The sequence below is a fragment of the Pan paniscus genome, chromosome 8 (assembly GCF_029289425.2).
Source record: "Pan paniscus chromosome 8, NHGRI_mPanPan1-v2.0_pri, whole genome shotgun sequence".
NCBI classification, from domain to species: Eukaryota; Metazoa; Chordata; class Mammalia; order Primates; family Hominidae; genus Pan; species Pan paniscus.
Genome location: NC_073257.2, coordinates 112,769,687 through 112,881,051, shown reverse-complemented (window position 1 = coordinate 112,881,051; position 111,365 = coordinate 112,769,687). Strand labels below are relative to the sequence as shown.

Sequence of the window (111,365 nt, the reverse complement as noted above, 5' to 3'; positions counted from 1 at the left end):
TGTAGATCCAACTGGACCTGGCTTAGCCAGGCCTTTCCTGAGATCTCAGGGAAATTTTTTTTTTTTTTCTTCCCAATCCACCGAACCTGTGAGTCAGGGAGATTCTTAACATCCAGTTGGGTGTAGACAGACCAGTCCTATCCCAGGGAATCCGCACAGGCCCTAGGGACCCCCCACTGCTTTCTAGAATCCAGGGATCTGAACAGACTGGGTGGAATCATGATATGGGGTATTTAAGGCAGGTATGGAATAGAACGTGTTTGTGCAGGGGGTAGGGCTGGGGGGAGTATTAGCTTCCCCTCCCCCTCATCATTCTGGTTTGTGCTGTGTGGGGGTGTCTGCTAGAAGGGTGGGGCAAGACAAACAGCCAAGTCTGTATCTATCCCTCTATCCCCAGTTCACAGAGACCTCACAAAGGTCCCCTACTGGAAACCCCTAAAAGATCTCCTGAGAACCCACCAGGCATTCTAGGGAGACAGGAATGTGGAACCCACATCCTTACAGGTATGACTGATATGGTATTGTGCCTCTGGAAGGCATGGCTGCCGTTCAGCGTTACAGACTCTGGATGAGGCCTAGACCAGCCAACGGCTGGGAATGATTACTGTGGGATTAGGGAGGCCTGGCTCCAGCCAGTCTGGGAGAGACCCCCAAGAAGGGAGGCCCTGGAGGAGCTCTCCCCACCCCCCTAGGTTCTTCCTCACAGAGAGCAGCTTTCCAGCAGCCTTGCTCCGGATGTTTCAGGAGACATTTGTGACCAGAGTTCTCACACTCCAGAGACCACAGACCCCTCCACTGGCCCCAGAAGCCCCTTCATAGGTTGAAAGGAAGAGCCTGACAAGGCAGCCCTGCTTCCAAACGGAGCAGGAAACCTTCCCCCAACCCTTACAAAAGGATTCTCCCCAGCCCCCTCAGAACATATTGCATTCTCACGACTCTTTCAGGCAAATCCAAAGGGAAACTGGGACTTTGGGATATCAGAGGATGAGAGATGAGAAGGTGTCATCATTTAGGAATACTTCTGACAGTCCCTCTGGATCACCTATTTTACAGTCTCCTCCACGGCTTGTTAAAAATGAGGATTACTGTACCCGTCCTCAAATCCAGAATGAGAAATGTACGTGGTGGAGGATGGGGGGAGAATGGGGCCTAGTTTCTGCATTTTTCACAAGTCCCCAGGAGTTCCGGCACGCATTAGCATATGAGAAACACGGAGAGGGTACAGGAGGGAGATGGATGGGGGTGGACAGAATATGTTGAGTCTAAGTCCACTTGAGAGGTGAGTGGCTCACATCACAGAGGAATGGCCAGTCAGGCAGGGCACTGGGCTCATGTGGCCCAGTGATGAGTACCTGTGCCAGGAATCACTCGAGATCCTCAGGGAAGTTAGGTATGAGGACAGATCATCTTGTCTTCCCTAGGCCAAGAAGACATGTAAATGGAAGGTGGGGTGTGAAGGCCCTTTAATGTCCCTGCTTCCTTGGAAGCCCACCGCTCAAAGGCTGCAAGCAGTGGGAGGGGACCCGTCCATTCCCAATCCCAAAAGGGAAATTCAGCTACGGACTGGGGAGACACCTGGTGGATGAATAAGAAAAAGCACAGAAACAAAGGCAATGGAAAAATTTTTTAGTAAAACTGGAAAAGGCTCTATAAAATGTCCTGACTCCAGCAGTCTTGAGGCAGCACACAATGGCATCAGTGTCTAGGTGGCAGGCACTCCGGGCTGACAGCTTCCTTCCATGGCTCTATGACCAAGCAACCCAGCCCGAGGCAGCTCCCACCAGTGAGGCCCTGATATTGCAGGGCTAAGCACCTAGGATCCAATTCTAGTACATGCCACCTCATGCTAGGCTCTACAAAGTGGGGAGCAGAGGGGCTTGGTACCCACTGTATCACCCTTTGACTTTGAAAGCCTAGGCTGGAGTTTCGCATGAAGTCCCCAATTCCCCTCCAGGTTCATGCGGCCTGACCTCACTGCCTTGAATCTGACCTGCTCATTCCTACCTCAGGGCTTGGATTTCCTTTTCTCTCTGCCTGGGTCCCCTTTGCCGGATGTTCACGTGGCTCTCTCCTTCTAGTTGTTTAGGCCCCAGCTCACATGCCCTCGGCTCAGAGACACCTTTTCAGACCACTTATCTACACTAGCCTGCCAGCACTCTATCGCATTTCTATTTTCTTTACAGCATTTTTCACTAAAACTAGGTTTTCTGCTAATTTGTTCATTGCTTGCTTGTCTCTTCCGCCAGAATGCATGCAGGCAGGGACTTTATCTCTCTTTTCAATGCTGTATATACAGGACCTCAAACAAAGCCTGAGCAACACAGTAGTTTCTCAGTAGTCTGCTACATTGAATTTTCTCACTATGGAAACCTGCTCTAGGTTAGGCCCCTCAGACTGAGAAGGGCACACAGCTCAGGACCACAGGATAGAGGAGCCCTCGCAGAGTTTTATGCTCCAGCCTGTCCTATCAGGCTCATTTCAGTGACCAGCTCTGCACGGCCTTCACTTTGAACGCTTGGAGGTGTCTGGCTGGTCAGGAGTGGGGGCCTGGCCTGAGCAAATCTCAGAGTTCTGTGTCGTAGCCCCCTTTTTGCCAGAAGAGGGCTTTTTGGCCACTGGTCCAGTGTCATCCTTGATCTTCTTGAGCCGGGCCTTGTTCTTTGGTGGAATGGAGAAGGTGAGGGAGTTCTTGTTGAACTCAAGCGGGAAGACACCTACATCTCCATCAAAGCGGTTCTTGGACACCTGCAGATACCGTTTCCCTGGCCCGGTTACCAGCTTCCTGTCCTGCAGGATCAGAACATTGTCTGCTTCCTGGCTTGCCTGGGGAACAGGGGGCAGAAGGAGAAAAGCAGGAGTAAGAGGACATGAGCAAAGCAGAAAGGAAGGCTGACAGGGCAGGGAGGAGTGATAAGAATGGGGAGAGGGGCTGGGTACAATGGCTCACGCCTGTAATCCCAGAACTTTGGGAGGCCGAGTCGAGTGGATCACGATGTCAGGAAATCAAGACCATCCTGGCTAACACGGTGAAACCCCATCTCTACTAAAAATACAAAAAATTAGCTGGGCATGGTGGCATGCACCTATAGTCCCAGCTTCTTGGGAGGCTGAGGCAGGAGAATCGCTTGAATCCGGGAGGCGGAGGTTGCAGTGAGCCAAGATTGTGCCACTGCACTCCAGCCTGGGCAACAGAGCGAGACTCCGTCTCAAAAAAGAAAAAAAAAAGAGAAAGAATGGGAGAGGGAAAAGTACTTCCCCCCATGACCAAAGCTCTTTGAACTACTGACCACGATGCTGGGGCCACTCAAATCTTTCAGTTCCCTGACAAGCTTGCTACTGTTTCAGACGCTGCCTGTGCTGTTCCCTCTCCTTCTCCACAGCGGGCCACCCCACTCAACCTCAGCTTCTTCTCTTTTAGGTCTCAGTCTAAATGTCACATCTCATGAAGGAGACCATTCTTTTTTTTTTTTTTTTTTTTTTTTTTTAAAGACAGGGTCTCAGCTGGGCACGGTGGCTCACACCTGTAATCCCAGCACTTTGGGAGGCTGAGGCGGACGGATCATGAGGTCAGGAGATTGAGACCATCCTGGCTAACACGGTGAAACTCCATATCTACTAAAAAAATACAAAAAATTAGGCGGGTGTGGTGGCACATGCCTGTAGTCCCAGCTACTTGGGAGGCTGAGGCAGGAGAATCACTTGAACCTGGGAGGTGGAGCTTGCAGTGAGCCGAGATCGCACCACTGCACTCCAGCCTGGGTGACAAAGTGAGACTCCGTCTCAAAAAAAAAAAAAAAAAAAAAGATAGGGTCTCACTCTGCTGCCCAGGTTGGAGTGGAGTGCAGTGGTGTGAGCACGGCTCACTGCAGTCTCAACCTCCCAGGCTCAAGCAATCCTCCCACCTCAGCCTCCTGAGTAGCTGGGACCAAAGGTGCATGCTACCATGCCCAGCTAATTTTTAAATATATATATATTATATATATATATATTTTGAGACGGAGTCTCACTCTGTCACCCAGGATGGAGTGCAGTGGCGCGATCTCCGTTCACTGCAAGCTCCGCCTCCCAGGTTCACACCATTCTGCCTCAGCCTCCCAAGTAGCTGGGACTACAGGTGCCTGCCACCACGCCCGGCTAATTTTTTTTTTTTTTTGTATTTTTAGTAGAGACAGGGTTTCACCATGTTAGCAAGATAGTCTCGATCTCCTGACCTCGTGATCCACCTGCCTTGGCCTCCCAAAGTGCTGGGATTATAAGCGTGAGCCACCACGCCTGGCCAATTTTCAAATATTTTTGTAGAGACAGGGTCCCACTACATTGCTCAGATTGCCAAACTCCTGGGCCCCAGCAATCCTCCTGCCTCAGCCTCCCAAAGTGTTGAGATTACAGGTGTGATCCACTGTACCCTGCCATTTTTCCACTTCTGCATTACTCTCTTTCCCAGCTCCATGTTTGTTCCATCATGGCACATGATTTGTGCTCCTTGCTCTGAATTCCCTAGGCCCAGCCCAGGCCTCGTATGTAATAGGCATTCAGTGTATCACTAGAAGCTCCAGGATTGGGCTGGTCCTGATGCCCAGAAGGCCCTCGCATTTATCTGATTGTCTAATACCCATTGTCTACCAAACCTCAATCCAACCTTTGTTGTCACCTCCTCTGGAAGTCTCCCAGATGTCTCAGGCTGACTCAGACATCTTTTCTCTTTGCTCTCCAAATACTTGTGCTGCCTATCATACTCTTATCATACTGAATTGCAATCACTGTCTTAATGTTTCCCCAGGAGAGGATGTGAGCTCCTGGGGGACAAGGAGAGCATAAGAACCAACTATCAGCCTTTGTATTTCCAGCACATATATTCCTCATGTCATGGCCCCAGAGGCATTGCCTCCTGCCTGTTCGGATGGACAGTCAAGATGATTAAGGCTGAATGAGGGCTGTCCCTGGTCACACCTACCCACTCTATTTTCCAAAGCTTGAGCTCCTCTAAAGGCCACTCACTTTGGCTGAGCCAAAAATGGACGCTGTCTGCAGTTCCTTGTCATCATCCTCTTTCCGGGGGTGAATGACCAGTGTCACATGGCAGTTATTGTCTGTTGCAAACTTCCGAAAGACCCCGATGATGTAGTCTTGAGCTGCAATCCTGCACCATCCCAACAACACAAAGAGCTTATCAGACACAGAAGGACAAGAACATACACATACTCTTGATCCATTCACATCTCCCCACAAACTACCACAACCCGCTCTACCTCCCTCTACCCAAGGACTCACACTCAGATCCCTGTCCATACATCCTGCTGCCATACCCCACACCTCCATATGATACACATGGGGGTGGTACGTGCCTGCACACATCTCAGAAAATAGGAGAGCACAGCATGTGTGCCTAGAGGCCAGCTGCCTGAGAAGTGTGTGTTGTATGTCCAAGCGGGCTCAAGCTAGACAAGAGAGGATGTCACCGTCACCTGTCTGTGGACAGCTGCTCGTGACCCATCATGAACTGCAGGTTGTCGATGATCACATGACAAATGTCATAGACGTAGACTGCATGTTGCATTGTATCTATTACAGTCCTGGGAAGAGGAAAGGCAAGGAATTTGACAAGTTGTCTCTAGACCACCCCAGGCAGAAGAACTAGCATCCTGAAAACTCTCTTGGCTGCCTCCTCTGCCCTTCTATTATTATTATTATTATTTGAGACAAGGTCTTGCTCTGTAGCCCACGCTGGAGTGCAGTGGTGTGATCACAGCTCACTGCAGCCCCAACCTACTAGGCTCAAGCGATCCTCTTACTTTAGCTTCTTGAGTAGCTGGGACCACAGGCATATGCCATCACCATGCCCAGCCTAATTTTTTAAATTTTTTTTATAGAGAGGGGGGTCTGCCTATATTGCCCAGGTTGGTCTCAAATTCCTGGGCTCAAGTGATCCTCCCACCTCAGCCTCCCGAAGTGCTGGGATTACAGGCGTGAGCCACTGTGTCCAGCCCTGCCCTCTCATTCTTTGAAAAACTCCAAACCTAAGGAGATGGGGGAGTTCCTACTGGAGCTGGAAAAGGAACCAAAGGTTCCTGAGTGCTGGGATATGTCTGGGAAAGCAAGGTGGCTGGAATCTGGGAGTCTCACCTGATGCTTTGCTGTCCATGGAAAGTCATGAAATAGAGGGGCAGGTCCTCAAAGCGGTCAGCCCAGTGATCATATTTGTCCAGTTGATCTTCCAGCCGCCCCTCGGCAAACTGTGTCAGCATGACCCGGGCTAGTCTCACATTGCTGATCTCGAAGCTACCCCACAGTGTGTTCACCCCCTGGGAACACAAATCCAGGGCATACTCACTGATGAATGTCGTCTTTCCACTGCCTGTTGGCCCTGCAGTGGGGTGGAACAGACCTGGGTGAGGAGGAAGTCCTACCCTTGAAACCAAGACATAGGTCAGGGCTTTAAAATTGGGGGGAAAGGGCCAACCTTCTTTTCAACATTGTCATGGCCCAAACCCACTTGCTTTTGTCACCTGATCTTCTGCCCCTTTACTCTAAGTAGTGATTTCTCAGAGGGTTACCTGTGAAGACCGTCAGCTCGCCCTTTCGATGTCCCTTCAAGATACGATTGAGGTCTGGAAAGCGGCTCCAGCGGAGGCCAGCTGCTTGCTCCACATTTGACAGTTCTCCTAGCACCTCCTCCCGAAGCTGCCGGAAAGATACGATGGACTTGTGCCAGGCAGGCAGGGCGGTACGAAGAATACGAGAAAGATTGAAGCCTCCGTTCAGGGCCTCCAGGGGACGGGGTTGCTGGTCTCCTGGTCGCACCAAGAAGCATCGTTTGGGGTTCAGTTTTCGTGCAAACAACTTGGCGGCTTCCCAGGACCGAAGGTCATCCCCCAACCAGAATACAATCCGCCGGAACTGTTCCAGGTAAGGGAGTAAGGCAGGGGGTAAGCAGGTCGTTCCTCGGGGTAGAGTAAGGGTAGGCAGCCCCGTGGACTGGTTCAAGGCCAGGCTGTCAAGCTCACGACTCGTCAGTACCACCTCAGCATCTCGACGACTAATCAGTGGTAATCCAAACAGATTGTGGTAGGCGCTGGGTCGGGGAATAGTGGTTTCCTCGTAGCTCACTCCATCCCCCTGGCATTTAGCCTCTAGGAGCTTCAGGCCTCGTAATCCTGAGCCCCCAGGGGAGAACCAAGGGAAGACAAGACTGCGAGCAGGTCGCAGATATCGCACACTGAAACGCTTGAGTGTGTCATCTGTAACCCTGGTAAGGCCAAACATTGTATCAGCCAGCTGAACCTCCTCCTGATCAGGCAGCTCCCAGAGAGGTATTGCTCGGTTCCAGATCCTCCGGACCTCCTCGCTGTCCTCAAATTCTGGTGCCTTGCTAAGCAGAAACCCCTCCCTGGCCCCATCCCCTCGCCCCTCCACGCTGGCCTGGAAGTCTTCCCAGCTCCCTTCTGCTAGGCTGGTCATGCAGAGAAAGCGGCCTGTGGTCTTGTCAATGAAGAGGCTGAAGGAAGTGGTAACACCAGTCTGGCCTTTGAGCTGTGAAGACTCTGCAAAGGGGCTCAGTGCCCGCAGACAACTGTGACCATCCTGGAAGGGGATCCCATGCCCCCGCAAATACTGGCGGATTTCAGTTACAGTTACAGGCAACACTGGCATATCCAAGGCTTGGAGAGTCTCCTTCCTGTAACGTCTGCGAGGAGGGCATGGGGCCAAGTTTCGGGGCAGGCCCCTCCGACCCATCCACTCCCCACGCAGGGGTAACAAGATACGGAGGGGGTACCCACTTCGGAGGAGGACCCACATTCCTAGCCAAATGTGGGAAGTCACTACTTGAAATGCCTTAGGTGCCTGGTTAGCGTGCCTTCACTAGACCAAACTCTAGGGATATCCCACGCAGCACTCTGCAGAGCTCACTCTAGGTGCATTCTTTCTCTCCATGAATTTCTCCTCTTCAGCCCCTCTACGTTGCTGCTTCACACATATGCCCATCTACACGTCCCTTTCGCGTCCACGTCCTTCTACAATGGCTCCCCCACCTCTATGGTCCGTTAGTTACTCTCCGCCACCTCACCTCTATGACCCTCTATACAGTTCCTCACTGATACAGTTTCTTTGCATCATCTTCTCACCTCTACTGCTCCTCCACAGCATCTCCTCGTCGTCCTCATTTCTATAGTCATCTGCATCCTTTTTGTAGTCCCTTTGCCCTAGGCCCCGACTAGAGACCCTCTTCCGCTTCTTCTTCCCCTCACTGGGACCTCAACACGGCCAGAGCACCCAGCACGACTCCCGCCAATCCCCCGGCCCAAAGGAATGCCCGTCTCTATCCTCCCCCGTGTCTTCACTCCGCTCTACTACTCCGAGCTCCGCCGCGCCGGCCCCCAGCCCCAGGTTACCACTTTTATCTCTCCCAACTCGCCCGCAACGTGAGTCTCCCGCACATGCTACTCGCCTTGACCTCGGAAGCAAAACTCCGGGAGCGGTCGTCCCGGAACCGGAAGCCTCGAGGTTTAGTCCCGCCCCCCTCTCCTCGCTGCTTAGGCTCCGCGGCCTCCAAGCTGTAGCTATGACGGCGCGCGGGACTCCGAGCCGCTTCTTGGCCAGCGTTCTCCACAACGGACTGGGTCGCTACGTGCAGCAGCTGCAGCGTCTGAGCTTCAGCGTCAGCCGCGACGGCGCCTCGTCTCGCGGCGCCAGGTGAGCCAAGGGAAGTGCGCAGGCGCGGGTCGGGGTCGGTGTGGAGGTGGCAACGACTCCCCGGGTAGGTCGCCCCCAGTCAGGGGTCATACTGCTCACTGTCCCGGGTCGCTTAGGGAGTTCGTGGAGCGGGAGGTGATCGACTTCGCCCGACGGAATCCAGGGGTCGTAATATATGTAAACTCGCGTCCGTGCTGCGTTCCCAGAGTAGTGGCCGAATACCGTGAGTGGGGCCGGGCTCGGGCTGGAGGGCGGGATCAGGGGCTCGACCCGCTATCCTCCTTCTCGCTTGGTCGCACCGGCCAGCTTCCACCCACTCTCACCCCTCTTCTGCCAGTTAACGGGGCTGTGCGCGAGGAGAGCATCCACTGCAAGTCGGTCGAGGAGATCTCGACGCTGGTGCAGAAGCTGGCCGACCAGTCGGGCTTGGACGTGATCCGCATCCGCAAGCCCTTCCACACCGACAACCCTAGCATCCAGGGCCAGTGGCACCCCTTCACCAACAAGCCGACCACGTTCCGCGGGCTACGCCCCCGAGAGGTTCAGGATCCTGCCCCAGCCCAGGTGCAAGCACAGTGAAGAGTAGCCCCACCAACTGCAGCCCCAGGCTTTGGACTGTTTCGCCAGTAAAGGTGGTTCTTCCCCTTTGGGATTCCAAGCCCAGGCAAATGGAACCCATCAATGGGCAAGTTGACAGAGCTTCTGCTTGGGATAATGAAGAGCTGCCTGTTTCTTTCCAGTGCCTGCTTCTGTGGGCAGTGACCTTGTGAACCACTCATTTTTATGCAAGTGGCATCCCTAAAACCTGAGATGAGGAAGACTTCAAGGGTTTTACAGGGCCCTTGTTTTTTAAATCCAAATTGATAATAATGATCTCAAAACACAGTGAGAGGTCTGAAGGCTGGCTTCTGAAGAATCCCTGATGTCTTATTGGAACAACCACTGAGCTATGGAGAGCTCTGCTGTGATGGGCTAGGCACTTTATATCTGTGTGAATACAGATTTATAAAACAGGTTAATAAACTTATCCAAGGTCACATTTCAGGTCTGTCTTCAAAATGTGTGCATATGTTAAGCACAAGCCTCAGTTTTCATTATTTTAAAACTAGACGCAGAACATATAACAACTGTCAGGTGGTTAGTATCAAAGGCCAAGTGATTAATATAGGCCTGACCCCTGAAAGGGAGAGGGGAGTGATTCTCAGACCAAGTCCTGGCTGACAAGCTTTCTCTGGTCTTAGCTATACATCTCCTTCCCCCCACGTCCCTCTTTGTGCAGAAATAAAATCCATGTCCCTTGAGCCAGCTGGTGGGGGGTGCTGAGAACCTTGGGGAAGGGCAGGAAGGCTGATATTAATGAGTATTTTCTAATCTTAGTTTAAAAAGGGGGGGTGGTGGGGAAATGAGAGCCAGGAAATGAAAATCTAGAAACCCCTGTAAGAATTCTTGAACTGTTGTCATTTTCTTGTCATGCCCTAACACCATGATCAATGAATAGTGTGAACCTTACTAAAGAGGCCTGTGTGCCTGCCAGGAGTCAGGATGGAAGCGGAGGATCCCAATTTCCTCTGCAAATAGTTGTATTGGGGAGCAGAGCCAATCCTGGAGGCAGATATCACCTTCTGTATAGGCTCAGGAGCCTGTCCCCTGGTGATCAGGGGTGGGCCCATCTAGATGAAGCAGACTAGTCATAGCTGTGGGGAAAGAGGGTGTTTATTAACCAACGGCAGGGGGAGGAGCTGAGCCCAGGCTCCCCACTCTGTCACATGCCTGTTCCACCCACCTGGTTGTAAGTGGGGGCATTCCTAAAGAAGTGTAGCCATTCTCACAATAAATACATTCATTGTGGGGTGGAGGTGGGAGAGGTTGGGTGAAGGGCAGTAAAAACCCGTGGGATTCCACGTTCTCAGCTACAAAAATAACAGTCATCCTCACCCGAGGGGAATGGGGGAGCTCAGTCAGAATTGATTGTCCCATATAGGCCTAGAGACTTCAGAGGCCCCTGGACCCTGAAAGTGCCCCGGTGAGGTAGGACAGGGGTAGGAGCTAAGCGTCCAAACTCCCAGCCTCTGCCCTTTGCATAGTTCCAAGAACGGGCTTCATGTGCCAGTTGAGACATCAGATTTCTCCTCCCTTTCCCTGCTGTAGTCTAGAGGAAGCAAATGCTTGATTCCTCCAAAAGAGAGGCTGGCTCATTGAGTGCAGTGTTGGTCATCCATCCTAGGGAAGGGCCTGTGAGGACAGTTAAATGGGAGGGGGATCTCCCTCTGAAATGTCCACGGACTAAACCCAACAGACAGGTCCAAGACAGCAAGGGGAAGCTCAGAGGTGCATGTGAGTGGAAATGTAAGCGCATGTGTGATACAGGTGTGTGTTACCACATGTGCATGGGGATGGGACATGCCTGGAGCTCTGTCTCTCATACTCTTGAGAATGACCAAGGAGAGTGGGGAGGCTGATTCACAAGGGCCACACAGGAAGGGAGAGGAGGGGAGTGATGCAGTCTTACCTCCCCAGGCTGGCCCGTTCCCAAGCTCTTGACAAAGAGGTCACCACATGGGGCTGGGGAAGAGGACCAGATAGGATGTGGCAATTGGGAGGGTACCCCAAGTCCAGAAGCAGGGATGAAACAGGAATGCACCAGGAGAAGGTGAGGGTGGGGGCACTGCAGCCCAGCCGATAAACATTCTTCCACGTGTGCATGTGAATGTACGCAGGGCTTAGGTGGCTGGCAGAGGTCTTGTCTGGTTTCAGGACCATCCAGCACACAGGGCCATGCAGAGGGTGGTGACATTGAGCCCATATGGACCTGCAGAGCCCTACCTGGGAGAAAGAGAAAGGGTTTGGGCAGATGAATGGAACAGGAGGATGGAGTCCTCACCTATAAGTGTTTAGGTTAGGGGATAGGAACTGGCTCTGGGTCTGCAGGGCACCTGATCCTGAGGGAGCACCTACCTCTGAGGAGCACCGATGGGCCTGGGCTGCTCACATGTGGGTCTGTGGAGACTGAGGAGGGGGCTTTGGCTGGGCCTGACTGGCCAGCCCTACAGGGACATCAAAAAGTTGGGAGAAGGGTATGGAGTGGGGGTAATGAAGGGAGGGTGGCTGTGTTAGGGAGGCAGTGGCCCAGCCTGGGACAGATAGGCTGGCTTGGAAGAGCATTTGTTCTGGGAGGCTGGGCTCAGACAGAGCTCTCATCTAGCTGCTCCACGAGCTGCGTGTGCTTCCTTTTTTCCAGGATGCGGCTGAGTTCCTCGGCGAAGGAGCAGGGCCCTGCTGGTACTCCATTGTTGCTCTGCCTCAGAAGCACATAGCTATTGCCATTCATCCTCCGCAGCCGGCTGGGCAGTGCCACCAAGCCATTGGTCAGCTCAGCCGGTGGCGGTGGGGGCGGTGGGGGTGGTGGGGCTGGGGCTCCCTCCCCAGGGATGATCTGGAGACAGCTGCCCTCCAGGCCCCCAGCCCCCTCATCATCACCCTCATCTTCCTCTCCAGGACACTGGCCTGAGACTGTCTGCAGTTGCACCACAGATCCTCCTGCCCGGCTGGCCAGACCCAGTGAGTATTTCCGTCGGCGCCCTCGTCTGCCTTCCCGCAGACAGGCCACATAGAGGAGGGAGGAGGCCAGGATGAGGCAGAGGCCACCAAGCGCGGCAATGGCTAGCACATAGAGCAGTCTCACATCAGGTGCCAACTGTGCCCCAGGTGTGGCAGGGGCTTTTGGAGCTGGGGCAGGAGTGGCTGGCCGGACCGTGAGGCTATAGGAGGCCAGCAGGGTGCGGAGGCCATTTTCCTCGGCATAGCAGCCATAGTTGCCACTGTGCTCAGGCTGTGCATCTGTAACCAGCAGCCCGTCCACGCCCACACGGTAGCCACCCTGCCCATCACTCAGGCCCATGCTCCCATTGAGTAGCCACAAGGCCCGGGCCAGGTTGGATGGCTGGTCACAGGGCAGGAGGACATCATCACCCCGGAGCACAGAGCGGGTCTTCAGTGGTGGTGGTGGCCCTGTGGGGTTTGGGGGAGAGGTCAGTACCAGCCCGTCCCAGGAAGGGATTAGAGATGGCAAGCCAGACTGTTCACTGCCAAGTCCCTGGCACCAAGCACAGAACCCAGAATCACAGTGACAGCTGACCCAGGCTCTGTGCTCATGCTTCCACAGAAGGTTCACGTTGGCCCTTCCCAGGAAGCAGGCAGTGCCTTGGGCCCTTTTCCATTCTCTCTCCATGCTCTCATCCTCTCCTGTGGTTTCAATTTCTGCCATCTGCCAGTAACTCCTAATCTCTACCTCAGACTTCTCTCCTGAGTGCCAGACTCGGATATCTACCATGTGCTGGGCATCTCCACATGAGGTCTCTTGGACACCTCAAAACCAAAGCTTTTCTCCCCAACGACACCAAGTCCTTTCCTTGAATCGCCACCACTGTGAATGGCACCACCAGCCACACAGTTGCTTAAGTCAGAAACCTGGGAGTCTCCCTTCTCTTTCTTGCTCGCCTTTTTGTTTTGTTTTGTTTTTTTGAGACGGAGTCTCATTCTGTCGCCTAGGCTGGAGTGCAGTGACGTGATCTCAGCTCACTGCAACCTCCACCTCCCTGGTTCACGCGATTCTCTTGCCTCTGGCTCCTGAGTAGCTGGGATTACAGGCATATGCCACCATGCCCAGCTAGTTTTTGTATTTTTAGTAGAGACAGGGTTTCACCATGTTGGCCAGGCTTGTCTCGAACTCCTGACCTCAAGTGATCCACTCGCCTTGGCCTCCCAAAGTGCTGGATTATAGGCATGAGCCACCGTGCCCGGCCCTTCTTCACGTTTGTATCTAACTGTCACTAAGATTCTGTTTCTGGCATCTATCTTAGACCTGTTGATTTCTCTCCTTCCATGACTCCTGGCCCACTCTGGCCCCATGTAATCCATTCTTCATGAGAGGTATTTTAAAAACACAAATCTGATCATGCCACTCTCCAGCCTAAAACTCTTCAGAGGTTTCCTATTGCTTTTCGGATAAAGACCAAAATCTTCAACATGGCCTTTGCCCACTTGTCCAGCCTATTCTCCTGTCACTCAAATGTGCCAGCCTCCCTCTGCCTGCTGCTCCCTCTGCTTGCATGTCACCGCATTACCCCATGTCCTCTGCTTGCCTGGCTAACTTGTGGGAGATAGTATAGTATAGTGACCAGAAGCACAAAGTCAAATCAGACTGCTTGGGGTCAGGTTTGAATTCTTTTTTCTTTCTTTCTTTTTTTTTTTTTTTTGAGATGAGATGAGGTCTCACTCTGTTATCCAGGCTGGAGTGCAATGGTGTGATCTTGGCTCACTGCAACCTCTGCCTCCCAGGCTCAAGTGATCCTCCCACCTCAGCTTTCCAAGTAGCTGGGATTACAGACATGTGCCACCACACCTGGCTAATTTTTGTATTTTTTGTAGAGATGGGGTTTTGCCATGTTGCCCAGGCTGGTCTCCAATTCCTGAGCTCAAGCAATCCACCTACCTCAGCCTCCCGAAGTGCTGGGATTACAGGCGTGAGCCACTGTACTCAGCCAGGTTTGAATTCTGGTCCAGTTTCTTAATAGCTGAATAAGTTTGAGCAATTTACTTACACTCCCTGGGCCTCAGAGAGGTCCCTCATGGGGATAATAATAATGGCACCTTTCTCATAAGAATGCTGTGACAGTAGATGACATCATGCATAGAAGTATTTAGATCAGTGTCTGGCACACAGTAAATACTTAATACATCTTAGCTGTGATGATTAACTTTTGTTCTTTCTTCAGATATCAGTTCAGTCATCCGATCTTCCTTGGGGAAATACCCATTACCGTCCTGAACCCTTGTCATCCACTACTTGGCTATAAGCTCCAGAAGTGACAAGACACTTCACATCTTAAATATGTTTCCTAGTTTATAATTCATTTGGGCAGTAAATGTTTGTTGAGCACTTACTCTGTGTCAGGCTCTGTGTTTGAGTCATCCTTACCAAATGTACATAGCCACAGCCACTCAGATACAAACATATACGTACACATGGCAGTAAATGGCAAAGAGGACAGTCTGCGTAGCTAGACCCACACTCATATGAGTCACTTACCTGTATCCCTGCTGCTCTCACAGCCTCGATTTCCTCTCTCTATGTCCTGTATCAGTGCTGTCCTGGGACAGAAGATCAGGTTTTATGAACAAGGGGAACTGGGTTTCAGTTTCCCAGTGAAAGGGTAGATAGGTCTGTTACTAATAACTAGCCCCTGCACTCCCCCAGTAGCTATCAGGCCTTCTTCCTCCACTCAGACCACATGTGACTGTCACCCCCCACCACTTCCCACCTGCTTCCCTGGGACCTGTTGGCTATGGTGGTGGCTGCCGCGCAGGCATGGGTGCCAGGGTCCCAGCCACAGTAGGGGTCTCGGGCCAAGATGCAGTCATAGCAGGATCGGTAGCGGGAGCAGCTGGAGAGTGGTAGCTGGATGACTCCGCTAGGAGCCCCCACATAGAGGCTGTGCTGGGAGCCAGATAGGACAGTTGGTCGGCAGCGCCCCCACTCATACAGATACACAGCCTCTGCCCAACCTCCCCACTCCCTCTTCCTATTTCAGCAAGGCTATATTAAGGGTCACAGAGAAGGGCTACCTGCAATAGAGAGATGACTAGATTTTCCACAGACTGGGGCTCCCTGAACACTTGTGTCTCTTCAATAATGTGCATCCCAGAGCCCAGGACTACGGCCTTGTGGATCCAGCCATCAGCTGGCATGGAAAGAGCAGAGAGTTAGACCCCAACTATGGGATCTGCTCTCAGCACCCTGCAAGAGGCCTAAATACGAACAGCTCAGGAGTCCTGAGGTCCAGAACAAGGACTCAGCCAGGAGCAGTGGACCCTCAGGACATTGGGAACTCCAGACTAGTCATGGCAGGAATTAATGGATTCAGAAGCATTAGTGATCAGGGCCAACAGGGATCAGGGATTGGGATCAGAAGCACCTGTGCCCAGAAAGAGCAGGTCATAGGTGGGTCCAGCAGGCGTGGTGACAGGTGTCCCTGTAAGGCGTGTGTAGCGTATGTTGCGCTTGAGCAGCAGGGGCCGTCCACGTGTGGGCACAACGGGCCGAGCCATCAGTGGGTGCAACTTTACAAAGTCCAGGACCAGGGATGGCAAGTCTTGGGATGAATTGTAGCCTTGGCTGCGCAATGAATCTGTGATACACTGGGGTGGGGGACGAAGGTGGTGAACCTCGGGACTCCACCACCTGCCTGCCCTCTCCACAAAGCCAGACCCTCTGACCCTTCCCTGGGCTCTGTCTACTCAGCACTGGCCCCAGGCCTGGGCACTCACCGAGCCAGGCCGGGGCTCAGGCACCCCACCCTCATAGCGACCCCAGCGCCGGGAACCATCCTGGTATTCCATATAGGGTCCTGCAAAGACAGCCTGGATCTCTGCCAGGTCATAGCGGCAGATGGCTGAGGCCTCCAGGGTCTTCCTAGAATGGGACATAGGGCAAGGGGGGTGAGTTACATGGAGTCAAGCCTGCCCCCCAACTCGTGCTCAGCCTGAAGCTCACTGTTACCCTGGCCAACCCCAGCTATAGTCCCACAGGGCCTCTCCTGTGAGTCAGTGGACCACTGCATTCATTCTCTGGCTCTAGCCTAGCTTGATGTGCTTAAAATTCTCACTTTGCCAGCACTTTGAGAGGCCGAGGCGAGCAGATCACGAGGTCAAGAGATCGAGACCATCCTGGGCAACACAGTGAAACCCCATCTCTATTAAAAATACAAAAATTAGCCAGGCGTGGTGGCGCACGCCTATAGTCCCAGCTACTCGGGAGGCCGAGGCAGGATAATCACTTGAACCCGGGAGGCGGAGATTGCAGTGAGCCGAGATCGCGCCACTGCACTCCAGCCTGGCAACAGAGCAAGACTCCCTCTTAAAAAAAAAAAAAAAAAAATTCTCACTTTGCAGCCAGACCTCCCCACAGTGGATCCTATCTCATCCTCATTGACCTCTGCTCCAGCCCCTATGCTGTCCGCAGTTTCTTGCCTCCCGATTGTCCCTGCACTGACCACTGTGTGCTCAGCGTGAAGGCTGCATAGAAGTGTGTACGGCTCGAGGTTTCAGCATCCAGGCTGCAGACCCCACGCAGTGTCTCATACAGTGGAATGTGGCAGATGAGACGGGCTTTCAGGAAGGAAGTCCACTTCTTCTGCAGGATCTTCTTCCCTCCCAGGTCTCCCTGGGGAGGTAGAGGCACGGGATAAGGGGCCAGGGTCAGAGGTCTAGCCTCTATACCCATGCCCCAACGTCAGCCCAATCCACCTTGCAGACACGAGCCACACGGGCCACACGGTGACTGCTGCGGCTCTGAGTGAAGCTGCCAGAGCCCTCCTCAGTGGCACGCTCCGTGAAGAAGTAGTACACCTTGTCATCATCACCCACTGCACTGGCCTTGCTCTCCCGCACGAGGACGGAGAACACAAACTCCGCATCTGTGGGTCAGGCAGTTTGAGAGGCTTTTGAGACAGGCTGGGGATTCCTTTCCCCCACTCTGAGGCTGACCCCTCACTTGACAACACACAGGAATGGAATGGACAGGCTCACCTGGGGATTTGGGGGTGGGGTGGTCAGCTGGCCAAGGGAGTAAAAATGAAGAAATAGTCCCCTACCCCCCATCATCCTGTGCCTCATCCTCCTAACCATTGAGCCAATGCATTGGTGTCTCCTCAGTTCTCAGGGAGTGTGGGTGGCGGCTCCGGCGGATGTCAGGAATGCTCCGGAATTCATACCTAGTGGCTGTGTAGAGGCCTCCATCTGGCGTGGGGACATTCCAGGCATGAGAGACATGTCATATACAACAGGGCACATGACATATACATGGTGGCAGGTCCTAGAGATGAGATCCACATCCTAAAAATACCATGTCTGTGATAGGGAAGAAGGCCTGCTCACCAATGATGAGGCCTGTGAAGCCACGGGCTGGGTCATAAGGACACTTCTCCTTCCCCTCCTCGAAGCTGGTTGGCAAGGTGAAGGCCTCAGCATCCTAGGGAACAAGGAACCAGCAGTAAGTGGTTCAGAGGACAGGCAGGGACAGTGGCTCAAAGTCAGATCAGTCTGGGGTCAGGGATCAGGGATAGGGGCAGGTTGTATGGCAGATGCACCTGACAGCAATAACTTAAGCATCCCCTGGGAATGACCTTATGGCCTCAAAACAATGTATGTTTGGAGTTCCAAATCTGCAAGTGGCCAACCTAGAGATTCACTCCTTATCTATGAAGAACATCTGAGCCCCTAGCCCATCCTGTGGAACACATGCTGTCCAGGGGATCAAGGCCCTTTGTTTTGGGTTAAATGAAGTTTGCCAGGTGGAGGTGATTAGGGGGAGGATGCTAAGTGAAGATGCTATAAAAACTGCATGGTTTTTACAAAGGGGAATGGTTCTCCAGTGCAGCCCGCCGCCACTGGACTGCCCTGTATGGAAGTCCCCTTAATAAACCATCCGTCTCCTTCACTGGCTCTGAGTCTCTTCTTTGGCATCTCGAACATGATCCCATCCCTAATGAAGTCAACAGAGATCTGGCACAACACAGGTATACTCACAATGGCTGCACAGAGGGGCTGGAAGGCGTGAGTCCCACATGCATAGAGGTGGGTAGAATTGAGCCGCTGCAGGAACCGCACATGGTTAAAGCACTCCGTCTGTGGGATGAGGTGGAGAGGGCTGTGAGCCCCCTGCCTGACTAGAAGCCTCCTCCATTAGTCTAGCTTTGTAGTTTGGTTCTTGCCCCCACCCACAGGACAAACGGTTCTTTCCAAGATACCTGTGATCCTTCTCACTGCTCCAGAATATTTCCTGGAACTCACTGTCCTTGGCCTCCCAGTAACATGACCCTATTTCTCTCCTCTGTCCCTCAGATTACCTGACACCATTCTGCCAATATCTCCTGTGTCTCTTGCAGTTCCCTCCACCTCTGGTTCAAGAGCTCCCAGGGATTCCACCATCCTGAGGTGCTTCTCCTCTCCCATCCAGCTCCTTCTCAGCACCTCTTTCTATTCTTGGAACTCCTGCCCTCCTCGCTGGGGTGATACAACCAAATCTATCGCTAGATGCCAGCTCGCTCTCCACCCGATATCCCAGGGATGCTTCAAACTCACCTTGTCAGAAGCCAAGTTCATCCCCTCCTCCATAGCCTACATCTTTCCTAAACCTGTTTATCCAGTCTTTCCCACCTCACTTCATCCAACCTACGACTCAACCTAGAAGCCAGGAATCATCCTTGCTGCTTCCTACTTCCTCACCCCCACATTCAGTCCCTCTCCACAATTAATTCATTGTCCTAAAAGTCTCTTGACTTGGTCCACTTTGACTCCACCACCAGCACCCAGTCCAAATGACCACCATGACCTCTTCCTTAGACATCTGCAGTTGCTACCTGATAGCTCCTCCCAACCTTCTCTTTTATAAAAACAACTTTATAAAGCTATTTATTCAGTCAATGAATACATGTACATAGTATAAAACTTAGAAAGTACAAAGGGGTATGTTATAAACAGGGAGTCTCCCATTTATCCCTGTCTCCCAGGTTGCCTGCAAAGAAGACTGCTGTTACTATTGTCTGAAGTTTCCTTCCAGAGATATTTTACCAAACAACACACTTTTGCTACTCTCCAACCACTTTCCAAGGGATATTCTAAAAATGTAAACCTAGCCAGGTGTGGTGGCTCACACCTATAATCCCAGCACTTTGGGAGGCTGAGGTGGGAGGATCACTGGAGCCCAGGAGTCCAAGACCAGCCTGGACAACATAGCAAGACCTCATCTCTATGTGGTGGCATGCACCTGTAGTCCTAGCTACTTGGGAGGCTTAGGCAAGAGAATTGTTTGAGCCCAGGAGGTCGAGGCTGCAGTGAACCACTGCACTCCAGCCTGGGAAACAGAGTGAGACCATGTCTGAAAAAAAGTCAAGTGGATCACACCACTGTATCGGCTCATCAGTGACCTGAATATAGAGTCCCACATGCTCCTAGCCCTGTGTGATGGGACTCTGCCCATTCCTCTGGTCTCACTCACCCTACTCCAGCCACACTGGTCTTCTCTGCCTGTCAAATGCCCTCAGCTGCCAGCCTCTTGACTCCTTTGCCATGTTAATGATTCCTCCTCTTGCCTGTTACCCAGGGTTTAAATCCATACAGGCCTCTTTGTGTCTCCTCCTGCTCCCTCACCTGGTACAAGCCACTAGCATCTGTCCCCCATCTCCATAAGCCTGCTCAGGCCCCTTCCTCTGACCCAAATGATGCCCCCAGCCTCCTCACTGCTTTTCCTGCCTCCAGACTCACCCTGTTTTCATCCATCCAGTGCCTGGGGCCAGATAAATATTCCTAAAGTGATGTTTCCCCAAGATGTTTATTTATTTTTTTAATTTTATTTTTTTTGAGACGGAGTCTTGCTCTGCCGCTAGGTTGGAGTGCAGTGCATGATCTCAGCTCACTGCAACCTCCGCCTCCTGGGTTCAAGAGATTCTCCTGCCTCAGCCTCCCGAGTAGCTGGGACTACTACTCGCAACACCATGGTGATGTGACTGGGACTACTACTCGCATGGTGCATCACCATGCCAGGCTAATTTTTGTATTTTTAGTAGACACAGGGTTTCACCATGTTGGCCAGGCTGGTCTCGATCTCTTGACCTCATGATCCACCCGCCTCGGCCTCCCAAGGTGCTGGGATTACAGGCCTGAGCCACCGTGCCCAGCGGATGTTTACATTTTTTAAAGGGGGGTAGGGAGGAATTCTCTGGTCAAATAACTTTGGAAACCACAGGTGAAACCTATCTTTACTGGGCTTACTTCCTAGAGCCTGAAGGATGTTGCTGTGCATTGTGGGACTGGGCATGTAGTGTTTCCCAAACTCATTTGACATTTAAACCCCTCCTTTGAAAATTAATGTTCCTCAGAACATGCTTTGGGAACTGTTCTATAAAGCCTTGCTATCCAAAGTGTGGTCTGGGGACCAGCAGCATCAACCTCACTTGGGAGCTTGTTAGAATTGCAGACTCTTGGGCCCTTCCCCAGACCTACTAAGTTTAGCACCTGCATTTATAATATACCTGGGTGATACATTAAAGTTAGAGCCTCTGAAGTATCAAATTGTGAGGGTGTTCACTGTCACAGAATAAAACCCAAACTCCCAGCTGGGCATCTGTGGCCTTCCATGACCTGGTTCCATCTGCCTCCCCAGCCCCATTTTCTACCTGTGCTGCACCAAGAGGCAGCCTTTGATGGAAGCTCTTGGAGATGCCTTTTTAAACGCAGCTATCCCAACACCACCCCTGGCCCACCTTGGCCCAGTGGATCTTGGGAATTTTTTTTTAATTATTTTTTATTAGAGATAGAGTCTCATTATATTGTCCAGGCTGGCCTCGAACTCCTGGGCTCAAGTGATCCTCCTGCCTTGGCCTCCCAAAGTGTTGAGATTACAAGTGTGACCCACCATGCCCAGCCCAGGGCCGTTTATTTTGTAAAAGCTCTCCAGATGGAGCCATTACCTAGCCAGACATGGGACCCCTGGAGACACCCTATTCTTTAGCTGGAAAGGGCTGACGCTTCATTAATGCCTGTCCATGGAATACTGGGTATTTGACCTATTCCTTGACCAAAGACTCATTTTTCTCATCTGCAAAATGCAGGATAATACTATTTCATAGGGTTATTTTAGAATTAACTGAGATAATAGCTAAATCATCACTTGCTGTAGATAGTTGCTGACTTAACAATGGTTCAATTTATTATGATGGTTTTATTGGTAAGTAACCCATCGTAAGTAAGCATCTGTAGAGGTTACTTACTGTTTTTTGTTGGTTTGCTTTTTTGAGACAGGGTTTTGCTCTGTCATCCAGGCTGGAATGTGTGGCTTAATTATAGCTCACGCAGCCTCAACCTCCCAGGCCCAAGTGATACTCCCACTCAGCTTCCCAAGTAGCTGGAACTACAGGTGCACGCCAGCATACTTGGCTAATTTTTGTATTTTTTTTGTAGACAGATCTCGCTGTGTTGCCAAGGCTGGTCTTGAACTCCTGGACTCAAGCTGTCCTCCTACCCTCCGCCTCCCAAAGTGTTGGGATTACAGATGTGAGCCACCGCGTTCAGCCTACTTATTGCTATTTTGATTATTTGGGATCCCAGAGGAGATGAAGGTGCCACTGCGGGACAAACTAGTAGGCCACCAGATGGTTGAATTAGAAGTACTGTGCCCAGATGCCGGGGGCAATGGCTTACATCTGTAATCCCAGCACTTTGGGAGGCCAAGGTAGGAGGACTGCTTGAGGCCAGGAGTTCAAGACCAGCCTGGGCAACATAGCAAGACCCTGTTTCTACAAAAAATAAAACACTTAGCTGGGAGTGGCATGTGCCCGTGGTCCTAGCTACTCAGGAGGCTGAAGTGGAAGGATCCCCTGAGCCCAGGAGTTTAAGGCCACAGGGAGCTATGATCATGTCACTGTACTCCAACCTGGATGACAGAGTGAGATCTGACCTCAAAAAAAGAAAAAAAAAAAAATGCTGTGCCCATGGCTTGCCACTCTGGCAATACTTACAATGTTTACTGTGGTTGCTGAGATTGACTGGCAGGTCTGTACCTACCCATCTGTGTCCCCAACAATCCTGGCATCCCTGATTGAGGAAGAAGGGGAGGAAAGGAGCTGGGGACAGGGCAGACCACATACCTGGTTGTTTTTCCCTTTTTGATGACATTTGCTTTGCATCTCTGGGGAGGCTTCCCAGTGGATCTAGTGGAGGCAAAGGGAATAGGCTGATGCACTGACCCCAATACCTATTATTCATAGGACCAGGCAATAGGACCCCACAGAGTTGGGGAAATTGGGGTGGGGATCAATTTCGGGAGGAACACTGAATGCAAGGAACACCTGGGCTGGGAAGGGCAGTGCTGTCTGACTAGGGGGCTATGGAAGGCTGGCAGGGTTTTAAGGAAGTTGAGGTCCCAGGGAGCTGGATAAGCATAGAGACCCTCTGGGTGGTCCAGGTTCCAGGGCCTGACCTCTTTGTGAGCCCCATCTCCTATGTCGTTGGCACTGAGAGAGAACAGGGCACCTCGGGCTCCCACCAGCAGCCTTGCTGAGGCCTCCTCCAGCAGCAGTGTTGAGTAGTTCTGGGCTTGGCCCTTGAAGTGCCGGGTCCCAGAGAGCTCTGGGGAGAGCAGGAACAGTGAGCCCTAGTTCTGGGGTGCCTCCCCACCCCCAGCCCTGGCTTCTGCTGCCTTTTGAGGTTGAGGGTCTAACCTTCATAGGGTATGGTCATCCGAGGGGTGGCATCTAGTTCTCTAGACGGTCTCCGCAGTGAGGGTCCTGGGACTGCAGTTGCTGTGAGGATGCTGAGGAGGAGGGGCCAGAGCCTCCCCCACATCTTCCTGGGGAGGCCCAGACTAACAAGACCCCCAAAGGGAGCCAGAGTCACAGGTTGTGGGGGCGGGGAATGGGAAGCACAGTCACAGGGGTCAAAGTCCAAGGAAGTCACTTGGAAGGTCAGGGGTCATAAGGTCATAGGAGTCAAGGAATCATGGGGCCATGGGGGGTCCTGGAATCGGGGGGACATGGAGTCACAGGGTTGTGTGGCCATGGAATCCCCAGCTAAGAGGTCAGAAGGAGGGAGGGATCACATGCCTTTCTGCATCAAATGCAAACTCCATGGTGAGAGGGAGTTGTGAAGTTCTAGAGGGGTTGTAGGTTACTGATGGGGTCACCCTGCCCCCGACAGTAGAGCTAGTCCTGGTTTTCTGAGGTCCGTTTTCTGAAGAAAAAACAGGGGGAAAAAAAAGCCCTTTGATCTGTATGTGGGTGGAAGATGGATGGCGTTACCCAGACTTCAGGGGGCACTGAAAGAAGGAGGCCCAGCATCCACAGAACGCCCACGCCAGGATAGACTCACAATCATTCTGTCTATCCCTTTGCTCTGATGCAGGAGGCTGGGGTGGAACTTACCTTCCTTACAAGACCCTAGATGCCCACAACCCGAAACCCAAGGTCATGACCCTCTTCTGGCCAAGTCAGAAGCTCCACTAGGCCCTCAAGTCAAAGGAGCTGGGGTTCTTGGAGAGAATGCCTGCTTCTCCCAACAATGAGATGCAACTCGGTCAGCAGCTGCCCCTGCTGCCTGCGGGGGTGCCTTATGCAGGAGGGCCTAACCAGAGAGGTTTAATGGGCCTTTGTTTATTTTGTCCTGCTTTCCCTTTGTTTTTTCTTTTCCCTGGCCTGAGAGCTCCCTCTGGAATTTCTCTTTATAACTTCTTGGTATTCCTCTCCAAGGGGGTGCACATCTCTGCCCACGCCAGTCTGTATTGCACCCTCTGGCTAGGCATCCACACGTGTCCCTATCTGCAAGTAGGCATTCACAGGCATTGGGGTGGGTACCTAGGATCCCCCTGGTTGCACAGGTATAATGTCTGTGCAGAAGGCTGTAGTGTGCAAGGCCAGTTGAGACATAAGCAACGTGAAGAAGGTAAATGATGGGATCCCTGAGTCCTTGGCCCCTCCCGACACATCTTGGACCCTCCCTCAAGCCAACCAGTTGGGGATGGGATGGGGGTGGGTGGCAGGCCTCTCCCAACCCCTGTAACAGGCCTCCTAATCACCAAGGGGTTCCTTGAAGAGTTCCTGGGCTGGGCGAGGTGTGGAGAGACCTAATACATTCCATCTCATCAGCCACCCACAGGCAGGGCCAGAGGGTGCCACTGGTGCCTCCTCTCCCAGGTCAAATATTAACTATCTGGCCTTGGAAAGAGGGGAGGAATCAGGAACTGGCCAGAGGGATAACAGGAGCAATTATTCAAGAGGTAAAGGTCAGCACTGCAGGGGCAGAGCCCTGAGGGGTAGAGTCAAATATGAAAGGGAGAGAAGAGGATTCCCTGACCCTGAAAGGGCATAGGCTCCCTGTTTGGGATCTGGGACAGCAGGAAGCTTCAGGCAAGCTGGCCATGCCCCACCCCTCCCTGTGGAGGCACACCTGTTTACCTTTGGGACCTCCTATTTGCTCAGTGCAAAAGGCATGTGTGTGGGGAGCACTATGGCTAGGAGGAACATGCCCCAGGTTAGAGGAGCCACTCAGTGTGGTGCATGTCACACTTATAGTTTAAGAGTCACATGGGTGACTATTAGGAAGGTGATATACATGCACATGGGTGCACACACACACACACGTTCACAAGGAGGACTGTGAACACGTGGATTCACAGGGGTCATTCACACATATACTCACAGGGAGTTTTGTGCACACATATGCTCATACAGAGGGCCACAGCCACAGGTAATCATACATATTCACATGTGACGTTGAATTTACATGCCCATCCATTCAGCAGGTCACACAGCCTCAGACATTGAGGAGAGATAAACCCACACATGTGGGTTTGTGTCAAGGACTGTGCACCTATTCAACAGGAGGGTCCTATACATACACATGTATGTGTAGGGACATGCACACAAACCCATTGATATAGTGGGCCAGGCAATCATGTTCACAGAAGGGTCAAGTACATGTGTGCTCACACGCAGTTCTTGAACACACAACTACATCCATGCAGAGACAAGCACACATGCATACAGGGGTCCAGTTTTTGCCATAGGCTTGGAGGCTGCTAGTGTCCACTGGGGTGAGATGCAGAGCAGAACCCTGCCTCTGTTCCTGAAAGTCCCAATTCTAAGGCCCAATTTCAAGTGTGTGTTTGTGTGTGGGGGTGGTGAGGGGGTTGTGTGTGTGTGTGTGTGTGTGGTGATGGGGGAGGCTTCTGACCTTGGATGGGCAGATGGGATGGGTGCATGAGTCAAGGCCGCTCTACAAGGGAGGGAATGGGAAAGTAACTCAGGCAGGAGGAGGCCCCTAGCTTTAGCAAAGATGGAATGGAACGCATAATTTAGTACTCCTCCACCCCGATGTATATTGCGGTTCTAGAGGTGGGAGACGGGCTGGAGCTCTCAGCCCCCACTTAACCTGTTGGGAGGGGGCGGGGCTAAGTGGGCGGGGCGGAGCATATCACCCCTCCCTTCAGTGGCGAAGTACGGGTTTAAGGTCTCCAGTCCACGCCCCACACTCCACCCCAAGTTCCACAGTTCGGGTTCTTCCCCAGGGCCAGCCCCCTGAACTCTGATCACCTTTCCTCTATTAGATCTTGGGGTGGAGGGAATTGGGGAGGAGAGACCCTTCAAACAGGATCAATGGAGGATCAGCAGGCTCTCGACCTTCTTCATCCCAGATGTCCACCTGCCTAGTGTAGGCGGTATTTCCCTCTGCCTAGTAGGATGGCGGTCTCTCCTGGCTTGAGAGAGCCCCTCCCCTGGGACCCCCTCCCTCCAACATCCTGGACAGTCCGCGGTCCTCTCCCTTCGTCAGGTCTAACCTCAGTCTCTACTGCTGCAGCTCGAGGACAAGCTCTCCTTCGATCCCGCCGGACGCCGGGAGACGTGACCCAGATCCTGGGGAACACTGTTCGCCACGCGGCCCCCTCCCCGCGCTGGTCCCCGACTCCGTGGTGGCCGGTTTGCACCCCGCGCAGCCCGAGGCCTGGCCCGCGCCCCTCTAGAGCCTTCATGCAGGACCGGGGGACTTGGTGGTGAGAAAGGCCTGGCCCAGCTTGGAGGGTAGAATGGACGTGGGGGAGGCCTTGCCCGACCCCCGGCCCGCAGCCCCAGGCTCACGCCAGGGCGCCGCCCGCACTCCTCGCCTTGCTCACCTTTGCGCTCGGATCCGAGGCCATAGAGACAGCGACGCGCGGCTCCGCGGCCCCACAGCACCAGCTGCGAGAGGAAGGGGCCGCGGCTGGAGGCGGGGCGGGGGGGGGGGGTGGAGGCGGGGCGGGGGGGGTGGAGGCGGAGCCGGGGGTGGGGCGGGGTCCTGAAAGGCGGGGCCGACTGGGTGGGGTGAGGGGAAGGTCGCCGCTCTCTTCTTTGCGCCCCCTACTCTAGCACAATAGAGGCGGTTTGAGGGCGAGGCTCACACACAGCCTTCGGCCATCGGGCGACCCCCCACCTCTAGGCGCTGCGGCCCTGAAATCGCCCCCTGATGGTGGCCTCGCCACCCCGTGCACCCTCCACATGCTTATAGCCCGTCCTCTCCTCCGCTGTAACCCTAGGACCCCCCTGACTTGCCTACTGCTGGGGACGTGCAAACCTGTCCTGGCGTTGCGGGGTTGGGGGACCCTCTCGGAGGGCCTTCTGGCCTGTCCTCTAACCTGGACCTCACTCCCTGTGCTCCTGCCACCCGCTTCTGCTCTCGGCCTAGGGTGTGGAGGGAAGGCTACCCTAGGTGGCGACTGGACGTTGGGGAAGCTCTGAACACAAGGTAGGGGCTTGATTCCCAGCTTCAGGGGCTGTTCAGCTTGAGCTATGCGTGGGGGAGATGGGGTCAGGCCTGAAGGGGATAAAGTAACAGCCTGACCTGAAAGGCACACAGAAAATGCTTTTTCTGGATAAATAAGCCACAAGCATTTGCACCTGTTCACTCACCAAATCTTAACCCTAACCTAGGCTCACCTCGGGGACTGGGTCATTCAAACACTTGCCTTCCCCTCCAGCTCATCTTGGGCACCATTCTTATCCAGAACTTAGAGTGCACCCTTCTAGGCAATCAAGTACCCTATCCTTCCCAGATTCAATCACCTTACCCAGCAGCAATCTAGGAAACCCCTCACAATCAACTCCCCAACTCCTTTAACTCAACTAGGATGGTCCTTCTGTGCAAACTTGGTTCCTGCCTCCTTTAACAGGTCACAGCCTATTAAAGTGAACTTAGCCCCTATAGTCCAAACAAAACCTGCATTCAGGCCCTGACCCAGCCTGGTCCTTCCCCCTCCATCCATGACAGTATTCATGTGGGCTCAAGAGATGGACCAAAATGATAAAGGCCACAGGAACATATGTGATTGACTCTTGCATGTGCCTAGGAGTCAGAACAGGATTCAAGTGGCACATTTAACTAAAGGAAACTTGGGAAAGGCTTCATCCTTCTTTCTGGATTCCCCAAAGCTCACAGTTTGGCACTGAATCATATACAATCTCGTAGTTTGGATGGCTGTGTGTGACTGCAGACTGCTAGACAGCAGGGCCCACATCACAGTTCCACCTCCCCCAACACTCTGCAAATAGGATGTGTGTGGCGGGGAGAGGGAAGGTAGCTGGGGAGAAACACAATAAAAAATGTACACACACTTTTACAAAGAATATCCTGCTTCATTTTTTATTTGTACCCTCATCCCATCCTGAGGAATTTATAGCCCCATTTTATGGATGGGGAAACAGGCTCTAAGACATTAAGTAACTTGCCTTGAAATTCATTCTTGTGTTTATGGAGAGGACAATCAAGACTGGAAAAGTCTGAGAAGGAGGAAGCAGGGTAAGCCAGAAGGGGAAATACCATTGGCAAAGGTAGAAATGTTCAAGCTTATGCACAGGCTTGTGTTGGGGAACTAAGGAAGGGGCATGAAAGAGGGCAGTGAGTTTGATTTGATGAAATGGCTGGGGTGGGGGGGGTGGGGGGGCGGGGAGGGGTTCCTAGTGGGAAATAAAAGGGAAAAGTCAGCTCGTAGTTTGAAAAAGACCACAGAAGAAAATCCTGAAAGAGATGATGGACTGAGTAAGGATGTCTGAGGTGGGAAGACCAGCCAAGGCAGGGCTAAGAAAGATAAATCTGCAGTCCTTATCAAAAAGTGGGTTGGTGGTAACAGTGGAGGCAGGGTAGGAAGACTGCTGGTCCTTCAGTAGCAGATAGGAGAGCAATTAAACTGTAGGGGCCCAGGGGGCTAAGAGGCACAGCTTCCCAAATGTTCACAGAACCTGCAGTGCTGACTTCAGATAGCTCTGGAGGTGGCGAGTAGGCCAGTGTGGTAGGCTCAGTATCACTCAACTTCACTTTATGAACCAAGCTTTGCTCCTCTGAGGTGCTGATGGCAAACTCAGACATTGTTAAATGAGCAAAATGTGTGATTTCAATGATCACTGGGCAGTTACTTCAGTACTTTTGATAGCAGACCACAATCCATTTCCTTCTGCTAGCCTCCCAGTGAAATCTCTAAACCTAATGAGAGTATCAGATGTAAAAGCAATTAATGGAGCTGTCCATAGGAAGCCCTTTTGATTGACAGTATGTCTCTCTGCAAATCCAGCTGGTAAAATAAGAACGGGGGAATACTGACAGACAGTGGAAAAGAAAACTGGAAATCAACTAAAGAAATTAACCCTAACCCAGCCATAAATCTGCATCCTGGGACACAGGCAGGTCATTCTTTGAACAGGCTGTCACTCATCCATAAGGTCACTACCCTGGCTGCTTCGCAGGGTGGCTGTGAGAGGATTCCATTTGGAAACCTTCTGGAGAACTTCACACACACAGAAAAGTATGAGTTTTGTTTTTGCTAGTCTATTTTCCCCAACTTTGCTGTAAGAAAGTGGCTGAGGGTAGTGCTGGCCGTCTTCAGCAGTGATTGTCAGCCACTTACACACCAGAGTTTAGCTCCACTTTGCACAGAACAGTTACTTACTGTAGCAGGGATCCTAGGTGAAGGGGGTGGGTATGAATTCCTGAAACTTGAGCAGGTTCCCTGAAGCAAGAGAACTCTGGCCTAGTCAAGTTGTCCTGCTTACTGTTCAATGTGGCAGCATTTCTGTTCCTGCTTTGCCATCTCCATCTCTGGTTTGCCCAGCACTTTCCCTTTAGGTGGTGTGGTCTTTATTTTGGCTATATATACAGCTGAGGTGCTTCTTCTGTAGGGGCTGTCACCGGTGCAACAATGCAGAAGTCTCACTATTCCACTGTGCCTCAGAAGCCTGTTTAGTTTTCCTCCCAGCCAGTCATCTTGGAGTCAGACCCAAAGCTGGGCCTTCTGGTTTGCCCTCTCTTGACTCCAGCCTAGGGAATGGTTAGTAAGGGAAAGGGAGTGTCAGGACATTTCCACAAATGCTGGAAAACCACCACCCATCACCAATTTCTCAGCTTTAGCATGCTGGCTTTTAAAAAGTGAAAATTTTAATTAAAAAAAATCAGCAGAGATAGCTGGACAGAGAAGCTCCAGCTCCCGGTATCCAAAGAAATAGGGCACACTTACAACTATAATTTTTGGAGATATGGTTTGCTCAGATGTCAGTACACCCTGAGGTGTCTGCTTAAGATCAAATCTGTCATCAGAGAAACGCCTCGTTAGAGCAGCAAGCATTTGTTGAGTTCTTGCTGTATGCCAGGCACTGTACTAGGCACTTTTCATGCATTAGCTTGCTTAGTCCTCACAAACCCTGAGGTAGACACCATTATTCAACAGATGAGGAAACAGTGAGTTTAAGTAATTTGGCAAAGATCAAAAGGCTAGTGTGATGAATCTGGGATCTGAGGTCAGGCCTTGGGGCAAGGTCAAGGCCCTTAACTTGCATAAAGCTGTGCTGCCTGCCCTCTAGTAAGTACTTATGGCAATGTCTCTGCTTCTTCCTGGGCTGTCATCCCCTCATCCCTCCGCCCCACTGTCAGAGAAAAATGCTCCCATTTAGTCTCTTTCTAGCCAGCCTGTCAGAAGGCAGAAATACTGGCATGGTTTTGGAACTCAAGGCCTCTGACAATGCCAAGGTCTTCTATGAGCTCCAAAGTTCCTCCTATGAGGTTTCAACCTCTGCCTCCCAAGTTGGCATACCCAGAACTCTATCTGCTTGGCAGGTTGGAGGTGATCTCAAGCCCTGCTTCTGCATTGTACAGCTTCTTCTTTCTTGGTCCTGGGCTCAAGAACAAGGGAGTCAGGTTAAGGGTATTTGTTTCTAATTCTCTTTGCCCAAGAACAGAAAGTATTTTAACCTGGATACCAGGAGGTAAGATTCATGAGATCTCTATGTTGTTCACCATCAAATCCTTACTGAATCCTAAAAAGAGTGCCTAGTATGTAGTTGAGACTCAATTGTTAGAATGAATGGTGGAATGAACATAGTGAATGAGGTAAGAATGAGATTACTGAATTCCTGATTGCAAAGTATACAGCAATTAACTGGGTTATATAAAAGTGAACTGTGTACAATGGTGGCTTTATGTTTTCCAGAAACAGGAGACATCAAGCTAAAAAACTGGACAATCCAAAGCAAGAAGAAATGTTTAAAAGCCAGGGGACTGGGGTGGGCTGAGGGAACAGGGCATTCCAGATAACTTAGCCTCCCCAACTCCCAAACAAATATTACCAAACACATGTTCAAACTGAGAAAAAGCAGTTTTAATAGCACACACACACACATATTCATAGGACTTTAACAAGATGTAGTATAAAATCTTTAAAAAAAAAAAAAAGGAAAGAAAAAAATCTGTATTTACTTCCTAAGAGCTGGTGGATTAACTGGCTGACAGGACTGCCCAGGAAAAACAAATGCACAGATAATGAGGTGCGCCGACACTGTTCATGAGTAAGGAATAACCATGGATCATGCTAACTGCTCTACGTGCCCCGCCGCCTGGACCCTACTATTGCCTCCTTAGCGACAAACCACCACAGTCATCCCCTAATTCTCCAACTCAGTAGCTTGTTTAATGGGCTACCTCTTAAAATTTTCATTTTTAATTTAAAAATTACCCTTGGCTTAAAGACGCCACACATTATTACTGGCCAGTCCCCACCAATTATATTTGTTTTGATAAAAATAAAAATGCAAATACTCCAACTAAGCCTGGATGATAACACGCCATTTTGTATCTTTTACATTTGAGGAGATTTTTGTGAAGCTGAAAGCAAGCTACTATTTGCACTTGAAAGCAGAAACAAAATGCAAACCTTCCAAAAGGTGACAAAGGCACCACTGCCATCAGGAGATAGAAAATGTACAAATGCTGTTACTTTACGGCTACATCAATGCATTTTGTGCATGGAGAGCCTCTTAATGTGATAAAACTAGTAGAATTATATTTTCAGTAACAAGAAAAGCAGTTAGAAAAGGCAAACAGTTACACACAAAAGCATAAACACTTACAAGTACCTTAATGTGCAGCTTGCAAGAAGGGTAATAAGTTTGCCATACATATCCATAAAATTAGACAAGGTGATTTTTGGCACAGTAATATTGCCAAACACACCACCACTCAGTGCAAGCTTTGTTTGCCAAGTCCCCAAAGTGGCCTGACATTCTCTGTGCAATGAACATTTCTCCCTCTCTACCATCCCATTCACTGGGCAATAGCAGCAGGAGGGAGACAAAGCATGGGGACTCAAGGGAGAAGTAAAATACTTGATTTGGAAGAAAAACCATGGGCTACTTGTGCTAAAAGAGAGTCACAAAATTTTCATGAGAACCCAAATGCAAATACTGACTGGACTATGACCTGGAGTCTGAAGACCTCTACCAGAGTCATAAATACAAGGGCCTAAACTGAGGTCTGGCCATTTATTTTAAAGGGACCATGAAGTATTTTTTTTCTAAAGGAGAAATATAATTAAAAATAGAGATTTTTTTCTTATTGGAACTGTTAAATAAAAATGTATCAAAGTGGTTTTAAATTTGATGGACAGTTATCTGTTGAAACTGCAATACAAAAGGGTCATTAAAAAAAAACCTGAATAACCCACTTGTCCCCCCCATCAATGTACACAATTAGAAAATATTTACACACTGTAAATTACAAGCAATATAAGCAGTATTTTATACTTTGAGATTTTGTACACTTTACACAATGCAAAATGAGAAAAATATGAACACATATAAAATTACACACAAATAATGTATCTACAAAGGATTAAATTACAGAACGAAAGCCCCCATCATTGGGCAGATAGATGCCAGAGTTTCAAGCGTCTGTCAAATAGAACTCTTTGTATCTATCTCTTTAACCATAAGTGGCATTTTGTAACAATACCCTTGAGAGGTAGTATCAAGATAATAATATTCTTACCAGTAAACAACACAGAATAAAACTTTTGTTGGTCTGACTCTTGGAGCCTCAATCAGTTTAGGTTCTTGGAAACTGGATTTACTTAGTCTTCCCTATAAAATCTCTGACTGCCAATGCTTGATTGACATGAGCTCAAAAGTTACTGATGCTATTTTAAATGATAAATTTAGGACAAAATGCTTTTTACTCCTAAGCCTCAATTTAGAGGTAGAAAGTTATTTTATTTTCTTGCCTCTCAAACCGCAAACATCAAGTCCAGTTTCTGTTCCCCTCCATCATCTCTCCCCCCACAACTGGAGACACTAGAGCACTCAGGAGAACAGGTCACTCAAGCCAATACTGAAAGAACAACAAAAAAAGTTGGCATTCTTTCAGGAAACAAACCCTCCTAAAAGGGACATCTAGTCAACAAAATAATTTTCTAGTTGGCTAGTAAGAGTTTGTTACTACCCCTGGGCTAAAAACAACATGTGCACTTCCACTAACCCTCTACCATTTAAACCAAAGGATGGCTTTCCAGTGTTTAAGAATTTACAGCAGCTGTGGTTTTGAAGTGCAACAACTTCAAGATACAAGCGCACACACACACACACACACACATACACAGACACAGTGTCCCAAAGAATTCAGGTGTCTGCCAGAATTATATACTCATGGAAACAAGGTTGTTGGAAACTTGTCCAGATCTTTAGGCTTTTACAATATAGACTTCTGTAATATGGTTACCAAGAGCCAGAATTCTAAGATATAGCCAAGATTCTAAGATTTAACCAGTATTTAAAATACATGCATTTAAAAGAAATCCAGAACAAATAGCATATGAATGTTCTGGCATCAAAACAGGGCCACTACTTTACAGCTAAACCTCTTCCTCTTAAGGGGATCTGACAACATGCCAAACTTTTGTTTCTCAACTGTTTGTTTAGATGTATTTTAAAAACAGACTTATAATCTTGAGTAATGAAGGAAAATGCATGGATTGAAACCTCCCTGTGGTTTATAAAAGTTACAGAAGAGATTTATGCTTTTTATTACTAAACTCAGTTTTAAGCATTCCCTTTGTGTCCGAAAATAACCAAGAGGGAAAATTAAACCCAACTGGAACTTGGTCTTGCTTTCCATGTCCAACTTCTCAAGTTAGTCCAAGCTCTTTTCTTATATATTTCCTGTGATTATCCAAGTGACAAAAATACTATCTAAAAAAGATAATTGGCTTATAATTCAACAAGAGGAGTTAACTGGGGCAGGTTAGACATGTGACTATTATTCTGCTTCTACCCCTCCCCTCTTTTAATAAGACTCTGCACTTTTGAAAGGTCAGTTGCCTTAACAATTAAGCAGATCATATTTCATATCTGCTTCAGAAATGGCAATTTCTTCATTACCAGCTTCATACTAGATATTCAAGTGGCACATTTGCTGTACATTTTCTTGGCATTCATTGGATTCTGTAATAATCCTTTCTACTCCTCTATGAAAGGCTCTTATTGAATTTCTCTTGGTTCATATTTTTGCTGCTGCAACTCCTATTAAGAATCTGGTACCCAGAAGTCATGAAGCTGCCCCTAAAAAAGGGAAGGAGAAAAAAGAGGGTAAAGCAAAATTTAATCATATTATGAATTAATCCTTATAAAACTACTAATCATCAGACAATGGGCTTTGATAAGACAAGTAATAAAATCTTTATATTGACTTCTCTGAAAATTTATGGTAATCAGATTCAAATTTCACATTCAGTAGTCAAACAACAAAAAACAGTAAAAAATAAGTGCAGGATGTTTTTCTCACCACTGCACACATGGAAGGGCTTAGTTAAGCAGATTAAATAATGTTAAGCTGATTAGTATAGTTTTGCTATTAAATTATTTTCTGTTTTAATACCACATCAGTACATGACCAGCATTAAAAGAAAATCTATTAAGGTTAGAAACAAATACAAAAACAACAAAACATAAATATAAGATTTCTCAAAGACTTAAAATAGAGAGATTGCTTTATCTACTTAATATTCAGTGTTCCTATTATTTTGATATAAAATATAAGCAACTTCTAGGCCCTGGCTACTCAAAGTTTAGTCCCTGAAGCAGCAGCATTGGCATCAATCTGATAACTTGCTAGAAGTACAGAATATCAGCCAGGCGCGGTGGCTCATGCCTGTAATCCCAGCACTCTGGCAGGCCGAGGCGGGCGGATCACGAGGTCAGGAGATCCAGACCATCCTGGCTAACACGGTGAAACCTGTCTCTACTAAAAAATACAAAAAAGTTAGCCAGGTGTTGTGGCGGGCGCCTGTAATCCCAGCTACTGAGGAGGCTGAGGCAGGAGAATGGCGTGAACCCAGGAGGCGGAGCTTGCAGTGAGCCGAGATTGCACCACTGCACTCCAGGCTGGGTGACAGAGCAAGACTTCGTCTCAAAAAAAAAAAAAAAAAAGAAGTACAGAATATCTCAGTTCTCACTCCAGACCTATGAGTCAGAATCCATATTTCACCAAGTTCCTAGTTGATTCCTATGTACATTAAAATTTGAGAAGCGTCATTTTAGACAATCCTATGCCAGTTACTCTGTAAACAAGCAGGCTGGCACACTTACTAGCAGGTGTTAAAAAAAATGTCCCTCTTAGTTAGGCAAAGACTCCTTAGACATAACATCAAAAAAAAAGTGTCAAAAATATATACGTAATAAACAAAAATAAAGGAAAGGCAACATACAGAATGGAAGAAAATATTTACAAATTATATCTCTAATAAGGGATTTGTATCCAGAACATACAACTCAATAATAAAAAGACAAATAACTATATTCAAAAATAGGCTTTTTGAAATGAAGTATGGGATGAAAAAAATGGGCAAAGGATCTGAATAGACATTTCTGCAAAAAAGCTATACAAATGACCAATAGGCATATGAGACGATGTTTAACACCATTAATCATTAGGGAAATGCAAACTAAAACCACAATGAGATTCTACTTCCCTACTCCCTACTATGGCTTTAGTAAAAACAAGTGTTGGTGAGAATATGGAGAAATTAGAAACCTCAGACATTCTGGTGGGAATATAAAATGATGCAGTCACTTTGGAAAACAGTCGGGTAGTTTCTTAAAACACTTAACATAGAATTACCATATGGCCCAGCAATTTGACTTCCTTTTCAAATGTTTCATTTGAGAACACATATTCACATAAAAACTTACATACAAATGTTCATGGAAATATTATTTGTAATAGCCAGAATGTGAAAACAATACAAATGTCTAATAAGTAGATAAATAAATGTGACATATCCATACAGTGGAAAATTATTTGGCAATAGAAGGGATGTACATGCTATAACATGGATTCACTTATCATTATATTAACTGAAAGCAGCCAATTACAAAAGATTACATAGTATATCTCAATTTACCGATGTCCAGAATAGGGAAATCTATAGGGACAGAAAGTAGATTAGTGTTTGCCTAGGATTTGGGAGGAGTCAGGAGGGGAACCAAGGTAGTAGAGGAAAGGGGAATGAATGACTGCTAATGGGTATGGGATTTCTTTTTGGGGTGATGAAAATGTTCTAAAATTAGACTATGGTGATGTTATTCACTCTGTCAATGTAATAAAAACCACTGTACACGTTAAGTGGGTAAAATCTATGGTATGTGAATTCTATCTCAATAGATCTGTCTTAAAAATGCCCCTAATTGGATAACCTCCATTTGATGCAATGTAATATTTTTAAATGGGCTCAACCACTTCTGGAAATAAATTAATGAATATAAAGCAAACGAAAACTAAAAAAATTACAAACCATGTATTATACTGGCGTTTTCAGTTTATCTTAAGATAACTAGAAGCAAGTGCACTGTTATACCCTATTTTATTTCAAACAGTATGAAGAGTGCCATTCAGCAAAACTATTAAGAATACATGAAATTGTATAACAAAATGACACCTGAGTAGGCCGACAGTTCTGGATTATTTCCTGCCATTTTCCATGTATCCTGGCGACCAAGTCTTTCACCTTAAAAATATCAAAAAACAGGAAAAGGGATCAGATTAAAACATTCTCACCTACAATCAGCTTAACACTACACAAAATATCTGACAGCTGCAACAGGCCCACACTCAACAACTCAATTTGATTTCTGTCAACAAAGAGAAAATAAACTACTCATCTTTTGAAGGAGATTTCAAATCATAGAAATTAATAAGACTTTCCTTTATCATCATAATCTAAACTATTGAATGCTTATGATTTAATTTTCCTGTTATTAAAGATCATCCCCAAAAACACATTCTCTGCCTTCAAAGGAACTTAACTTTAACTCGCTGGCTTTTGAACAACCAGATAGAGAAGCTGAAGGGTGGTCTGTGTCAACAGGGCCCAAGGCTTTGGCTGTTCTGTGCCTTCCCTTCCCAGCTTCCCTTTGAAAGGATCAAAGCCATTAAAAAAACGTTTATTTGTCCCTCTCCACATTATTAGAAGATCCAAAATTCACTGTTACTCCTCTCCATGCTTGTGCCCAAGTACTATGAATCCCCTTTAAATACCTAGTATTTTCCTACATTTGGAGGTTTAGCAAGTGTCTGTGCAAAACTGAAACTTTAACACAAAACCCAAACTCTATCACTCTAGAGATTCTCAATTAGCTATTGAACATAACTGCTTGAGAAAAATGTTTTAAACAAGTCAGGAATTTTATAGCAGCTTTAAATTTATAAAGTAAATTACAATCTATGCTTTTTTCTTCATCTACAGTTCAAATTTCTCCAAAACAATCACCAACTTTTCTATAATAGAGGCTTTTGGAGAGGCAGGCAACTCATCTATTTCAGCAGGACCATCCCTTGAAGCAATTTCCACAGACCACTGTGTCGCTTTCCACTTTAAGTAAGAGAAGCACTGGCAACAATCTGTGCCAAGCCCTTGTCTTTAAGAAACATAAAACTTGGGTGGTCCCCTTTTAGCATGGCTGTCAGTAGTAGCCACTACCAAGTTCTACAGGCCAGCAATTCTGGTCAATGAATGCTCAAAAGAATGTGCTTCTGAAACTAGAGTTCTACTCTTGGGGAAAGAGCTATCCCCTACATGTATTTGAAAATCAGAAATCTGATAACTTCATTAGTTGCTTATTTTTGTATTTAACTTAAATTTACTAAAATAAATACATATGTTAAATCTGAATGGGCATTGTTCAAATGACTAACCTTTGCAGCTAATTAATGTAAGATATTAAGTTACAAAGCTGAGGCTTCACATTCAATGACTATCCAAAGACAAGAGGCAAAAAGAATCAGCATTGTATTACATTATCAAAGCTAAAAGATAATCTTGGAATAAAAAAATCTTTAGAAAAAAGTATTTTTATTTTATTTTGTTTTATTTATTATTATTATTTTTTGAGACAGAGTCTTGCTCTGTCGCCCAGGCTGGAGTGCAGTGTCGAGATCTCAGCTCACTGCAAGCTCTGCCTCCTGGGTTCAAGGGATTCTCCTTCCTCAGCCTCCTGAGTAGCTGGGACTACAGGCACGCACCACCACACCTGGCTCATTTTTGTATTTAGAAAAAAGTATTTTAAAAGTGTCTGATTTTATGTTTCAGGAAAAACTGTCAAATCATTCTATTAATACTAACATTATTTTCCTACTCCATACTCATATATTTGGCTTTTCTACTGTCTTTGAGTATATAAAACCTTTAAGAAAAATAGCTTAGCAAGCTTAGTGCTGAAATCATTTCCACCCTAGAGCTCAGACTAGGTGTTGTACGACCCAAAGATTTGAAGACTCCTGGCCGGGTGTGGTGGCTCACACCTCTAATCCCAGCTCTTTGGGATGCCGAGGCAGGCAGATCACGAGGTCAGGAGTTCGAGACTAGCCTGGACAACATAGTGAAACCCCGTCTCTATTAAAAATACAAAAAAAAAAAAATTTGCTGGGCATGGTAGCGGGCGCCTGTAATCCCAGTTACTTGGGAGGGTGAGGCAGGAGAATCGCTTGAACCTGGAAGGCGGGGGTTGCAGTGAGTCGAATTTGTGCCACTGCACTCCAGCCTAGGCAACAAGAGTGAAACTCCGTCTCAAAAAAAAAAAAAAAAAAAAAAATTGAAGACTCCTTCCTTTAACATATTCTTCAATGAAACATTCAAAGAATAACAGCTAATCTATTTGTACTCTATGAATAAAACAAGTTTTCAACCATCATAAAATTTCAAAGCCACTGTTTCATAACTTACGTATTTATTTAAATAATGCTTCAATCCTTGATGGTAACTTAAGCATGAAGGTTTTAATTTGTGTAATGGGGAAAAATATGTATCATTAGTACTAGAAGTACTTTTCTCCTTGGGTGTCAGGAGTTTCAGAACAGAAAGTAAAGTGAAAAGTGTATTTGCTTTGAGATTTTTTTTCCTTTCACTTTTAATTTAGCTACACTAATTTAGCAGGAGCTGATTTCTGTTATTAAAAGAGAAAGTCCTATTTCTAATCTTACATGTTTCTTTTTGTTTTCGAGACAGAGTCCTGCTCTATCTCCCAGGCTGGAGTGCCATGTGTGTTCATAGCTCACTGCAACCTCAAACTCCTAGGCTCCAGTGATCCTCCTGCCTCAGCCTCCCAAGTAGCCAGAACTACAGGTGCATGACACCATGCCTGGCTATTTTTCAAAATTTTTGTAGAGATGGAGTCTTGCTATGTTGCCCAGGCTGGTCTTGAACTCCTGGCTTCAAGCAATCCTCCTGTCTCAGCCTCCCAAAGTATTGGGATTACAGGCATGAGCCACCGTGCCTAGCCTTGTATGTTCTTTTTCTGAATATAGGCCTGTATGCTTCTATCCTTAAATATTAACGTAACCAAGATTAAGAAAAAAAAAGAAAAAAAGAAAGAACACACTTACCTTAGTTCTGTAAAAAAGTCTTGCATCTTCCCTAATATCACATTTAACATGCTTTTCCAAAGCCCCACAGAGTAGCACAAAGTGTTTCTGTGCAAAACAAATACAAGGGATGAAAACAATTCTGAAGCATTACAAATTAACAAAGAAATTATGCAGCTAGAACAACTAAATCATTTAAAAATCTATTATTCCTGTTAGCAATGACTGATATTAACTATTCAACGTAACAGTAGTTGTATCAGTGAAAGCTGCTTCCATGACAATAAGATTACTAGTTTAAAAAATACACACTGTAACAAAAGTTGTTTTGCTATGCATTAACTCGCATTAATGAAAATTAACCCCAGAGCTCTAACTGGGTAATACAGTACTCAGAAATTTAAAGAGTCCTTCCTTTAACATACTCTCTAACAAAATATTCAGACAACGGCTAGCCTTTTAAAAAAAAAAAATGAAAAAAATTTTTTAAAGAAATGGGGTCTGGCTCTGGTGCCAGGCTGGAGTGCAGTGGCACAATTATAGCTCACTGCACCCTTGAACTCCCCAGCTCAAGTGCTCCTCCAGTCTCAGCCTCCTGATTAGCTAGGATTACAGGCATGCACCACCATGCCCAGTTCTTTTTTTTTTTTTTTGAGACAGAGTCTTGCTCTGTCACCCAGGTTGAAGTGCAGTGGTGCGATCTCAGCTCACTACAACCTCTGGCTCCCAGGTTCAGGCGATTCTCTGCCTCAGCCTCTCGAGTAGCTGGGATTACAAGTGTGCACCACCATGCCCAGCTAATTTTTATATTTTTAGTAGAGACAGGTTTTGCCACGTTGGCCAGGCTAGTCTCAAACTCCTAACCTCAGGTGATCCACCTGCCTCAGCCTCCCAAAGCGCTGGGATTACAGGTGTGAGCCACCGCGCCCAGCCAATATTTTTTTAATTTTTAAATTTTTTTTGTGGAGACAGGGTCTCACTTTGTTGCCAAGGCTAGTGTCAAATGCATGGCTTCAAGTGATCCTCCCACTTCAGACTCCCAATGTGTTGAGATACAAGCATGAGCCACTGCGACTCGCCAGCACAACACTGGCCCATTTGATATTTGGTGATGTTAGTATCTTATGAATGTATTATACTGTTGCCAAGGTATAATGGTTAAATTCCACTCCAACAAACAGAGCTAACATTTGTTGACAAATAATGTTTTCAATATGACATGATTACAAGACCACTATCATGCCCCTTCTTTCTGGTATATATGGGAATTCTTATAGCAAAATCAGTTTGTGACTTTTTTTTTTTTTAAGAGATAGGGTCAGCCGGGCGAGGTAGCTCACACCTGTAATTCCAACACTTTGGGAGGCCGAGGCGGGCAGATCACAAGGTCAGGAGATCAAGACCATCCTCACTAACATGGTGAAAACCCGTCTCTACTAAAAATACAAAAAAATTAGCCGGGCGTGGTGGCGGGTACCTGTAGTCCCAGCTACTCGGGAGGCTGGGGCAGGAGAATGGTGTGTACCCGGGAGGCAGAGCTTTCAGTGAGCCGAGACTGTGCCACTGCACTCCAGCCTGGGTGACAGAGTGAGACTTCATCTAAAAAAAAAAAAAAAAAAAAAAGAGAGTCTTGCCCTGTTATCCAGGCTGGAGTGCAATGGTGGGATCATAGCTCACTGCACCTTTGAACTCATAGGCTCAAGTAATCTTCCCATCTCAGTCTTCTGGGTAGCTGGGACTACAGGTACGTGCCACCACACTTAGCTAGTTTTTGTTTTTTTGTAGAGACAGCATCTTGCTATGTTGCCTAAGCTGGTTTTAAACTCCTAGGCTCAAGCAATCCTCCTGTCTCTGCTTCCCCAAGTGTTGGATTACAGGCATGAGCCACCACACCTGGCCTATTTTTTTTTCTATAGGAACAAGACAACCTTTCATTAATAGAGGTTCATACTTAATTCTTTGAAAAATTATGCATCTTAAATTTTAGAAATGTATAGACCTAAGCAGTTCTCTCACATATACTTGGTGAGAACGTAAATGAACACTTTCTGGGATGAAAATGTGATAATAGCTATTTAAAATAATTAAAATTTGAAATATTTATAAACTTTGATCTAACAATTCTACTTCTAGGAATTTACCTTATAGCTATGCTTGCAGAAGTGGGCAAAGATATATGAATAAGCATGTTCATATTAACACTATGTGCAATCACAAAAAACATACTGTTTATCAATAAAGGTTTCAAAATACTATAGTTATTAGATAGAAGTACAAATATTTGAATTTTTATATATTTTTTTGAGACAAGGTCTCACTCTGTCACCCAGGCTGGAGGGCAGTGGCATGACCACAGTGCATGGCAGCCTCAACCTCCTTAAGCTCAGGTGTTCCTCCTGCCTCAGCCTCCCAAGTAGTTGGGACTACAGGCATGCATCACCATGCCCGGTTAATTTTTTTTTTTTTGTAAAGACGGCATGCTGCTCTGTTGCCTAGGCTGGACTTGAACTCCTGGGCTCAAGCGATCTGCATGCCTCGGCCTACCAAAGTGCTAGTATTACAGTTGTGAGCCACTGCGCCCAGCCAAGTGCTAATGTCTTAAAGAGGAGGCCGGGCACAGTGGCTCACGCCTGTAATACCAGCACTTTGGGAGGCTGAGGCGGGTGGATCACTTGAGGTCAGGAGTTCGAGACCAGCCTGGCCAACATGATGAAACCCCGTCTCTACCAAAAATACAAAAATTGGCCAGCATCATGGCACATGCCTGTAGTCCCAGCTACTCGGGAGGCTGAGGCAGGAGAATCGCTTGAACCCAAGAGACGGAGGTTGCAGTGAGCTGAGATCGTGCCACTGCACTTCAGCCTGGGTGACAGAGCAAGACTGTCTCAAAAAAAAAAAAAATTTTTTTTTTAAAGAGGAAAAAAAGGAAGTTGCAAATGATACTATGATTACATTTTTGTTAAAATAATTGTTAGTATATTATATGTAATATATTAGTAAATTGTGAAGAAATTTACAGGAGGGCACTGGATTGTAGGAGTCTTTCAGGTTTTACTTTATATAAGTTTTACAATAATCACTAATTTTTTTTTTAAATAGAGATGGCATTGCCCAGGCTGCTCTTGAACTCCTGGGCTCAAGTGATCCTCCTGACTCAGCCTCCCAAAGTGCTGGGATTACAGGCATGAGCCACCATGCCCAGTCACTGACTTTTTTAATCATAAAAAGTAATTTATAGCCGGCATGGTGGATCAGGCCTGTAATCCCAGCACTTTGGGAGGCCGAGGTGGGCGGATCACAAGGTCAGGAGTTCGAGAGCAACATGATCAACATGGTGAAACCCCATCTCTACTAAAAATACAAAAATTAGCTGGGTGTGGGTGTGGTGGCAGGCGCCTGTGATTCCAGCTACTTGAGAGGCTGAGGCAGGAGAATCGCTTGAACCTGGGAGGCAGAGGTTGCAGTGAGCCAAGATTGTGCCATTGTACTCCAGCCTGGGCGACAGAGCGAGACTTCATCTCAAAAAAAAAAAATGTATAAAATATAAAAACCATGTAAGAACATTACAGATGACTATATTAGCTTCTAATCAGAAGAGCAAACACTTTTTGTTTTTGAGACAGAATTTTGCTCCTGTTGCCCAGGCTGGTGTGCAATGGCGTGATCTCAGCTCACTGCAACCTTCGCCTCCTGGGTTCAAGCAATTCTCCTGCCTCAGGCTCCCCAGTAGCTGGGATTACAGGTGCCCACCACCACGCCCGGCTAATTTTTGTATTTTTAGTAGAGACAGGGTTTCACCATGTTGGTCAGGCTGGTCTCGAACTCCTGATCTCAGGTGATCCACCCACCTCAGCCTCCCAAAGTGCTGGGATTACATGTGTGAGCCACTGTGCCCAACCGCAAACACAGTTTTATATACAACAGCATTTATAAAAACATAAGAACTAGTCTTGTGTCTTTTCTATCATGTCTAGGAGATACTATGTATTTTTTTCTTTTTTTTTTTGAGGTGGAGTCTCCCTCTGTTGCCCAGGCTGGAGTATAGTGGTGTGATCTCAGCTCACTGCAACCTCCACCTCCTGGGTTCAGGCAGTTCTCCTGCCTCAGCCTCCAGAGTAGCTGGGATTACAGGTGTCTGCCACCATGCCCAGCTAATTTTTTTTTGTATTTTTAGTAGAGACAGGGTTTCATCATGTTGGCCAGGCTGGTCTCGAACTTCTGACCTCAAGTGATCCGCCCGCCTTGGCCTCCCAAAGTGCTGGGATTACAGGCATGAGCCACCACGTCCAGCCTAAGGTTTTTTTTTTGAGATGAAGTCTCGCTCTGTCGCCCAGGCTGGAGTGCAATGGCACGATCTTGCCTCACTGCAACCTCCGCCTCCTGGGTTCAAGCGATTCTCCTGTCTCAGCCTCCCGAGTAGCTGGGATTACATGCACGCACCAACACGCCCGGCTAACTTTTTGTATTTCTGTAGAGACGGGGTTTCACCATGTTGGCCAGGCTGGTCTTGAACTTCTGACCTCAAGTGATCCACCCACCGCACCCTCCCAAAGTGCTGGGATTACAGGGGTGTGCCACCGTGCCCGGCATGTCCGACCTAAGTTTTAAAACAGGAATTGGAATAGTTAAGATATGAAATAAAAGGAATTAAGCAAGATCTTTCCCCAGGAGTATGGGAAGAATAGAATAATTCAAAATGAAAATCTGAATATTAGAAATGCATTTCCAAAGCAGCCTGCCTTACCATCAGTTTAATTTTGAAGGCAAATGTTATTTCTAAAGGAACAAAAGGGGAATGGCAAAGAAATGGGAAGAAACGAGCTAAAAGCTGGCTGTATGGCAGATGCATCTGACAGCAATAACTAAAGCATACTCTGAAAATGAACCTATGGTCTAAGAAGAATGTGTAACTGGAGTCCCAAGCCAAATAATCTGGGAGTGGCCAACATGGAGTTTCACTCCTTATCTATGAAGGACATCTGAACCCCCGGCTCATCCCTTGTAAGGCCATACGGGATGCAGGCCCTTTGTTCTTGGTTATATGGAGGTTGCTAGATAAAGGGTGCTAAGTGAAAATGCTATGTAAACTGCATGGTCTCTACAGATGGTAGCAGTTCTCCTGTGTAGCCTGCTGCCACCTGACTGCCATTTCTACTGGAGTCAATATGGGTCCAGCACAACACCAGCCCATTTGGTATTTGGTGATGTTGGTATCTTATGAATATATTATACTGCTGCCAAAGTATAATGGTTAAGTTCCACTCCAACAAACAGAATTAACATTTGCTGACAATTCTTTTCTTTTTTTTTCTGAGATGGAGTTTCACTCTTGTTGCCCAGGCTGGAGTGCAGTGGCGCAATCTCGGCTCACTGCAACCTCCACCTCCCGGGTTCAAGCGATTCTCCTGCCTCAGCCTCCCGAACAGCTGGGATTACAGGCACCTGCCACAACGCCTGGCTAATTTTTTTGTATTTTTTTTAGTAGAGATGGGGTTTCACCATGTTGGCCAGGCTGGTCTTGAACTCCTGACCTCAAGTGATCCACGCACCTTGGCCTCCCAAAGTGTTGGGATTACAGGCGTGAGCCATGGCGCCTGGCCAACAATTCTTTTCAATACGATATAGTTACAAGACCATTATCATGCCCCTCTTTCTGGTATACATGGGAATTCTTATAGCAAAATCAATTAGCTTTTATATTAAGAAAAGTTTACATAGTTTTCTCCTATATAAAGCATGCTCACTCATTCCATCATCAGTAACACCTATTTAAAAACAGCAGCAACAACACTAAACACTACCTACCCGTTGTCCAGAAGAAAAAGAATGAGAACAACTAACTTCACCGACTAAATGAAGAAGAATGTAGGTCAGGTAATATGCCTGTTAGAGAAATGAATAAAATTAACACCTATGAATTAGCTAGCATAGATGTCATTCCAATTTACACATTAGGAAAATTGCCCAGGAAGGATAAAGGATATGGTCAAGTTAACCCAGCTGGTCAGTAAGTAAAAGCGAAGCATCTAAACTAGGCTTTCTCATTTCTAACTCAAGTGCATTCTTTTTACCATGATTCATGACCTCACGACTGCCCTAATAAAGGGCTACAAAAAATACTCTTGGGAGCAAATTACCAACAATCATCCTTTTACCTAAATTTTCAACTCTCAAATTTATGGAAGAATTTCATGACAGTGATAAATTAAAAATATCATTCGCTTTAAAATTATGTTTGCTAGAATGTGTCTAGTGTCCAAATCCAGAAATGCCTACATATCCGTCTATGGTTAGTAAGCTGATAACAGTTATGCTTCTATGTACTCTTTGAGACCTTCTAGCACTGGATACCTGCTTTTCAAGTTCTAAATGAAGACTGTCATCAATAATGCCATCTGGTTGTTCAGCCTTTTTCTTCAAGACCATTTTCTTTAACAAATCAGAAGGCTTCATCTGCACAAGATAGCGATGTAGGACTGATACCTATCAAAAGAAAGAGGAGACATTGAACAAAGCTAAATAATATAGTTGTTCTTTCTTAGGCTATTTTTTCCAGTGTGTACTCTTTCATTTTGTCCTTTTATTATAGCTTTCTTTACACTTAACAATATCCATTTTCCCTTTATGTAAAACCCTGAATTGCTTAAAAAGGGATTTTAAGTGGTCGGGCACGGTGGCTCACACCTGTAATCCCAACACTTTCAGAGGCCGAGGGAGGTGAATCACCTGAGGTTAGAAGTTCAAGACCAGCCTGGCCAACGTGGAGAAACCCCGCCTCTACTAAAAATACAAAAATTAGCTGGGCATGGTGGCACATGCCTGTAGTCCTAGCTACTCGGGAGGCTGAGGCATGAGAATCACTTGAATATGCAGGGTGGAGGTTGCAGTGAGCCGAGATCGTGCCACTGCATTCCAGCCTGGGTGACAGAGCAATACTACATCTCTCAAAAAAAAAAAAAAAAAGGGATTTTAAGTTAAAGATTTAGTACTTGTAACTTAGGATAAATGCTTAGGAGACCAAACGATATTATCATAGAGGCCACAGGGAATGCTTTCTCTGTTAAATTATTTGAAAGTCAACAAAGTTGACTCTGTGGTTAGAAGTCATTGAATTCTGAGAAGAACTACAAGAAGTTGTGGTAAAAATCACAACTAGATTGTTACTTGAATATCAGTTAGTGAGTTTGAGGGTTAATTATTCATGTAATTATTCAGCTAATTATTCTATTTTACATGGGCAAAAAAGGAAAAAGTAACAGAACAACAAAAGTTAGGAGAAATGGTAGAAATCCTATCCTCGGATCTCTTTTGAAGGCAGTAAATATCAATGAAAGGAATGAGAACTATCTGCTAATTATCCTGGTAGCTCCAGCATGATCCCCATATATCTGGAATCAAATCTACCTCAATTCTACTAAAGCAGAAACCAGCTGTGCCCATCAGTCTCTCCATCCCACAGCATCTCGTGCATGCTTCGATTACTGTTCTTACCACACTAACCCACAAGAGTTGGTTAATTTTGTTTCAACCATTAGATTATGTTTTCAAGGGCAGAGTCTCTAATCTAAATCTTTGTTTGTTTTAATTCCTAGGATCTGGTGGCATACCTTGTACCAAATTGCAATTCAAACAAGAACAAAGGGACATCCAGATCAGGTTCTATGGGGCTTTTTTTTGAGACAGAGTCTCGCTCTGTTGCCCAGGCTGGAGTGCGGTGGTGTGATCTCGGCTCACTGCAAGCTCCACCTCCTGGGTTCATGTCATTCCCCGGCCTCAGCCTCCCGAGTAGCTGGGACTACACGTGTCCGCCACCATGCCCGGGTAATTTTTTTGTATTTTTTTTAGTAGAGACGGGGTTTCACCGTGTTGGCTAGGATGGTCTTGATCTCCTGACTTCGTGATCCGCCTGCCCCAGCCTCCTAAAGTGCTGGGATTACAGGCGTGAGCCACTGTGCCCGTCCTATGGTGAGTTTTCAAATCCAACCAAGGGCAGCCCCATTAGTGCTATCAATGTTTATAAAAAGCCTTCAGAATTTTACTCAGAGTGGGACTTCCATTGGACATTTTTTTTAATTAAAAACATTCATATGTATATTAAAGACAAGGTCTCCCTATGTTGCTTAGGTTGGACTTGAACTCCTGGATTCAAAGGATCCTCTGGCCTCAGCCTCCCAAGTAGCTGGGACGATAGGTGTGTGCCACCAGTACCCAGCAACAGCTGGACATGTTTATCCACACTCTCATATATACATGATATATTCTTACTGAACAAGTACTAGAGGGCAACTACATTTAAGCTCTATGATCTAAAAAGACTCATTTTAAAACAGGTTAAAGATGCAATCAATGTACAAGGGTTTTGCAATTTCTAATCTTGTGATAAAATTGCTAACTTGGAAAAGCTGAACTAATTCAATAAATGAAATCATATTCATATAATTGCACATTATGATTTTCCCAGTAGTTTCTTTATACATTAATTCACATCTGATTGTCCACAACCACCCTAAGTGGTGGAGGGTGCAATATTATCTCCATTTCACAGATGAAAAAATTGGATCTTGTTAGTTAAGTGTGCTAGAGATTACATGAACAGTATCAAGCTTAAGAGCTGAGCCCTGACCCCAGGACCTTTGACTTAGGGTTCATCAATTTTCCTTACACCTCTCATTACCTCTCCCATTTATTAAAAATAAAAATGTATTTATTTATACCTGCAGATTACTGGCATTAGGAACATCTTCGTGTTTCTCATCCAAAAGCTTTGAAATAATCACTAGACTGAGGCACTGTCTCAGTTGCCTAGAATTAGAAGTTAAAAGTATTTAGAATGTATTTTAATTAATACTGCTTGAAAAGCAAATGAATGAGCCAAGAGGAGCTCTAGTTCTAATTGGAAATATAGGCAATGTTTCAAGAGAAGTCTGTACAGGAACATATAAGCTATTATAGAACAGTAAAATTTTCATGTAAAATATCTGTACATAAAACTTGAGTTATCTGAAGCTCAATAAATCATTTAACGGCCTTATCTTTGACCCTGATGATTTACTGACAGAAAACCTATTTTTTTACTGATGAAATTTATTTTTACTAAAGCAAAAAAAAGCTAATTCATTTATTTTTGTGGAATATGTCATCTGTATTAAGGTAACAGATAAACTAAAATTAAAAATAAAAAAATATTCAGCTTGGGTGACAGAGTGAGACTCGTGTCTCAAAAAAAAAAAAAAAAAAAAAATTACATAATGACCTGAGTTAAGAATTAGAATAAGGCAGAATCAGGCTATCAATGCCTTTTCTCGCAACTGAATATGAAATAAACATATCTGATCTAACATTCAAAGAATGATGAATGGAAATAAACAACCCAAGGCATTTCATTAATGTAAAATTATAAAATTTCTTAATGTTTAATTTTCACTTTTTAATACCTTCCACGTGATGTCCAATTAGGGACCAGCTGTACCAACCACAGGAGGTTGTGGGGATGACTGGAGAGTTCATTTATGCCCAGACAGAGTTCAGGCACCTGAAAAAAAAGAACATGTAAGATTTCTTTTCAAACAGAACAGTAGAATAAAACACCCAACAGATCATCTACAACCCTTCTTGACATAATGGAAGCACTAGTACAAAACAGAGCACACATTTTTAGAAATAGCATGGAGTCTAGAATCTGTGAAAATGTACACAATACACAGATTCAGTTTTACTTATACTATCTTAAATGGACTGAACAGATACATTTAGCAGAATTTCACTTGGCTTTCACGTTTTGTACTACATCATATCTCCCATCGATATTTAAACAGTCCTTCTTGGAAAGATAAACTGATCTAAATACAAATGTGTATGAGAGCTCTACAAGACCATATATGTTCCTGATTTGGGATTTCTTGCACTTTAGGGATCCTATTCCAGTATTTTTAAAAGCCTAACACCTGGCCAGGTGTGGTGGCTCAAGCCTGTAATCCCAGCACTTTGGGAGGCCGAGGGAGGTGAATCACTTGAGGCCAGGAGTTTGAGACCAGCCTGGCCAAAATGGTAAAACCCTGTCTCTACTAAATACACAGAAATTAGCTGGGCGGAGTGGCATGTATCTATAGTCTCATCTACTCAGGAGGCTGAGGAATGAGAATCGCCTGAATCCGGAAGGCAGAGGCTGCACTGAGACAAGATTGCGCCACTGCACTCCTGCCTGGGTGACAGGAGATGCTGTCTTACCAAAAAAAAAAAAAAAAAAAGCCTAACACCCCCAAAATATGTATTACCATTGTGTATCAATTTTTAAAAAAGCGTAACAGTTGCTTCAAAATAATCTGATGAGCAGGGAAAGGAAATATAGGGTCGGTTTTACATTAGGCAAGATTATGTCTCAATTATTGAAGAAAAGTGATACTTTGGAATTTATTATACTCTTTGCCTTACTTTTGCATATTTTAATTTTTCCACCAAAAAAGACTGAAAAATATAATTTTTAAAAAGGCCTAACAAAAATTATACATGTTCATCCTCCATATGGTTGCAGAAGTTCAACTCAAATTCTGGTTGTAGGTATGACTCACTCCATCATTTCATTTAGGTCTCTGCTCCAAGGTTATTTTGGAAAGGCCTTTCCCTGCCAGCCTTATAGGAAATAGCATAGCATCTGGTCTTGCTATACTCATGTCCTGCTTTATTTTCATTTGTAGTACTTAACTACTACCTGACATGATAATATAATCAACATTTACTTGTTTATCTAACCCTTTGACTAGGACAAAAGCCCCATGAAGGCAAAGGCTTTGTCTCTTTCACAGCTCAATCTCTAGCACCTACATTAATGCTTAGTCCATAGGAAATCCCCAATAAACACATTTTTGTTGGATAAAGAGCTGAAGTTTTAGAAAAAATTCAATTATCATGAATTTAAATAATACAGCTCCAGCAAACATTCCCTTCCTCAGTTCATTTTTAATCCGCCAAAGATCTTGAGTTTAGAAACAGTATTAATTCCATATGCACTATGAGTCAAATTGTAATGCTATATAAAAAATGAATAATGAGAGTTTCGGCACCCAAGACTGTGTGGTAGATAGAGCTCCCTCTCCCCTCTCCCCTCCCCCCTTCCCCCTCTCCCCTCTCCCCTCTTTCCATGGTCTCCCTCTGATGCCGAGCCGAAGCTGGACGGTACTGCTGCCATCTCAGCTCACTGCAACCTCCCTGCCCGATTCTCCTGCCTCAGCCTGCCGAGTGCCTGCGATTGCAGGCGCGCGCCGCCACGCCTGACTGGTTTTCGTATTTTTTTGGTGGAGACGGGGTTTCGATGTGTCGGCTGGGCTGGTCTCCAGCTCCTAACCGCGAGTGATCCGCCAGCCTCGGCCTCCCGAGGTGCCGGGATTGCAGACGGAGCCTCGTTAACTCAGTGCTCAATGGCGCCCAGGCTAGAGTGCAGTGGCGTGATCTCGGCTCGCTACAACCACCTCCCAGCCACCTGCCTTGGCCTCCCTAAGTGCCGAGATTGCAGCCTCTGCCTGGCAGCCACCCCGTCTGGGAAGTGAGGAGCGTCTCCGCCTGACCGCCCATCGTCTGGGATGTGAGGAGCCCCTCTGCCTGGCTGCCCAGTCTGGAAAGTGAGGAGCGTCTCTGCCCGGCCGCCATCCCATCTAGGAAGTGAGGAGCGCCTCTTCCCGGCCGCCATCACATCTGGGAAGTGAGGAGCGTCTCTGCCCGGCCGCCCATCGTCTGAGATGTGGGGAGCACCTCTGCCCTGCCGCCCCGTCCGGGATGTGAGGAGCGTCTCTGCCTGGCCGCCCTGTCTGAGAAGTGAGGAGACCCTCTGCCTGGCAACCGCCCCGTCTGAGAAGTGAGGAGCCCCTCCGCCCGGCAGCCACCCCGTCTGAGAAGTGAGGAGCGTCCTCCCTCCTCGTCCGGGAGGGAGGTGGGGGGGTCAGCCCCCCGCCCGGCCAGCCGCCCCGTCCGCTAGGTGAGGGGCGCCTCTGCCCGGCCGCCCCTACCGGGAAGTGAGGAGCCCCTCTGCCCGGCCAGCTGCCTCGTCCGGGAGGGAGGTGGGGGGGGTCAGCCCCCCGCCTGGCCAGCTGCCCCGTCTGGGAGGCGAGGGGTGCCTCTGCCCGGCCGCCCCTACTGGGAAGTGAGGAGCCCCTCTGCCCGGCCAGCCGCCCCGTCCGGGAGGGAGGTGGGGGGTCAGCCCCCCGCCCGGCCAGCCGCCCCGTCCGGGAGGGAGGTGGGGGGGTCAGCCCCCCGCCCGGCCAGCCGCCCCGTCCGGGAGGGAGGTGGGGGGGGTCAGCCCCCTGCCCGGCCAGCCGCCCTGTCCAGGAGGTGGGGGGCGCCTCTGCCCGGCCGCCCCTACTGGGAAGTGAGGAGCCCCTCTGCCCGGCCAGCCGCTCTGTCTGGGAGGGAGGTGGGGGGGTCAGCCCCCCACCCGGCCAGCCGCCCTGTCCGGGAGGGAGGTGGGGGGTCAGCCCCCCGCCCGGCCAGCCGCCCCGTCCGGGAGGTGAGGGGCGCTTCTGCCCGGCCGCCCCTACCGGGAAGTGAGGAGCTCCTCTGCCCGGCCACCACCCCATCTGGGAGGTGTACTCAACAGCTCATTGAGAACGGGCCATGAGGACAATGGCGGTTTTGTGGAATAGAAAGGGGGGAAAGGTGGGGAAAAGATTGAGAAATCGGATGGTTGCCGTGTCTGTGTAGAAAGAGGTAGACATGGGAGACTTTTCATTTTGTTCTGTACTAAGAAAAATTCTTCTGCCTTGGGATCCTGTTGATCTGTGACCTTACCCCCAACCCTGTGCTCTCTGAAACATGTGCTGTATCCACTCAGGGTTGAATGGATTAAGGGCGGTGCAAGATGTGCTTTGTTAAACAGATACTTGAAGGCAGCATGTTCGTTAAGAGTCATCACCACTCCCTAATCTCAAGTACCCAGGGACACAAACACTGCGGAAGGCCGCAGGGTCCTCTGCCTAGGAAAACCAGAGAACTTTGTTCACTTGTTTATCTGCTGACCTTCCCTCCACTATTGTCCTGTGACCCTGCCAAATCCCCCTCTGCGAGAAACACCCAAGAATGATCAATAAAAAAGAAAAAAAAAGAAAAAAAGAAAAACAGAAAAAAAAAAATGAATAATGAAGTTTTAAGTAACATTACCTTTGTGTTCCAATCTCTGATGTTTTTCATCAGGTTTATCAGGAGGCTTTGAAAGTCTACTAAAGGAATCTGTTTCAGCTGTTTTTCCAAACTCATTTTAAATAACATTAAAATCAGCAACATTATTTCACGATCCTGGTAACCTTCTGGATGTATAGATGTACACAAGCCTAGAAACTGTTTAACATAAATGCACAGACAAAAATATTTTAGGAGGTATATTTTACTTTTAGAGTTTTAATTATAAACTCTTTTTGACAAAAGATGCAAAAAAGAACTATAAAGAAAACAAACATCAGATGTCTAGAGAAAAGAAGGCAAGAACTACTCAATGTTAATAGTTGAATTAAGTGGCATTTTCTTCTCCATTTTCCATTTTTGAGATTTTCTTAATGGTTCTGTATCACTGATTCAATTCAGCAACTAAAAATGTTTCACACTGTCATTAACTCTTTTTTTTTGATCTTCTTTTTTTTGAGACGGAGTCTCACTCTGTCGCCCAGGCTGGAGTACAGTGGTGTGATCTCGGCTTACTGCAACCTCCACCTCCCAGGTTCAAGTGATTCTCCCGCCTCAGCCTCCCCAGTAGCTGGGATAACAGGCACCTGCCACCACGCCTGACTAATTTTCTTTTTGTATTTTTAGTAGAGATGGGGTTTCACCATGTTGGCCAAGCTGGTCTTGAGCTCCTGACCTCAGGTGATCCACCCGTCTTGGCCTCCCAAAGTGCTGGGATTACAGGCATGAGCCACCGCGCCTGGCCTCTGCCATTAACTCTTGATTACTAAGTTATATTGTAAGTCTTTTTTCTTCATACATCCTACTTATAAAAAACTATTGGTTTCAAAACTATTTAATGATGTAACTGACTTAAAGTTCTGTTCATCACTAATATTAAAACAAAATAAAAACAGCAAAAACAATTTTTAATACAAAGATTATTGCTAAGAAATTTCAGAGACTGGAAATCACCTGGTAAGAAACTAGAGAGTTGTTTTTTTTTTTTTTTTTTTTTTTTTGAGACAGAGTCTTGCTCTGTTGCCCAGGCTAGAGTGCAGTGGCACAATCCCGGCTCACTGCAAGCTCCGCCTCCTGGGTTCACGCCATTCTCCTGCCTCAGCCTCCTGAATAGCTGGGACTACAGGTACCCGCTGCCATGCCTGGCTAATTTTTTGTATTTTTAGTAGAGACGGGTTTTCACCGTGTTAGCCAGGATGGTCTCGATTTCCTGACCTTGTGATCTGCCCGCCCTGGCCTCCCAAAGTGCTGGGATTACAGGCGTGAGCCACTGCACCCAGCCGAGACTTTTTTTTTTTAAAAAAACCATTAACCACAGACTAAATGGTTCTAGCTCTGAGCAGAAGACACATAAAAGTTTTTTCCTACCTTAACCACATTTAAAATGTTGGTTTCAGGAAGTGTTGAAAAAATTGGCTTATAAGATGAATCTTCACTTTCTTTCCCCCTTGATGTTGTCTGTGTTTCAGAACTATTGAGAAGTGAGTAAAGCAATGTGAAGTTAGGCACAAAATATATTACTCACTTTAAGAAATTCTGGGCTACTTTTTAAAAACTATGTTTTATCGAGGTATAATTTACATACAATAAAAGGAATGTACCCATTTTAAGTTTTGATAATCATATATACTAATGTAACCACCATCCAAATCAAGAAATAGAACATTTCCATTCCCCTCAAAAGTCTCTTTATGCCAAATCCAAGTCAATCTGCTATCCCTGACTCAAGGCAAACACTAATGATTTCTATCATTATGCATCAGTTTTCTCTTGAACAAGCTACTTTTTATATGGTACTATCCTCATTGCTGTTGCTGTTAGAGAGCTATGTAGAAGATGGCTCTGACTAAAAAGAATTCATAATAGGTAAAAGACTCATAAATGGCCTAAAGAAACTGCTATAGCAATATACAGAAACAATTCAAAGCACTCTAGTTATCAGAGGTTATCAGTGAAGATTCATGAAAAAGGAGATGCATGAACTTAGCTTTCAAAAGATAGATAACATTTTTAATTTTTTGAAAAAATAATACTTTTATATGGTTTTAAAAAATCAAAATATATTAAGGTACAGTATGCTGTGATAAACTGCCCTCCTAGCTCCGTTCTTTATAACCACTCGTTTCCTTCCTAAGATAATTACTACAAGTTTTAGTCCTTCCTTCCATTGGCATTTTATGTATAAACAAACAAATATGAATATATGTCCCGTTGTGGTATAAGAAGAAATACATTTGATCTTTGTCCCCAATTCCTGGCACAGAGCTCCTAAAACCTCTGGAATGTCTGATAAGGTAGAAGGAGCCTCTTTTGTTATTTATAATAAGCCCTTTTCAACCATACCTAAATTTATGCTAATAATATTGTGACTCCTAGAGGATGGGGGCTGGTTGCCAGAGTTATCAATCATGTGACTAGAAGGCTGAAACTTTCAGTCCCACCCAGAGGGGTTAAAGATTAAAATGGCTAATGCTTTAATCAACCAGCCCCGTGTAATGGGCCCTCCATAAATACCCTAAAGTTCAGAGAGCTTCTGGATTGGCTAAGGCATCAAGATGATGAGAGAGTGGGTGGGGTGGGGTGGGCTCACACCTGAATCCCAGCACTTTGATAGGCTGAGGCAGGCGGATAGCCTGAGCCCAGGAGATCAAGACTAGCCTGGGCAATACGGCAAAATTTGGCTGGGCATGGTGGCTCACGCTTGTAATCCCAGCACTTTGGGAGGCTGAGGCAGGCAGATCACCCGAGGTCAGGAGTTCAAGACCAGCCTGGCCAACATGGTGAAACCCCATCTCTGCTAGAAATAGAAAAATTAGGCTGGCGTGGTGGCGGGTGCCTGTAATCCCAGCTACTCGGGAGGCTGAGGCAGGAGAATCGCTTGAACCTGGGAGGTGGAGGTTGCAGTGAGCTGAGATCGCACCACTGCACTCCAGCCTGGGCGACAGCAAGACTTCAAAGGCAAAACTCTTGTCTTCTCTATTAAGGAAGAAAGAAAAAAAAAATGATGGGAAGGTGGAGTACCTGGAGAGGCCAGGGAAGTTCTATGCACTCCCATCCCCATACCTTGCGCAATGTATCTCTTCCATTTGGCTGTTCTTGAGTTGTACCCTTTACAGCAAACCAATAATAGTAAGTAAACTGCTTTCCTGAGTTCTGTGAGCCATTCTAGCATATTATTGAACATAAATGGGAGGAGGACTGTAGGAACTCCTGATTTATAGCTAGTTGTTTAGAAGAAAAGGAAGCCCAGACTTGTGATTCCATATGAAGTGGTGGCAGTCTTGTGGGATTGAGTCCTTAACCTGTGGGCTCTGTGCTAACTCTGGGTAATTAGAACTAGAATTGCATTAAACTGTAGGACATCTAGTTGGTGTCTACAGGGAACTGGAGAAATGACAATGTGTAGAAAACCTATACATTTGATGCCAGAAGTGTTGTAAATGTAGAGGAAACATTTTTTTACCCTTTATCACTCCCCCTCCACCTTTAATACAAATGTTAGTATATTACATACCTTTGCACCTTCCTTTTCTCACTTAGCAATGTATCTTGGAGATATTTCCACAGCTACATGTGAAGAACTTGTTTTTCAAAATAGCTGCTTAGTACTTCTTTGCGCCCCTTCCTAGTTGTATAACCTTGGGCAAGTTACTTAACCTCTCCGTGCCGACCTTACTTGTAAAATGGAAATGAAAATCTTACTAGTATTTGTAGTAACTACTAAGTGAGGTACTATGTGAAGCCCTTAGAACAGAGTCTGGCACACAGCAAACACTATATAAGGGCTAGTCATTATGGTGTGGAGGGACAGCAGGCAGATCAATTTGATTAGAAAGCCGACAACAAAACAGAAAACAGGTCAGGGTAAAATCGTAAAGTCTTAAATATAGGGTATAAAGGTTTGAGAATAGTAGAGAGCGAGTTCCTGCAACAGTGAAAATAATACCTTGCAGGTGGAAAGGCCCTGGAAGAAAGATTTTTTTGCCAGGCTAGGCATGAAAAGAGAATCTGAATTAGACTGACTCAGGAAATGAAAAGGAATGAATAGATATGACATAGGTGGAGGAAAAGGAACATAGGGATGTGAGAATTGAAGGGATACAGAATTGAAGGAGGTTAGAATGTATTTAGACTTAAATTTTAAGTCTATGTATCTAGCAGAATAATGGTCAAGAAAAGAATTGTACTAGTATCCCTTAATATCTGAATTTTCTCTATCTAAATATTTACTCTGACAATCTGCAAACATTTTCACTCTACATCTACTATTTGTATAGAGAACTTGCCATGATGAATATGCATATACACACCAGCAAAAATGGGTAAGCTGTGAGTCCTGGTTAAAAAAAGAAAAGTGATGGCCAGGTGCAGTGGCTCATGCCTGTAATCCCAGCACTTTGGGAGGCCAAGGTGTGAGGATTGCTTGAGCCCAGGATTTTGAGACCAGCCTGGGCAACATAGCCAGATCCACTCTCTATAAAAAGATTTAAAAACATTGGCCAGGCATGGTGGCGTGTGTCTGTAATCCCAGGGTACTCAGGAAGCTGAGGCAGGAGGGCCACTTGAACTCAGGAGTTCGAGGCTGCAGTGACCCATAACCGTGCCACTGCACTCCAGCCTCAGCGACAGACCAAGACCTCATCTCATGGAAGGAAGGAAGGAAGGAAGGACGGAAGGACAGAAGGAAGGAAGGAAGGAAGGAGAAGGGGCAGGGGGAGGGGCAGGAGCAGGGGCAGGGGAAGGGGGAGAAGTTGGGGAAGATGGGGAAGGGAGGGAAGGAGGGGAAGGAAGAGAAGAAAAGAAAGAGAACAGTGAGTGGGGTTGTATCTTAACAAGTTCAAGCCAGGCACAGTGACTCACGCCTGTAATCCCAGCAGTTTGGGAAGCTGAGGCCGGCGGATCACCTGAGCTCAGGGGTTTGAGACCAGCCTGGGCAACATGGCAAAACTTCGTCTCCACAAAAAATAAAAAAATATTAGCTGGGCGTGGTGGTGAGTACCTGTGGTCTCAGCTACTCAGGAGGCTGAGGTGGGAAGATCACTTGAGGCTGGGAGGTGGAGGTTGCTGTGAGCTGAGATTGTGTCACTGCACTCCAGCCTGCGCAACAAAGCAAGACCCTGTCTCAAACAAACACACACACACACACACAAATTTCCAGACTCATGCTCATGTTGTTTAAACAGGCATTTTGTTACACAGCACTCATTCCTTCACCAGATCACTTTTGTTAAGCTTGTGCCCACCTTTACTCACCAGTATACAACAATAGTGACTATAGCCACCACCACTGTTTATTTCCACTACTGTACATGCTCACTACAGTAAAGTAAGAAAAATTCAAATTGTTGTATACAACATACAAAATTACTACACACTACTGAGTTCACTAAATGTTAAATAATAAAGTAGGAGGTATGTTAAATGTTTATATTATGCAGAAACATGTGGTAACTTTTAAAATATAAGTGTTTAAGAACATTCTTGTAATATTTAGGGGAAATAGTTGGGATTTTTGGATGGGCTGGGTAAACTATTTTTCCTATTTAAAGTGATGAAACATAGTCTCTAGCTGAAATGTTGCTATCCAACATATTTTCAGATACAGATTACATCTGAGTAACCAGGGATCCTATATGGAGTAGAAAGAGAATTTTCATAATGTTTAAGTGAAAACATTCAACTTTTTCCTCTTTTATTTCCTTTACCTTTCCATTTTTACTTCCTTTTCTGTGATCAGTCTATTCATTTCCTCTGCCCATTTTTCTAATAGGTATTGATCTTTTTCTTATTGACTTGAAATTAATACTTTGTCTGTAACCAGTTTCCTTTTTTTTTTTTTAGATGGAGTCTCACTCTGTCACCCAGGCTGGAGTGCAGTGGTGTGATCTTGGCTCACTGTAACCTCCGCCACCCGGGTTCAAGTGATTCTCCTGCCTCAGCCTCCCAAGTAGCTGGGACTACAGGTGCGTGCCACTACACCTGGCTAACATTTTTGTATTTTTAGTAGAGACAGGGTTTCACCATGTTGGTCACTGGTCTCAAACTCCTGACCTCAAGTGATCCGCCCGCCTTGGCCTCCCAAAGTGCTGGGATTACAGGCGTGAGCCACCATGCCTGGCCCCCACCTTTTTTTTTTTAAAGACAAGGTCTCACTCTGTCACCCAGGCTGCAGTACTGTGGTGAACTCGCTGCAACTTCCAATTCCCGGCCTCAAGTGATTCTCCTGCCTTGGCCTCCCCAAGTGTTGGGATTACAGGTGTAAGCCACCACACCCAGCCCAGTGTATCTTTTAACTAGTTACACTTCAGATATTTGAAGGTTATTGATTTCTCTTTACTAATTTTATACCCAGACACCCACACCAAGTTTTCTTAGTTATTTGTCATAGTTTTTCACCTGAGTCTTAGGCTTCTATGTCTAGATTAACTCACATCTACAAATAATCTTTCAGCAACTCCAATTTTTGTATCTCTTGTTTTTTTTCTCTTGTCTAATTACTTTGGCCAATACTTCCACCAAAACAATGTTAAATAACAAAGGAAAGTCTTTTAAAAAAGAAAACAAAACTTTTATGAGAATATTTCTATTATTTGCCTGCTAAACATGATGATGGCTTTTAGATTAAGACAGATGTTAAGAATGTATCTAATTCAAGATTGATCTCAACTTTGAGATCTTTTTAAAAATCAGAAATAAATATTAAACTTTAGCTATAATTATATATAAGTTGTACGAAATGATATTTTTGGAGTTAATTATGATGAGAAAACTTACACTAGATAGTCTTCATTAAAGTCTGGCTGAAGATTCTCCAGGGGAAACAAAGATCTAAAATCAATCCCCATATTGAAAAACACAGCTGCTACATCAGACAATGATGGGATCCATGGCCAAACTGGTGAGTCACTGAAGGTATCTAATTAACAGAAGAAAACATTTCATTCTAAATCTGTGGTCTACAAACCCACATTTGCAAGGTGACAGTCTGCAGGTGAAACATGAATAATTACAATGGTTTTATAGAAATGACAGCTGCTAATTTTATGCTAACAATACAGTTATAGGATGATCATAGGAATTACAGATTCCCAAATAAAATAAGAAAATGACATAAAGAAAATATCTGAGAGTGATGGATAAAAGGGTGTAACTCAGAAGGAAGTAACACGTTTTAAAATGGCTGGAAATACCACTGGTAAAATCCCAACTATCAATAACACAGGAAGACTTTTTATCATCTTCATTGCCTTTATAGTCCCAATCCCCAGGACAGATGAAACAGGTAAACCACTATGCTTGTTTTATTATAAGGGCTCTCAAAGATGAGAAAGCAAATGTTACACTTTTACAGTGGATGCTTTCAATATGCCTTACTGTATTATCAGTATAATACTGTTGCTTACCAATAAGCCAATTAAACTTAATTGGCTAAGTAAGTTTGGAACCATTTCCACTTATCAAGCAAAGTAAGCCATGATTTGGTAAACAGGAAGTGAGGGTTTCCACGTGCAAGATCTTATATTATTTTTCTCAATGCAAGTAAGAAAATTCAGATACTCGTTGTTTAACTGAAGTTCCATTTCATTATTAAAGACTTTTGAGGTCGGGTGAGGTGGCTCATGCCTGTAATCCTAGCACTGTGGGAGGCCAAGATGGGTAAATTGCCTGAGCTCAGGAGTTCCCGACCAGCCTGGGCAGCAAGGTGAAACCCTGTCTCTACTAAAATACAAAACAATTAGCTGGGTATAGTGGTGTGTGCCTGTAGGCCCAGCTACTTGGGAGGCTGAGGCACGAGAATTGCTTGAACCGGGGAGGTGGAAGTTGCAGTGAGCTGAGATTGTGTCACTGCACTTCAGCCCGGGCGACAGCAAGATTCTGTCTCAAAAAAAAAACCAAAAAAACGACTTTTGATTAGAAAAATAATTTTGTATTGTATATTTCCAAATATACTAACATTTAGCAATATGAAAGATACCATGTAAATAGCAACCAATAATACACACGGTAAATCTTAATAAGTTGATATACTTACCATTTCTAATTGTTATTTCCATCAATGTACTTAAAATCTGCACTGACACAATACAGTCTGTATGAACTGACATCATCTGTCAAAAGCAGAGAAATGATAGGATATTAAGAAGAAAGAAAACACAAACATTCATTATTTGCTAGGCACATATAAAGTTGTTTCATGTAGGCCAGGCGCAGCAGTTCATGCCTGTAATCCTAGCACTTTGTGAGGCTAAGGCGGGCGGATACCTTGAGCTTAGGAGTTTGAGACCAGCCTGTGCAAGACGGCAAAACCCAATCTCTACAAAAAATACAAAAATTAGCCAGGTGTGGTGGCGCACACCTGTAGTGGAGGACTGGTTGAGACCAGGAGGTGGAGGTTGCAGTGAGCCATGATTGTACCACAAAAATAAAAATAAAATACAATAAGATAAAATAAAAATAAAGGCATTTTATGTGCATTTAATACTAATGATAACCTTATGAAGTAGTACTCATTACACATATGAGCAAATAGGTTCAGAGAGATTAAATATTCTACCCAACTAATATATATGATACGTGGAGAAGGTGGAATTTAATTCTAAAGTCAGAGCTCTTTACATTCTAACATGCTGCTTTTTTTTTTTTACAACTTTCATTTATAATTAGACAAATATAACATTTGAAACTATCAAAAAATGTCTTTTTAGTATACAGCATGACATGAAACCAAAAAACCACAAAGGAAAAGGCTGCATGCAAAAATCAAACCACAAATTAATAAGATACAAATATACAAAATAATATACCAACATAGTTTTTCAAAGATGCTCAATATCACTAGATCAAAGAGATGTAATAAAAACAGTAAGATACCACTGGCTAGACGCGGTGGCTCAGCCTGTAATCCCAGCACTTTGGGAGGCTGAGGCAGGCGGATCACGAGGTCAGGAGATCGAGACCATCCTGGCTAACATGGTGAAACCCTGTCTCTACTAAAAATACAAAAAGAATTAGCCAGGCGTGGTGGCGGGTGCCTGTAGTCCCAGCTACTTGGGAGGCTGAGGCAGGAGAATGGTGTGAACCTGGGAGGCAGAGCTTGCAGTGAGCTGAGATCGTGCCACTGCACTCCAGCCTGGGCAACTGAGCAAGACTCCATCTCAGAACAAAACAAAACAAAAAAAGATATCACTGATTGACTTCAAAATTGGCAATGATCAAGAATATCGATAATACCCTAGTATTATCGATTTTCTAGTATTCATAAGAATACTAGAAAAGAGGAAAGCAGTCTTAATGCCTCAGGTGAGTGCAATTCGGTTAAAACTTTTAAACTAGGGCCAGGCGCAGTGTCTCACACCTGTAATCTCAGCACTTTGGGAGGCTGCAGTGGGAGGATCATTTGAGCCCAGGGGTTCAAGACTGGCCTGAGCAACATGGCAAGATCCCGCCTCTACAAAAAATTTTTAAAAATTAGCTGGGTGTGGTGGGGCATGCCTATAGTCCCAGCTACTTGGGGGGCTGAGGGGGGAGGATCACTTGAACCTGGGAGGGTGAGGCTGCAGTGAGCAGTGATCGCACCACTGCACTCCAGCCTGGGTGACAGAGCAAGACCCTGTCTCAAAAAAAAAAAAAAAAAGAAAAAAAAAAACCCCAAAAATCCAAAACAACTAATTGGTAATATTTATGCCAAGTTATTATTTTATACTTTCATCTAGTTAGTCTTTGTACATACAGGAATTTAGATGCAAATAATATGCCTGTAATGCCTTTTTACTTACAGGAATTTAGAGACAAATAATATACCTTTTTTTTTTTGAGACAGAGTCTCACTCTGTTGCCCAGGCTGGAGTGCAGTGGTGCAACCTTGGCTGACTGCAACCTCTGCCTCCCAGGTTCAAGCGATTCTCGTGCCTCATCCTCCCAAGTAGTTGGGCCTATAGGCCTGCGCCACCATTAGGCTAGAGACGGGGTTTCTCCATGTTAATCAGGCTGGTCTTGAACTTCTGGCCTGAAGTGATCCACCCATCTCATTCTCCCAAAGTACTGGGATTACAGGCTTGAGCCACTGCACCTAACCTCTGATATAACTTTTTTTTTTGGGGGGACAGAGTCTCGCACTGTCACCCAGGCTGGAGTGCAGTGGTGTGATCTTGGCTCACTGCGACCTCCGCCTCCCAGGTTCAAGCGATTCTCCTGCCTCAGCCTCCCCAGTAGCTGGGATTACAGGCACCCACCACCATGCCCGGATAATTTTTTGTATTTTTAGTAGAGACTGGGTTTCACTATGTTGGCTAGGGTGGTCTCAAACTCCTGACCTCGTGATCCACCTGCCTTGGCCTTCCAAAGTGCTGGGATTACAGGCATGAGCCATCACGCCCCGCCTGACATAACTTTTTACAAGACAATTTTTTGGGAACAAAAATCTCAAGTTTAAAAAAATTTTTTAAAAATCATTTAACAAAGTAATTTTATAGTGGATTTGTAGAGGAACACATATTGTATTTCTATTATTATCTTTTTCATTTGCTTAGAAGCCATAGATTGTAATACATTTAAATTTAAAATGTAAAGGGTTGCCGAGCACAGTGGCTCACACCTGTAATCCCAGCACTTTGGGAGGCCGAGGCAGGCAGATCACTCGAGGTCAGGAGTTCGAGAGCAGCCTGGCCATCATGGTGAAACCCCATCTCTAATAAAAATACAAAAAAAAAAAAATTAGCTGGGCGTGGTGGTGGGTGCCTGTAATCCCAGCTACTTAAGAGGCTGAGGCATGAGAATCGCTTGAATCCGGGATGTGGAGGTTGCGGTGAGCCGAGATCGCGCCACTGCACTCCAGCCTGAGAGACCAAGAGAGACTCTGTCTCAAAATAAATAAAATAAAATAAGATAAAATAAAATAAAATAAAAATGTAAGGAGGAGTAACCTGAACTCTACTTTCAAACAGTCATATGGCTTGTGTCATTTTGAACACAATCTATGTGAAAAAAAAAACTTCTGCTATGATGTTTGTGCTGTTAAGCTCTGCCACTAGGAGGCAACACCATTCGCAGACATGTTACACATAGGACAAGGTTTCTAACAATCTTTTTGCGGTGGGTGAAAAATTCCAGGGTGGGAAATACAGTGATTTCAGATAATTAAGTAAATGTGTAAAGGAGTATATACAGCAATCTAATGTCTATCAGTTGAGATTGGGTTAAATAAATCATGGTATAGCCTAACAAAGGAATACCATGAAGCCACTGAAAAGGATAACGTATCAACACTCTGAGATGAAATGCTCAATAATTTACTGCTATCTGAAATAAACAAGTTATAAGACACATTCACATGTTCTGTTTATGTTAAGTTACATGGCAATTTTTGAATGCAGAGAATACTCTAGAAAACATTGACCAAAATGTAACAGCTCCAGAAATTAGGACTTGGGAGTTCAGCCTTCTTATTTTAATTAAAAAAATTTAAACTGTTCACTCAAACAGATTCTGACAGAAACTTCTTTTTAAAAATATTTTCGGCTGGGTGCGGTGGCTCACGCCTGTAGTCCCAGAACTTTGGGAGGCCGAGGTGGGTGGATCACTTAAGGCCAGGAGTTCGAGGCCAGCCTGACCAACATGGTAAAACCCCATCTCTACTAAAAATAGAAAAATTAGCCAGGTGTGGTGGCACAGGTCTGTAATCCCAGCTACTTGAGAGGCTGAGCAGGAGAATTGCTTGAACCTAGGAGGCGGAGGTTGTAGTGAGCAGAGATCACGCCACTGCACTCCAGCCTGGGTGACCAAGTGAGACTCTCTCTCAAAAATAAACAAACAAATAAATAAATAAATAAATTTTAATCTCCTTTCCATTTTACTTGAACTTTTCATAATCAAACCTGAATTCCTTTTGAAAATTGTTAAAAAAAAAAAAAAGTACTAACCTTTTTCTGGTCTACTACATTTGGACACTCATGATAAAATCACAAAAATGCAAGGATTTTAATTACATTTTAACATTAAACTTACAAAATACTAGTTAGGAGTATAGCATTAAAATGAATTGACATAATTTCTAAAAACTACTTACAAGTTGGTAAAGCCTCCCACGATGAAAACGGACTTGGAATCAAAAAAGGAGAAATGAGACAGTGTCTTACACAGGGAAAGTGTTTAATGAATGATTAGTCTGGTTTTCAGAAAATAAGTATGAAATGTATTAAACAACTGCTTAAATGAAGGTATGCTTGTATGTCATAATTAGGGTTTGAATGGCTATAACAATGGGCCCACATCAACAAGAGGCAAATTAACATAGATAAATGCAAAGTCTTACTTGGAGGTTTAAGAAATGATATACACAATTAGAGAATAATGAAGCCCTGGCATAACAGTAAAGGAAGTTTTTTGTTTGTTTGTTTGTTTGATATGGGGTCTTTCTCTGTTCCCCAGGCTGGAGTACAGTGGCATGATTAGTTTTGAACTGTAATAAGTAGAAATTTGTAGGTTTCTTCAGATGGGCAAGAGTCTCACTGAAAACTGCTGGTAAGACAGACCTTATCTGGAGCATGTGTCTACGTATCTTCAGTGGAGGCAGTGAGGGAACACTTTAGGAGTGACATTGACAAGCTACTCCTTTACTTGGATCTTACCTTAACCGCAAGACCTTCAACTACTTTACACTTTAAAAAAGCAAACTTTCTCTCTCACCCCGGTACTCTCTGTATCTACCTTACCCTACGTTTTCTTCATAGCACTTATCATCTGACATAATACATTTACAAATGTGCGCACGCGCGCGCACACACACACACACACTCTTATTGTTTGTCTCCTCTATATTAGCATGTGGGCTTCATGAGATCAGAGACACTGATTTTTTCATTGCTGTTCTCTCCAGTGCCTGGCACAGCTGGCACTCAAAATGCCAACTACATAAAACAATGAACGAAAGGCTGTACTGGAATATCTCTCCAGTTCTCACCAAATACGAGATTTCTTGAAATGCTATCATAAAACCCAGAGTAGAAACTCCATGTTTTTCCCACTTTTCACTTTATATATAATAGCTGTAGTTCTCTGATACCATTGATACTTTTTTCCTTTTTGTTATAGGATTTCTGGGGCCAACACTCACATATTATAAAGGACTCTTTTATACTACGATTCCTTTTTCCTGAATGTATATTTTTCACACATTTAGGATTTTATTAAAGTGGAACACTCAGTAACCTGAGAATAATTTTTTTTTTTTTTTAAACAGATGTGGTCTTGCTATGTTGCCCAGGCTGATCTCAAACTCCTGGTCTCAAGTAATCCTCCTGCCTTGGTATCCCAAAGTGCTAGAATTACAGGCATGAGCCACTGCGAAGAATAACTTGTCATTCATAATCGTTCTCGTCTTTGAAAGAAGCATAATTCCAATCTAACTGAGTAGTTACTATAGTACTTGTTGATACAGAAGTTTTTATACTGGAAAAAGCCCCATCCATGCCCTCCCATATAAATGTCTTTTTTTTTTTTTTTTTTTTTGAGACAGAGTCTCACTCTGTCCCCCAGGCTGCAGTACAATGGAGCAATCTTGGCTCACTGTAAACTCCACCTCCTGGGTTCAAGCAATTCTCCAGCCTCAGCCTCCTGAGTAGCTGGGATTACAAGTGCCTACCACCACACCTGGCTAATTTTTGTATTTTTAGTAGAGACAGGGTTTCACCATGTTGGCTAGGCTGATCTCTAGCTCCTGACCTCATGATCCACCTGCCTCGGCCTCCCAAAGTGCTGGGATTGCAGGCATGAGCCACCACTCCTGGCTGATACAAATGTCAAGAGTAAGAAACTTCTACATTGATCTGCATGAAGGTCCGAAGTATCTAGAGTAACACCAGAACTCCATACATAGCATCAATGATACCACTGATATTTAAAAAGTTACCAATTGAGTTAACTTTCTGGAATTATCATATCTTAAATTTAAGATAATTATTTAAGTGGATTTAAGCGTTAAATATGAATGGGGAAAAGAAACACTTGGTTGGATTTGCATCCAAAAAAAAAAAAACCATATATACGAATGGGGAAATATAAGCATACAATTAAAATTCTGAAAATGTATATAGGTACCACCATAAACATGAAAAAAGGTTAAAAAGAAATTTAGGTATGTAAGCATTAGAAGATCCCTTCTAAAACTAACTATAATAGTGATTTATCACTGTGGTGAAGGGTTCAGGCACAACTAACACTGACTGTCCTCTACAACTATCTACATTATCCCTTTCTTCATAATCTCTTTATATTGACTCTTTTTGCTACATTCTAAGCCACTGACATCATGGATGTGCTACATTAATTTTTTCTGCAGTAATGTACAAATAAAATTATGTTTAAAAGCTTTTGACTTAGAAATATAGTAGGAGGCAACTATAACCCTCTAAACATTCCTCTTACCCGAAACAGCCACTTTAACACAGGGACAGGACACTGGACATAGTGATAAGCAGACGTAAGGAAACCTTGTGTTGTCAAAAAAATCTGATCTGTTTTTCCCGATCTGAAAAAATAAAGTAAAATCAACATGGCTATTAACTTCATGGCAAAATACTTCTACTATTACCACCAACACATCTGACATAATCAGAGAAATGAGCAAGCAAACTGTCTTCAGTCCATAGAGGTGGACTCTATACCAATATGGATGAGTTACTCATAAAATACATTTAATTGATGGCCTAAAGCTGATCCAATCTGTTGGCTAGGCTCCACATTTAACTGGCAGACAAAGCTACATCTGCTGGTAGTGTTGAGAAAGAGCCTATCAAGTCTCAGACTGGGGAAGTACTTTAAAAAATTGGCAGCAGAACTGATGTGATCTCTCTAGAGCTGAGATATCATGCACTGAGAGAAATTAGATCAGTTTGGGCACTGTGGTGGAGATTACTAGTTGCACATCCCAGCATCTATTTTTGCCTTTCTTCTTGGTAACTGAACCCTGATCTGTAGCTGCGAACACTGGCTGCCTGAAATAAACATCACTCTCTGGCTTCCCTTGTGGCCAAGTGTGGTCATATTGACTAAGTTTTCTATTCAACTAACTTAGTGTGTGGGAATGCTGTGTGGAATTTCTGGGAATTTGAACTAAAGGCTGGAGCTAGAACAGCACCCGAAGCTAGGTGCTAAGAATGGTGGAGAAGAAAGATTATATGGTAAAACTGGCACTCCAGCCCTGGACTTCCTGCTTTTATACTTCTTTCAAATATACTTCTTGTTTAAACCACTATTATTTTGACAATCACTGTTATTATACACCGATCTTAATCATAATTAATAAAGGCATGAGATGTGTCAAACAACTATCCTACACTGCTTCCTATAATTAAAGAAGAAAACATAAAGATCAATAGTAATAAGAGGATTAGGAAACTTAATAGGTCATAATAGAAATTAACCTTTTAGAAGATTACGTGAGTCAGAAGTATTTTAGAGTAATTTTTTATACATATAAAAGTAAAATGTCTATTTTTCTACTTACTTAAGAATAAGTTTTTCTACAGCACTTTGTCCAATAAAACCAGAGTCTCTTAAATCCAAGGTATACTGATTGAAAATTTTTCCAGAATTGAGGAAATTAAATATTTCTTCACCTGGATGATGATCAGGAATAGCATCAATTGTAACTGAAAATTTCTTTAGAAATTCCCTGAAACATAAAAAAAGTCAATCAATACCAAATTGTTACACTACATATAGTTTTGTATTTAAAAGCTGGGTGCAAAGAAAACTATTTTTTAAGCCAATGTTAATCCCAAATTAGAAGACTAGCATGAGACAAGTATGCTTTGCTTCTTCCACTTTTTCTAGTTGTTAGTCAAAAGCCACTAAATGTGTCTATGTGAAAAGAAACAATAACCAGGAGAAAAGATAAAAGATGAAACCTGGCCCTAACATTTGCCTTTCAAACCCATTACAGACAGAAACCTATCATAAATTATTCACTAACAGCCATCAATGGCCCATTTATTTTACAAAAACAAAACTAAAAAATGTAAAAACTTTAATAAGGTAAAATACATTATGAAAAATGCTATACTTGTGCTCTTCTAAGAGGCCATCCTCATCATCTGTACTGTCTTCTTCTCCAATTCTGATTGGGGATTTAATGCCTCGGCCTTGCCTTATGTCTTCTTGTAGTTGCTTCTGCAGTTCATCTAGCCTGAGAATTGCAAAGAATGTTATAACAGTTTACTCTAAAAATATTTTTTAAAAGTCTTTAGTTTATATCTAAAAGCAGCACAAAGAAAACCCTTATTAAGTACCCTGGTATATGACAAATTTTGTTATACTATCGGTCAAATTATGTCTCCCAAATACATCACGATGTACAATTTTCATGAAAACAGATATATTTTAGGTGCTAGGCTTTTACCCAGTTACCAGTGTGGCATTAGAATAGTGTTCCACTGCATAAAAGACTTGAGGATTTCCATAAAGCTAGAACTTCAAGAATGATCTGTCCAAACCACTCACAGAATGGGAAAGGAAAAATGGCAAAGAATAAACATCACTAATTTGATTATCCTCTCTACTCTTTAAAGTTCACTGGGTTCTAGATGCCCAACAACCTGATAAGTTAACTAGGCTTTCTAGCAGCAGTAGTTGTCACTGTCATCATCATCACAACACCTAACACTTACCGAGCACTTAATATGTGACAGGCACTGCACTAAGGGCTTTATATATTAACTCTTTTAACCCTTACAACAACTCCATGTAGTAGTTTATAACACATTTTATAGATAAGAAAACCAACATTAGAAAAGCAAAGTAACTTGCAAGAGCTTGTAATGCAAGGATGTGGGATTCAGAGCCAGAGAGTCTAGCTCTAGAGTCCTTGCTTATACTGCCTCTCCAAGATTAAGTTATTTTAAACAAGGTCCTTACCCCAGCCACAAACAGTGGATAAGTACAGCTGAGGAGTAAATAACTAGTAAATGTACTGTTCTATCATTATAGAAAAGGGTCAATCATTCAATTAAACTAGTACTACTGTCTTTCATTTGTGAAGTGCTCAATTTTAAAGGAGGAACTTCAGATTTCATATCACAGATCACAAGAATTCATGAAATATTTAAAGAATTTTACAATACAGACAAGTTCTCTAATTAAATTCAGAAAGGGGGAAGCTTTTGAACTACTAATCATCTGAAAAATTCCTAAAGTTAGCTACTTGGTTATCAAGTTTGAGATATGTAGCACATACCAACTTCCATGTAATCAAGTCAGCTGAGCTGTTAGTGAAGTTCTCCAGGCTAGGTTCAAGGACACTCCTTGAATTAACAAGGAATATATTTTTCCCCTCTTATTAGCAAAACCTGTCCATAATTAGTCACATAAATTTCATTAAGATCATTATGATCCTCAACTTTTCTCTCTCTCTCTCTCTCTCTCTCTCTCTCTCTCTCTCTCTCTCGTGTGTGTGTGTGTGGCGGGGGGGGGGTGTTCATCATAATTCTAAACTTTTTCCTCAAAAGAGTAACTTGATAGAAATATTTCAGAAAATTCTACCTGTGTGAACCGCCCCACCCACCAAACAAGCCAATTAAAAACAGGCAAAGAATCTGAAAAGACATTTCTCCATTTGTATAACAAATGGCCAATAAGCACATGAAAATATGTTAACATCATTAGTCATTAGGGAAGGCAAACCAAACAATAAGGAGATACCACTTTACTGTTAGGATGGCTATTATCAAAACAAACAAAAAACAAAGATAAAATAATGTGTTGGCAAAGATGTGGAGAAACTGGAACCCTTATTAATTGTTGGTGCAAATGTGCAATGGTGCAGCCATTGTGGAAAACAGTGTGGCGGTTCCTCAAAAAATTAAACGGAATTACCATATAATCCAGTAAGTCCACTTACGTGTATATGCCCAACAGAATCTAAAGGAGAGACTTGAAGAGATATTTGTATACCCATGTTCATAGCAGCATTATTCACAGTAGCCAAAAAGTGGAAGCAATCCAAAGGTCCACTGACAGATGACTAAAGAAAATGTGTTATATACATAATACAATGGAATAATCAGCTTTAAAAAGAACGGAAATTCTGACACATGCTACAATATGAATGAACTCTGAAGACACTGCCCTGAATGAAATAAACAGTCGTAAAAGGACAAATATAATACCACTTACATGAGATAACTAAAACAGTCAATTTCATAGAGACAAAGTAGAAGGGTAGTTGCTGAGGGTGGAAGGAAGAGGAAAATGGGGAGTTATTGTTTAAAGGGTATGGAGTTTCAGTTTGGAAAGATGAAAAAGTTCTGAAGCTAGACGGTGATAATGGTTGCATAACATATAAATTTACTTAATGCCACTGAACTGTACATGTAAAAATGGTTAAAATGGTAAATTTTATATGTATTTTCCATTAAAAAAACACAAAAAATTCTACCCATGCTTTCGATCTAGAATTTCAGCTATCAGATACTGTTGTAATAAACAGAAAGGAATTTATATTATTAGTTAGTGCAGTATACTATAAAAACCTGGATCTTTTGATCCAGTCTATGAACAAGAGAACCCATCTTATTCCCTTTTTTTTTTTTTTTGAGACGGAGTCTTGCTCTGTTGCCCAGGCTAGAGTGCAGTGGCGCAATCTCGGCTCACTGCCACCTCCGACTTCCGGGTTCACACCATTCTCCTGCCTCAGCCTCCCCAGGAGCTGGGACTACAAGCGCCTGCCACAACACCCAGCTAATTTTTTTTTTATTTTTTAGTAGAGATGGGGTTTCACCATGTTAGCCAGCATGGTCTCGATCTCCTGACCTCATGATCCACCTGCCTCGGCCTCCCAAAGTGCTGGGATTACAGGCGTGAGCCACTGCGCCTGGCCCCCCACTTTTTTTTTTTTTGAGACGGGGTCTTATTCTGTCACCCAGATTGGAGTGCAGTGGCTCAATCACAGCTCACTACAGCCTTGACCTCCTTGGGCTCAGGTGATCCTCCCAACCTCAGCCTGTTGAGTAGCTGGGACCATAGGTATGTGGCACCATGACTGGCTAATTTTTGTATTTTTTGTAGAGATGGGGTTTCACCATGTTGCCTAGGCTAGTCTCAAACTCCTGGGCGCAAGAGATTTGCCTGCTTTGGCCTCCTAAAGTACTGGATTACAGGCATGAGCCACCACACCTGGCCTCTTTTTTTCATTTGAGACTGGGTCTCACTCTGCCACCTAGGCTGCAGTGAAGTGGCGCCATCACGGCTCACCGCAGCCTTGAACTCCTGGGCTCAAGTAATCTTGCCTGGGTCTCCCAAAGTGTTGTGATTACAGGCATGAGCCACTGCGTCCGGCCAACATATCTTATTCTAACACAGTTGACAACAGAGTCCAAAATGCACGCTAATTTCTCATGATTTTTTAAAAAAGGTAAATTAAAAGTAAGCCACACAAACAAGCAAAATGTTAAATTTAGCAAATTAATCTTTATGCTAACGAACCTTTGTGTGTCTTCCATTTCCTTCACTAGACGTTCTAAGGTATTTGTGTAAGTTCCAGGATGAACATGTTCCTAAAACAAGAACATTTAGAAATACTTTACCACATGTCTTAGTAGAAGAACTGGGATGTTTTAAGTAATTAAGGGTACGAAAGACTATTTTCTATTTCAATAATCTGGGCCAGGATAACACCTTTCTTAAAGGATAATTTTCACCATCATGCTTTAAATCTAGTATTTTGCACTGCAGACAATTTGATTTTACTACCTATTAGGAAAGGCAGTACTTATAAAACCCTGCTAACTTTGAGATGTGACTGCAAACACTCAAGGATTCTGTGGCTACCCTGTCTTTACTTTTAAATTCTATTTTAGTAGAATCAAACTACTAATTTTTAGGTGTTACCATGGAATATTAACACCTTCCCCACCAAATTTTACAGACATCTTAGAATTTAATTCAGCTTATTCCCAAGATAGAATGAAGCACTTTATAAATAAAATTGCACACCACAATCAACAACATTTCTACACTCTACCTTCATTTACAGATGTGGTCTCCAAAGCAGGGGGTGTGCAAGGTGATCCATTGGGGTGCAGGAAGAAAATAATAGAACTTCTATTTATATGGAACTTCTATAGAGACTCCAGTAGAACTTAGTCTATAGTAACTTCTACGTCACTTCTACAGGAAAATACTTATTTTTCTCTTCTTCTTCCTTTCAAATTCTGTTTTTGCATATGCTTTAGAAAGTACACAGTATTATAGTGGTACATATATATAATCTAAAGGTATACATATATGTTGGGGTACATGCTCAAAAATTGTTTTTACTAATAGAAGTGTGTGTGATCAAAAGAGTTTGGAGACCACTGACTTACAGTAATAAAACTAAAGATATGGAAACTCATTTACCAAACAAGAATTATTCCATTTTCAGTACAATTATGAGTTATAATAAATACTAAATTTTAAAGTTCCAATAATCCACCCCTTTCACTAATTAATCATCTTTCCCTCTTCAAGTAAAGATAAATGTCACAGAACTACTTACTATATAGTCTGATGACTGAGATCTAAGCCCCTTGGAAAGAGCAGGAGGCTTTCCTGTAGTTGCAGGAGTCTGATTGAAGTTCAAAGCCATTATTTCTTCCAGTGACTTTAATGTTTCCTCTTCCTCATCACTGTCTAGGTTGTAACCTAAACTTTCTTCATCACTATCAAAATCACCCCTTAGTTTTCTTTTCAGTGCACTGCTACCTGCATTGGAATTTCCTGAACTCTCTCTTTCTGAAGGGGCTTTATCTGAAGGTGCTGCAGGGCTTGGGATACATGGCACAACTTCCAAAGCAGCAGGGGGAGACTTTGTAGGAGTGCCATATTCTGAGCTCAAAGGTCCCCCAGAAATTTTCCCTGAAGATACATTAGAATCGGCCTTATTAGTCTTTGCTTTGTGTTCCTTGTGTTTGGTGGATTCTGTAGAATGCCCAGAATATTCTTTAGATGAGGAACGCTCTTTATCTTTTTTAGAAACTGGAAGAGCACAATTTTTAGCATTTAATGGTACTAGAGAGGAACCAGCACTTGGAACACAGGAAAGTAAAGGTAGTTTTGTCTCCTTCTCCTTTGTCATGGAGCTAGCGGTTTTATTTTTCTGAAGGTTGCTAGCTTTTTTAATTGCAGACTTTTCCTGAGATAAAGGTAAGTGGGGTTTCTGCATCTTAGTCTCCTTGGTACCTGCCACTCGGATTTGGTCACTATTCCTGGTAGAATGGTGGCCAGAACTGCCAGAATTTGAAGGTGCCAAGCCTGCAGAAGAGCCATCAGTTTCATCATTCGGTTCCTTGGATATATCTTCTAAGCGCAACACATCACCAGGTGTCTTCAGTGCAATATGTTTTATAAATTTTTCTTTCTGATGTGGTCCATCAGGACGCTTCTCAAGGAAGGACTCTCTTGCTTTTGGTATCATAGATTCTCTTGTGCTTTTCAGATCTGAGTCCACAGAGTTCCTTTTTCTTTTTTCAGGGAATTTATTCTGCTTAGAGCCTGCTAAAATTTAATTTTTGTTAGATTAGTGAAAATATATACTTTCCAACTTTAGTAAAGTTTATTCAGTGTCTAGAACACCCTAATGAAAGGTTTAAAATTCTAAGTATTAAGGCTGAGTGAGATTAGTCACCATATATGGAATGCAGAAGAAGAGTTACTTATCAACTGGATAAATACTGCTGTCCAAGAAATTTAAAGCTAATGACAAATGCTCATTTTCATTCCAAAGCTATGAAAAGTTTACCACCTTAACAGAATTAAAGATGCCACTCCCTAAAACAAACAACTGCATATTTGTACCAAGTTAAGGATGCCATAGGTACTTTTGGAAATTCTTTTAGACCTAGGACTACCTGGTTGCAGAAATGTAACACTTCTACATTTAAATGTATAGTACCTTAAAACACGTATAGGATAAACACTTGAAGGCAGATAAATGTTAATTTCTCATTAAAAAAAAAAAAAATCATGCTGTGTCCCAATGCAGTATGACTGGTATACTTACAAAAGGTGTCTTTGTCTTTGGAGACAAAGACAGACATGCACAGAGGGAATACAAGGTGAAAATACACAAGGAAAAGATGCTATGTGACTGGAGTGATGCAGCTGTAAGTCAAGAAATGCCAAAGATTGCAGGCAAACACCAGAAGCTAGACGAGGTAAGGAAGTATTCTCCCCTAGAGTTGCCAGAGACATTACGGCCCTATTGATATCCTGATTTCAAACTTCTAGCTTCCAGAACTGTGAAACAATAATTTCTGTTGTTTTAAGCCACCCTGGTTTTGGCACTTTGTTATGGCAGCCCTAGGAAACTAATATAAGCTATATTTATTATAGCCCCATCCAGAAGTACTTTAATAACCACATACATTTGAATGAACCAGTTTTTAAAAATTCATATTGTGGGCTGAGTGCGGTGGGTCACACCTGTAATCCCAGCATTTTGGGAGGCCGGAGTGGGCAGATCACTTGAGGTCAGGAGTTTGAGACCAGCCTGGCCAACATGGTGAAACCCTGTCTCTACTGAAAATACAAAAATTAGCCAGGCATGGTGGTGCGTGCCTGTACTCCCAGCTACTTGGGAAGCCAAGACAGGAGAATCGCTTGAACCTGGGAGGTGGTGGTTGCACTGAGCCAAGATGGCACCACTGCACGCCAGTCTGGGCAACAGAGCAAGACTCCGTTTCAAAAAAAAAAAAAAAATTTCACTTTAACCTGGTGCAGTGGTGTGTGCCTATATAGTCCCAGCTACTCAGGAGGCTGAGGTGGGAAGATAACTTGAGCCCAGGAGTTCAAGACCAGCCTAGGTACCAAAGCAAGACTTCAACTCAAAAAAACAAAACAACAACAACAAAAAAAAACACAAAAAATTCACTATTTGTGCAATCAGTATTCTCCAAACCAGATTTCCCTAAATCAGATTTTCTGCACATGGACAGATGTCTCCATTCCCCAAGAGTTGCTTTAAAAACCTAAAATGGCTGGGCACAGTGGCTCATGCCTGTAATACCACAACTTTGGAAGGCCAAGGTGGGAGTTCGTGAGCTCAGGTGAAACCCTGCCTCTGCGAAAAGTACAACCCCATCAATCCCTTCTCTAGTTAGAAAATTTCTTATCTTTTGGCCATGTCTAGTGGCTCATGCCTGTAATCCCAGCACTTTGGGAGGATCACTTGGGCTCAGGAGTTTGAGACCAGCCTAAGCAACATGGTGAAATAGTCTCTACAAAAAATACAAAAATTAGCCGGGTGCAGTGGCATGTGCCTGTAGTCCCACCTACTTGGAGGCTCAGGTGGGAGGACTGCTTGAGCCCCGTGAGGCTACAGTGAGCTGTAATTGTGCCATTGCACTCCAGCCTGGGCACCAGAGTAAGACCTTGTATTAAAATGAGTAAATAAAATAAAATAAACCCGCCAAAACCAAACTTGAGAGGCAATTATTATTTGGATAGCTTGATCAATATATAATCTGAAAAATTCAATTTATAAAAATTAAATTAACTAATTAACAAATGCCCTTATCTCTGCTCTTTTACAGATATCTCCCATTACCTGAGGAAATCATTCCATCCTATTCAGTTTTCTGGGGTTAAATGTCTTACAAAAAGGACAGGGGTAACAGGATGTGAAATTAAATGACTAAACAAAAGAGAAGATTTGGGGTACTCATTATCTTACTTTTAAGTATGGGATTACAAAAAATGAGCTACAGAGCTGCCAGTTTGAGTTTTGTTCCATTTTTCTAGAGAAGTCAGATAATTTAAATATAGCTAGAAATGAGGAGAAATTCCTGCTTTGCTCAGGCATTATTCAGGGTTGATCCAGGAGGAGACAAACACTGTTTGTGGAAGATGTTTAGGATAAGTCAGCTTATTAAGGGGTTTCATCATCTAGAATTAGAAAAAAGTGAATTGGTACTGCAGGTAGGATCCCCTTTAGCAAGCTCTTCAGGTCAGGTGATTAATTGCAAAATGTTCATAATTCTTTTTGTATCCTTTGTCAGCCTGTAGAGAATATTTGTTTTACAGTTTTTCAAATATTTCAAATATACTAATACATAAAATATTCATATAAGAGAGAGATTGAGTTTGTAAAAAGAAAAAAAGGAGGCTGGGCATGGTGGCTCACGCCCATAATCCCAGCACTTTGGGAGGCTGAGGCAGGAGGATTGCTTGAGCCCAGGAGTTCAGTGCTGCAAGTGAGCTACAATCTCACCACTGCACTCCAGCCTAGGAGACAGTGAGACTCCATCTCAAGAAAAAGGAAAAATCCAAAGGCCATTAATAGGTGATTGGTTATTAATCAGTTACGACATGTACTAGCAATGGATTAAATTTCCCCTCAGAATTCAGCCAAAAGACAGGGCTCTAGAAGACCAAAGGGCTAAATGCCTAGTCTAACATTACTTCTGAAATCCCTGAACTTGTATGTGATTAATGATTGCGTGACTATGTACATTACCATGACAATTGATTAAGTGTATTAACAAGATGAACAAGACATATCATTTGGATTTTTATTTTTATTTATTTATTTTTTTCGAGATTGAGTCCTGCTCTGACACCCAGGCTGGAGTGCAGTGGCACCATCTCAGCTCACTGCAACCTCCACCTTCCAGGTTCAAGCAATTTTCCTGCCTTGGCCTCCTGAGTAGCTGGGATTACAGGCTTGGGCACCATGCCCAGCTAATTTTTGTAATTTTAGTAGAGACGAGGTCTCACCATGTTGGCCAGGCTGGTCTCGAACTCCTGACCTCAGGTGATCCATCTGCCTTGGCCTCCCAAAGTGCTGGGATTACAGGCATGAACCACTGCGCCTGGCTTAGATTTTTAATAATTTTGCTATCAGACACAATAAGCATTCTTCATGCTATCTAGATTGAAATATCCCCTTGTCCTTTACATGTTGAAATTCTGTTGATGTTAGTCAATTGAAGTATAAATGTATATTTATTAAGAGTATAATGCTATAATTATTAGTGATTATGAAACACATGCAAAAATATTAGTAATAAAAATATAAGTGAAGGCAACCATCATAAGTCAGCCTCTGAAAATATGTAGAAAGCATCTTTTCCAAGCAGTACTCAAAAACTTTGCTAGGTGGGATTATATAAATGAAACTACTTTAGCCACCATGAATGAAATTTGCAAATCCAGGAAATGAAAAGATTTTTTCAAATCTTAAGTCAGAGAAAAAAGAAAAGGAATAATGTGGTAGCCACACCACCAGCAGCAGCCCCTTATATAAAATAATATTTTGTTCTTCCATTAACTTTGGTGCAAGGTGATCATGTATTTAGTATTAAAAATGTGCAATACAGTGAGTGCAGAAGCAATCTCCTGGCTGAGAAATTCCTGTTCTTCTACAATAATGTCAAAATTCACTAAAATTTGGTCATAAAATCAGCAACATTATAAAAATTAAATAAACAAAAAACACACAAAACTTTAGATTTATTCCTGTATCCTAGAAGTTCCTTCTATAATGGTAAAATACGGTTTCAGCCTTGGCTGAAGATTGATTTTACCAGTTGAGAGTTCTTGGTCAAAATGCAATGCACCTCTAAAATATAAATAAAATGAAGTAGATGAAACCTGAAGGAGGAATTAGAACTGTCTCTCTGTACTTTGGCTTTTCCATCTCTAAAAGTAAACCACCATATAAAGTTATGAGGTTCAAACGAATTAGAAGCACATAAAATGGCATAGCACACAGTAAGTACTCAATGAAAGTCAGCTATTATTATCATGTCCAATGTATCTTACTGAATGTGGGAATTTGTTTTTCAAAATGTATAGTCACATCAGGAAAAAAATCGGATACACTAGACTATTAACTGTTGTTAGTTGTGGAGACCTTTCATTTCTTGTTGCAAACTTCTGCAGTGTTTGCCTTTTTAATCTTCTATTTTCTAGTTTTAAAAAAAGAAAAAATGTACTGAATTAACAGATTTGTTATTTTATATTTTTTTCAATCAATAAATGCTAAAAGTACAAACTAATGTCATGTAGATATCCTTGAAATTTAATATTAAAAAGGGATCCTTGGATTTGAAATATTAGAGAACACTGCTTTTTATCATGGTAACAGTCTCAACCCTATACAAAGCATCTTCAACATAATACCAACAACTCAGTCTACAATTCCAAGATTATAAGATTATGTTTCCTGGGGGCCCGGTGCAGTGGCTCATGCCTGTAATCCCAGCACTTTGGGAGGCCGAGGTGGGCAGATCACGAGGTCAGGAGATCGAGACCATCCTGGCTAACGTGGTGAAACCCCGTCTCCACTAAAAATACAAAAAATTAGTCGGGCATGGAGGTGGGCGCCTGTAGTCCCAGATATTTGGGAGGCTGAGGCAGGAGAATGGTGTGAACCCGGGAGGCGGAGCTTGCAATGAGCCAAATTACACCACTGCACTCCAGCCTGGGCGACAGAGCGAGACTCTGTCTCAAAAAAAAAAAAAAAAAAAAAAAAAAAAGATTATGTTTCCTGATGTAGCCAAGGATTCAGAAGGAAACACTGAATACCAGTATGAGAAACATACTGTTAGGAACTCCTGAAGAAGGCAGAGAAGATTCAAGACAGATTACAAATTATATGCACTAGGTCAGGTGTGGTGGCTCATGAGCTCAGGAGTTTGAGACCAGCCTGGGCAATGTGGCGAAACCTCGTCTCTACAAAAATACAAGAAATTAACCAGGCATAGTCGCCCACATCTGTAGTCCCAGCTACTCAGGAAGCTGAGGTGGGAGAATCATTCGAGGCCAGGTGGTCAAGGCTTGCAGTTGAGTCGTGATCATGCCACTGCATCCCAGCCTGGGTGACAGAGTAAGACCCTGTCTCAAAAACAAACCCAAATTATAAGTACTAGATTCAGGGACTAGTCTTTTTTAATATGATTTTACCAAACTCTTAATTAATATGAGACACTGAATTCATCCCCAAGAAGGGAACTGCATATTTAAACAAATTTATTTTAAAAAGCAGTGCCATTAAAATGGAAATTTATTTAGAAATCCATAAATTTAATTTTGATTCTACCTGAAGTAGGTTCCCATGAATCAGAAGAGGATCTTTTTCTTGAGAGATGTCCATTTTCCTATGAGCACAATGAGATAAAATTAATTAAGTGTTGGGGACAGTAAAGAATGTGAAGGCATTCTTCCTAACATTTAAACACAGATTTCTAGATTGAATAAGGCAAGCACCCATATTTGGAGGTAAAGCCTAATGTCTATAATAAAATATTTAAAGATCTTAAGGTTTTTGTCATAAAAATTAAGGGCATTTGTATCATAAACATGTAAAAATATCATAAAAATGAAGTCAGTTTTCAAAATGCTGATTTACGTTTATATCAATAATTCAAGAATATTATATTAGAACACTGTATTTTTGAGACACGGTCTCGCTCTGTCACCCAGGCTGGAGTGCAATGGTGTGATCAAACTCACTGCAACCTTGATCTCCTGGGCTCAAGCGAGCCTCCCACCTTAGCCTCCTAAGTAGCTAGGAGAACAGGCACATGCCACCATGACTGGTTATTTATTTATTTATTTGTAGTAGAGCCAAGGTCTCAATATGTGGCTCCGGCTGGTCTCAAACTCCTGAGTTCAAGCAATCCTTCCACCAAGGCCTCCCAAAGTACAGGAAGCAGGAGGATCGCTTGAGGCCAGGGGTTCAAGGCCAGCCTGGGCAGTATAGGGAGACCTGTCTCTACAAAAAAATACAAAAATTAGTCAAATATGGTGGCAGGTACCTGGAGTCTCGACTACTTGGGAAGCTGAGGTGAGAGCATCATTTGAGCCCAGGAATTTGAGACTGCAATGAGACATGATCACGCCATAGCACTCCAGCATGAGCGACAGAGCAAGACTGTCTACACATAAATAAATAAGACTATACTTGCCTTAAAAAAAAAGAATGCTTACTTTTCTGACTAAAAAAGATCTTTGTTCCCAGTCTGAAAAAACTAAGGATAAGAAACACTGCTTTACTGAGTTCGATGAAGGGCAACTGGAGGAAATGTAATGAAACCAGCTTCTACACAAACTGTGCATAAGTATTTCCTTCAGGAAAGACGTCAATGTGATGTAACAACTCTTAAATATTTTTAAATTTAGTATTCTAAATATGACATAGCAGTAGCAATGCTAATTCAATAATTCTTACACATACCACATTTGACAGATTATTTTTTCCAGGTATGATGTCATTCTGTTTCCTTTGTTCCTGCCTTGGTTTATATTTTCTTTCTATACTAGATTTTAAGGAAAGACTGCTTGCTTCTGAGAAAGAATTCTCGGAGTTGATTCTCTGCTCCATTTGCTCCTTTCTCAACCTCTTTAGTTCTCGTTCCCTGCAGTAAGAAGCTAGTGACAACTGGAATTTAGCTCCCAGTGGGCTTTCTTCCGGGTGGTGCCTGGACAGGCTGCTCCTGCTGCTAAGACTTCTGGAGCTGTTATTGAAGATGTCAGCTTCTGCCACTGTGGTCTGCTTTTTGGAGTCTGCATTGGTTTTGCCTCGATCTCTATCATTCTTCTCATTATTTTCATGAATGAATAGTGACTTCCTTCTCTCTGGGGATCGATGTTTTTTCTTTAGTGACTTCATCTCCTTTGGCAAGTGATATGAAGAAGGAACATAGATATTTGTTCCTTTGGCTAGATATTTGGAGGCTAGTGACAGACAAGGCCGACGTGACTCATGTATACCATGATCTTCATGGTGCTCTTTAACACCTTTCATGAAAGCTTCTATAATAGGGCTCTTTTCTGGTGGCACCCTTTTGGGTTTAGATTTTTTTGGTGAGGATAGTTTCCTTTCAAACTGCTCTGTCCCAGTGATAGACAATCTACTTCCTCCATATTTGATGTTTGATTTTTGTGGTGAATCCAACATGTGTCTGTCTAAATAGCCAATTAAAACACATACAAATTGCATGTTAGTAAAATATTTAATATTTATCTAAATTATTAATGTTTAAAATATAAATTAAACTATACTAATGTTACCACAAAAATTTTCAAACCAACAACTTGGATAATGATACACACTTTATTGGGGGGTGTAGGAGAAATTAAGACATGATTTATTTGTTAAAAGCCTTAGTTTCATAAAGCTCTCTTTTGGTACATCATATAACCTCCCTATGGCTCTATAAATTACTGTATTAGAGAATCAAAATAGTATGTATTATGAACATTAAATTTTTTACTAGAATAATATTTTAAATGTAAGAAAACATAACAGCAAAAAGACTTTCATATTTAGAACTTCAGTTTATCCTTGTAAAACAAAATACTGCATCTTCATTTTATTTTCAATTTTGAACACTACGTTTACTAAAAAAGTTTAGAGTAGGTTTTAAAGTTGAATCTGTCTCTCTCCTCACCCCCAAAATAGCCCACGAAAGATGCATCAACAGTGTACATACCTTGTTTTGAAGCTGGTTTGAAGAAATCTATAATTGACTGCTTCCTGAAAATAAAAGCATAATATGGCATCATATAAGCAAATATTAAAACCTTCATAACTCAGATTAAATGGAGAAAGATTTATAAAATAAAGGCTGGATTTCACTATTTGGTTTAATAAAGTTCTGACAATGGTAACAATGCTTTGCTAAACTGTTCATTAAAAAAATAGAAAATATAACGTATCACTTCCTATAGGAGTTCATTTATAAAAATACAACTGAGGTTTATATTATTTATAGTACTTAAATAGGTAAGACTGGTGTGTAGACCCAAGGAATTAGTACAGAGTGCTTCTTAAGACTGAAATGTTCACGGCTACATGGTAAAATGCAACATCTTGGGTATCAGCATATGAACCTACTTGTTCTCTGCAGACATTGATACAAAATAATTACTTGGTATCTAAGCACAGCTGCATTTTAAAATTTAGAATAACAAGCTAAAAAAAAAACTCAATAGATGTATGCCAAATGAATAATGGGGATTATAAAAATGGAGTAAAACTTGAATAGACTCTCATAACAAGAGTAGAACAGTAGATGGTAGAATGGCAATACAGGTGATTTGGCTGATCTAGGGAATCAGTTGAAGAGGAGTTTGCTGGACAAAGGCAGAAAAGAAAAATACCAAACTTACGCTACCCTCTTTATACATTAAGATGTTAATCTAAGTAACAGCAGAAATTAGAATGAGTTGTCACAACTAGTTTCAAATTCTTAATTTTTTATCAAAGAATCCTTAAGATAGTTACAAAAATAACACATTGCTTGGGAAAAACACAAGGAGAAAAGGAAGAAAGTTAACAAGAATAACAAAAACCAAATTAATTTTTAAGAATTTCTGTACCGTAAAGACTGGATTTCATTATCTGGTTTAACTAATCAAGTTCTGACATTGGCAATAATGCTAAAGTGAAATAGGAATCCATTACCAGAATTCGTATTCTGATTTGTTCACTGTAGAGTTGTCAGCCGCAAAAAAGGGGATGTTATATGCTGAACAAAAAATTAACTTTCTGGTAAATTTTGCTAAAATGTATCATTTTACTGAAAGAGAATAAGCTATAGACTATTGATTTCCCTAAACATTCATCCACTATGAGGTTGGAATGCTCAGTGAAAATTCCAACAATCCAAGTTTCTTGAAGGTTAAGCTTCTTGTACACTTTACTGGTCACATTAGAAGAGCAATGCACATCTTTACTGGTTTACCAAGTCCATCACGCTTGTCTGAGATGTTGGTATAAAAGCTAAGTGCTTATGAGATGAATATGAGTGACGGGCTATGGAAGAATATATGCATTTGTTTACATAAATTATACTAGGCAAATTAACTCCACCAGAGTAAATGTTGGAGGTTCTGCAAAGGGAAGAAGGATGATACCTTGTTATTGATCTTGTTATTGATTGAGGAGAGATGGGAAGGGACCCAGAAGCAGCTCATTTGTTGCACACAAGATAATTCTAAATGCATTTTACTAAATGTAACACTGTATCTCTTCCCTGAAATATTGGACCTCAGACTCCTTTTTGATTAATACACCAGAAAGAGAAAAAAATGATTTTGGGTAAAACATACAAGAAACCTGTAAAATAACCATGAATGTAACTTTCAAGAGGTAGGTTCTCTAAGTTCATATGCACACAAATGTCCACTGCTTATTTAACAACTGGCTTAAAAAAAAAAAAACACACACACACAATTATAACAGTTTCACAAACCCTTATCTGAACCTTCTGGGGCCAAATGTGTTTTAGAATTCTGAATTTATCAGATTTTAGGAAGGGGATAACTTGGATGTATTATGGAAAGTCCCCAGTGGGGTCTGGTGCTGCAACCTGTAATCAAATCCACTGACATTTCTCCAGCAAAACATGAATATTCACACTTAATGGGATAAAGACCACAAACAGCCTTACATTAGTTTTAGTCAGATCTGGCTGCCCAGTAAGATGTGGTGCCAAACTTACTGAAAACGTTTTGGTTTTCATAGCTTTCTGGCTTTCAGAGTTAAGATAAGGGATTGTGGGCCTGTACCACAGTATTAGTAACATGAATATTGTTAAAACTTAATACAATTTAACTTAAAATAAAAGACAGTACCAAGTTCGTAGGGAATTTAAACATGTTTTATTGTCAGAGGATGTCATTAGATGAAACTCCCCATCTCGTTACATAGCTCCCACAAAATCTTTACAAAAAAATTAGCCTCTTGGAGAGGCGTGAAGTTACTGAAAGAGAAAACACGTCACATTCCAAATCTGCAAGTTCTTTTAAGTATGAACTAGCGTGCATGCTGGACTGCAAAGTAATTCGTGGAAGGGATTCCCTCATCACAGGTTACATAATTTCACCCACAACATAGAAAAGGTTTATATTACTAAACCACTAGGATCAGTAGAACTGACAACGTACAGAAAACGATCTAAATATGCATTAAGCAGTTAGGGTCCCGGGTCAAACTCTTGCAAAGGAAAAAAATCGCTTTCTTTCTACCTAAGGCGGGTTCTCCGTAGCTGTCCAGGCTGGTGGTCACTAGACCAAGAGCAGCTGCCCAACTACAGAGAAGCAAACTCCAACTCCCAGAAGCCCCTGCGCGGAGGCGGGGCGGGGGTTTGCCAGGCCCCGAAATGCCAACGCCTGAGCTCGCGGAGGATGGCGGGAACTGGAAGAGCGGCGGTCTGCAGCCCTCCCCTCATACCCTTGCCCCCGCGACCCGGCCCCTTCTCAAGCCCTCTGCACGGTACCTGTCCCCAGGACTCTCTGTTCTCTTTCCCGCTGCAGCATGGGCGGTACTACCGGGTCTCAGATGGCAGCGCGGGGGCGACGACCCCGGGGCTGGGGATGAGGGGAAACCTGGCCTAGCGGGCATGCAGCGCCTTGTCATGTCGGCGCCGCTGGCGACGGCGGCATGAGCCGTGGCTGGAGAAGTTGGGTGCGTGGTTGCCGTCTTGCTGCTGGGACTCCGGGAGGCTGTCGGAGCAGAGGTGGGCGGCACCCCCTTCTCTCTTCATGGCGGTTCTCTCTTCGGAAGTGACTCCGGCGTGAGCGGGAAGGAACCTGGGGACCAGTAAGGGGCGGGTCTTACTTCATGAATCACGTCTTGATTGGCTGGCACGGTGGTCATTTCGGTGGTGGCGCAATAGGAAGCCGCAGCCTCTCTGGAGAAGGCGGGGCTTGGGGACGGGGGAGGAAGAATCCTCCCCCTCCCACCCCCGTCACATGCACTGAGGGCGCGCGCTTCTGTTCCGGGCCGCCTCGGCCTTGGCCGGCGCGCGGGGGCGGAAAGGCGCGGGCAGCAGCTGGCGGACAGCTGACGACACCCGCCTGGTTGAAGGCGAGGGGTGAGGGTTTGCTGAAGCAAACCGGAGCCCGGCAGCTGCCTTCGTTGAGGATGGCCAACCCTTGGGCGTCCTGTGTCACACAATTGTGCCTCAGAAATCCGCAGCTGTTCATTACATCGTCTCTTTAACAGCTTAGGCCAAAGTGCCATAATACTGTCACAATTTGCTGAGGGATCTGCACAGCGCGATCTGAAGACTTGTCCATTCTACGACGGTTCTTGTTGTCAGCGGTAGATTATTTTTTTGTCTTTAAGAAGAAGAAAAAACCCCCAAAAAACTCCGTTGGAATAAAGACAGTTGTTAATCCACAAAAGCATTTTGTTTCTCAGGAGTTACCATGAAGTCTCTGCAGCCGACTTCCTTGGAGATTTTTTAAAGGAACACAAGGTCAGCTTTCAGTTTTCCATGTTAAGCGTGGGCAGCATAGATGAGTAAAAGCTGCCTGCAATCTCCAACCCTCCTTTGTAAAGGGCTTGTGCTCTGGAGGCTGTTAGCCATGGTTTTCCTTATAAACCGAGAGACTGGTCAGTATCTCTGAACCTCAGCCTCCACATCTGTAAAATGGGCATTTTACTCACTTTTCTGGGTAATTGTAAACCATAAAAGGATAAAACAGTGTACACTGCACAGTTCAGATTCTCTCATGTAACAGGTACAGAGCAAATTATAGTTCCCTTTCTTCCCCAGGTAGATTCCTACAGCGAATTTTACTTCTTTACAAAATCTTCCAGAGACAGGTCAAATACTGTTGCAATAACTGTTAACAACCAAAATATCAATTTCAAGATGTCCAAGCTTTAATTGACAGAGTTATTTAATCAGTTGGATGGAAAAAAATCTTAAATGATATAAAATAATTTGGACGGGTCTTTCAAGTTTATTGTATAGAAATTGAACTATTGGCCTGATACAGTTGCTCACATCTATAATCCCAGCAGTTTGGGAGGCCAAGGCAGGTGGATAGCTTGAGCCCTGGAGTTGGAGACTAGCCTGGGCAACATAGCAAGACCCTGTCTCAAAAATAAATAAATTAATTAAAATTTAGAAAAAACGAAATTGAACTGTTCTGGTCACTAAGCATGCCTGACCGACTCCAAGTTCACCTCCTTTTCCCTTCCCCTTTAGTCCCCGGGAGGAAGAATTAATAAGGAATAAAGTGGACAAAAAGCTGGCAAAGTAGAGGGTCGAAGGTAAACAGTGAATATACAGGTTTCACATTCACCCCAAAAGCACATATGTACAGCTGTATACTAGCTAATGGTGGCGGAAGAAGGGAAGTGCCAAAATAGAGGGTACTTTTCTGCTCCTAAGAGCGGAGAATTTACTATACGTAACATTGTTTTTTACATAAAAAAACATGATACTCAAAATGTGTCGAATGACTTACACATTTGCATTTTACATGTATTATTTCCTATCTCTTCGTGCTTTCTGTTGGATGTTTTTACACTAGGAAGTTTCTGTACTATAACAGAGCACATCTACAAAACATTTAATCCGATTCATTTCCTTGCATGCCTAATCGATAAAGAGTAATGCATAAAAACACGTTCTGCATGATCATTTAGTTGCTTTTCTTGGATTATAGTACTTGAATCATCCAGCCTCCAAAGTATCACTTTAAAGCCTGTACTCAAACTACCAAACAATAGTTTTCTCATTTTCTTAATCTGAGTAACAGATTATGGAGTTAAGTGAGGCAAGAAATCCCTCGATCAATAAATGGAGATGGAGTCATAATGAAAACACAATTTTAAAAATATCTTCTTAACGGGAAGTAGTTATCTAAATCCTCAATAAGCATCAAGACTCTTCTTTGTTTAAGCTGTGTACGAAAGTGGTACAGATTTGGGTTGCAGGGTGAAATATGTTCAACATGTTAATAAGAACCCCAGGGGAACTTCTAGCGCCTAGGGCTCTTCTCCACCTCCCACCCCCAAATAGTATTGGACAGTCTATTTTGTGTTTATATCCTTTCTCCTAGTTTAAATGTGTACGTATATACCATGCATGCGTGTGCACGCACACATGTTTATTGTAAGGGTTTTTTACACTTCAATTTGTAGTGGGCTAAAAGGAGATGACCAGGAAACTACACTAGGTAAAAGATTTAAGGAATTCAGATGCGTGCTTAGGAGGAGCTAATAGGGGAGAGAAAACTAGGATGGCAGGGGGGATACTGGGGGGAAAGGACATTGAACAATGTAACCAAACCCAATTAGAGACTTAAGACAAAACTTAGCTGGGATTTGGAAAAAAAGAGAAATTAAGGCTGGATGACCATAAAAGGCTAGTTTGGGAAGATTTCTGGGCATGGGGATGGGATGAGGATGCAAAGATTGAAGAAATGGAGTGGCTTCTTTGCACAAAGCTTCTGTGGGGGTGCAGCTCAGCTCAGTTTAGCACCCTGCCTTGTTAAAGACAACAGGAGGAGGGGGCTCTGGCCTTGATGAGAAGGAATGGGACAGCAGCAGAAACAATGTTACGTGAACAACAGATCAAGTTTGCTGGGAAATTCAAGCCCAACGTGGGAGTTCCTGAGAGGAGTGACAGTATAACTCATGCCAGAGATCTTAAGCAGTCACACAGAGAGAAAACAGCTTGGGCAGATTGGTTCACACAGTACCTTAGCAGGCAGGGACTGAGAACAAAAGGTCAGTAAGTGACAGAGAATGTTACCAAAAAGCAAAGAACTCTAAAAGTAATTTCTGATTGTACCCAGTAATAAATTTTTGCTCTGAAATTGCCACACATTTAATTAACTCCAAGGCTCTTGTTGGAAGGTGTTCTAGGGCAGGCCAAGAGACAAAGACTGATTTTCTGTAGAACTGCTGGCGGGAGGTGAAGGTGAGGGTAGAGGGTGGCCTGGGAAGGGGGATAAGGAACAGACTCAGAAAAACAGGAAATAATTAACTTGAAAGCCTGACAGAGAAAGACAGACCACGTGATGATCTCAAGAAGGGATGGCAAGCTCACAGCATCTCAAGATCCACACAAATCACTGTGCAAAAGGATGCCAAACTCAAAACTGCCCAAGTGCTTGGAAAAAGGACCTCCCAGGTTTAAGCGGCTGCTGGGGAAAAGCCAAATGTAAACTAATATCATGTCATGTAACCTAACGTTCTGGGAGTAATTAGTAGAGCTGCGCAAAAGCAGATCTAATGTGAAGGAACGTCCATTTCTTGTTCTATCATGATAGAATGGTGCCAGATAGTTTCCCACACTTCAGATACATGAGACACGTATTTGTGATTTTCAACATGTCTGAATATTTCCTATACTATTTATTAATGTTTTTCCTTAAATTGCTTTTTAAATTTAAGTACATTTATTTTAGGAGAAAACTTTAAATCATTCCCGTAAGTGGAAAATTAGTATCAGTTTCCTAAAATGGAAGATAACTAAAAACTAATACTAGTAAAAATATATAACTAGTTTAAAAATATAAATATATCCAAGTTTCTTCTAGAGTTATCTTGTTTACCAGTGGTGGTGGTAGGCATTGATAGGCACAGATATTACTCGTACATCTGAAATATAAGAAACTCTTTGGGAAATATTGGTTTTAGGGATTCTATCCCATATTTAGGTGTTTTTCACACCCGGTTAGCAACTCCTTAGAGGATTTTGAAATTGATGTAATGGGTTACAGACCATGTTTTTAAAAAAGAAAAAGACAATGGAATAGAGAATGTCTGTTCACTGCACACAACATATGGGCATGTGTTGTTTTGCAACGTTTTTACTTCTTCAATTGTATATATGTTTTATATGGTAGTGATGTAAAAGGTATTCCTGTGGCCCCTGCTTTGGGCCATGGTCGAAATATTTAAAAGTCATTGCTGTAATCTGTGTTCATATTTCATACTTGTGTGTATTGGTGGCACTGAACAGCCAAGGCTGGAGTGCAGTGGTGCAATCATGGCTCATTATAGTCTCAACCTCCCGGGCTCTGGTGATTCTCCCACCTTAGCCTCTCGAGTAGCTGGGACTACAGGCACATGCCGCCATGTCTGGCTAATTTTAAAAATTTTGTAGAGACGGGGTCTTGCTATATTGCCCAGGCTGATCTTGAATTCCTGGGCTCAAGCCATCCTCCATCCTCGCCTTCCCAAAGTGCTGGGATTACAGGCATGAGCTGCTGCACCCGGCCAAGAGTTGTTTAAAGACACGGAGCAACATTTAAAAACCAAAAGATTTCACACAAAATTCTAGATTTCTGGCTTCAAGTGGTACAAAGAGTGGTCTCGCACTTATGCTTACAGGGGCTAGGTAGGTAACTGAAGTGAGTGAATCAAGTCGATTTTCCTAACTTTTATAAAGCCTTGGGATTAAAGAAATATTTCTTAACAACAGCAATGACAATGGCCAACGCTTACTGAACCTTATTATGGGCCAGAGACTGTTCTAAGCACTTCATGAGTACTGACTCATTTAATCTTCACCACATTCCTACAAATTAGAAAATGATGATCATTGTCTAGTGTCTGCATGGGCATGATAATAAGAGGCACCTACTACTGAGCCTCAGTGAGGAGAGGGGCGGTACTGTAGAACTAGAGAACACATTCCCCACTAAATGGGGGCAGCCTCTCCAGGCTATAGCTTCCATATGGGAATGCAAGCCCAGGGTTGCCTCCTCTCCTCTCAGTGTCAACCCCTGGGGAGTAGTGGGTGAGACATGACAGACCTGCAGTCAAAGCATGCAGCCTCTAGTGTCTTGACATATACCCTAACATTTGTTTATTTCTATAGCACTATGAGATCATGTTCTCTTAAAGCAAATGTCTCTTGGGGCCAAAGAGGAGAAAATAGTGAATGCTTTTGGTTCCCAGTGCAGTATTACAGAGAGCAGGTAAGAATGTCACTCAGGGCTTCATACGTAAAGAAATTGCTGTACTTTACCTATGAATAATACCTATGGGAATTTAAAAGGACCAGTGGCTGATATCTATCAAAAATATCAAATGAACATGTCCTTTGACCCAGCAATTCCCCTTCTAATATATTTTAGATATGTACTTCTATGTTCACAAAGATGGATGTGTAAAAGTACTGATTGCAGCATTATCAGTAGCAAAAGACTGAAAGGGAACTAAATAGTCCAGCAACAGGGGACTGGTTGAATAAATGCTCATGCACACAGTAGAATATTAGGCTGCAGTTAGGAAGTCTGAGTTAGAAAGTCTAAGTTAGATACACAGGACGTTTTGTGGTTAAATGTGCAAGGCCTGGGGCTCTACTTCCTGGGTTCAAATTCCAGCCCTGCCACTCAGTAGATCTATGACCTTGAGCAAGTTACCCAACCTCTCTGTGCTACTGTGCTCATATGTAATGGAGAATGATGATACAGGTAGTATCTGCCTCATAAGTTTTTGTGAATTTTAAGTGAGTTAATACACAGCTAATTGATCACAACCAGTTACAGATTTCTTTGTTCCTTCTCCACTCCCACTACTTCACTTGAGTAACCTTAAATTTTTTTTTTTTTTTTTTTGAGACGGAGTCTTGCCCCGTCGCCCATGCTGGAGTGTAGTGGTGCCATCTCAGCTCACTGCAGCCTCCGTCTCCCAGGTTCAAGCAATTCTCCTGCCTCAGCCTCCCAAGTAGCTGGGATTACAGGCACGTGCCAGCACACCCGGCTAATTTTTTAATTTTTAGTAGAGATGGGGTTTCGCTGTGTTGGCCTGGCAGGTCTCAAACTCCTGACCTCAAGTGACCCACCTGCCTCAGCCTCTCAAAGTGCTGGGATTACAGGAGTGAGCCACTGCGCCTGGCCTAAAAAAATTTTTTTTTAAAAATGAGTTAGTATACAAGTAGAACAGTGCCTAGCATGTAATAAATATAAGGTTAAGCAATAGTTACTTGTAATATAAGCTGGTGTGGAATAATCTCTAAGATACATTAAGTGAAAAAATTAAGTTGCAGGCCGGGCGTGGTGGCTCACACCTATAATCCAGCACTTTGGGAGGCTGAGGTAGGTGGATCACTTGAGGCCAGGAGTTCGTGACCAGCCTGGCCAACATGGTAAAACCCTGTCTCTATTAAAAATACAAAAATTAGCCAGGCGTGGTGACACGCCCCTGTAATCCCAGCTGCTCCAGAGGCTGAGGCATGAGAATCACTTGAACCCAGGAGGCAGAGGTTGCAGTGAGCCAAGATCGTGCCACTGCACTCCAGCCTGGGTGAGAGTGAGATTCCATCTCAAAACAAAACAAAAAAATTAAGTTGCAGAACAGTGTATGTTACTATTATACATAAGTTATTTTTCATATAAATAAAAGCAGTTATTTGCATGTATGTGCCAAGACTATCTCTGGAAGGATGCTGTGCTTCCTAAGTGATTTTCCTTTCTTTTTCTTTCTTTCTTTTTTTTTTTGAGACAGGGTCACACTTTGTTGCCCAGGCTGGTGTGCAGTGGTGTGGTCACTGCAGCCTCCCAGGCTCCCACCTTAGCCTCCTCAGTAGCTGGGACTACAGGCATGTGCCACTATGCCCAGCAAATTTTTGGTATTTTTTGTAGAGACAAGGTTTCACCATGTTGCCCAGGCTGGTCTCAAACTCGCGGGCTCAAGCCATTGGGCCACCTCGGCCTCCCAAAGTGCTGGGATTACAGGCATGAGGCACCATGCCTGACGCTAAGTGATTTTCTTTTCTTTTTTTTTCTTGAGATAGGGTCTCCCTCTGTTGCCCAGGCTGGAGTGCAGTGGCACGATCTCGGCTCACTGCAACCTCCGCCTCTTGAGTTCAAGCAATTCTCATCTCTTAGTCTCCTGAGTAGCTGGGACTATGGGTGCGTGCCACCACAGCTGGCTTATTTTTGTATTTTTTGTAGCGACAGAGTTTTGCCATGTTGGCCAGGTTGGTCTCGAACTCCAGACCTCAAGTGATTTGCCTGCCATGGCCTCCCAAAGTGCTAGGATTACAGGTGTGAGCCTCCACGCCCGGCCCTTAAGTGATTTTCTAACTGCAGCCTAGTATTCTACTGTGAATGAGCATTTATTTAACTAGTTCCTGATTGCTGGACTAGTTCCCTTTCAGTCTTTTGTTACTGATAGTGCTGCAGTGAATACCTTTATACATCCATCTTTGTGAACATGGAAGTATGTATCTAAGATACATTAAAAGGGAAATTGTCAGGTCAAAGGACATGTGCATTTTATATTTTTGATAGATATAGACCATTGGCTCTTTTAAATGTCCAGCTTGCTCATAGGTAAAGAAGCTCATGACAGTGGTTGCCTCTAGAGAGAGAGGTTTTCCCTTATTTGTCAAATTTACATTTTATCAACTGCATATATAATTTTTCCAAGGAAATATGTGAATATATATCCATACTTTTTAATGTCTATGTGTCTCATTTAAAAAAAAAAAAAAGGACCAGTGGTTTTAGATGAAAAGTTATGCAAAGTGCTACGTTAAATGCTTTCAGAGAAGGCCTTGCCAGATGGCCTCTGGTATCTCTGCTAGCCTCTGCTCACGTCTCTGTCTCCCTTTCTCAGGACCTCACCACTGAGAAATCCCCACTCTTACTTTCTCCTTGTGGGCAGTGTGGGGGCCAGCCTGATAGGGGATTTGGTAGCAGAAACATCTGTTGCTGGGTTCTCAAACTCAATGTGTTTGAAACATAACTCTATCTTCCCTCCCCAAACCCCGAATTTGATGCTGTCCCCTCCATTATTCTCATCTCAGTGAATGATTTTATCCTCTCCCCTGACCTGTCACCCAAGCCAGAAATGTGGGAGTCCTACTAATTCCTCCCTCTGTCAGCTTCAGACCCTACCTGTTATCATCACCAAGTCTCATTGATTTTCACACTAAATAGCACTTGTTTCCTTTCTTCTCTGCTACACACACACACTCCTATATGATTCTTTTTAGAAATGTAAAAGGTATAGACAAACACCAATAATAGTATTACAAACCCATATGCACCACTCTGAACTCACAACTGTTAACATTTTATCCAGTTTCTTCTTTGCTGGTCTTTTTGTTTTTATAGTAAAACATTACAGGTCCTTTTTCCACTATCACCCCCAGGTTAATTCTCCTCTCCACCACTATTGTGATTTTAAAGTCCACTAAACATTTTAATATACATATATATTTAATCATACAGAATATATAGGATTATTTTGTATATGTTCGAAAAATATGCATACATGTACATTTTATTTATGTATGCCAGTTAATATGTCACATTTTATTTGTCTGTTACAAACAATGCTGTCATGGACATCTCTGTACATGTTTCTTTGTGTCCATGTGCAAGAATTTCTATGGGTTATATAATCAGAAGGGAAATTACTGGGTCATAGGGTATTTGCATTATCAAGTTTATTGTATACTGCAAAATTGCTTTCCATAAATGGCTGAATTAATGTACAATCCCACTAGCAATGTATGAGAGCACTGTTTTCCTTATGTTCGCTCCAATATTTGAAATCATCATCCTTTTTTGTTTTTGCTAACCTGAAGGGTGAAAGTGGTTTCTCATTGTTTTATTTTGCATTCCCTTAATTATTAGCTTGAATATCTCTTTCGACATCTTTGGGGAGCCCATTTAGATTCTTCTTTTGTTAATTGCCTATTTGTAAATTTCACTCATTTTCTACTATATTGTTTATATTTTTCTTTTTTTTGAGACAGAGTCTTGCTCCGTCACCCAGGCTGGAGTGCAGTGGCACGATTTTGGCTCACTGCAACCTTCGCCTCCTGGGTTCAAATGATTCTCTTGCCTCGGCCTCCTGAGTAGCTGGGACTACAGGTGCGTGCCACCACACCCAGCTAATTTTTTTGTATTTTTAGTAGAGACGGGGTTTCACCGTGTTAGCCAGGATGGTCTTGATCTCCTGACCTCGTGATCGTCCCGCCTCGGCCTCCCAAAGTGCTAGGATTACAGGCGTGAGCCACCATGCCTGGCCTTGTTTATATTTTTCTTACTGGTTTGTACAGTTTTTAAAAAATACATATTTTGAGTACTCTTTTCTATCTTATCTGCTGCACCCCTGTACAGGTCCTGGTCGGTCCTTGCAGAGTCTTTTGAAACAGCTTCCAAATTGGTCTCCTGTCCTTCAGTTTTTCCCTTCTTCAATCCATCTTACACATTGCAGCATGAACTATCTTTCTAATAAGCAAATCTGAGCATGCTACTCCCAAACTCATTACCAACAAGCAAATAAAACAAAAACATCATCATCAATAACAACAAAATCAAACAAAACCCCCTAACACATTTTAACGTTTGCCATGCTACATAATCTATGATCCGGTCCCTCTGTACCTTTGCTGTGAAATCATACTGATCCTCCCCGTGCATCTTACGTTGAGCCATTCAGGACAATGCTACTGGCCATTCTTTGAACACCTCAGCCTCATTCATACTTCCGGGCTTTTGTGCAAGCCCCTTGTAGTGTTACTTGTCCTCCTAGTAAAAATCTCCTTGACATCCCTGAAGGGGCCTGGTTGCTCCTGGCTGAACTCTCATATTCACTGTGACTCTAATATTTATGACCTTGAATTAAAATAATTTATTGTATATATGTCTTCTCTCTAGATTGAAAGCTTCAACTAGACAGGGCTCTGTCTGTTCATCTCAAGAGGCTGTACAGGCTGGGTGCGTAATCCATGTAATTACATGCCTGTAATCTCAGCACTTTGGGAGGCTGAGGCAGGAGGGTCACTTGAGCTCAAGAGTTTGAGACCAGCCTGGGCAACATAATGAGACTTTGTCTCTACAAAAAATAACAAAAGCCAGGCATGGTGGTGCGTGCCCGTAGTCCTAGCTACTCGGGTAGCTAAGGTGGGAGGATTGCTTAAGCCCTGCAGGTCAAGGCTATAGTGAGTGATTGCGCTACTGCACTCCAGCCTGGGTGACAGTGAGACGCTGTCTCAAAAAAAAAAAAAAAAAAAAAAGGCAATATAGCAGAGTGGTTAGGAGTGGTGGACTCTGAAGCCAGACTGCCTAGGTTTGAATCTTAGTTTTTGCTACAGTTCAGAAAGGTACTTAGCCTCTCTGTGCTTCAGATTCTTCATTTGCAAAATGGAGACAGTAATAGTACCCATCTCAATGGCTTGTATTAAGTCAGTTTGCATATATAAAGTGCTTATATTGGGAGACCAAGGTGGGAGGATCGCTTGAAGACAGGAATTTGAGACCAGCGTGGGCAACAAAACGAGACTCCCATCTTTACAAAATAATTTAAAAATTAGCCAGGTGAGGTGGTGTGCGCCTATAGTCCCAGCTGAGGTAGGGGAATCGCTTGAGCCCAGGAGTTGGAGGCTGCAGTGAGCTATGATCGCACTGCTGCACTCCAGCCTGGATGACAGAGCAATACTCTGTCTCTTAAAGTGCTTATAATAATGTCTGATATCTAGTAGCTCAACAAAGGTTAATTCCGATTATCCCTATTTATTAAACCCATTATTAAGAACTATTTTATTTATTCATAGTAGGCACTTGGCATGCTTGCATGAAGGCCTTGTTGACTTGCCCTGGATGTCTTAATGCCTTTTTTAGAATTAGGACTGAGGATGTTGAAACACCTGTCCACTGAAATTGGGGTGGTACATTCTCCATGGAGGCTAGCTCTTACAACCGAGTTAGTTCCCCCAGCCTGTCTGCTTGCCTAGCCCCAACTTCCTCTGATTTTTTGACACAAGGCCCCTTCCTGAAAAGGTGATTCCTAGGGCAAGAGGATGCAGTTGGTGCAGGGACAGAGCTAGCCTATGTGGCACTTGAACATTCCCAACTGAAGTTCCAGGAGTAATCCCAGTTGTCACTTATTCCTGGTTTGGGCCTTAGTCAATAGTGCCCTCCTTCTTCTTTCTTTCCCCAGCCCCTCTGTCCCAGGCACTTACTTCCCAGCCAGAAACAACTGGAGACATTAGAGAAATGCATTGCATTAGATGAACCTGAGAACATTCTTTGCATTTTAAGGAACTAGGTGAGCCACTCTGTGGGACTTCCACCCCAGTCCTCTCCAGGTCACTCACCAAATCTGTCTTTTTCCTCTTCTGTTTGCTCTTGAAGCAGGCTTTAGTCTGAGGTCCCAACATGTGATAAACCCAAACCATCCGTTCCAAGATTTTCCCAGAATCTCTAGTTTCCCATGTTGGAGTCTCATGTGCTCTTTATCATAGTGTTCTCTTTCTGAACTCTTCCTAGCACAAAATTCTCACTTTGTGTTCTTATGACCAGAGCAGAAACAAACCTTTCCTGAGTAGTCAGGAGCAGTAAAATGTCCTTTGTTTTTGTTTTGTAGAGCGTGCCTAGAAATGTCGCGTTTGAGTTTCTAGAGGCCCTTAGAGTGCTGCTGGCTTAGATCACAAACGAAAAATTCAGATGTGGACAGGTGTGGAAAGTCAAGGGATCAGCCTAGGGGATTCTGGGTGTCTCCAACTCGGCAGAACAAATGGCAAAACAACAGATGTCCACAGATGTACCGACCCATGAGGCACTCATATTCAAAACTTGCTTTGGGATTACATTTACTCATGAAATCTTCCCCTTCTTTCTGCAGTACCCACCACCCAATCTCTACAGGGCTTGGGAAATTATGCATTCTGCAGACCTTATGTTATAGGTACCAGGAGGTTATGCATGACTTACTCAGGACTGGCTTTAGGACTCAAAAGTTCTGACATTTTCAGACTGTTCGTTAGTCATAGAATGTTGCAGCCTACCTATAGATGTTGCATAATGATTAAAATGTATATGTTGGTTTAAGTAAATGCACAGGGGCAGCCACGACTGACGAGATTGAGACCTGTTGAATTGGGAACCCAGTCTAGGACCCTCACAGTCATAGAGTGCTCTCTTAAAATAGAAGACATTTGGCTGGGTGAGGTGGCTGTCTCCTGTAATCCCAGCACTTTGGGAGGCTGAGGCGGGCAGATCACCTGAGGTCAGGAGTTCAAGACCAGCCTGGCCAACATGGTGAAACCCTGTCTCTACTAAAAATACAAAAATTAGCTGGGAGTGGTGGCGGGTGCCTGTAATCCCAGCTACTCTGGAGGCTGAGGCAGGAGAATCGCTTGAACCTGGGAGGTGGAGGTTGCAGTGAGCCGAGATCGAGCCACCGTACTCTAGCCTGGGTGACAAGACTCCGTCTCAAAAAAAAAAAAAAGAAGACATTTTCAGGCTGGGGAAGAAGGTATATTATGGAAAAAAAAAAAGAATCAATATGATTTTTCCTAATGTTGGAATCAGAAATGTGGTTGGTGAACATTACAAAGTGGGCATTTCATTTACTATTTTGTAAGGCAGACAGAAACCAGAGCCAAGAACTAACAAAAGTAAAAATTTTGTAAGCTTTTTCCCACCCCACACTTGTTATTGCTATTCCTCGTTTGCTTCTAGGAGTGATGGCAGAAAACACTTACAACTAATAGAGTCTGTGTGCTGGTCATCAGATGCATTAACACAGCAGGGAGTTTAGGAAGCTACATGCTGTTTCTAAGCCAGGCTTAGGGGAAAGGACCCCAGAGGATGGGTGGCAACCTCCAAAGGAGAGGAAGCAGTTTCAGTACCTAGGTCTGCAGCAAAGAAGGAAGAAGAGAGCTTTGGGTGAGGTACACTTGGGAGGTAGCAGTTGGTCTTGAGAAAGGGCCAAGCAGCAGCAAAATTCATGTGTGAACAAAGGTTTCGAAGCAGCATTGTCTGCAATAGCCAAACTGGGAACGAGTCAGGTGTCCACCAAAAAGGAATTATTAAATAAATTACAGAACAGCTTTACCATGGAATAGCAGACAACCATTAAAAAGACTGGAGAGGGCTGGGCACGGTGGTTTATGCCTGTAATCCCAGCACTCTGGAAGGCCAAGGTGGGTGGACCACTTGAGGTCAGGAGTTCGAGACCAGCCTGGCCTACAGGGCAAAAATCCCGTCTCTACTAAAAATACAAAAATTAGCCAGGCATGGTGGCGGGCACCTATAAACCTAGCTACTCGGGAGGCCAAGGCAGGAGAATCGCTTGAACCCTGGGGGCAGAGGATGCAGTGAGCTGAGATCTTGCCACTTCTCTACTCTAGCCTGGTCAAAAGAGCGATACTCCATCTCAAAAAAAAAAAAAAAAAAAAAAAAAAAAAAGCCTGGAGAGGATCTAAAGGTGCTGACATGAAAAGATAACTGAGATATTTTAGTGAATTATGAAAGTGAAAAAAGCAAAGTCTACAATAACATGCATATTGTGAAATTCCATTTGTATGTGGGTTTTCTTTTTAAGGATAGCCATGCAATGTTTTCTTACATATTCTTGTATATACATAGAAAATGTCTGGAAAGAAATAACATAAGACTGTTAGTGCCTCACCCCACTCAGCTCTCTAAGATTGAGAAATACTGAGGGAGGCACCAAGGAATTACTACTTTCTTTTTTTTTTTTGAGATGGAGTTTCACTTGTATTGCCCAGGCTGGAGTGCAATGGCGCGATCTCGGCTCACTGCAACCTCCACCTCCCAGGTTCAAGCGACTCTCCCGCCTCAGCCTCCTGAGTAGCTGGGATCACAGGCATGTGCCACCAGGGCCGGCTAATTTTTATATTTTTAATAGAGACAGGGTTTCACCATGTTGGCCAGGCTGGTCTCGAACTCCTGACCTCAGGTGATCCACCCACCTCGGCCTCCTAAAGTGCTGGGATTACAGGCGTGAGCCTCTGTGCCTGGCAGGAATTACTACTTTCAACTTTATAATCTTTTATTCTGTTTGAAAGTTTTAAAAACCATTTATAATTAAAAATTTTTCTTTTCTGCAAAAGGCTTTGAGCGTTTCAGCCAAGTGAATTTCAGGATTCACAATATATGAAAGCATATCTCTCAATGCTAATTTCAAATAAGAATATGGGCTTTAGTCTTCTGCTTTTTTCTTTTACTCAGGATGGTGGACAAAATTGCAGTATTAATATACGCTCTTTTCATGCACATGCAGAATATTTAGAAAGGATGACTGTTCTAAGCCATGGAAGGATTCAATGAGATGTCAATAAATGGATAGCACACAAATAATACTCTCTGTCTACAATGCAATACAATTAGAAATCAGAGACAAAAGTACTATATTTAAGTAATAGTTAAATAACCAATTTACGACACAGTCCAATTCTACATTCTCTCTCTAACAGAGTTAAGACAAAGGAAAAACTTGTACTAATGAAACTTTGATGATTTTTACCTTCACTCCTAAATATTATTATTTTTTCTCACCAATGGATTCACATCACACTCTCCTAATTATGAAGAGAACATTCATTGCTCCTGAGTTGAACTACATGTAAATAAATGAATGAGTTCATTTATATCTCACCTCCTCCCACAAAGATTTGAAGGCAGTTCAGTTGCTTGTGAACTCAATTCTGAATCTGGAGAAACCTTCCTTGCCAGTCAGTGGTTGTAACACTAATTTATTAAAGCCATGAAAAATTCCTCCAAGATCCTAACCCTTGGCTACAGGCACCAGCATTTGAAAGACTCTGTTTTTCTCTGGAGAGGAGCTCACACACCTGCCAGGCACAGTCATGCTTAGATACAGACATAGACAGATCCCCAAATATATCTTATGTGAAAGAAAAAAAAAGTTGCAAGACAATGTGTAATATGTACTGTATGAATTGTTAGATTATCTAATTTGCAAATCAGGTATATGCTTGGGGCACCAAGAAAGCAAAAGACAAAAAAAAAAAAAAAACACCCACAAAAACCTAAAAAACCCCACAACTTTTTGAAAGAATACATTTAAAAAATACTGAAATAAATATTAAAGAAAAAATTAAAACTTTGACTTTTTGCTTATTTTTTTTTTGTTTAGTATTTTAATTTTGAATTATACATGTGTAGGGCCAGGGGACAGAGTAACCATTTTTAGGCTTAGGGTTGCTTAAGTTCGAAGTCTGGCTATGATTTTATAAAAATATTTTATATAAATTTCAAAATTTATATTATATTTTATTTATATTATATTTACATTTTTAATTTTATTATAAAAATAAATTTTGTAAACTTTACATATATATTTATATCTATTAAATATTCATATATGCAGGGAAAGCAATCTGGATAAATACACCTCAACTTAAAAGTGGTTATATCTCTGAAAGACAGGATTTTAACATCTACCTTATATGTTTCTGTAACTTTTGACATTTTCACAATGAGTATGAGTTATTTTTGTAATCAGGAAAACAATGAAGGTTAAAAACAACATAAAATATAAAGTGCAGGCAGTGGACAGTTAGGCCTTGTCCAGGAATGTCACTCGTCAGTTGTATGGTTGGGTGTGGTCTCACCTCAGTGTAGGCTACTGAGATATTGCTGCCCAGTCTGAAGCTTCACCCTTGATTCACTGCAGTTTCCTTTGATTCCTCTGTCCTGCTGCTGCCACCTCTGACCTGTGTTCCCCTTGTCAGATGGGGCTTGCTTGACATTCATCTGACTATTAAGATTCCAACCCCTATTTTTCTCTTTTCCAGCTGACCCCCTGGAATTGACATTACCTCAGACCCTCTAATAAATTGTCAGCTCTTTTTCCTATGTAAACAGACCCTCTGGGCTGTCTTCTTGTGTGATTCAGAGCTTTATGTAAATATTCTGGCAAGCTGGGTCAATATAAAATGTGGACGTGGGGCCGGGCATGGTGGCTCGTGCCTGTAATCCCAGCACTTTGGGAGGCAGAAATGGGAAGATTACTTGAGGCCAGGAGTTCGAGATCAGCCTGGGCAACATATCAAGACTTCCTTCTCTACCAAAAAAAAAAAAAAAAAAAAAAAAATTAGCTGGGCATGACGGCATGCCCCTATAGCCCCAGTTACTTGGAAGGCTGAGGTAGGAGGATTGCTTGAGCTCAGGAGTTTGAGGCTGCAGTAAGCTATGATTGTACCACTACACTCCAGCCTGGGTGACAGAGATTCTGTTTCTAAAATAAATAAATAAATACATACATAAGTAAATGAAATGTAGATACAATCATTTAAAGATATTGAGCACAGTGAGTTTTCATAAGCTGTGTTTAAATGGGAGGTAGCAATGGTACCAGCATAAAAGCCAGCTTTGGCCAGGTGCGGTGGCTCACTCCTGTAATCCCAGCACTTGGGAAGGCTGAGGCGGGCAGATCACTTAAGGACAGGAGTTCGAGACTAGCCTGGCCAACATGGTGAAACCCTGTCTCTACTAAAAAATACAAAAATTAGTCATACGTGGTGGTGGCCACCTGTAATCCCAGCTACTCGGGAGGCTGAGGGAGGAGAATCACTTGAACCCGGGAGGTGGAGATTGTAGTGAGCTGAGATCATGCCACTGCACTCCAGTGCACTCCAGCCTGGGCAACAGAGTGAGATTCTGTCTTAAAAAAAAAAAAAAGCTAGCCTTTCCTGGGCAGAGGATGCTCATTGGAACACAGAGCCGGACAAAAAGTGGCCAGTTGGCAGCAAGGAGACTACAATGTTTGGAGAAGAGGGGTATCAGGTGGTGATGGGGGACTTTGATGGGCTGAGGGGACTTCTCTGAGTGGAGAATTCATCAGGGGCTGGTGCTTCCTGAAGACAAAGGCTGCTGGGGCCAACTGGGATTCACTAGGCTTTAGCTAATCCTTGGTTTGGAGACACACAGATTACCTGTCTGGCCTATTTGTTAGTGTGTTATACAGAGATGAAAACCCAATAAAAGAGAGGCCTGGGAGAACAGAACTCCTGTGAGGTGAGAGGCCCCCTCCCTAATGTAAAGCTGATGGCCACTCCGAGCGGGTCTTGCTTGATGGATAGTTGGCTACCCAAGGAGAGAGAGAGGGAGGGAGGGAGAGAGGGAGAGAGAAAGGAGAGAGAGTTGAAAGGGAGGGTAGCACCCAGTGAGGGCTTCCAGTAACCATTTCAGAAAGGAGTCGATGGCACAGATGGGAGAACTGCAAAAAAAATTTAAAAAGAAAGAAAAAAAGACAAACCAAAAATAAATAAAAGGAGTCAAGAGGCAGGCGGGGGAACCAAACCTTGTTACACCTGTAAGAGTCTTGATTATGTGTGGCTTCCTCAATCGTGTTGTTTATATTTTCCACGTCTGTTTCCATGGTGATTAGCAGTAAATCAGTAGCAGCAAAGCAATAAAAGCTTTAAAATAAAATGTATTTGTCTTTGGGGAGCAGCAAGAAAGGAGGAGCTGGGGAGGCTGGCAAAGGTACCTCCCCAAGGAGAGGAAAGCAGGCTGGTTCCAGGACCCACTGCAAGAAGGTGAAGGAGATCTAGACTTGGCAGCAAGCTTGGGTGGAGGAGGATCCTTGGGGCTTATTTAAAAAACAACTACAACAACGAAAACCCCAGCCCTTCTATTATTTTGCTTGTCCTTCCATTGTGGCATTTATTTCACACCTACTTGGAGATAATAAATTACCCTGTGGTCTGGGTGCGGTGGCTCACGCCTGTAATCCCAGCATTTTGGGAAGCTGAGGCGGATGGATCACTTGAGTCCAGGAGTTTGAGACCAGCCTGACCAACATGGAGAAACCCCGTCTCTACTAAAGCTACAAAAACTAGCCGGGCATAGTGGCACACGCCAGTAGTCCCAGCTACTTTGGAGGCTGAAGTGAGAGGATTGCTCAATCAAGAACAGGAGGCAGAGGTTGCAGTGAGCTGAGACTGAGCCACTGCACTCCAGGCTGGGTGACAGAGTGAGATTCTGTCTCAAATAAATAAATATGTAAATAATCCTGTGATCATTTGCTTTTATATTTTCAGCTAGATGTAAGAATGAAACCATGTCTCACGTGTTCCTATATTCCCAAGCAGCTGATACAGAACAGGGCATGTTTCAAGGGCTCAATATATTTTTCTTTCTTTTTTTGGTTAAAAAGAATCTTACTTCTATATACATATGTATAATGCATAAATGTGCCCTTTTTACTTCCTCTTTTTGCTTGGCTTCCTCCTCCCCATCTTCTCAAAGTCATACAATCATATGCAAATAGAATGCACACATACATATATAGATTTTTTGTATATATATATTTCAAAAAAATATGATTATATCGTATTATACACTTTTCTGCCACTTGCTTTTTTTTTTCCTCAACAATACCTTGGAAATCTACCAAGCAAACTTCTGCAATACAATCTCATTCTTTTTTTTTTGAGATGGAGTCTCACTCTGTCACCCAGGCTGGAGTGGAGGGACAAGATCTTGGCTCACTGTGGCCTTGACCTCCCAGGTTCAGGTGATCCTCCTACCTCAGCCTCCTGAGTAGCTGGGACTACAAGCACAAGCCACCATGCCTGGCTAATTCTTTGTATTTTTTTTATAGAGATGGGGTTTTGTCATGTTGCCCAGGCTGGTCTTGAACTCCTGTACTCAAGCAATCAGCCTGCGTCAGCCTCCCAAGGTGCTTGGATTACAGGTGTGAGCCACCATGTCTGGCCCGTCATTCTTTTTAATAGCCAGAGGTGTGGCTGTGCTATATATAACTTATTCAAGGTATGGCTCAGCTGGAGCTCCTGGCTTTCTGGAGCTGATTGTTCACATTTCTTTCCAACCTGGCACTCAGTGACATCAGGCTGGTAGCTTGAAATCAGGCATGACGGGAACATTCACATCATAGAAATCTGCAAACACTGCAAACCAGGGCTTTTTCCTGGTTTTAACTAGCATACCACTCGGTGCCTATTACTGGGTTTTAATTTGTTTCTGTCTTTTTTCCTCAGGGATGGGGAGAAGAATGGCCAGTACAAACAATCCTAGTGTGTGTGTGTGTGTGTGTGTGTGTGTGTGTATGTACATATGTATGTATAATCTCTTGGCATTTGCTCTTCTATGGGATATAAGAGTGTGATTTATGGGTCAAAGGGAATATATATTTTCAATTTCTAAAGATGTTTCCAGATCATAGAGGGTTGTGGAAATTTGCATTTCTACCAGCAGTATAAAAACTGTTTTCCTTCTATCCCTGTCAGCAATGGAAATTACCCTCATTTTAATTTTTGCTAGTCTAAAAGGTATAAAATAATATCTCATATTTTAATTTGCATCTCTCTGAATACTAATAATTTTGAGCTTCTTTCCCTATGTGTGTTGACCATTTAAATATGCTCTTTTGTGAGGTGTCTGTTGATGCCCTTTGCCTATTTTTCTATTATTTGTATCCCTTTTGTCCATTTATAAAATCTTTTTATTTTTAAAAAATCATCTGTCCTATACATTACAAATATTTTCTCCCAAATCTGTTGTTTGTCTACTGACTTTGTTTTATCTTTTGCCATACAAAAGTGTTTTTTAATTGTTATAAGGTGAAATAAAATATGTCTATATTTTCTTTTATAGCTTCTGGATTTCCAGTCTTGGTTTACAAAGCACCTCTCTTCTTGCCTCCATATTGAACATGTAGCCTCCTAAATTTTCAAGTTGTTATTGTCTTATTTTTTACATTTGTTTTTAATCTACATGGAGTTTATATTTGTATGTGGTATAAAATAGGAGTCCCATTTTATTTTCTTCCAGATGGAAGTTGTCTTGGTGCCATTTATTAAATAATCCATTCTTTCATGGAATTGAAACACGAAGTATGTCATATAGTAAATTTTCATGTATATACTTGGTCTATTTCTGGGTTCTCTATTTTATTCCAGTGATCCATTTATCTATTCCCATGCCAATACCAAATTGATTTAATTACAGTGGTTTTATAGTACATTCTGATGTCTAGGAAGACAAGTCTCACCCTTTATGTTTCTTTTTTACATATTTATTTGCCATTCTAAAGCATTTATCCTTCTATATAATTTTAGGATGATTTTATTTAATTTTTCCTCCAAATCAAAACTTTTTTGTTATCTAATTAGAATTGCATCAAATGTGTCCATTAATTTTGGAAAAGTTGACATTTTCATCAATATTCTTTTATCCATTCCAAATATATTTACTGAGTACCTACTTTGCAACAAGCTCTGGAGATACAGCAGTGAAGAAGACAGACATGGTCCCTACTGTCTTTGAGTCCAGGTTATTTTGTTTATAAATAAGTGGTCCAGTAATTCCACTCTTGGGTGTATACTCAACAGCAATGAGTGCTAATAACAACAAAACCAGGTGCAGTGGTGCACATCTGTAGTCCCAGCTACTCAGAGGTAGAGGCAGGAGGATCACTTGAGGCCAGGAGTTTGAGGCTGCAGTGCATCATGATCATGTGGGAGAATAGCCACTGCACTCCAGCCTGGGCAACACAGTGAGACCCCCATCTCTAAAAGAAAAAAAATGAGTGCTAACATCCACCATGAAACAGACACAAGAGTATTCATAGCAGTTTTATGCATAATAGACAAAAACTGGAAGTAACACAAATGTTCCAACAGTAGAATGCATAAATTGTGGTATATTTCTACAACGGATTACCACACAACAGTGAGAAAGAATGAACTATTGATTCCCACAACACCATAGATGAATCTCACAGATATATTGAGCATGAGAAGGTAGACACAAAAGAGTATATACTAAGTGATTCCATTTCTTTTTTTTTTTTTTTTTTTTTGAGATGGAGTCTCACTTTGCTGCCCAGGCTGGAGTACAGTGGTACGATCTCGGCTCACTGCAAGCTCTGCCTCCCGGGTTCACACCATTCTCCTGCCTCAGTCTCTTGAGTAGCTGGGACTACAGGTGCCTGTCACCATGCCGGGCTAATTTTTTTTTTTTTTTTGTATTTTTAGTAGAGATGGGGTTTCACCGTGTTAGTCAGGATGGTCTCGATCTCCTGACCTCGTGATCCGCCCACCTCGGCCTCCCAAAGTGCTGGGATTACAGGCGTGAGCCACCGCACCCAGCCAAGTGATTCCATTTCTATGAAACTTAAAAAACAGGCAAAACTTATTTAGAGAGAGGGTAGAATGTGGCTACTTTTGGGAGGTGGATGCATATTGACTGTGAGGAGACACAAGGGAATCTTCTGGAATGGGGGTCATGCTTCACATTCGATCTGGCTGGTGGTTACATGAATACACATACAGTATACCTTCATCAAGCCAGACACTGTGAACCATCCATTTTACTGTCTGCAAGTTGTACTTCAATTAAAACCAAAAAGGATAAAGGTAAACTTTTCCACACAGAATTCCCCCCTCCACATCAGGGTGCCTAGGATAAGCAGCCATCTGTGGACCTCTGTCTTATGCCTTCTCCATCTCTGAAACACTGAGTTTTCTAGTGCTTTCTAGGCTGGGCTATTGCAATCTGGAATCTACAGCAGCTGCTGCTCATATCATCATTTTCCAGCCCTCCTTTAAAAAACGCATTAAAAAAAATCTTGATGGACTACAATATTGTGGAAAAGCAACAGACCTGGACCAGCCAGCTCAGACTCCCTCTCCCCGACTGGTCAATGAGAAATCCTGGGTTTATGTGCCTTACCCCCAAAAGAGTTATAAAGTTTAGTAAGTGCCTGGAAAGCAGGCAAGACTCTGCGATGCAATCTGGATCACCCATTACCAATTTGCTTTGCTCACCCACCGTAGTGGCTGGGCCTTATGCTTCCTAGGGGAAAATGAGCAGTTTGAATGCCTGCCCCCTCCTTCTCTCCTCTCCCATCTTATCCACTCTCCTCCCTTTGTTCTCCATTAATGTGTTCTCTAATGTGGGGGTGCCCATATTTGTGGCTATTTGGGGAGAAAACTTTGAGCCAAACTTGGGGCTTCACACATAACCCCAAGTTGTAAGCATGCGATGTAGCCTGCAGAGGTTACAAAAGGCAGATTACCGTGTGGTGCTGCGGTTGCAGTTATTTCATGCCATTTTGTATTTCCGCTCTCTAGGGTAGTGACTCATTGCTTTCCAGTTCAATGTGAGGACATGTCCCACAGTGTTGACTGCCTGATGCTCCTGGAGGACATTCCTAACCCACCACTCACCAAGTTATTAGAAATCTAACTCTGAAATCACTAATCCCCAAATAGCCTCTATTCTCTCAACTGCTGGCTTCCTTGCTTTGATTTTATGCACAGTAGTTCTAAACTCAAGGCCAAAAATTCTACCCCATGCCGAGCCACTTTCAAAGGAGAACCAATATGCTAGGACTAGAGGGGGATTTGAATAGCAGCTAATTGTCAGTTTGTCTAGTGAATAAAGCTTCCTCTCTCCCCTGAGCAAGCTGGTTATTTGTTAAAGTTTGCTGGGGTTTTGGAGCACCTCACTGTTAGGGGCAGTTCAAACTCAGCAGTTTTAATTATTAATCAGGTCAAAGGCTGATGACAATTTTTCCTCTCTTCAGGGGAGGGTCTTGAGAGTTCACAGGAGGGGATGTCCAAGCCCTGTCCTGTGACTGGTGGAAAGGAAGGAGAGAGGGAAACAATTCAAGTCAGACCAGTCCCGAGTTCCTAATGGTTCCTTTGCCCTAGACAGACCGTATTGGAAAGTCGCTTAATCTGCCTCTGGGTTCATTTTAAGCGAATATAGGTCTTCATCCTTTCCAGGGGGTTGTAGCTTTCTGAGTTGATAAAAATTCCAGACTTGATAGAACATGTTAAAATGTTGTACCCTTGCAAATTGGAGTGCAGAAAAGGTGGTATGCTCTTCAAATGTGTCTACTCTGAGGTATCACCTTCCGCGGGGTGAGAATGGGGAGGGGTGCCTTCTGCTTGAGCACACGTAGAAAAGGCGTGAGGCTTTTTCCAGTTTGAGTTTGTAACATTTTCAAATACAGCCCTTCCTCCCACACTTCTTTCCTGATCCCTGTGGGTCTCCTTTCTCCTTTTGGCCTGAGACCCCAACTTGACAAGATCCAGAAAGGTCTCTTTTACATCTGCCTATTTGCTAGCCATTCTAAACTATTCCAGCAGCCTCTGCCTCCCACCCTCGTTGCTAGGCAGATTCCCTGGTTGCTAGGCCACCGCTGCTCCTTCCCTGCCTCAAAAAGAGGTACGAATTTCCGGTGACCCACTCAACCATCCACCCACCCACTCACACACTGACAAAACAAATAGGTCCTAAACACCTACTAGATGTGAAACTCTGAGCCCAGCGTAGAACAGTTCCAAATGGAAAGAGAGATGGCAAATCCAGGGGTATCTGATATAGAAGTGACCAGTTGTGGGGGTGATGAGCATGCTGTCTCCTGGGAGTTTTCTCAGGGAACAGCCATAGACTGGGATAATTTTCTCTGACCCTCAGCCTTTTGGGTGCAGAAAACTCATTTTCTGCCCAACCAGAAACAGATCCTTGTCCTAGTGGCAAAAGCATATTGATCAGGCTTGAGAGACTAATGCCTAAAACCAGAAACTGAATTTATTAATTTATGATGTGAATGAAGTCTGTCACATGGATCCAAGATAATCTACTTTTCTAGAAATGATGGTGTCACCGAAGGATATTGGAGAGCTGGTATAGAGCACCAGTTTGCATAGGAAAGGGAGTATATCTGTATATCTATATTAATTTTAACATTTTTACTATATGTCAGGCAAAATGCTAGATGGTTTACAGATGCAATTTTATTATTTCCTCCTATCAACCATGAGAGGGAGCTACAAAACCCTCCTTCCAATGTCACAGAAAAAGCAGTTCCAGTTAAACGACTTAACTCAGGTCTTCCAGCTAATAGATGACAGGACCAGAATTTGAACCCCAAAGCCCATGGTTGGACCAATGGATTCCAGCTACCTGGCAATAGTAGGCTGACACGTTAGCTTGGGGGCAAGTTGGGTAATGGATGCTAAGGCGCTGATGAATGAGCCTGATGGAAATTTCCAATAAATGATGGAACATGTGGAAGTGGAACTCTGTTGAACCTACATCTAGAGATGGGAATTGGAGGCATCATCTAGCATTTAGCTCACTTCTTCTGGAGGTGCTCTGAGAGAACAGTTTCTCAATTCTTGGTGATAGTTGATATGTATTTGTGCTTGTTAGCTCCAGTGTAGCAGTGGAATATAGGAAGGTCATGTGGGCTGGCATCTAAATGGTGTGGAACAGGGGACCTAAGAGGGATTGCTAGGGCTGGGAGCTCAGAAGGAAAGGCTTCTGGAGTAATAGCTTCACCACCATCCTGCCAGACAGACATCAACCCAAGAGTCCCAGCACCTAAAGCTACCAAGAGACCAAGATCTTAGCTTTTTTTGTTGTTGTTTTTTAAAGAGACAAGGTCTCACTCTGTCACCCAGGCTAGAGTACAGTGGTGTTCACTATGACCTCAAACTTCTGGGCTCAAGCTATCCTCCTGCCTCAGCCTCCCAAGTAACTAGGACTGTAGGTGGGTACCACCACGCCCAGCTAGCTTTCTAAAAAATTTTCTTTGTAGACATAGGCTCTCACTATGTTGTCCAGGTTGGTCTTGAACCCCTGGCCTCAAACAATTCTCCCACCTTAGCCTTCCAAAGTGCTGGGATTACAAGTGTGAATCACCATGCCTGGCCAATTTTAGCTTTAAGGAAAGGTAGAAGCAGCCTTGGGGAGAAGGTCGCATGTTTGTGGGTGGAGCAGAGTCACTGAGCTCTCTGGAAGGGGCACCCCGGAACCGGCATAAGAAGGTCGGCAGAGGAGTGCATTCCTCGTTCAGGGGCCTGGTCAGGAGCCCCAACGAGGGGGCAGAGCAGACATAGCACAGCCTAGATTTGGGAGCCAGATTCAGACAGGAGCCTGGGTGGCATTGTTCTGAAAGCCGAGAACTCAATGAGACATGGCAATGGTGTTAACCGCTGTGGAGACAAGAGCGACTCCATCGCGGATGCTAACCCGCCATGTTAACTTCTGAGTAGCCCCAGTCCCCTGAGTGCCTCCTGATTCCTACCTTGTTTGTCTCTAGTGTAAGAACAAAGCAACCCTGATGTTATCGCACAAATTATAGGCTATGACGCATGTAGCATTCTTGCCTCTTCCGGAGGGTTGCCTTGCATTGTCCTGCTGGAGTGTGTGCACCCTTTCTCTATGGTATATAAGCCATGGGTCTGGGGAGTAACAGGCAGAAATCTACCTACCTTGCATCCATGCAAGACCATGCTTCTCTCTGTAAGTTCCCCCCAATAAAACACCCTTTACTGACAAATCGGATTTGTTTGCCTCATTCTTTGTTTCTCAGCTCCTTCAGCATTTGGGGGCCACTTTGCACATATGGCCGTTTCCCAGAACAACCTCTATCTCAGGCTAAAGTCCAAGCCCTAATGAATTGAGGAAGAATGAGGAGCAAGGGGTCAAAAACCTGTACCTTTTCTTCCCACCCTTCTTAGCCTCTTGTTCTTGCAACAAACTATTCTGGGTCTAGACTTGAATTATGCTGGGGAAGGAATCTGTGTTCCATAAGTTGTCTGTTTCTCTGCCTTTGTAATTTACTTTTTTGGCGTTCCCCCCAGTTTCCTAGTGAAGTGCTTTTTGAACAATCTCAGCCTTGTCTGGACGCCTGAGATTTGCCCACATTTGGGCCGAGACAGCCAAGGGGTTCCAGGGCCCCTGGAAATTTAGCATGGTGGGGCCAGCAGCTGTCTCAGCTGGATTTGCAGGAAACAGCTGGTGGAGCCAGGGCAGAGAGAGGTGAAATCTCGAGAGAGGAAGAGATTGAGAAACAGAGAGAGATGGGAGCAGCTGCAGTTGCTAAGCTCTTCCCGCCTGGGTTCTTCCATTACAGAGGCCTGCCACCGTCTCCAGCTCTCCCCACATTGACTTTACTCAAAAAGACATAAACAAGTTAAAGTAGTGATGCCCCAGGGACTATAAACAGTGAGCATGGACAGTATCTGTTGGGGAATCAGACCTAGGGTTCTTACCTTAGAGCCTGGGTTGTGTTCACCTGCAAAGCTTAACAGCACCGGGGTGTGATTCAGTTGGAGGGGGGATTATGCCCCAGACATTAGACCATGACTGTTTGGGGATAAGGTCCAATCAGAGAACATAGCATTCAATTGAAATAGCAGGGAATTGGAGGAATTTGGGCTCTCCTGTTAGTTTAGTAAACTGAGAGTCTC

General features: G+C 43.8%; 4 protein-coding genes across 18 annotated transcripts; 1 reads left to right on the top strand and 3 right to left on the bottom strand.

Moving 5' to 3' along the window:
- Positions 1-1,611: 1,611 nt before the first annotated feature.
- On the bottom strand, positions 1,612-8,464 carry TWNK (twinkle mtDNA helicase). 7 transcript variants are annotated; one of them, XM_034931303.3, is made up of 5 exons: positions 8,124-8,464; positions 6,124-6,364; positions 5,466-5,573; positions 4,999-5,140; positions 1,612-2,823 (listed from the first exon to the last, which is right to left on the bottom strand). In XM_034931303.3, the coding sequence occupies exons 1-5, from the start codon at positions 8,143-8,145 to the stop codon at positions 2,503-2,505; spliced, it is 834 nt and encodes a 277-aa protein (XP_034787194.1). In that variant the 5' UTR covers positions 8,146-8,464; the 3' UTR covers positions 1,612-2,502. The 7 variants fall into 7 exon arrangements, with proteins under 7 accessions (XP_034787194.1, XP_008949056.2, XP_008949058.2 ...); XM_008950808.7 differs by having other exon boundaries at positions 8,391-8,464; XM_008950810.5 differs by having other exon boundaries at positions 6,124-6,302; positions 8,391-8,442.
- A 93-nt stretch (positions 8,465-8,557) lies between these two features.
- MRPL43 (mitochondrial ribosomal protein L43) lies at positions 8,558-9,735 on the top strand. Its single transcript, XM_008950812.4, has 3 exons — positions 8,558-8,691; positions 8,808-8,914; positions 9,029-9,735. The coding sequence occupies exons 1-3, from the start codon at positions 8,561-8,563 to the stop codon at positions 9,268-9,270; spliced, it is 480 nt and encodes a 159-aa protein (XP_008949060.2). The 5' UTR covers positions 8,558-8,560; the 3' UTR covers positions 9,271-9,735.
- Positions 9,736-10,386: 651 nt separating this feature from the next.
- SEMA4G (semaphorin 4G) lies at positions 10,387-26,513 on the bottom strand. 6 transcript variants are annotated; one of them, XR_001338560.3, is made up of 16 exons: positions 26,411-26,513; positions 22,968-23,475; positions 22,727-22,875; positions 22,395-22,457; positions 18,277-18,375; positions 17,626-17,719; positions 17,374-17,487; positions 16,996-17,165; positions 16,743-16,912; positions 16,018-16,162; positions 15,666-15,888; positions 15,316-15,431; positions 15,012-15,187; positions 14,780-14,841; positions 11,647-12,699; positions 10,387-11,514 (listed from the first exon to the last, which is right to left on the bottom strand). XR_001338560.3 is itself a non-coding variant. In XM_008950814.4 (15 exons), exons 2-15 carry the CDS (start codon positions 23,089-23,091, stop codon positions 11,873-11,875), a joined length of 2,532 nt encoding a protein of 843 aa, XP_008949062.3. In that variant the 5' UTR covers positions 23,092-23,475; positions 26,411-26,513; the 3' UTR covers positions 10,387-11,872. The 6 variants fall into 6 exon arrangements, 2 of the variants coding, with proteins under 2 accessions (XP_008949062.3, XP_057154960.1); XR_608298.4 differs by having other exon boundaries at positions 15,027-15,187; XR_010113207.1 differs by lacking the exon at positions 26,411-26,513 and adding an exon at positions 26,078-26,218.
- A 4,378-nt stretch (positions 26,514-30,891) lies between these two features.
- Positions 30,892-85,192, bottom strand: SLF2 (SMC5-SMC6 complex localization factor 2). 4 transcript variants are annotated; one of them, XM_003825480.6, is made up of 20 exons: positions 84,861-85,192; positions 82,071-82,114; positions 80,813-81,543; positions 79,676-79,733; positions 73,133-74,130; positions 72,079-72,149; positions 68,663-68,785; positions 68,105-68,272; positions 67,024-67,126; positions 60,635-60,710; positions 59,377-59,518; positions 53,971-54,073; positions 52,585-52,761; positions 48,873-48,970; positions 48,153-48,240; positions 45,790-45,921; positions 45,244-45,321; positions 39,460-39,546; positions 36,518-36,586; positions 30,892-34,142 (listed from the first exon to the last, which is right to left on the bottom strand). In XM_003825480.6, exons 1-20 carry the CDS (start codon positions 84,998-85,000, stop codon positions 34,107-34,109), a joined length of 3,522 nt encoding a protein of 1,173 aa, XP_003825528.2. In that variant the 5' UTR covers positions 85,001-85,192; the 3' UTR covers positions 30,892-34,106. The 4 variants fall into 4 exon arrangements, with proteins under 4 accessions (XP_003825528.2, XP_008949053.2, XP_008949054.1 ...); XM_008950805.5 differs by having other exon boundaries at positions 73,133-74,127; XM_008950804.5 differs by having other exon boundaries at positions 34,076-36,586.
- Between the last annotated feature and the right edge of the window lie 26,173 nt (positions 85,193-111,365).

What these genes read in the sequence shown, in the direction of transcription:
- SLF2 (XM_008950804.5), bottom strand. Translation starts at nt 85,000, where the DNA reads ATGACAAGGCGCTGCATGCCCGCTAGGCCAGGTTTCCCCTCATCCCCA. An exon ending in GGAAATAACAATTAGAAATG is followed by an intron (nt 59,519 to 60,634) that starts GTAAGTATATCA and finishes TCTGTTAATTAG; the next exon opens with ATACCTTCAGTGACTCACCA. An exon ending in CTTTTTCTTCTGGACAACGG is followed by an intron (nt 39,547 to 45,243) that starts GTAGGTAGTGTT and finishes TGTTTTGCACAG; the next exon opens with AAACACTTTGTGCTACTCTG.
- MRPL43 (XM_008950812.4), top strand. Translation starts at nt 8,561, where the DNA reads ATGACGGCGCGCGGGACTCCGAGCCGCTTCTTGGCCAGCGTTCTCCAC. An exon ending in GCCTCGTCTCGCGGCGCCAG is followed by an intron (nt 8,692 to 8,807) that starts GTGAGCCAAGGG and finishes CGGGTCGCTTAG; the next exon opens with GGAGTTCGTGGAGCGGGAGG. An exon ending in CAGAGTAGTGGCCGAATACC is followed by an intron (nt 8,915 to 9,028) that starts GTGAGTGGGGCC and finishes CTCTTCTGCCAG; the next exon opens with TTAACGGGGCTGTGCGCGAG.
- TWNK (XM_003825479.5), bottom strand. Translation starts at nt 7,797, where the DNA reads ATGTGGGTCCTCCTCCGAAGTGGGTACCCCCTCCGTATCTTGTTACCC. An exon ending in CGAGCTGACGGTCTTCACAG is followed by an intron (nt 6,365 to 6,554) that starts GTAACCCTCTGA and finishes ACCCCACTGCAG; the next exon opens with GGCCAACAGGCAGTGGAAAG. An exon ending in CCATTTTTGGCTCAGCCAAA is followed by an intron (nt 2,824 to 4,998) that starts GTGAGTGGCCTT and finishes CCTGTTCCCCAG; the next exon opens with GCAAGCCAGGAAGCAGACAA.
- SEMA4G (XM_008950814.4), bottom strand. Translation starts at nt 23,091, where the DNA reads ATGTGGGGGAGGCTCTGGCCCCTCCTCCTCAGCATCCTCACAGCAACT. An exon ending in TTCACGCTGAGCACACAGTG is followed by an intron (nt 16,163 to 16,742) that starts GTCAGTGCAGGG and finishes GTCCCATTCTAG; the next exon opens with GAAGACCCTGGAGGCCTCAG. An exon ending in TGAGAGCAGCAGGGATACAG is followed by an intron (nt 12,700 to 14,779) that starts GTAAGTGACTCA and finishes CAAACCCCACAG; the next exon opens with GGCCACCACCACCACTGAAG.